The sequence below is a fragment of the Metopolophium dirhodum genome, chromosome 8, assembly GCF_019925205.1.
Source record: "Metopolophium dirhodum isolate CAU chromosome 8, ASM1992520v1, whole genome shotgun sequence".
In the NCBI taxonomy this organism is placed as follows: Eukaryota; Metazoa; Arthropoda; class Insecta; order Hemiptera; family Aphididae; genus Metopolophium; species Metopolophium dirhodum.
This window is the reverse complement of record NC_083567.1, coordinates 23286717-23410199: the sequence shown is the minus strand read 5'-3', so window position 1 is coordinate 23410199 and position 123483 is coordinate 23286717. Positions and strand designations below refer to the sequence as shown.

At 27.7% G+C, this 123483-nt stretch overlaps 12 protein-coding genes across 18 annotated transcripts; 5 read left to right on the top strand and 7 right to left on the bottom strand.

Moving 5' to 3' along the window:
• Nucleotides 1-1810: 1810 nt before the first annotated feature.
• On the bottom strand, nucleotides 1811-13633 carry LOC132950727 (DNA-directed RNA polymerase, mitochondrial). Of its 2 annotated transcripts, none has more exons than XR_009665236.1 (23): nucleotides 13277-13633; nucleotides 13117-13194; nucleotides 12247-12613; nucleotides 12043-12175; nucleotides 11814-11948; nucleotides 11522-11683; nucleotides 11292-11456; nucleotides 11074-11223; nucleotides 9738-10003; nucleotides 9501-9666; nucleotides 8313-8434; nucleotides 8029-8244; nucleotides 7446-7566; nucleotides 7144-7365; nucleotides 6929-7090; nucleotides 5022-5135; nucleotides 4688-4933; nucleotides 4461-4620; nucleotides 4285-4391; nucleotides 2542-2717; nucleotides 2216-2387; nucleotides 2064-2147; nucleotides 1811-1998 (listed from the first exon to the last, which is right to left on the bottom strand). XR_009665236.1 is itself a non-coding variant. In XM_061022273.1 (23 exons), exons 1-23 carry the CDS (start codon nucleotides 13383-13385, stop codon nucleotides 1890-1892), a joined length of 3750 nt encoding a protein of 1249 aa, XP_060878256.1. In that variant the 5' UTR covers nucleotides 13386-13633; the 3' UTR covers nucleotides 1811-1889. The 2 variants fall into 2 exon arrangements, 1 of the variants encoding a protein (XP_060878256.1); XM_061022273.1 differs by having other exon boundaries at nucleotides 2064-2155.
• A 3382-nt stretch (nucleotides 13634-17015) lies between these two features.
• LOC132950506 (tRNA-splicing endonuclease subunit Sen34) lies at nucleotides 17016-19233 on the bottom strand. 2 transcript variants are annotated; one of them, XM_061022005.1, is made up of 4 exons: nucleotides 18628-19233; nucleotides 17682-17924; nucleotides 17492-17608; nucleotides 17016-17399 (listed from the first exon to the last, which is right to left on the bottom strand). In XM_061022005.1, the coding sequence occupies exons 1-4, from the start codon at nucleotides 18701-18703 to the stop codon at nucleotides 17197-17199; spliced, it is 639 nt and encodes a 212-aa protein (XP_060877988.1). In that variant the 5' UTR covers nucleotides 18704-19233; the 3' UTR covers nucleotides 17016-17196. The 2 variants fall into 2 exon arrangements, with proteins under 2 accessions (XP_060877988.1, XP_060877987.1); XM_061022004.1 differs by having other exon boundaries at nucleotides 17456-17608; nucleotides 18628-19229.
• Nucleotides 19234-19318: 85 nt separating this feature from the next.
• LOC132950505 (ubiquitin-conjugating enzyme E2 J1-like) lies at nucleotides 19319-21708 on the top strand. Its single transcript, XM_061022003.1, has 5 exons — nucleotides 19319-19553; nucleotides 20538-20743; nucleotides 20802-20992; nucleotides 21072-21186; nucleotides 21272-21708. The coding sequence occupies exons 1-5, from the start codon at nucleotides 19523-19525 to the stop codon at nucleotides 21473-21475; spliced, it is 747 nt and encodes a 248-aa protein (XP_060877986.1). The 5' UTR covers nucleotides 19319-19522; the 3' UTR covers nucleotides 21476-21708.
• Nucleotides 21550-25846, bottom strand: LOC132950504 (NFU1 iron-sulfur cluster scaffold homolog, mitochondrial-like). Its single transcript, XM_061022002.1, has 7 exons — nucleotides 25712-25846; nucleotides 25357-25434; nucleotides 24273-24414; nucleotides 23948-24197; nucleotides 23766-23869; nucleotides 23097-23213; nucleotides 21550-21816 (listed from the first exon to the last, which is right to left on the bottom strand). Exons 2-7 carry the CDS (start codon nucleotides 25401-25403, stop codon nucleotides 21712-21714), a joined length of 765 nt encoding a protein of 254 aa, XP_060877985.1. The 5' UTR covers nucleotides 25404-25434; nucleotides 25712-25846; the 3' UTR covers nucleotides 21550-21711.
• Nucleotides 25847-32555: 6709 nt separating this feature from the next.
• LOC132950774 (phosphatidylinositol 3,4,5-trisphosphate 3-phosphatase and dual-specificity protein phosphatase PTEN) lies at nucleotides 32556-39679 on the bottom strand. Of its 2 annotated transcripts, none has more exons than XM_061022333.1 (10): nucleotides 39450-39679; nucleotides 39164-39358; nucleotides 37824-37956; nucleotides 37589-37763; nucleotides 37413-37520; nucleotides 36779-36923; nucleotides 36518-36702; nucleotides 35614-35777; nucleotides 34382-34620; nucleotides 32556-33922 (listed from the first exon to the last, which is right to left on the bottom strand). In XM_061022333.1, exons 2-10 carry the CDS (start codon nucleotides 39312-39314, stop codon nucleotides 33903-33905), a joined length of 1320 nt encoding a protein of 439 aa, XP_060878316.1. In that variant the 5' UTR covers nucleotides 39315-39358; nucleotides 39450-39679; the 3' UTR covers nucleotides 32556-33902. The 2 variants fall into 2 exon arrangements, with proteins under 2 accessions (XP_060878316.1, XP_060878315.1); XM_061022332.1 differs by having other exon boundaries at nucleotides 32556-34001; nucleotides 39450-39678.
• A 4735-nt stretch (nucleotides 39680-44414) lies between these two features.
• Nucleotides 44415-58740, top strand: LOC132950312 (protein bicaudal C homolog 1). The gene is made up of 15 exons (XM_061021713.1): nucleotides 44415-44684; nucleotides 46853-46896; nucleotides 47003-47072; nucleotides 52064-52143; nucleotides 52216-52428; nucleotides 52770-53015; nucleotides 53533-53751; nucleotides 53823-53991; nucleotides 54188-54550; nucleotides 54837-54905; nucleotides 55019-55108; nucleotides 55170-55279; nucleotides 55347-55530; nucleotides 55602-55721; nucleotides 57932-58740. The coding sequence occupies exons 1-15, from the start codon at nucleotides 44444-44446 to the stop codon at nucleotides 58036-58038; spliced, it is 2325 nt and encodes a 774-aa protein (XP_060877696.1). The 5' UTR covers nucleotides 44415-44443; the 3' UTR covers nucleotides 58039-58740.
• Nucleotides 58741-65866: 7126 nt separating this feature from the next.
• Nucleotides 65867-79235, top strand: LOC132950034 (stress-activated protein kinase JNK). 2 transcript variants are annotated; one of them, XM_061021225.1, is made up of 8 exons: nucleotides 65867-66120; nucleotides 75531-75799; nucleotides 76752-76881; nucleotides 76957-77154; nucleotides 77226-77360; nucleotides 77443-77572; nucleotides 77646-77804; nucleotides 77971-79235. In XM_061021225.1, the coding sequence occupies exons 2-8, from the start codon at nucleotides 75657-75659 to the stop codon at nucleotides 78240-78242; spliced, it is 1167 nt and encodes a 388-aa protein (XP_060877208.1). In that variant the 5' UTR covers nucleotides 65867-66120; nucleotides 75531-75656; the 3' UTR covers nucleotides 78243-79235. The 2 variants fall into 2 exon arrangements, with proteins under 2 accessions (XP_060877208.1, XP_060877207.1); XM_061021224.1 differs by lacking the exon at nucleotides 65867-66120 and adding an exon at nucleotides 76502-76694 and having other exon boundaries at nucleotides 75660-75799.
• Nucleotides 79236-80603: 1368 nt separating this feature from the next.
• Nucleotides 80604-81186, bottom strand: LOC132950035 (uncharacterized). The gene has a single exon (XM_061021226.1). The coding sequence runs from the start codon at nucleotides 81046-81048 to the stop codon at nucleotides 80875-80877; it is 174 nt and encodes a 57-aa protein (XP_060877209.1). The 5' UTR covers nucleotides 81049-81186; the 3' UTR covers nucleotides 80604-80874.
• A 1429-nt stretch (nucleotides 81187-82615) lies between these two features.
• On the top strand, nucleotides 82616-85797 carry LOC132950499 (ATPase inhibitor, mitochondrial). 3 transcript variants are annotated; one of them, XM_061021996.1, is made up of 4 exons: nucleotides 82616-82768; nucleotides 84120-84200; nucleotides 84298-84442; nucleotides 84508-85797. In XM_061021996.1, the coding sequence occupies exons 2-4, from the start codon at nucleotides 84136-84138 to the stop codon at nucleotides 84628-84630; spliced, it is 333 nt and encodes a 110-aa protein (XP_060877979.1). In that variant the 5' UTR covers nucleotides 82616-82768; nucleotides 84120-84135; the 3' UTR covers nucleotides 84631-85797. The 3 variants fall into 3 exon arrangements, with proteins under 3 accessions (XP_060877979.1, XP_060877980.1, XP_060877978.1); XM_061021997.1 differs by lacking the exon at nucleotides 82616-82768 and adding an exon at nucleotides 83351-83722; XM_061021995.1 differs by lacking the exon at nucleotides 82616-82768 and adding an exon at nucleotides 83762-84002.
• A 1843-nt stretch (nucleotides 85798-87640) lies between these two features.
• Nucleotides 87641-89560, bottom strand: LOC132950498 (MTOR-associated protein MEAK7). The gene has a single exon (XM_061021994.1). It carries the CDS (start codon nucleotides 89153-89155, stop codon nucleotides 87935-87937), a length of 1221 nt encoding a protein of 406 aa, XP_060877977.1. The 5' UTR covers nucleotides 89156-89560; the 3' UTR covers nucleotides 87641-87934.
• Nucleotides 89561-102307: 12747 nt separating this feature from the next.
• On the bottom strand, nucleotides 102308-106202 carry LOC132951212 (zinc finger MYM-type protein 1-like). Its single transcript, XM_061022982.1, has 6 exons — nucleotides 105808-106202; nucleotides 105507-105626; nucleotides 105135-105236; nucleotides 105006-105065; nucleotides 104733-104930; nucleotides 102308-104566 (listed from the first exon to the last, which is right to left on the bottom strand). The coding sequence occupies exons 1-6, from the start codon at nucleotides 106013-106015 to the stop codon at nucleotides 102456-102458; spliced, it is 2799 nt and encodes a 932-aa protein (XP_060878965.1). The 5' UTR covers nucleotides 106016-106202; the 3' UTR covers nucleotides 102308-102455.
• An 8563-nt stretch (nucleotides 106203-114765) lies between these two features.
• LOC132950898 (stress-associated endoplasmic reticulum protein 2) lies at nucleotides 114766-118763 on the top strand. Its single transcript, XM_061022509.1, has 3 exons — nucleotides 114766-115196; nucleotides 115314-115386; nucleotides 118347-118763. Exons 1-3 carry the CDS (start codon nucleotides 115113-115115, stop codon nucleotides 118382-118384), a joined length of 195 nt encoding a protein of 64 aa, XP_060878492.1. The 5' UTR covers nucleotides 114766-115112; the 3' UTR covers nucleotides 118385-118763.
• The last annotated feature ends 4720 nt before the right edge of the window (nucleotides 118764-123483 follow it).

Here is a 123483-nt window from a genome sequence, read left to right as displayed (position 1 = left end):
AAAATGTTTAAAATGTTGAACTTTTATAGCTAAAGATTGAACATTTAAAATAAAGCTCTACGTAAATAGGTTATATATAAATAACTGTATTCACAATAATATCATCAAATATATTATATTATACTTATAGTAATATCATAGACTGACTGACCGTCTTCGTTCAGAATCATTCTTATACAATGATATTATATCATTGAATTTAAATTTAACACAATCCATTACAGTGACCCACATGTAACCTACTGGCTACTGTACAGCAGAGCGACATCCACTTACCTACCTTTTTATATTTATTATTTATATATTATAATAATATATTAATATAATATAATCAGTTCATATTATAATATTGTTGTTAAGCTATAATGTTAAAAAAAAATATTATTTAAAATCAAAAACGATATTATTTCATATATTCATTGTACAAACCTACTATGAAGAAACCAATTTGGTAGTACCTATACTAGTATGGATTAGTCATCATAAGTAATTAGTCATTACTCATTAGGATAAAAATAAATAAAAATGTGTAGGGACTGTAAGTCTGTAAATAAATAATTATAATCTGTCATTTGTGATGCGTATTGAATACCTATTTACAACGCGCCAACCTAAATATCTGTGGTTAATCCGATTACCTTTGGCCACCATTTGCAATACTAGTTTTTCGAAAATGGTTTAATCTGATAATGACATGTATCAGTGGCGTAATTAGGAATTTGGTTTGGGGGTGATATAAGTTTTTAGCAAACATGAATGGTTATTATCAATACTTTGATCAAAATGTTAACGGTAAAAAAAAAGTTTTTGGGGGGGTGATCTATCCCCCTAATCTCCCCCCCCCAAAAAAAAACTTTTTTTTACCGTTAACATTTTGATGAACATTTTATTTATTTTTATCCTAATGAGTAATGACTAATTACTTATGATGACTAATCCATACTAGTATAGGTACTACCAAATTGGTTTCTTCATAGTAGGTTTGTACAATGAATATATGAAATAATATCGTTTTTGATTTTAAATAATATTTTTTTTTAACTTTATAGCTTAACAACAATATTATAATATGAACTGATTATATTATATTAATATATTATTATAATATATAAATAATAAATATAAAAAGGTAGGTAAGTGGATGTCGCTCTGCTGTACAGTAGCCAGTAGGTTACATGTGGGTCACTGTAATGGATTGTGTTAAATTTAAATTCAATGATATAATATCATTGTATAAGAATGATTCTGAACGAAGACGGTCAGTCAGTCTATGATATTACTATAAGTATAATATAATATATTTGATGATATTATTGTGAATACAGTTATTTATATATAACCTATTTACGTAGAGCTTTATTTTAAATGTTCAATCTTTAGCTATAAAAGTTCAACATTTTAAACATTTTTAACTACAAAATAATTATTAAATTTTAAATTTGATCAATTTTGTCAAAATTTGAACTTTAAAAAAAGTTATTTAAAAAAAATTGTGACTGTATTTATAATATTTTTCAACTTAACAATGTAATAGAATTCTTGTATTCAATTTTCAAGCTTTTTTACCAAAAGAATAAAATTGTATTGATAATTGTAGAAAAAAAAAATTTAAAACTGAAAATATCTGTAAACAGCATAAAGAGTCAAAATATTTTCATAATTTTATAGTGTATAAAAATGAAAATATAAACATTCAGTTAAATTTTCATGTATATATAGTTATTTAATTTTGAATTACAATAAAATAAGAAAATCGCTACAAGAGAAAACAAATAAATACCAAGGTACTATAAAAAATAATAAACTCATATCTTTTGAAAAAATATAAATATATTTTAAAGACTAGAAAACAAAACAAATAGAAACACATCACATAAAACTAAAACGTTTTAACTAAAAAAATATACAGAGTCTAGAACATTATTAAGTTTAAAATCTCCTTTTTTAGGTAACTGTTGAAAAACATTTAACATATCTTGAGTATCATTCGTAATATCGCTGGAAACAAATAATGTAATAAATAATATTAATTCAATTTTATTCTAACTTTTTATTATACTTACTAATTAGGAAGTTCATATTTATTAATCATAAAATTAGATAAATTTTCTAGAATTGGTTCATTATGTAGAGCTACAAATTGTTCCCTACAAATCTAAAAATATTATTATACATAAATAAAATTTTCATTAAAAGTATATGTTTGTATATTTACTTTTCCCATAATCTCAACAGAATTAGGATGTGTCCAGAAACAGTCATGCACTGATACATATGTGATCCCTGCTCGTTCACAGTGAAGAGATGTTAACATCATATGACTAGAATCTAACGAGTGGATAAAGTTTGGGGGAAAGGCATTCTTTTGTTTCATCACATTTGGCCGACTACAAATTATACATAACTTTTAAATATACATTTTTTAAATAGTAAAACCTTAGTTCATAGATGAGTAAAATTAATTTTTAATAAAACATAAGTGTTGGTAAAATTTGTAATCTATACAATAACTGTTAAGATTATTTAATCAAAGATACTAACTCATACATATCCAATATAAAATGTTCTCCCATTTTAACACTAGATTTCTTGGTGTAATCGTGGCATTTATTTCTACGATTGTATGGTTGGACTACTGGTAATCCTAATGGTGTTATCCATTCAACACTTTGACCACATGATTGTGATATTACACGGGCACATTCTGTAAACCAATCCTAAAATAATGTAAACCAGTTTAAATTAAAAAAATTAGATATTCGTTGTAAATTTAAATCATAAATACTTGACATATAAATAATAACCGAACATATTTAGATCATTTTAGGTTCTGAGTGCTCCCGATAAATGTATTGATTTTAAAAATGTGTACCCATTTTTTTTGGGTGTGAAGGACTGAAAATAAATTTTATTGTACCTAGTTGATACTTTAGGGCAGTGCCTAGCCTTTTTTTTAGGACGACACCCTAATAATTTAGATCCATAAAAATGGCCACACATTTAAAACAGTTAATGGATTTTTGAAAAAGTAATAATTATAAACATTAAACCTATATGTAAGTAATTGACAGTTTTCATAATTGTTTTTGTTATCTTTGGGATTTTTCCATCATGTCATACCATGGGTGCGTTCGAAAACTCAACTCTAGTTAACTCTATAAAAAAATAGTTACTCAACTTCCTTTGGGAACGCAGAGTTAACTCCGTACTACCGTTCGGTAACGCCGAGTTGTTATACTCCGGGTTAACTCTTTGATCCCGAAAATATAGGTAGGTTGTTTTAATACCACTGATAATAATGCTTATCTACGAAGATAACAAAATCAACTCTACTCCAACTAAATGTACTCTACTCTAACTATTCATATTCAAACGCACCCCATAATAACTATTGACCATAGAATATAAATAATTTTTTTTATGACACATTACGATAAACACAGCATATTAGTAAACGACATACTAGTTATTAATCACTACTTTAAGGGGTAAAAGGTAAAAAAATGCCAGTAATTTTCTTAATAATTGAGAAAAACAAAACAAAGTTAAGGAAAAATTGGAATTTTTACGCAAAATGAGCTTAAAATAAAATTGAATTTGTTATTTTAACATAATTCAAAAACACTAACCATAGATACTTAACATTTTTATTAAATCTATTTGATAATAGCATTTTTTATACATGGTATAATTTTCAAAATAATTTGATGCCAAAAACAATTTATAGACATTTGTAAATCAAATGTCTATCAGATCAGATGTGTTGATGAGACATCTAACCATGAACTGAGTCCTAAGATAATATGGACTGGTGGCGACATGACACCAGTGGTAGTGATAAGGTCAGGTTTTGAAATGTAGTTTCTGTAGTGGGGAATTTTGCAACCTTAGTGTTATTTTTATGAGCTATCAAGTAAAATAAAACTATTCAACTCTGTTCCGCGTTCGCTGGGCACTTGTGTGGGTTAATGCTTTCAAATAGAGAGTGTTTCAGTTGCTAAATTTCTTCCACTACAGAAATAACGTTTAATTACTTGACCGCAAATAATAACATTGTCGCCAGTTCATACTATCTTAGTTCATGATATTTACCTTTTTTAATGAAAATAATTCCTTATATTAATTATAAGTATGGATTTTTTTTAAGTAGCACGGCTTTATTATTGGTTTTAAAAAGAACTGAGTGGGTTGGACACAGAAAAGCAGCTAGGGTTCTTATGGGCTGGAATTTTCTGTGCAAACACTAAATTAAAATCATAAGTATTTATAATAATTCAAGTTTACTTGTATCTCTTTTGTAGAAGTGAACATTTCTCTTAAGCTTTCAAATGTTTTTGCCACTAAATAAGTAGAAGCCGACCAAACTTTATCTTTAGGAAATGATTCAATATCTTACAAAAAATATTAAAAAATGTAATATCTTATAGCATTAAACAAATAATATATATTTGAGAAAATACCTTTCAATTGTTTAGCAATTTGTAAACGAGCACCAAATCTAGTAACCCCATAAACTGTTGTCATTACAGTCTGTTTAATTACTTTACGTCTAACAAATCCATCTAAATATTTTGCTATTACAACATCATTTGCAGCGTCTTTTGAACGTTCTCTTTCAACCTAATGAAATAAAATAATATATTTACAAATTTATTATTTATTTTATATTCAATGTCAATGTTTTTACCATAGCTGCAACACAACTATACACATCTTGTGGTATATCAGAAGGAGTTAAGTTGACACTCACTGCTCCTGCAAAATCTTTACCTAATGCAGCATAATGTTGCAAACCGTTACATGATCCATCTTGATGAACAGGGAAATGAGAAATAAAGTTTTCTGGATTTTTTAATTGTAGAGCATGAGATATCTCAATACAGCACGCTAAAGTTTGCCAAGGATTCTCAGATTCGGCCCACCACATATTTCCCTAAATAAATCAATAAAAGTAATAAAAATAATAATAAAGCAAACAATTTTTAATTTTTTAACAAAAAAATTATTTCCATATTACATACTTCTAAAGGATTATGGGCAGAATTTAATATATCTGGAAGTATTTCTTCTGCATATTGAAGTCTTTCTTTAACAGAATTTCTTTTTTTCAGTCCAGTTAAATTAACACAATGTATCTAAAAAAATATAGTAAATCTTCATTGAACCTAAGTTATAAATTAACAGTGTTTGGCATGATTCTTATAGAATTGGTTCTATTTCTTTGCTGTTCATTCCTTTATAAAATGAACAAGTTCCTTTTCCGGTTCAAATATAACAAAAAAATAGGTAAAAATTATTTATGCAAATTCTTTAAGGTGCTTTTACAGTATGTTTTCCATAATATTAGCATATAGTATTATCAGTTAAAGTTGAACTATTCACAAATGGTACTTCCAAGCAGAGCCGGAATAAGGGGGATGGATCTAAGAGGGATATAATCTAGAGCCTAGACAATTTTTAATAAAAAAAAAAAAATAATGCGATAGTCATCTTTTTAAGTTATACACAATACTTACACAATATAGAATTTTACTTACTTAAAAGTTTATATTTATAGTTTGTAAGAGAGATTATAAAGAATGCAAGTACAAAAATTATGAAAAATTATAGACTTCGGTAAAAGAAAACAAATACAACGTGAAAATGAAACTATTTTAAGTGTAAGAAAAAAGTTTGAAGTTTATACTTCTTTTTTAGTATACATAGATTAAATTACAAAATAGACAGAAGATTAAATGCTTATGATCTGTTTTTTTTCAATTTAAATTTTTGGTTAATTTTAAAACTGACATCCATTTATTAAATAATTGTATTATGTTTTACAATAACAATCTCGATGATAACCAGGACTTGTAAGTTCATGCATTTGCATATAAATCTTGCTTAGTTGTATTTAATGCTATATGACATAAATCCATTTCAAGGTACCACGGTTAAATATGTGAAGTATTATTTTTGCATATTTATGCATATTTCTATTTCATCAGGCATATACATGATTTTGATATTCCTATTCATATTATTATATCAATATAAATTTTTTTATGGAAAAACTATGGAAGAATTAACATTTGCACAAAAAAAAAAACGCGATCGTTTATAATTTTTCATTATGATATTATATAAAATTGTTGGGAATTCGGTCGTAACATAAAATGATTCAAGTTAAATAGCTATATAGAGGTAATTCAGTTTATCAGTGTTTTGGGTACACGTCACAATTAGATTCTAATTGATTCTATCAAAAATGATTTTTTTAAGTGCATACTTTTAGATATTTAGTACATATAATAAATGCACGCTTATTTAAGCATTTTTTAGGGCATGAACTTACGAGTCCTGATGATAACTCAAAATTATTACCTTTTATTTTTATGTTTTAACACTTTAATAAATTTTGTTGTTTAATAATTAATCATGTAACGTAAACATTGTAAACTTGCTCTCTAAGTAAACAATGTTTTCTTGTTCAACTATTATATATTATACTAAATAAATATCAATAATAAAATAGGTATGTTTACATTTTTTTTTTTTTGTAAAATTAAGGCCCCCCCAAAACTGGGATAGCCCAAGACTACTTATTAAATTAAACTGGCTCTGCTCCCAACATCATAAATGATTTTACTGTCCGATGTTCATACTATTTTCTGTCGATACAACCACAATTTCTAAATAATATAAGAAATATTAATATTTAATATAGTGACTATACATTTTAACGGATTGAAGTCGATACTGGATTATTGGCAATACAATAATACATATTGTATGTATTAAGAAAAATATATGTTTAAATTTCAATTATTTACAAATCTGTATAAATCAAAATGGACTATTTCGTTCTTTGTTCTTTTTTATAAAAAGGAATTCATTCCAGAAATCTTTTTCTTCCAAACACTGTTAATTAATGCATTTTCAAACTTACTTTCAACCAGTTTAGACCATTAGACCCAAGTGGTTCTCCTTTAGCAAAACACAACAGTGATCTGGCCATATCTGAGCCTAGATGGTTTAAGTGAGGAGGACATGGATATACTCGACCTCGAAAATCCATATTATGAGGCAACCAAAATGTTTTACCGCAAAACTGAAATTGTTTTCTTAATTATTAAATTAAAAAAATTAACTATAAATATTTACGTGATTTGCTAATGACAGCCGATATAAAGCATCACACCACAAACTAAACATTTCAGCTTTCTGTCTTTTTAATATGGCACGTTCTTTATATAACCTAGAACGTTCATCTTTACTCATACTCTGTAATATTGGTTGTGGAGATGGGAAGGCAGATATAGGCTTTGGAATATCTAATTTTGAAGAACCACCTGAACGAAATACTTGAAGAACTACATCCAAAACCTAATAAAATTATTAAAAAATTAGTATTATATATTGTGTAGTTGTGTTACATAATTATTATCTATTTATAAAGATATTACAGGTTTATTAATAGTCCAGGGTATAGAGGCCAACTGATTCAGTGCATCTAAGGCTGGATAAAGTTCCTGTTTTGGTGTTTGCTCAAGTCTATGCCATTGTAAAATAGCTTGTTGTGGTAACCTAAACAATAATTTAAATACTGTATTACACATTTATTCATACAAATTATGATTCTAAACTGTAAAAGTTCCTTGATTTGTGGGTCTCAAATAATTTACAGTTATTTGTAATTTAAATGCCTACTAATTACTACTTTGCTAGGTCCTAGGTACACTATACATTTATTCTATGAAGCACCTTGTATAAATTACAAGCAAAACTTAATATTATTAAAACCGTAACAAGTTGTTTTAAAAAAAAAAACCCCTAAACTTTTTTTTTAATTATGAACCAATCTGGTTTAATTTCTTAATTTACATGATATGGACATAGGTATAGTACTATAACTAAATGTAAAATATTTCTATTGTTATTATATTATATTAAGTTAAATAATTTTATATTATATTTATGTGTATTGATAATTAATTTACCACAAAATAAATCAGATTTGTATTTCTACTTTGTAATAAACTAGTTTACCTAATTAGATCTGCTTTAGCAGCAATATACCCTCCAGAATTGATTGAAGTCCAAGGAACTGGTGGACTCAACATAGGGATCATAGTAACATCAAATATTAAATCATTAGGTTCAGATAACTGATAAAGTTTTGACAATATAGGATGTGGTTTGATTTCTTGTTTCACATGCTGACATTGTCCACGGAAAACTGTATAAAATGCTGGTAATAAATGCCTAGAAATTAAAATTAATTAATTTAAGGCAATTAAAGATGAAAATTTCAATAATGAAATTTAATTTACTCCTCTTCTATATTGTCTTTCATGATATTAACATCAATTTTTATATCTTTAATAATAATATTGTACAAAAATTTCCCAACGCTGTTTAATACAGTAGAAGGCCATTGTTTGTCATCTTGTTCCTAGTAACAACAGTAATCAAATGTTATAACCTTTACTACCTTTACTAGTATTAAAAATGAATTAGAATTAATGGTTTATACTATTTGTCCTAAATGTTCGTGTTAATTTATTTATTTTTAGATTTAGAGTGGAGCAAATCATGTTTTGATTTTACAATGATTTCTAAATTTTTATGACCACCGGCCACGTTATCCTTAGTATATAGTTTGTTTTTCAACTATTAACTGAAAATACACAATAATCAGGAAAAATGATAAATTGCCAATGAAATTGTTAATTATTTTTAATTGGTGTGCTATAAATTATAATGCTATATGTATATTTATATGTTACAAAAATGTAAAATATCATATCCCATCGGTTTGACTCAAAAACACAATTTTATTTTTGTTATTTATAATTATTTTCACATAGTTTAATGACTCAATATGTAAAGAAAACATATTTTATCTATTTTAATGGAGTATTAAGGTATTTATTAGAGGAAATTAAATTATATTTTAAAATTTTAAGAACCTAAAAATCTACTACCTATTTACCCTGCTTGCCGAGAGAGAGGAATCCCCATCAAAATCTAGAAGACTTGCCAAGACCTAATTTTTCCCGTTAAGCACTAACTTCTTGTAGTAGGTGCAGTACCACATATTTTGTTTGCATTTGAGTGGAATCAAAAATATTTTATAAGGTTAACTTACTATACTCCGGCCACTGACAGAGCGCTACCCGGCGGCGACCAAAAATTGTTTGATCTCGCGCATTCCCACCACTAAATCTGCCCGTACGCTGGCCGCCGCAACAACTATATGGTAGAGTGGGAGAAATTTTAGGTACGAGAACGGGGAGCTCGGTCATTTGGATGCGCCAATGAGTAGCACTCTCTCAGTGGCCGGAGTATAGTTAATGTTAAATATTTCTGAATATGTCTATTATCATACCTCATAATTTAATTAAAAATAAAACAAGTGAGTTTACTGTTAGACATTAAAACATAATTGTCTATATTTTTTAATATAGACAATAATTTATCTTGTTAATATACAAAAATCCAAAATAAGCAAAACTTACAATATCTGCTCCTATTCCTTTGTATTTGTGTACTAATTGTTGCCATTGTTGTCTCGTATTTTGACTATCATAATTTTCACTATTTATATACCATGAACAATAATCGGTATAAACTGCTTTCATCTTTTCTAAAATTTTTGTATTCTTTTTGTATTTAATTTGGTACCTATAAATTGTGAATAGAACATGATTATGGTATAATTTTTTACTTTATTATACTTTATAATAATATAGTACCTTAATCGAACTTGATTAGCCAAATTTCGATATAGTAAATTTACTGTCGGGCTAAATGTTTCAGACCCTTCAGCTAGCTTCCGAACTTCTTGTATAATTATATCAACATATTGTTCTGTGTTTAAAACTCTTAAATAAGGATATATATTTACATTCCGATAAGATTTTAAACAGTTATGCTGAGCACGTATACTTTCTAATTCACGCGCAATAGCATTCCTTATAGTTTCTTTCCATTTTTCTTGTAAATCTTCTAATTTATTTCTCTATAAACATATTTTATTACAAATACACATTGAATACATAGGTGTTTACAATTTGAAAAGGGTGCAAGCTGTTGGCAATAACAAATTATTTAGAATAATTCAATCTCTTATAAAATATAATTTAATTCAAATTTTACAAGGTGGTAAAAAATAAATTATGAATCCCTGATTCACACAAACAACAAAATAAAATCATCAAAACAAATATTTGATTTTAGAACTTATCTACTGATACTATACACTACTATTTTAAGTTTTTATTTTAATTCCAGGTATTTTGAAGGAAAAAATATCGGCAGAAATCATATTTTCGTATTTTGAGTATTAGAGTAGAATAAAATTGCATATAATATGGTAATTGGTAAAGAGAATAGTTTTACAAAAAAAAAAGTACTTAATTAAAATATCCTAAGTATTTTTTTATGTTGTAATACACCATGTTTAAAAATGTGAACAATTTATTTGGTACAGAACACGGTAACCCTTAAAATGCTTTACATATCCTGTAATAATGTAAAACGAAATATAGAATTTCATAAAATTGAATTTGATATGATTTCAAAAATTAAGCAGAGTACTAAATCTTAACTGTACCACTGTTTTCACCATGGCTTAAATATACAAGGTTATTGCATATGTACTGTTATCAAATAAAATAAAATGACAGTGTAACAGTACGGTCAATGGCTTGAATATAGGTTGCCCCTTATACTGCCATTTTAATTCCTTAACATGATAAAATTATATTGTGGAGGTACTATTGCAATAACCTAGTATATTTGAGGTACGATGAAAACAGTAAAATAAACAAGTTAAAAAAAGAATACAAAATAAACAGTATGTGATTAAATAGATATATACCTTTTTTTAAATTTCTTGAATATCTTAAATTATTATTTATCAAATGATTGCATTTTGATTTTATTTATTAATTTATATTAAATTCAGGAAAACCCCAATTACGTTGTTTTGCGTTGAAAAATAATTAACAAGAAAATTTACAAATGTTTAAATGTTTAAGAATAAACAGACAAACAGAACATATATAGATAATGTATTTAAATCCTTACATAATCTATAACTTTTTGAGATGGTGTGGAATTATTGTCAACTGACTGTACTTTTACAATAGTAGACATTTCTGATTCTAGTTGTTTCCGAGCAAATTCAAGAATATTCTTTTCGTCAAAAAGACCTTCACCAGGGCATTTAAACGTTGACTAAAGATCAAATCGTACATATTATACAAACATGACTTCAAACAAAAATTCAGTTGTTATATTTTTACTTTTTGTGAATTTAAATGATCTAAAAGAGGGCAAGAATAGTAAATATTTTCAATACTGAGATGTGGTTCAAATGAAGGATCTAATAATTGTACAGCTTTTAATACTTGTTCTCGTTGATTTCCGATATAAATACAATTTTCAAATAAATTATTAAACGTAAACCCCTAAAACAGAAAAAAATTAATTCATAAAAATATATCTTTAAATGTATACATTTGTGATGCCTTACATCAGATAAAAATATATTATATAATCCTCGTAATATATCAGATGAGCATGGTTCTTTTTTATTAACCAAACATTCAAACGCAGCTGCATATGCTTGAATATTTGGTTTTGTTTGTGATAATTCTAATAATGACCAAATTTCCTTTAATTTTTCATAGTTTCCCTGAAAATATTATTTGGAAATAATTTTTTGATTAAAACAGTTTATTATTTTATTAATAACCTGAAGCATATATTATCATAGTATGTATTTATGTTAATGTACATTTATGAATGTATACCATAATATTTACCTTGCTTGCAAAGCCATGCATTAAACATGTAAAAATCCGAATATCAGTTATTTTTAGAGACACCTTATTTGAAACACTTTTGTAGCAATAATGATTTAAAGCTGCCAATCCTCTATTAAGAAATCCACAACACACCTAAAACAATTAAACAAATTACAAAAATAAGAAATAATATATTTATTATTTTTTCTTTTCATATTTATTATAATATATATATTTATTAATTTACACATAAATCTATATATGCCAGAAGTGTTTGATTGAGACTTTTTTCACGGCCTTTAATATTGAGTTGCTTAATAGCTTCTTTTAGCTCAAGTTTATTTTTTACAGCAATATTTCGATTACGTTCTCTTTTTGATCTTTAAAATGTAAAAATCATCATTACTTATATAAAATAAATAGAGTAAAAATAATAATGACGGTTTCTTACAATTTGTCTTTGCTTTTTGGTAATTCAATACCATTGTAAATGTCTTGTTCTCCTTTTAAATGGCCAGGAGTATATTTATTTTCGATGTCATTCTCTGTCATTGTTATTGTTTGTAAAAATTCAGTATCTCTAAGCAAACTGATTTGATCTTCATTCATTTCATCTATATCATCTAACAGCGCTTCTTTAAGGCTATTTTTCTTAATATTAGATATAGTTGTTATGGAAAGTTTATCAGAACAATCATTTGTTTTTTCCGTTTTAGGAAACATAGCCAATGGTTTTTTACAAGCAACCATTTTTTGCACTTGGTTAGGTTTTAAATGTTTTACTTTTACTTTAGATTGACTGGTAACACTATTGGTAACTTAAAACAAAAATAAATTAAAATATATTATACTATTTAAACATATAAAAACAATTATTATAGTAAACAATTTTAAATTGAATAGCAATAAACATAAGCTTCATAATTATTTTCCAGGAATATAGAAGGTATGACATAGGTATGTTAATGAAATGTATTATTTAAAAAAATATATTCTAAAGATGCATCAATTATTTTCTTTTAAATAACTCGGGAAATTAATGTTAATTGATTAATAATTTGTTCTTATGAAAATAAAAAAAACTTTATGTGAATTCAAGTTACTATTATTGTTAAATTTACAGTAACAATAAAGAAACTTAGAATCAAATAAAAATAATTAAACACTAAACATAGGCTAAAAGACATTTTGTATGTACCTAAGCAAATATTATTTTTAGTATAATTTCCTATGTTCTAACCAACATATAGGTATTACAAATTATAAGTTAAGATAAAATTATTTAGGACATTTCAATAAATAAATTATTATAAATACTAACCTTGTACTACTTCTGAAAATCGTTTGACATTTCTTTTGAATTGTTTGGTCTTTATCAAAGTTTTAGTTTGAATACTTTCTATATAGTAGAAAATCAAAGCATAATAATAAAGCATAATAACACAATAATTATAATAACATATTTATAACATTCATCTTACCTGGAATATTAGAAAAATTTGCTGTTTTCAGTAAATGAGGCTTGTCAATTAAAACTATTTGAGAAAATCCATTTTTTATTTGAGACCGAAACCTAAATAACCTATACATGATTCTAAAAAAACAATATAATTATATTACATTCCTACGCATATAAGTAATTGAGTAATTAGTAATTATATTAAAAATCAGATTTCATATTATTGTAAAAAGTCCAACGAGAAATTGGTAGAAAATGGTAATTGTAAAAATTGAAAACAAACAAATAGTTTTATTTGAAAAATTAGATTCAGCATGTGTTTTCATCTGATAACAAACTGAGGTTAAGATCACGGTTGATATCTATAGGCTGATATCTATAGGCTATGGTTGAACTTGTTCTATGGTATGAATCAAACTGCACTAATAACTTCCAAGTAAATGGGTATTCAAACATTTCAAACCATAGGCGGTGATTGGGGGGGGGGGGGGCGCTTGGGAGGGGCTAAGCCCCCAAATTTATTAAACATTTTTCAAAACCCTACTTCTTGTTTTGTAAAGAAAGACTTTAGCCCCCCTTAAATTCAATTAAATCACCGTCTATAACCAAACAAAATTTTTTAGTTAAATATTTTATTGTCATTACATAATAATAATTGTAGAAACTTGAAAAGTATATGTATAACATACCAATAAACAATGACGTTTTCAAAATAATTAATTTAATTTTTTACATCAAACGTATCTATTATTATTTTAGATTATGATGTATTGATTTTACAATGAGTTTTTTTTTTTTAATTTTTGTGGCACCGTGCATGATAAATAGTTGAAACAATGCGTCGATTTTCAACTTTAGTATCTTTTACGGTGGAAAAGTGAATATAGTTAGTGCATTCGGAAGGAAAAATAAATTCCCGGTAGTTTCAAAAAAGCCGAAAAAACAAAAAGAAAATTTAAAAAAACGGCATTTTGACCTAAAATCAATTTTAATTTTTGGTTTTAATTCTAATAGAATTTACTGTAGACACATGAATGTGACACTGTTCACTGAATGTTTATACAATTTTCAAAATATTTTGATTTATGCGATGAACTATTTATATGCATATGAAATTTTCGATTATTTTTTTTTTAAATTAATGTCGATAAAAAATGTTTGCTCTGGCAAAAAAATTTAAAATGTAAAATAAGGTTCCCCGTAACTTGTTATAGTATAAATAAAAAACAAATGTGGGTAAGTGGATGTCGCTCTGCTGTACAGTAGGTTACAAGTGGGTCACTGTGATGTGATGGATGGTGTTAAATTTGAATTCAATGATATAATATCATTGTATAAGAAAAACGATTCTGAGAGAAAACGGTCAGTCAGCCTATGATATTACCAAGTATATTTGATGATATTATTGTGAATAAAGTAATTTATATATAACTTATTTACGTGGACCCTAAGAGCCTTGTTTTCGATTTTCAATCCTTAGCTATAAAAGTTGAACATTTTATAAATTTTTAACTACAAAATAATTATTAAATTATAAATTTGATAAATTTTGTCAAAATTTGAACTTAAAATGCATATAAAAAAAAATTGTGCCTATGTATTTTTAATATTTTTCAACTGCTATTAGAACAATATATCAGGAGCATTATATTAAATGTTCACGCTTTTTTACCCAACAAATAGAATTTTATTGATTTTTATAGAAAAATAAACTAAAAAAGTTGAAATTTGGAATTGTCCGTAAACGGCTCAAAACGAATCAACAATTTTTGAGTAAATCTCAAATGTCTACGGTTTTTCGTTTTTGAATTACAACTAATTAAGAAAATCGCAACATGAAAAATCGAGTGAGTGTTGTGACACTTTAAACTTCAAACGCTCATAAAAATGTAATTTGACTTTCTTATATTTTTTATTTTCATAAAGGTAAATAACCTTATAAGGAATCTAGTATTACATTTCAAAATCTTATATTTAAAAAAAATTTTCTTATGAATTTCTAACTCAAAATATTTTGCACATTTACGTGCAAATATCATTGTAACAATATATTAAGAGACTTGTATAAAATTTGCCTAGAAAAAAAAACTAAAAAAATGGAAACTGAAAATGTCTGTAAACAGCTCAAAATAAGTCAAAATATTTGGAAAATGTTAAGGTATATATAAAATAATAATATAAACATTCAGTCAAAATTGCATGTACCTACGGTCATTTGTTAGAGTTGCACCACAGAATATATCTGTGGTTGCACCAAAAACCAAAATCAATTTTCTCAAAAACTGATTTTGCGTAAAAATTCCCGTTTTTCCTTAATTTTTCTTTTGTTTTTCACGTCGTGTTTGAAAACTACTGAGAAATTTTTACTTTTGCTCCTCTAAAGTACCAACTAGATTCACTTTCCTATCAGAAAAGTTACTGTTGAAGAAAATCCAAGCACTTTTAGTTTTTACTGTCCTAAAAGGTGATAACAGACACAAAAAAAAAATTAAAAAATTAAAAAAAAAACACATAATTGTAATATCAATAGTTCATAATTCATCGCTTCGTTCAGAATCTAAAATCATTTGTAAAAATCAAGAAAATTTGCAAATTATTTTAAGTTATAAATTTATAAAAAAATTTTTTTTTTATATCGATTTTAAAATGTAATACAATGTTCCTCATAAGTTAATCTACTTTTATCAAAATAAACATAACTACTGGAAAGTCAAATTACATTTTTATGAGTTTCAGTTTCAAATTTTTATAATATTGGATATTCACTCATTTTCTCATGGACCGATTTTTATTATTTTATTGCAATTCAAAAACGATTAGTAGAAACTTTAAATATACACCATATGTTAATTTATCATTTTCTATAGTTGATGAAATTTTCAAAATATTTCGACTAGTTTTAAGCGATTTCCAGACATTTGAATTTTTTACTTATTTTCTTTTTTTTGTCTATGTCAATAAAATTGATAAAAATTATTCATTGGGTATAATCATTGTTCTATGATATAAGTGTATCTTGGTTTTGGATTTTTTTTTATTTAATATTTATTAAGGCATTCCTAGCTAGGTAGCTATCTAAACCTACTGACATGTACTATTTTTTCCCCTTTTCCTTTTTACATAATTGCAGTATAATAATTAAATAGTAACATAATAGGTTTAAATTAAGATAATTATCTAGACATGTTGTATCCTTCATAGGCAGTGACTGGTGATAGATGTCCGCTCTCCGTAATCGTGAGGTGTTCCTCTCTCGAGTCGGTGAGGTTTTGGAGGACTTACATTTAAGTTGTAGTGAATGTAGCCGAGTGGCTTCATACAAGTTCATAAGTGAATGGAAGAATTTTTTTGTTACAAAGTTTATGTGTTTATCAATTGTGGGGATTTTCAAGTCTTTATGCAGTGCTTTGTTGCATATAAACCAGGGTGCATCTGTTATTATGCGAAGTATTTTGTTTTGAAATATTTATACTTTATTTAAGTGACTTTTAGCACAACTGCCTCATATTGGGCATGCGTATAAGATTAAAGCTCTTAAAACTTGCTTATATATCATAACTCATAAGTGAGCATTTTTTATTTTGTTTTGGTGTACAAACCTACCTCAGTTCACAGGCAAGTTAGCGTGGCTTTGTGAACTAAATCAACCAAGATATCCATTCATATTGGATATAGCACTTGGTATAAATTGTACTTCGGAATAACTATTTACATATTTTTTGCTACACATTAAAATATATAAAAGTGGATACACAGGTACATCTAATCTAATCGCAACTTTTATAATAAAGGTTAAATTTTGAATATAATATTTATGAGGGAGATTTTGTCATGCAGTATTTTTGCGGGGATATTTTGTCATGGAAACATTATTTATAGTCTTGAATATGTTAATTATTATATTTCATATACATGATACACATTATTTTATTTATGAACATACTAAAAAGAGTAATTAATTTTATTATTATTCCGAGATGTATCATCTAAATGATAAATTAAATACATTATAGAGTTTCCATCGTCTTTGGCTAACACCATTTTTTTGTTAGTAATTGAACTAACTCTACTCCGCGAAACCATAATTTGCTTGTCCAAATCTCTACAGTTAACTATATATTTAGCATGATAAGCCAAAGGATCACCTAAAATAAAATAAAATTAAAATATTTTAAAAAGAATTTCAGTTAATTTATCTAACCTTCATAGACTAAAAAATCGCCTCCAAACTTCATACCACAAGTTAGATAAAATCCTTTTGACCACAAATCCTTAAAAACTTTATACCTGATCCTTTCCAAATCGTTTATAAATACAGGTAATGGAACTTCAATTATGTTTGAACATATTTCATCTATAATAAAATAAGTAATTATAATTACTGGAGGACAATTAGAAGATAAACAATAAATTTAGAATAATCTAACCAAGATGTATCATGACATCAGGTGATGTTTCAAATGGATTGATTTTGGCTGTTTCTTTAGAACATAAAGCAGTAAATGATGGATATGCAACAGTACGGGCTATACAATTTTCAACTAGTAATCGAACTTCTTCAGGTAATAAAAGGCAAGGTAGGCCATTTTGATCTTCTTGACGTGGAGTGGATGGTAAAGTTCCAATCAAACTTCCCAACACACGATGAGTTGTTCTTAAAATGCACCAATCTATAAAATATATATATTACTAAGAGTAAATAAATATAATAACTAAGGTCAGGATTTTTTGTACTTAAAAAGCTTAAAATAGTATGCATTTATGCATAAAAAAAAACCTTAAAATTTGCACTTAATATTATTTATTTATAACTATACACCAAAGCTCGATGAAACAAGAATAGGAACATATATTAACAGTAAACAATTTAAGTTACGAGCTAATTTCTTTAAATTTCAAAATTTTAAATAACAATAAATGCATAAACAATAAAACAGGAGTCCTCATATGCGAGTAGCATAAGAGGTGGTAAAGGAGACTATGATAAATAATTATAAGAAAAATATATATAGAATAGAAAATTAGAAAATGTATTCTCATTGTCTGACAGGTGGGAACTATGAAAATATTTTGAAAAAAAAGTTTAGGGGAATTTTATTGTCAAGAAGTTTTGTAAAAAAAAGTTCACACCAGAAGCTCTATTATTATACATATTTAAATGGAACTCTGGTCAATTACCACTTGTCAGTGTTTAGGATTACATACAAACTATTTTTTGTGTGATGTATTAATATGTATAACAAATAATAATAAGAAAATAATTAAATTCCCTCTCACCAACTCACTAAAACTGCTTTTGCACTATGCCACTACTTAATCTACTAAATAATGTACAATATCAAATTCTTAAATATATAAATTAAACATGCTTACCATTTGCATTCCAAATAAACCCTTTATTATTAATCATGTGTATATCAATCACATTATTGCTCGTTTTGCTTTCCATAAATAAATTTAGAATATACAAGTTAATAACTATTCACATGGATAAAATATATTTAATCAATGACTATTCATAAATAAATCAAAGTAATTAAACCTAATGATTATTAACTAATAATAATTCTTCTCTTTATTTAAAAAAGTATAATTAATAAATATTGTTTTTACAAAAACATAAAAACTTGGCTTATTTAAAATTAGTAATAACCTATAACCTACTACTATTAATTATTTTTACACATTTACATTTTAAATAGTAGTTGATTAAGATTAAAATTTAAAAATTTAAACTGCAAATAGAAACCATTATCTAAATATATATAGCTGTGAATCGTGATAGAAAAATTGAAATTGACGTTTGAAAGAAAATAGAAATAGAACAATAATATAAAATAACAATTAGAATAAGAATTTTAAGTTATAAATCTAGAAATTCAGTAAATTATTAATCCTTTCTAGACAGTTTTAGTCACCACGACTTGTCTTTGCAATCTCACTTCAAAGTTTTCGGGATTTTATCATTTAAAAACCTAGTATGTACTTATCATTTTTAGCCAAAAAAAATTATACTGTGTTATTTCATTATCAAATATTAATGATAAGTAAGGGAATAAATATTGTTAAATAAAATAAACACAGATATCCATGACAAATTATTACTATTATTCATCAGTTTCTCATGCCTAATAAATAATAAAATACGAAATAACACGTAACTAAAATTTTGCATGTTATTAAATATTACTTTGTAATTGCATTGTCCCGAGATATAAGTGAAATAATTATTTAACAGTGAAAAATATACCTATTTGATTAAAAAAACATGGAACCTCAATACAACAGTAAAAGTACAGGTAAATAAATCACTTATTTTGAGTAGCAAATCATAGTAATAAACAATACCTACTGATTGTTTATATCTTCATGTAACATGTTATTGTTTTCATACAATTATAATCCCTCAAAAACTATTCACCTAATTGTATAAAATGTGTATACAATATTTAATTGTTTATTATGGGAAAATTATCTATTACCCATTATATTTTATTAAAAGTTATTGTAAACATATATGTTCATTTAGATCATTAGGACGAAGTAATATAAATTTCTTTTTAATTATGAAAAAACTTCTTAGTAAAAATAGTTTTTACCTATAAATGTCTAAAATATTTTTTTGAGTTTGACATTTTTGATTTCTGAGTGTGCTGACATCAAGCAGAATAGTATTCTTGTCATGTTTGATCAGTGAATAACATTTGAAATTAAGAGGACACCACGCCCTCAATTGAATTGCAGGCTAGCTATGAGTAATTTCATACTGTCATAATTTAGCAACAGAAATCGCCCTGATTGAAGTTTTTGGGAATAAGCGTATGTGATGCTCAAAAAAAGGACTGTCTTGTTTTAAACTGGTTGTATGATCATTCTCCAAATTTTTCAAATTGACAATTAGTCAAAACTCATTTACTTATAGGTGTTATGGTCGAGAGGTGTCAAATTTACGAGTTCAATTGCTTTCTTCAATTAAAACATTTTGACTAGTCTTCTTCTTTTTGTGTAGTCTTTAGTTGTTTATACCATTCCTTTTTCAATAAGCAAAAATGTTTATAGCTTTGTTCTTTCTATACCTAATTGGTTGTGGTGACCATGTAAAAAAATGGTCTATGTCTTGCCCCTCACCACATTTGCATTTTTTATCATATTTAATACTAGTTTTTTTTTATATAATTACCATATAGTAGCTATTAAATATACAATTTTAGTAATTGATTTAAAAGATTAATATTTTAACAATTTATTAATGCTTGGAGTTATAATATTTATTTTTATTACAGCTGTGAAACGTTTAATGAGAGAAGCAATAGAGTTGTCAGAGCCAACAGATGAATACAGTGCTCATCCATTAGAAGACAATTTATTTGAATGGCACTTTACTATGCGTGGTCCACAAGCATCAGAGTTTGATGGTGGTATTTATCATGGTCGTATATTATTACCAACTGAATATCCCATGAAGCCACCTAACATAATACTATTAACTGTGCGTAGTAATTAGTATAATTTAACCGTAATTTTACATAATATTATTAATTGTGTAGCCAAATGGTCGATGGGAAACAAACAAAAAAATATGCTTAAGCATTTCCAGTCATCATCCAGAAACTTGGCAACCGTCGTGGTCGATTAGAACAGCTCTATTAGCATTGATTGCGTTTATGCCAACTAATGGCCGAGGTTCATTGGGAGCTCTTGAATATACGCCTGAAGAAAGACTAAGTTTGGCTAAAAAGTATAGTTTGGCATATTGTATTTTTAAAAAAAAATGTATTATAAAATACTTAATAATATTGAAAATATTTTTAATTTAGGTCTCGGAATTGGATTTGTGACTGTTGTGGTCAGATATCTAATTTATTAGCTAATAATAAAGCAAAACCTTTGACAAAAGAAGAAAGTGAACTCATAAAAAGTGTAACATTTAAGGTAATTAAAAATAACAAATTCATTTTTAAACAATTAAAATTTATTGTATTGTAAATCAAAATATATTATCTCTGTTTATCACTAGGGAGAAGAAGCAGCTGAAAAAGTCTCCAAATCATCTGACCAACAAAAACAGGAAGTGGAAGCAATCAACGAAGAACCAGTAGTAAATAATATTTCACCCAACTTTTTTAAAGATGCGTTATGCTCAGATATTGGAATGTACCTTATATATTTAATTATTGCACTCATTAGTATATTAGTAGCACGACGTTTCTATAGTGCTTAATTTTATTGTCTTAATCATTTATTTTACTACAACTATTATAAAATTATTTAAACAAAACATTTTACCAAAAAATATATAATTATCCAATAAAACATTTATTAATTAGTAAAAAAAAAAAAACTATTGACACCACTCTGCACTGTAGATATTTTGGTAAGATAGATATTGTTTGATTACATCTATATGAAACACTATAAAAATGTTTATTAATAAATATCTAAGATTTAACTTGATTACTATTTTCTTTTTTCATCAGTTTCTTCCAACTTCTTTTCAAATTTTTCGAATTCGACTTTCGTCCGTATTTCAATTTCATCTTCAACTTGTTCGACGGCTATCACCTTCAACACAATAAATATACTAAACATTGTGGTATTTTACTTATTGCACTAACTATAAACTGTTGTAAATTGTAATTTGAATGCTACCAGTGGGGAACTGATGAGTATTCTGGGATGCAACCTAACAACCATTTTGATCATTATGACGATATCAACATATCGTGAATAAAAAATGATGGAAAATATAAAATTGTTATCACTTGTTCGAACTGTTTAAACCCTAATTGATATTTTTCCATCATCATAATAGGAAAAGCTAACAGCATTCATATTTTGTATTTCTTGTTTCTTGAATGTGATTGAAGCAGTGACGCAGGTATACAGCATTTACAGGCATATTATATTATTTAAAAATATTTCTTGACTTCTGCATAAAAGTTAAATCTAGCAGAGTGAAAAACATTTTGTTTCATCATTTTGTTTGTTTGTAGTTTCATATATTTATTGAAAAATAATCATAATGAATGATTTATGTATTTAAAAAGAAAAAAATAATAGCATAATAAACAATATATAGGTACAATAATTACTATATAATGTGATACTCGCATGTGTTGTTTCCGTCTTACAAGCGCATAACATAGTACATAACATAGATTTTCATTTTCCAGGGTAGTTTCTGGTAGCAAATTGTTTTTTATTGTTACCTACTTTGAGAGACCAAACTGCCAAAGCCAACATTTCTCACATTTTTAGACAAAATTAATTTTGTTTTCATTTAAAGTTCAATAACAATAGATATTCAAAAATTTCCCAAAATATTTATATTAGAATTTTATAAAAATAGTGGAATTTTAAAAATATTTTGAACTTATATTTTTTTTAATAAATATTGATAAAAATGTTATGCTGAGTCAAAATATATAGTCAACATTAATGTTCTACATATTTCAAGTTCAGACATTTTTAATATTTGATACTAAACGATAATTATTAATTCCAGTTATTTTGTTGGGATTATTAGATTATTTGTAGAAACTTGAGACTTGAAATTTTTTACCATTACATATTATGTTATTATTTACTATACACAACAACATTTTTAGTTTAATTTTAAGCTATTCAAACTGTTTGGTATGTTGGGATTACCCTACAAGTTAATAACAACTAGTAATATAATAAATAGTATTAAATAATATTAATTGAGGTTATACCTTAAACTAGTGGCGTGTCCAGAATTGTTAAAGGGAGGGGGGGGGATATCCATCTTCCTAGATACGCCACTGCCTTAATATAGAATTTAAACATGAAAATAAAATAATTTTTTTTGGTTTATTTACCTCAGGTATATAAAATTGAAGCATGTTTTGAACTCCACCTTTTAGGGTTACTACTGAACTTGGACAGCTAGTACAAGATCCTTGTAATTTCAACTTGACGATTCCTGCATCATATCCCTAAATACATACCAATACATTTACATAAACTTAATAAAAATATATGTGTTAACTGTTTATATAGATGCTATTTTATTTTTTTGAAGTATAAAATATGGATCACAATCAATAATTACAAAATAAAATATGATGGCCAATAACATAATATTGAGATGAGGAGATTCTGAGAGAATTTTTTATTGACAGAGCCACAAACTTAGATATTTTAGTCTGTTAGTAACCAACATGGACATAATGTTGCACCCGCATGATGAAATAAAAAATATACGCTGTCATTCAAATAAGTAAAAACTTAAAAAAAGAATAATTTGATTAATTATTCAAAAATATTGTTCTCTAATGACTTCAAAATAATATTTCCTAACCTTCAACTTTAATACTTTTACAGAAAATCAGTATTTTTCTTTGAAAGAACTTATATAAATAATAAAATTAAATAACAAATTTATTTGTTTTTTGTTAACACGCATATGGTCACGGACTAAGATATACTTAGTCCGTGTAGTGGCCCACTTTCAAATAATTAGTTATCTTAATAAAGAAAAGTTTTACTATAAAAAGAATATCACCACCATCTTCTTGTACAGTTGGTCTAATTCTGCTATCAAGAAGTTCTTTAATCATCATCACAGTTTCATTATCATCTTCATGAATTTCTTAAAAAAAACAATTGTATAAAATGAATAAGAATATTAATAAAATAAATTTAAAATTTAAATCATAAATCAACTCACGAGTATCACTAGTTGGTTTAGCATCAGTTAATATAGGTAAACCACTTGCAAAAAAATCCATAATGGTAGCATATATTTCAGGTTTAAGAACCATCCATTCTATATCATCGTCTGCTTTTGTTAAAGTAATATAATCCGAACCAAAAAAGACACTTTTTACCCCTTCAATACGAAACAAAACTTTAGCTAAAGGACTACAGTACGCTGCTGTAGCATTAGGAAAATCCATTGTATGACCTTTTTCCAACACCTGTATTTACAAAACAATTTTTAATTTATACCTAATAAATAGAATATTTTGGTAGCACATATGCTCACGGCTTACCTGAACACCAGGTAAAAACTTAACACTATTTGGATTAGGAGTATCTTGAGTTTGTATAAACATAGAACGATTTGATATAAAAAAAGGTCGATGTTTCACTTTAGGAAACAGTTTGGAACTAGTTGCAATTGGTTTTTGGGCTCTAAAAATAAAATTTATCATTAGAAGACAAAGATAAATTGAATATAAAGAGTTTATAACTACAAGTAAATCTAAATCCTATAGTCATTACTGATTACTAATTATGATTTTAATAGGTACAGTAGTCTCGCTAATCTCGACTTTACTCATCCGGACATTCAGTTAATTATTTATATTCGAAACAATGACTATACCTACAAGAGGTATGCTATACAATGTTGTTTTTTTTACCCTAAATCAATACATAGGTTAAAAATCAAGCCAACATAATATTGGGACTAAAAAAGTAATATCAGCTTATATAATAAAACACATTATAAAAGGGTTAGGTTAGGTTATGTTTCACTGCTGTATCAGTCAATATCCTTGTGTCCTGAAAATAATCTATAAATAATGAAAAAGTTCCCATACTTTAATGTTTTAAAAGAAAAACCATAAATTAATTCAAGTGAACTAAAAAAATAAAACATTGAAAAATAAAATAATGTATTTTAACCTATACAATGTTTATTGTTTTAAATAAAATTGATTAGCAATATTTCTAAGTCTGACAGAGAATTCATTAAAATATATTAAATAGCAGAAAAGTATATTACTGTACAAATGATTAAAAACATTACTACTAACAGAACATAGCTCCTAACTAAACTTGTCATGCAATTTTTTTAAAAAAATTAAATACTTCTATATTTCTATTAATACTATTATTAATAAGATGTACTACTTAACTAAGTATTAGCATATAACAAAAATAATACTGATGCTTTTAAAATAACATTTTATTGCTGAGAATGTGAAAATAAAAAATTATAAAAATCGAATAAATTCTTAAATTATAGGCAACGGGGTAGTATATTAAAACTATAATTGTTTTAAACTTACAAAATATATTAATAAATGATAATTTTTTTTCTTAAATAAAATAGTATTTTTAGTTACTTACTTTAGCAACAATGGTACTACATTAATGAAATGCACAAATCGCCTCATTTTCTTAAATGTGTAGATTTTTAACAATTACCTATGATCAAAATAAATATAAATTTGTGTATCCTAGTTGATTCTCAAATACTAAAATAGGTAGGTATAATATTAAAGAAAAAATATTTTATTTTTACTATGTATAATGCAACAGCAATAAACTAATTATTTATTTTAAATTAAATAACTATACAGTATATTATATTTATATAAGTCCGTGATATTATGTTTATTAGTTATTGATATCATTATTTATAACAAACACAATATATTTAGGTATTATTAAAATCTCTACTAGTTTTTTTAATCGCCCTCACCTATAATAGCGGCTGTAAATCTACATTCATATAAATGCATTTTTTTTACGATTGCAATCATGACAAATTAAATAGGTATGTCAGCAATATTACCGGTTTAGAAGCAAATCGCGCACCCACCCTCCGCCCAGCCATGTATTGTGACGTAGGCATTTCTACGGTTCTCATTGGTCCATCGTCGCCCCTGCCGCAAATAGCCGCCGCCGACGAAGACTCCACCACGACACCACCAATCAGCTAGTTGGAGAAATGCTTACGTCACAGACATGCGTATCACGAGTTTCTGACATACCTATTTAATTTCTCATGATTGCAATATTGCACGAAGTACCTATTGCTGAATTCGTGGTTAGTGATAAGATAAATGGTTTAATGGTAAGAGAATAATAATAATATATTATCAAAATTTCGTTCGGGTTCGGCCCCGAATATGTCTCTACTGAGCATGCGCAATACATTACCGCGTTTATGTTACCCACGGCTATAGATATAAATATATATACTATCTTTAATCGCGATGTTACCCTTAAGCCGTGGCACGATTTAAGATATACCACGGCTTTAGATAGTATAGATACTATCTAAAACCTAAAACCGTGAGATATACTAAAGGTATATAAATATACATACTTAAGGTATATCTTAAATCGTGAGCCGCGGTCACACGATGATAATAAAACGCGATAGTCAAAGCCACGGATACTATAATAGTTGTACAACGAGCAATAATATAACGGCGCCAAATGTTCGTATCAAGTTCCATATTATATACATACATATTATCCATACAAAAAAAATAAGAATATTCTTATATTATCTATGCTTTATGTACGTCGTATACTAGCTCTCCGAGCGTCGCTGGGGGAGACCCTCAAACCCCCCGGGGTTGGCGAGGAGTGTTGTCGATGTCGGAAGCCGACGCGGTGTATGGGTAAGGGTAATACGGAGGTCTGGTGATAACAGATAAGGATCTGTGAAAAAAATTAGTGATAAGGATTTTGGATTACTGATAAGGATGGTGGATTATTGATGAAAAATAGTGATAAGGATTTTGGATTAGTGAAAAGAATAAAGATATGGATAGGACATAATGGTCTTATCAGCGGTCTTCGAGAGGAACAATTGAGGCCAAATAAAGCATAGTAAGCATACCTATATCGAGTATCGACTATCAATCACGGCTATGGATAAAGGAGCCTCAATTGCCTTCCCCTCCCGGTACGCGGCCTCAAATATATTTAACATAGCCGTGGCCTATCAATATCTTTATTATCTATGATTATGATCAAGGTGTATTGATCAATATAACTGAATACACCTTGATTATGATGTTACCTCGAGAGCCTTGATATTTAATATCAAATTATCAAGGCTCTCTAATGACGTTACCCATCCCGTGATATCTTTTTCATTTCTGACGCATGCGCAATAAATTCATCGGGGACGAACGGGTCGACCAAATCGACTTCGCGTCACGCGTGATATACACATAGATGATAGAAATATAGAATATAGATCTATCCCATAGAGTAACTTACTCTATGCTCTATCCAGGCACGTATACAGGGGGAGGCGTAGTTCATCCCCCTCTGAAATCTACTATGAACCCGCTCCGGATTTTTTTTGTCTACGTGGCTCTATTCACTATTCAGTATTTATTATCTAATATTATCTAAGGTAATATATCTAGGCTTTCTAGGAAATCCTATATAATTTACATTTTGAATTTTTGTCAAGTGAAGCTCAGCTGTGGACAGACCGCTGCCATTTTCTCGGGGGGGCAAAACATTTCATTCATTATTCAAAATATAATAACATATAATAACATCGTTTTTAATGGTAAAATAAAATAGTAATTAATTTAAAATAATTTGACTAGATTTCATATTTGTATAAAATGTTTCAATTTTTTAAAAAAGTTATTTGGGTTTAGAAATAATAAAATACAATACAAGATAAATCATAATTAATCTTATTTACCATATACCAAACAATTGCCCCCGACTTTTATGCTTCAACTCATGGATGGGAGTTTGGTATAAAGTACTGTGGCCGTAATCGAGGGCATCAAATATTAACCTCCGTTGAGTAGGTAACCTAGCTGAGATAATAACTATATTTGTTCATGCCACGATCTAGTGAACTCATAGACCTATAAGTTATAAGAGGCAAAGAGCTATATTGTATAGGTCTAAGAGTTAACTATCTTAAATTGTGGTGTACACGGGCACACGGCTGTGTATTGATAATGTGAGAATATATTATGAGGTAACTGTCTAATATAATTTACCAATCCTAACTTTCTAACCTATCTTAACCGATGGGAAACGTTTAGGAGACCGTTAGCGATGTAGAGAAGATAATATCTTCTCTACATCGTGAGACCGTTCATAGCGAAGGGACTCGGCCAATAAATGCACAAACTAGTTAATACTAGTACTTAGTAGGTCGACAATAAGACTTGTTGGTGTCTTTTCGTTGCACCACAGGTCGGCGGTGTCGTGGTGGTATAATATTATTAATATTATATCCGTCGATATATTATATTATATACGTTGCTGCGTCGTCCGCGCCTAGCACCTCCACCAACAGTTAGTCTAATTTTCACTGCGGACTCGACGTGCATAGTAGTCATAACCCGTATAATAAATATTATTTCCGTCGACTGGTAATATACGTTGTCGTCGAGTCGTCCGTATTCCGTAAGATCAGCAATCAGCACCGTGCACACGGTGTATACACCAGCTCCCTGTATACGCGCCGTCAGCACGCACAGCGTCGGTTGCTAATAACAGCGCTAATTCGGTCAGCCGTTGATTCTTCCGATTATCGTCGGCTACTTCACCGGGCGCTCGGTACGCGACTTTTCCCGTGTATGTTTTTAAGAAATACCCAAGTCTTTAGGTCTATAGCTCTGGCCGTATACCTACTGATATTTGGTCTATGACCAAACTCTGCTTCTGATAGGTTCTGTAGATGTTACTCTGCTGTACAGTAGGTTACAAATGGGTCACTGTATAATGGATGATATTAAATTTGAATAATATCATTGTGGCAATCCGTTGTGTCAACTGTGGCATGATGGTAGGTGAGTATACACACACTAATGATCATTTTCTACACACACAAAGACGATCAGTAATCACAGGAACGAAATATTGCCTAAACACAACTCCTTAAAAATGACACATTTGCAGGGGCCTTAAATATTATATTATCTTGTGCTATAGTAAATTTTTACTATTTACTAAAAAAATGTGATTGCCTCAAGGAAAAATAATGACCGGGATATACAATTATGAGGGGGACCGATTGTCCGTATACGGAATTTTACAACGGAAAACCAATAATTGTTCATATAACCACTAAAAATGTATAGTTCCGTGGTTAAGATATTTTCAAAATATAATACATACTACATATGTAATCTAGTAATTAGCTATGAAGATCCAGAAGATCGTTTCAATACATCATGCTTACTATATAGGTATATAAGTATATTATGTATCAAGGTAATAATATTATCTCCTAGTTTTAGTGAATTTATATAGGTATATTAGTGAATAGTGATGGAAATAAACGAATGATTTTAGTAGCCGACATAAAAATAATCGAACGATTAGTACCTATTCAAATAAAAAAAAGTCCTAATAAAGACTGTATTATGTCTCACATTCTCATTTCTTACCCATAAAACGTATAGTCGTCTACCCAGCAGATATTGCCGAAAAGTCCCAAATATCCATAGGCCTTTCACTTATAGAATGGCCCCGGGCCCATCCTATACCAAAAGCATTGATAGTCGCGATAGTGATTTAGCCGGTGTTTTGTACCATATCAGAGTAACTCAGTAGTCAATAGGTAACCGAAAAACGTCACCTATCTTGACTCGGTAGAAACGTGAAGACTGAAGAGGACCGGTCTATTAGTAAAAAAACATCGAATAGTAAAAGGTCTAAATATCTGTAATAATTGTAAATTGTAATCGAATGATAACATAGAGTAAGAACTAAGAATATAAATGATAGCAACTCTACCCTCACTGCCACAAAATGACCTTTTCTTATAAAATGACGAACCATCTCCACCTATTCTCCCTCAGTCTGTCTAAGATTGGTTTACTCCTATTATGGATATTAGTATATTCCTGTCATCACTGGACACTAACTATTTAGAAAGTTACTTTTTAACTTAACTAGTTAGTTTTAATTCATATTAACTTTGTAACTTAACTAGTTGAATTTAATGTGTAAAATAGTCTAATCTAACTCGTTAGAAAAAAAACTATCTAGTTATTAGTATTAATTCATTCCAAAAGCTGTTCCTCAATTATGACATTATGGCTATATGCCTATATAGATTATATTGGCTCATATTATATATTATTAATTATTAGTATTTATGATAATACACGCATAGGAACCAAGGCTTTTCCGGGTAGTCTGTAGAATGTTGATATCTACTAGGTATAAATAGTATCTATATGGGTGGCTTAACCAATTAGTGTAGACACGATGCCGAATTTTCGTGGTAGTGTTATCGGTGGTACACGTTTACCCGTTTATCTATATTACAATAATTTAACTATTACAATATTACCTATATTTAAGATTTAATAACTATATTATAATATCACAATATCATATACATTATATTATGTATTATTATTTAATATTAATATTTTAAGTTGTCATACTGACATACTGTTATATATTTTTTAATTTTTTTTCACCCTTTATTTGTTCTAATAAGTAATAACTGATAAGTGGTATACCAATTAATTTCCAATTAATTGAAATTATTATTTACCTATAATTATTATTATTATTTATTTATAGTTTGAACATTTTGATCAAATTAGTAGGGTTTAATTCAATTTTTAGTTTTAATCAATAATTGAAGTTAGATAACTTATTAATTACATTTCAACAATAAGGTTTTTTAATCTATAAAAAAAAAACTAACTTCTACTCTAACTTAAGTTACTATTTTCACAAGACTAACTTCTAACTAAGTTAGAAATTTGAACAGTTTCAGAAATTAACTTATTTTCTAACTTAGTTAGTTTTTTATTAAAGTAACTTAACTTCAACTAGTTGAAAAAATGATTAACTTGCCGAGCTTTGCCTGTCATACAATAGAACAGCGATTCACAACTCATGGACTGTGAACAAGTGGTAATGGGCCGCGGACGCTAATCGAGTCCAAACCAAGGTTCAACAAATTTTAATTGGCATAAACATCGAGATTTTTATAAAGCCCTGTCCTATCCGGCCCGGTAATATTTTTAGAAAGCCCGGCCCAGCCCGTGAATAGTTTTAGGCGAGTAAGCCCAAACAATGTTTGGTCCATATTTTTTCTAAAACAGCCCAGCCAGGATGTATCTAAAAGAATTTTTTTTTAAAAATGATAAAATAGTTTAGTTACTAGGTAGTATAGGTACCAAGTAACTGTTTTAATTTACATAACTTTCAAAGTCGTATTTAAGATTGCACCAACACGTTGAACATAAAAAATACTAAATCCAAAAAATAGTCCGGCCCGGATTTGATTTACGAAAAGTCCGGCCCGTCCCGTCTTGCATTTTATAGAATACTGGGTAAGCCCGGCCCGTGCAGGTCTTTACTATGTATACAACAATACGTAATACGTACAATATTAATCTTAAAAAGCGGTTAAGAGGATGTGCAGTAGGTTACAAGTTGGTCACTATATAATATTACAAATTACAACAAAATAACTAAGATCATTATTTTTATTTGTTTCTATGGTGATAAGCAAAGCGTAAAAAAATAAAATCCCATTTTAGCGGTTTTTCGAAATTTGTCGGTGGTTTTTCCCGTGTCATTAAAAAAATATTGAGAAAATCGAAAAATGACCTCTTTAAAGTACCACCTTGATCCAATTTGCTAAAAGATAACATACTATATGGTAAAAATTTTGTATACAGGACAAAAAATAAATAAACACCATTGTATAACCACTAAATATTCATCTTTTAAAATTAATATTATAAATTAAGGGAAATGAATCAATAAGATTGCATACAATTTTTGGATTACTAAGTTGTCTACAAACAACTTTAACAGCAAAACCAACAAGTCTGAAAAATTGTAAAATAAAAATTTCAAGATTCAGAAGGCGGACATTGATTTCACAAAATTTAATGTTGAAAAAACGTATTTATAAAATACTAGTTGATCCCGATGGTAGCTTGAAACCCACCGGTCTTCGTGCAGTATATAGGTATACAATTTACACATTTATTTTAATTATTAATAACTAACTATTTATTGACTTTATCGGACTACATTTATGCCTATGACACTCACAAAGAATGTAGCCTTCTATTGGTGAAATAATTTTTGAAAACGGTCCAGTAGTTTTTGAGTTTAATCGTTACAAACAAACAAATCTTTCCTCTTTATAATATTAGTATAGATTAAAGATTATATATCATTGTTTGTATTCTGTAATGATATAATACATTCTGTATGAATGATTAAAATAAATTTACATAAACATAATTATAACAAATTAATAGAATTGATGTTGTTCAAGACATAGTTATTTAGGTAGGAATTCAATATTTACAACTTCTAAATACTTTTAGTTATTATATTATAATGTAGGTATTACCTACATAATACCCACTTTGTTAAACATCATAGGCATTTTTTTAGTAAATTATCAAAAAGCTCTATTTTTATAACAATTGCTTGTCTTTTAAAACTTAATATTAAAAATAGACTTAACATTGAGTTACTTGTTATAAATGACACTATAAAAATATAAAATGGGCTGATTTATTTGTTTTTTTTTTTATAAGAATTTAATGACTGCATACAGGCAAGTGACTGGACTATATTCTTTATTTTTATCACAAAGTAAGAAGATATTTTTATTAATAAAAACATTCAGGTCAATATTATGCAAGTACACAATTTTAAATTAAAAATGTAGTTAATATTTGCCATATTGAATGACAAAAAAAAAAATACACCAGTGTGTTCAAAAGCAAAAACTGTTGGTTAGTCCAAGGAATGGACAAACATTTCAACTCCCTTTTCCACTAACCATACAATTCATTATTCTCATAAAAAAACCAATCCATTTAGTTTTATAATTTATGGATTATTATAGCAATGGTTAATAAAAGTTTGATGTTATTTAATAGTAGTAAAATATTTTTTTTAATAACAAAATTCCAATTTTGAATAGCAAAAAAAATACAAGTCATAATCAACATAGTATCACAAACCAAAAGGAAAATATCACAATACATATTTTCAAAATGTTTACAATTCTATGTTAATAATTGCTGACATAGACATTTTTGCTGTCTAAAAATATATTACCAATATACTTTCAATAAATAAGTAAAAAACAATCAGAATTTATCATTATTCATTACCATAATTATTAAAAACTAAATGATTTGAAAAATAAAGCAAATAAAAAATGTGATATTTTTTACCTTCTTAATTATATGTAATTATATGTATATACGAAAAAAAATTAAGACAATATGACAAATCATAATATAATGATTTTGTAGAAATTATATGTTTAAACTTTTTATGCATTAAAATATAACAACAAAATATACAATATTAAATTGTTCTTGTGTTGTACTATTATTTGTTTTATAGATTAATGAGTGAAAAAAAATTATAATAATACTGGTAAATAAATGTAAAACCATGGCAACAATCCTATTAAACATGAAATAGTAGGCTATAACTTTTACAGAATAGTTTATATTCTAATCATTAATATATAAATAAATATTATAACATAAAAAAATTAAAAAAAAAAAAAAAAAAAACATTGTTCCTAAGTCCATTTTATTTTATTCAATGGCAACATTGGAAGACTTAAAAAAAAAGACATATAAATAAAAATTAACAGATGAACACGAAAATAAAAAATAAATTTTTAATAAAGTTATCAGAATTAAAACTTTATTTTCTTTGTACTATAAAAATAATAAAATAGGCGAGTGTATGCCTAATTATGGAGGAGTTTTTAAAATCCAGACTATAATAATTGTTATAATCTATATAAATTTTTAACTTAAAAAAAAAACATTAACTTGCAGTTATTATATACATATATAGATAAAGATATACATATACATATAAAAATACGTTTATGTTGTTCGTCTTCTGTTTGTGGCACTCCCAATATCTTACAGATACGTCGACTCGCCTAGAACCACCGGAAACACAATCACATTTGCATCTACGCCATCAGGTGTATTGTGCTCAAGCGACAGGTTTACGAAAGCCTAAGGGAGAGAATAAAGCGGCCTTCACCAATCATTATTCTAAAATAAATACTACACAACAATAATCAGGGATGATAGCGTTTTACTAAAACGTTCAAACAAGAATAAAAATATTTATTATTTCAAATATGATTTTTATATAAAGAAAATGTTCATTTTAAAAATTTAAGTATATACAAGGGAAAATAATAGTTAAAAACGATACACAAGCGACAATTTGTTCATGTGTATATGATTAAACTAATATTTTCCACAAGTCTAATGAGACAGGAAATTAAAGCGATAGCCTAGATGAGAAATATTTTAAAAGAATAAAATTATTTTTTCACTAATCATTATATTTTTTAATGTGCTAATTATGTTTTGAATAAATCACTGACCAGATTCCCATCCATCTTCTTCTTCTTCAGCTGTTGTGCAACTACTTGATTCACTTTCTGATAGTGTTTCACCAACAACTGGTTCGGAAACATCAGTACGTTCAAATAATAAGCTTACATGGAAGTCAGCACTAAAAAGTTTATTTTGTTTATCCTTATGGCCGTCCAAATCCCATTTGTTCATGTTTAATGTCAACAGGCGATTATCACTTCCACCCACATGACCAATAGAGTTTGTACTATTACATAAATATTTGAAATCAACCATCACATTACATTATAAATTCTTTTCATAATACTTTGAAGTACTAAACAATTCATGTTACTAAAAAGTATATTGAAAATTCTAAAAAAAATATCATGTTCAAACGTTAAACACTACTATATATTTACTAATTATATTAATATTAAATACATGTATTCAGTGATGTAGTCGTAATTTTTTTACTGAGTATACGTTTTAATGTGCTTGATATGTAAACGTGGGGTTTTCTCCCCTCCCCCCCCCCCCAACCACTATATATACTAGGCTATTACTAATGATATATATTTTATAATTACATACACTTTACTACTACCTTACCGCAATTGAGTCTCTATAGTTTACAAACATACTCCTAAAATATATGATTATACATTTAAATTGTTTATGATTACCTATGTTAATTTCTTAACCCCCCCTATCCCCACTTCTTTTTAAGTCAAAAAACCTAAATATTTATTAATATTTATAGTCTTAAATGTATACTCGGTAGTATATAAATTAGGTATCACAACTTTGAATGATTAAAAATAAATGAAAACATCATTTTTTTTAGATCAATTGTTATATTTATGTAATTATTGTGTGACACAGTGTATGTACATAAAATAATATTTTTTGACAAAATTATTTTCAGTAATGCATGACATGCACATTGTGACCGTGAATCTCAGCATCGGCTATCGTTATCGATATGCTTATAATTTTAGACGTATAATATATATATATAATAAATAGAAATCCATGCAATAAAGTTAAAAATAGATATGTAAAATGTAAAAATAATAACAGTTCCTAATGAACATGATAATAAGGAAATATGTTTGGTATACCTGCGTATCACTAATTATATTATAAGTATACGCATCAACCAAAAACTGGAGAAGTCGTTATACGCCGTATACCCGCGTATACGCCCCACTACACCACTGCATGTATTATAACATTAAGTTAAACAATTATAACTTACCGCATTTGATTATTTGGAAATCGAAAGTTAGTTGAGTCATCCATACTATTAGTATGAACAGTTTTTTCCTGCTGGCCACAATGTTTATTTTCTCTATTACCATTTTCAGTAACAGCTGGTTCACGAACAAAAAAAGTATTAAACCAGAAATGAAATAGTTTTTCCTGAAACAATAATACAATGCGTAACACATACACTTTTTTAAAACAAAAACAATAATAATTAAGACCAAAATTGATTTACTTTTTTTTAAACCACTAAATTTTTGTAAAATTAAAAAATTCAAGGTGCTTTACCCTATGTATCAATATTTAATTATATTTTTTGATTAATCATATAAAAACATTCTGTATCAATTGCTCATTAAAGGATTACTTAACCTAAAATTCTTATATTATGAAATAATTAAACAAAAGTTACATTTTAATTTAATTTACAATAAAAAAGGGTATATAAACTATAAAGTAAGTTAAAAATGTTTTTCAGATAATATTTCAATAAATCAAAATATTAACTTATAGTATTATTACATATTTAAACATAATAGTATTATACAGAAAATTATCACGATTTTATAACATTTTGTGTTAAACTTTTTCGATTGCTTGTAAAATGTAATAATAATGCTTACGTCCTTTTGACATACCACCTATATTTTAGTGATATATGTGTGTGTACCTGCGTATATCAGAAACAATAAATCTAAATTAATTTAATTAAAAATATGAAATCCTTCAGAATGACCCAAACACTATTCCAGACATGATTGTTATTAACATTAGCAAATATATTAAGATAATTTTTATTTTGATAACCTTAATTATTTTGAATATGAATAAAAATAATATTATATTATATTTTTAGTTGATACATGTTAGAAAATAATTTTATGTTAAATTTATACCTTTTTCTTCATTTTATGTTTATTGTAACACTCTACTTTAACATCTCCAAGGACTTGGGTCATTTGTGTTAAACGAATTGTTACATCAGAAGCATTACGTCGCATATCCTGTACATCAGATGAATAGACTTTTCTGATTTTTGAACTATCTCCATTTATCCACTCTGATATTACTAAACGGATACCTAAAAAAAGAATTAAGATTTTAAGTTAAGACTTACAAAATAATGTTGATGAATAATTTGAACTATAAATACTTACATGTATGCCCCGAATTAAAAATATTAGGCACTGGATCTAATTTTATTTCCTTTACAGTCAATACAACAGGCTTGTAATTTAAATTTTTTTCAACTAACAATGCATAATAGTTTACATATCTTCTTTGACTGGGAATAGTGACACCCTAGAAAGAAATAAAACTGTTTATCTATATACATTTAAAAATTAAATAAATTTAAATAAGTCTTAAGTCTTAAGTCAATAGAACACAACTGTATGTTACATAATTTGAAGTACTTTATGTAACATTGTATTGATGACATTTAAATGTATGTAGAATGTTTATTAAAATTGAAAAAAAAAATAATTTTTCAGAAAATAAACAACAATTTGAATCACACAAAAATTAAAGGGGGACGGAGTGGCCGAGCGGATTAAGGCGTCGGTTGTGACGCACACCGGCGCCGGTTCGATACCTCGGTCGCGAGCGGCATTATTCTTCGGGCAAGTCACGGTGTCCAGAGAACAAGTGCCGCCATCCCCCGCCCGTTCTTAAAATGTTACATTTGTTTTATTCAAATATCACACTTATAATTGTTTAAATGTATGAAAAAACTTTTTCATTTTAAGTTAAATATACAATAAGTACCCATAGCCATAACCCATGTAATACCTTTTTATCAAATGTTCTCTTTTGGCCATAATAATTGAGAGCTTCTTCTGCCGATAAACACTGCAAACTATGTATTAGATAGCAACATATCATTACGCCAGTTCGACCCTTCAAATTAAAAGTTTTATTAGTAAATCAATAATACATAAATAAAAAAACAACTTAAAAAACTTTACCTTTCCAGCTTTACAATGTACAGCAGCTACATTTCTGCTGTCTTTAGCGAGCCATTGATGGACATCTTCACAAAAAGGTTTTATCACCTCAATACTCGGAGGATTATGATCTTGAAATGGGTAGGTAGCCACGCGCTGGTGGAACTTCCGAGAATCATAAGATCGTTCTGAACAACTAAAAGATAATATTGAATGAATATTAAAAAAATTACATTTTAATTGAATAAATACTTACAGATTATATATTTTATAATGATTAGGATGTTTCTGATCAAGGAGCCTGCTTACATCATCTATATGATTTCGGTAGACTACACCTTCTAAATTTTCTGCTGGAAATCCCATTGCTATCACATTGTGTTGAATGTCTAATCAAATCAATTAAGGACAACATTGACCGAAACCATAAATAAGCATTATATTTTAACCAAATATCGTTTATTTGTTTTCTAATAGTCTTTTAAAATAGTTTTTCAATTCTAATATGAAGAATTTCAAGAGATAGAACAAATAACTTATGATCATGCAACAACATTTTTTGTAGTGGATAACTAAATTTACATTAATATTTGTGATTCTATTATTTTAGTAAAATAATAAAAATAATTTTATTTGTTGAATACTTATTTCAAAAAATAGTATTTTTTTTACTATAATTTTTACTAAATCATTAAAATTTACACTTTTGATAAAATAAATTTACTTTTTTGAATGACAATTTTCAACATAGACTTTTAATTTTATATCCTAAAAGCAGAATTTTTTTTGAGAATTTTGATATTTTAAAAACCAACTTGAAACACTAGTTAACAGGTTATAGTTATTTAAGTGATACTACAATATACTACCCATAAGTCATAAATTAAAATACTTAGTTATCATTAATTTACTACATCAGAAATTATTAGAAAAATATTCTTTTTAAAATATTAAATAAAAACTGGCAATTTTTCTTTTCAATAATACTGTTTAATAATGACATCAAAGTATGTGAAAAAGAGTTTTCAAAAAATCTAATATTTTTTTTAGATAACTCATTGTTTACTGTTAAACCTTGCATAACATCAATATTATTTATATTTTCAATGGAGTATGTTACGTTTATATAATTACACTGTTTAGCTACAAAATATTATATTAGAAAGGAATCAATTTATTTTATTAACAAAATAAATGTTAAAGCTACGAGTAAACTAACATAATTTAGTACGTATTTTAAAATGTTGTATTTGTTCATATCTACTTGATAAAATGTTATTAGTAAAATATTAATCAAATATTCAAATACAATATTATATTATGTAATTTGGTTAAAATTTTTAAATGTTTTTAAAAAAATCTTAGGTTCATAAAAATATTAATTGGTAATATAAATATAAATATTTAAAATTGTGTACTATATATTTCAACAAAAAAACCATTCAATTTTGAAAAATATCTAATCATTAAACCATATTAACACACCTAGTACAAACTTTTTTGTACAAAATAGCAGTATTCTAATTAAGTATTTGTTACCGATAAAAGTATATCTAATTTGTAAAATAATTAATCAATTGACAATTCAAAGGATACAAGTCAAATCGAGGTTGAACCCATCTTCAGTATAACGTTTTCTTTGTTTACTGACCAGTTTTTTAATTGGATTAGTCATTTTGATGTTGGGAATGGCCATTCTGGTGCGAATTGACGAGCTATGCACCAGACCAGTAGATTGTTCGTCCATGGCCCTGCTGTTTATGGTTAGTTATGTGCATTGTATTTACTAGACTGTGAACAAACAACAAGGCATTGAATGTATAAACATTCGAGAAAAAACGGTAACGCATTCCACATTTTAATGTAGTTTTAACAGCCTTACCTTATAGTCAAGTCCAGAGTAAATACGTAGGTAGTTTATACATCAACAATACATTTTATAAGTGATCAATAAAATGAACATCATGCCTATTTGTGTAATGACTAAGGGTGATAATTTACGACTGGACACTCCAGAGATGAAAAGGGACAATGCAACAGAAGAGGGGAAAAAGAAAATGAAATGAAAAATAAAAACTTATAACATTTTTAACATTAAAAAAAAAGAAACAAAGAACTGGAAAGCTTACACCGTAACAGTCTGAACAATTGTGAGATACATAATAATTACATACACCGCCCAATGTGACCAACAGAAACCATGGAGACTAAACTAAATAAAAAAACCACAGGGCACAGACCACAAATTAATATAATAATAAATAATAATTAATATTATTTATTAAAGAATGTAGTTGTAGCAGCATTGAGTAAATTTAATATACTATATTATATTAAATATATTCAATCAAATATCAATGTTAGCAGGGTAAAGTCAGAAAATATTAATGGCGTCGGTAATCAAAAATTGAAAATTGAAAATATATTACGCAATATTGGTATATTATATACTACATTTATTACAAATTACAATATTGGTTATTATAATATTGGTTAGGTTAGGTTAGGTTATTATTATAATATTGGTTATTACTTATTACACGATTTTATAAAGAGTCCATGCTACTACTTGAAATCAAAATAATTCATTATTTTCTTTTAATTTGTGATTTAGGTAGAGTGGGGGACATACAATAACACAGTATATAGCCATATATAAGGTACACAATAAACTGAGAATTTATCCATAAAGATATTAAGATGTATATGATACTATAATATATTATTTACTCTATGAAATATACATGAGAATTGTTGAGAGTACAAATGAGTATGGCTGCATGAGACTGATTTTTTGTAATTAATTAGATATTAGTAGTTAGAAAATTACTCAATACGCAATACTAGTATACGTATATTTACTATATACTCGATGGTCACTACTCAGTTATTATAGTAGGTAGGTACCATTAGTACCTATACTTACTATACCTATACCTACTTACTATATTTACACACGAGGACCACCCACGAAGTACGAATATTTTAATAATAAGTTATTAAAACTTAAGAAGTTCCGGCGGTGGGATTATAATATATAGATAATATTTTTAAATTATAAATGTTTATTATATAGATAAATATATAGGTAATAGTGTAATACTATAGTCCATAGACCCAAAGTACTAATGTACAGCATATTACATATGTTATACCCAAGTCTGGATTAAGGGGGGCATGGTACTGGCCCTCGATAGTAAGAATTTTTTTAGGGGCCTCAGATTTGCACATTACTTTATTCGTTATAGGCTATAACACTGCATAAATCACCAAAAAAAAAAAATCGATGATTATTTAGAGAGGAAAAAAGCTTGTAAATTAAAATTTATAAATAAATTGATACATTATTCATTATTTATTGCTATGTACCTAAAACCTATATATTATATTTATTATAACAGGTACCTAATATCAAATAATATATACATTATTATTTTTTTTTCGAACAGGAGTCTCATTTAAAACTTTGGTCTCTGGGCCTCAAAATGTCTCAATCCAGGCTTGAATTTATACCTAATATAATAGCTTGGTGCGTTGGTCCTAGAAATAAGAAGAATCAATAAATTATTATGTTAGAGATATATTAATAAATAAAGTGGGTAAGTGGATGTCGCTCTGCTGTACAGTAGGTTACAAGTGGATCGATGTATAATGGTTTGTATTAAATTTGAATTCAATGATATCATTATATAAAAAAAACAATTCTGAGCGGAGACGGTTTGTCAGTCTGGATATTTTATATTATTATTTATTATAGCCAGTATTATTTACTATAGCCTATTGATATTATAATATAATAATTTTTGGTGATAATATACTATAGTAAAAAACAAAGCGTTAGAAATTAAAATCCCATTTTTAGCGGTTTTTGTAATTTTTCGATGGTTTTTCCCATAATAATGACCTCTTTAAAGAACCATCTTGATCCAATTTTCTAAAAGATTAGGTACTATAATTATATGTTGAAATCAAAGCACTATTTCTGGTAGAAATTTGTATACAGGATAAAAAAAAACACCATTGTAAAACCACTAGTTTCCTCGCGCCGCTCAGAATCTAATATATAATATATATATTGTATTTTACATTTAATTCATAGATATTTTTTGATAGAACAGTAATTAATAAATAATCAATAATAATAAAATACTATAAAAGTATAAAAGGTAAAACAATAAGAGATAAAATATTAAAATTAAATAATTTATTTTTATATTTATTATTTTATATTAATGTTATAATTTATATTATAGGTAGGAGGTATATTAATATATTATACATATAACATATACCTATCGGCTATCTGTGATTTATTATTCGAGTATTCATTCAACTAAAAAATGACTAAAACGACTGTAATGAGTAATAACTATTAATATATTATATTATCGTCAAGAGGTGTCTAATTTGAAAAAAAAAAAACCATTATTAAAGTAATAGGTACGCGTTTATAATAATCCGGTGGGGGTATTTCAACATTTGCCCCTTCTTGGCACCGCATGCAGCATGCTACCATTCACAAACGGGATAAGATTTTTCGTTACACGTACCTAATACAAGCGTTTTATATTAATTTTGTATTTCTATTCGATATGCGTGAGCTATGAAATTATGTAAACCTTACAAATTACAAACTAAAACTTATATCATTGAGTATAGATAATAATTGAGTTTAAAACTTTAAAATAATATTATTTTGAGTTCGGACTACCTGTACGGCTGTACGAGATATATTTTATCGGTGTACAAACATATTTCTGCCCCTTGGCTATTTTATATAGTTACACACATAATATACGAACATGGAGTAAATAGTTATTATATAAATTATAATTACTATATTGTTTAAAAAATATTAAAATTTATATAATAGATTCCTACAAAGCCACAAAGGTCTATCGGTATGGTCATTCAGTGCACGGCACAACGTTATAGCGACTTCATAATATGTCTGCGTACCTTGTAGTACCTATATATTATTATATTATGAACATAAATATATACCTACATGGCTAATAGCTACATGGATACAATGCTATACAATGGCATATGACGATATATTATAACTATCTGTAATCTGTCCAATTTAAGATTGATAGGCGATGTTGATACTGATTTCTGTACATAGACTACGTCGCTATAGAGTATAGACTATAATAATTATAGTAGGTACCTACATGGCGATATCGTAATATAAATTATAATTATAATTTACTTACCAATAGACTAACTTACTCGATAGTTGTTGGATTTATAATAATGATTATCTATTATTGACAATTTGCTGTAATACGAAATTAATATATTATTTTATATGTGTTTAGTAGTTACCTACTACCTATATTTTGTCCTAAACAGAGTGTAACAGAAAGAAATGACAAATTTTTTTTCGAAAAATTCAAAATAGTTAATTACTAAATCTGGTTTTTAGAAAATTGTTGACTGTACAAACATTTATATTTAAGTCATGTAGTAGGTAGTTATTATTTTCATTTTTTAAAATCTCATTATTTTTTTAAGTAAAGTTTATACAGTCGTAAAAAAACATTTAATTATACCTAAACTTTTTTAAATATTTTATGAAAACTTAAATGGGTACTTGTTAAAATTTAAATATTTTTTTTAAAAATTATTACTCTTAAATGAATGAGTATATATTACTTCAAAGAACTTTGATACTTTAAAAATCATAAATATTAAACCACTTGGCTTAAATAAATGTTATATGTATACCACAGCATGAATACCTATATAACACGCGTTTAAAAAATCATAGTAATTTAATTGTTTTTAAAGTTAAAGGGCCTGCACCTGACCTGTTTTTTAAAGTATTCAAAAAATAAAAATGATTTACAAACAACAACTGTTTGATAAAAATAAATTTATAATTTATTTATTTTATTAGTATAATATTTCTAATTAAATAAACATCAATCCATATAAAAAAAATTATATAATGCTAAATACAATCCTACAAAAAATTGTCTCTTTAATAAGATTCAAAGTCAAAACATTATTAGTTTTTTAATTTGTATGTACAATGCCAAGTAAAATTGTTGAAATAATTAAAAATGTTCTGTATGTTAAGAGGATGTAAGCGCACTATTTGTTTTATCTCCCTGGCCCACGCGCAACATAGACAAAACGCATTAACACAGAATTAATTTTTCTATGTTTTTAAGTAATCTTAAAGTAAAATCCCAAATTACAAAAACGATAGAGAATAAAATTTTTGAGGGAATGACATATCGATTTTATATTTTATTGTTATTTGACTTTGTATTCGACTTTCAAAATAAACAAAAAATATTGTAAATTTAAATTATGTTTAAATTGTTTTGAGACAATATTTAGACAAATCGATATGTCATTCCCTCAAAATTATTATTCTCTATCTTTTTTGTAATAGGTGATTTTACTCTAAGATTACTTAAAAACATAGAAAAATGATTCTGCGTAAATGCGGTTTGTCTATATGTTGCGCGTGAGAGAGAAGGAACAAATAGTGCGCTGACATCCTCTTAAGGAACCTATACTGTTAATTTGTATTAGTATGGAAATTGTTCAAAGCCAAAAAATCGTCTAAATAGGAGTGTATAGATTAGGACTCATAATTAAATCAAATGTTCGAAATTGCGATATGAAATTTAATGTTGGAGACCCCTACACATTGTATTATATATCCTCTACATTAATTGATTAAGTTTATGATGGATTTTATTTTAGTAACTTTACCTTACGGTTTAAATTCAATTATCTGTGAAGTCGTTATCTTAAGATAACCTAATGCGATTTCTATATTATATCATATATTTTGGACGTCCCAGTTATTCTACTCAAATAGACAGTTAAACGTCGTTATTCAAGCAGTGTACAATGACCAACAGCACAGCGAACATCATGGCCACGATGTCTTCGATCGTGATGACTTCGGCTGCCAGCTCAGATACAATGTCCGAAATATCGGATTCTGGAACAGGGACATCGGGCAGGAGTTATAGCGACAGCCGAGAAGAAATGCATCAATTAGCGACTTCTTTAGGATTAGAATCAGCCGATGATTTGGCCAAGGAACGATTCAAAGTCGACAGAAAAAAACTCGAGGCTATGTTGCACTGTAAGTATTTTTTAATAAAATATAAATATTTATATTACATAACTCCATTGTGCACATAAATTAAAATTTGAATTATGTATTAGTACGTTACACATAAGCATAACACGCATACATACCTCTATGTGGATCAAGTATTTAAGTTATATAATAGTTGTATTCTGTGGAAAAACCCACTTTACAAATTTTAAGCTATGTTATAAACACAAAATAATTTAATTTAATTTGTATATGCATGTACATAATTTAATGATTAATAAATAAAGATGCACAGTGCATACCTATACTAACAAGCTATTTCCTAGTTTTAAATTTAAATAGTTATTTAAAATGTTAAGAATGTTAAGAGGACGCTACCCATGCGTTTTTTGTGTCTGCGTCTTACAAAATATGTACAACGTAACAAATTTTCGTTAACTATAGGTAGTTTTCATTGTGTACTGTTAGTTTTTTATATTAGAGTGAATTGTCATATTATCAAACTAAAAGGTAAGGACATTGTTTGGGTTTTCTCTTGGGATTTTTACATTTTAATTTTTAATTAAGTTGTGAGCATGTATAATATTTCAATTTAAAAATTATTACAACTAGGTAGCAAAAAAATTTAAATATCGTAAACATAACTCAAAAAAAGCAAATGTTTCTTATGTCAAAAATCGAACTCTAAATGCTTATAAAAATAAATTGTACCTATGTATTTTTAATATTTTTCAACCAATAAATCAGGAGCCTTGTATTAAATGTTGACGATTTTTGGCTCAACAAATAAAATTTAATTGATATTTATTATAGAAAAAAAAAATTAAAAATTGAAATTTGAAATTAACCTCAAACCGCTCAAAATTAGTCAATACATTTTGAAAATTTTATCAAGTATAGAAATTGATAAAATAAACATAATATGATATAAATCTCAAGTGTCTACGGTTATTTGTTTTTGAATTAAAACAAAATAAGAAAATCGCTACATGAGAAATCAAATGAATACTCAATGTTGTAAAAATTTGAACTTCAAACGCTCATAAAAATTTAATTTGACTTTCTTATAGACATTTTTTTTGTTGATAAAAGTAACTTTATAAGGAATCTTGTATTACATTTTAAAATCATAGAAGCTTTTTTATCTAACAAATAATATGTTATTGACATTCATAGAAAAAAAAATAAAAAGATAGAAATTGAAAATTTCCGTAAACAGTTAAAAACAAATCAATATTTTTTGAAAATGTCATTGTGTATAGAACAACCCGGGAAAATTTCATTTATCTACGGTTATACCAAAAACAAAAATCGATTTTGTCGAATACCGATTTTGCGTAAAAATTCCCGTTTTTCCTTAATTTGTCGTTACTTTTTCCCTGCGCTTTCAAAATTAATTAGGAATTTTTACTTTTGACCACCCTAAAGTATACTAACTAGATCCACATTCCTAAAAGAAAAGATACTGTTGTATCGTGTTATTCTATAGATATAATTATATAAGTCTAAAATATTTCAGGTATCGACATGTTATTGAGGTCTTATAATGAGTGACACCGAGCGTCTTATGCAAATTTTAAATCAATTTCTAACCAATAGGTAGTTTGTAGTTATACCATATTATAGAAGACTCACACTATCTAAGATTCCATAAATACGCAAAATCGTAACATTATAATATACAATATTGTAAACACATTATAAAAACAATAAATTAAATAAATAAAAAAATTATTTTATAGGACGGTCAGAATTATTTATTTATTTGTAATAATTTATAAATGCTTTAAAAATGATTTTTTGTGAATGAAAAATAGACAAATTGTATTAGGTACCTATATAGTTTTAAAATAAACCTACCTATATCGATGCGACATTTAGACGTCATAGTTAATATTCATTAACTATTAACATAATTATTATTTAGATATTATAAATATAATAAATTACTATATACTAGTGTACCAATTTTAAGTTATTTTTTTACTTATTAAATATTTAAAATTATTTTATTTAAACGTTATAATTTTATCTACAAATTTTAATAATTAACAGATTATAGTTATAGTATCTGTTAAATGATTTTTTATTTTAATATATTACAAACTTAAATAATGTATACCTTGGACATAATTTAGAAATTTAAAAACATCTAATAAATATCTAATTTGTATAAACCATGTATTTTTTAGGTGATGGTGAGGACGGATTAACAGCAGTCAACTTTTTTCAAAAAGTAATTTTTTTTAACAAATTTTTATTTTTATGAACATATTGATTACCTATTTATACATTGTGATAATGTAAAGTTGACATAACATAAAAGTTTACATATTTTTAAGGTAATGACTGATACAAGAACACTCATTTTGTGGCCAACTAGACTGAAAATTGGAGCAAAATCAAAAAAAGGTTGGTATCTAATCTATATCTAATATCTATAATAGATAATAAATAATAATATACTATAGTTTATTTTGCGGGGTATAAGATCTAGTCCTCTCATCTAAACTTTAAATAGATACTAAAATAATTGTTATAAATAAAAATTCTCAGAAAAATATTCTGCTTCAGAATATTACCAAGGATATTATTGTTATTACTTATTAGTAATTTATTTTTCCATTAGTATACCTAAGTAATACAGTCAAGAAACTAATTTTTGCCAAAAACATCCCATATATTATATTATATAATTTATATAATAGTTATTATAATATTAAATTTATATAATAGTTATTATAATATTAAATTTATTATTATTTATTACCTTATAGTTAACACTAATTAGCTTCTAAATCAATACCGAAGTATACAGCAAACGTCGTGAATAGGCTTCTAGTATAGGTAAATAGCTTACAAATTACAATTAGACATAATTCATTAAATATTTTGAATTAATCATAATATTATACGTAGTGGCAAAATGCTTCAAGTGACTACTAAGTATTAATATTTTTGGTATTACAACAAAATAACTAAAACGGTTTGTTGATGACAATTGATAAATCGATATTTTAAATATCCAATTTTGTGCAATTTTAAACTTCACATAGGTATTTATAAAAAAATGTATCAATGTATTTTTTATATTTTTAAATTTCAATATGAACCAAACTTATGATGGATATTGTATTACATGTATAACTAATTATAAGCTCAACAAATTGTAAATTTTATCCATTTTTAACAATATAATAATTTTAAAATGTTCGTGAATTTGACGGAATTTTGTCAAAATTGCATATATAAAAAAGGTGGGCAAGTGGGTGTCGTTCTGCTGTCCAGTAGGTTACAATAGTGGGTCACTGTAATGGATGGTGTTAAATTTGAATTTGATGATATAATATAAAAATGATTCTAAACGAAGACGGCCAGTCAGCCTATGCTATTACTAAGTATATAAGTATATTATTGATGATATTATTGTGAATAGAGTAATTTACCTATTTACTTGGAACCTTGTTTTATAGTGTATAGAAAATTAAAATATAAACATTCAGTGAAATTGTTATGTATTTACAGTTATGTTTTTTTGAATTACAGCAAAATAAGTAAATCGCTATATAAGAATCCATTCTTGTAAAAATTTAAACTTTAAATGTTCATAAAAATTTAATTTGACTTTCAGGTAGATACGACATTTTTGTTTGCTCAAAGCAAGTCAAAATATTTTGAAATTTTATGGTACCTATATAGAAAATGCTAATATAAACATTCAGTGAAAATTGTATGTATCTACGTACAATCATATGTTTTAGAATTACACCAAAAACCAAAACCGATTTTGTCGAATTCCCGTTTATCCATAATTTTTGTTGTTGTTGTAACCGATGATTTTGAAAACTGCTGGTAATTTTAAATGTTGACCTCCCAAATGCATCAACTAGTTTCACTTTACCATCGAACAAGATACTGAAGTTGAAAATCAAAGCATTATTTCAACTTCTCATCGTCTACGCACACACACAAAAAAACACACATTGTAAAGTCAATACATTCATCACTCCGCTTAAAATCTGAAATCGTGCCAATGCATTTTTAATACTTTTAAATTACTACAAGAACAATTTATGTGGGATCTTGTATTACATTTTCCAGCTTATTCACCAAGCCTTAATCTATACTAATAAAAAACGAACATTTCTAATGTCTATAAGGCTATAAATAGCTTAAATTTAGTCTAAATATGATGAAAGACGAAAGTTCATTTATTGAATAGTTAGTATTTAAATAATAGTTCAAGTAACAGTGAAAATGTTCAAGTTTCTACGAAAGATACTATTAAAAATATTCTAATTAGAATTTATTATAATAAAATATCAATACCATTTGGAGGTAAACCGTTATTCTATGTCTCTATGTTTAAATTCAATTTATATGGAATATTGTATTCTGTTTTAGCCTAACTATGAGAATATTAAACATTTTATGAATTTTAAACTATAAAATAATTTGTAATTTTTTCCGATTTTGGCTAATAGCGTCAAAATTCTTACTTCAAACTTTCATAAAAAATTATTGTAGATTTAATCTAATTTTTAAATCTAGTTTTAAAAATTAACGAGGAAGCTTGTATTAAATTTTAAAACTTTCTGACAAAGCACACATTTTTTTATCGACAAAGTTTGATAAGAACTAAAAAAATATCGTTATTTTTCGTTTAAATAAGTATCCAATTTTGTCAAATTTATACTTCAGTTTGTAAAAAATGCGGTGTAATTTGTGATATTTTGATATTTGTAGACAACTATATAGGTGGTGATGCTTTATAATATTTGGGGGGCAAACAGATCCACGAGGGCTCCTCATTTGTCTCAACGTACAATATTTTACTTTTTTATTGAATTTTTTGTTAACATATTTTTTTGAACTACTACCTTAAATCATTGTGTAATTCATATTAGAGTTAATTACGAATTGTAATTTTGAACCGTACGCACATACTCAAGTCTCAGAAGTTCAAATGAAAATGTTTCCATATTAATAGATTTTAGAACTAAACAATACATTATACTATGTTCAAAGTCCAGTTCAGTTTATAATTTGAATCGTTTCAAATTCAATAAAATGTCCTTTCACCATATTAGAATGTGTTCTTTATCAATATTTAAAGTTACATAAATATGGGCTCAAACAATTATTTTTATATGCGTTTAATGTTTGTATTTTTAGTCCAATTATAGACAACAGATCTATATATAAAAATAACCCAATTTCCCAAATTGAGAATTTCGAAAAATTACTTCTCTTGAATTGAATTGCTCCGCTCAGAATCTAAAATAAAATCGATTTTCTCAAAAACTGGTTTAGCGCAAAATATATTTTTGTTTTTCTGACTTTGTTTTCCTCGATTATTTTAAGCACACATCATTGTGAAAACCAATACATTTATGGGTCCAGCTCTACTCAGAATTAAAAATACTTAAACAACGTTAATATATATTTTTTTTGAGGTAATGAGTGTTTATAAATAACCTCCATTTACATTATATGAATTATCAATTCTATTCTGCGATTTAATAATTTCATATAAGCTTAACAACTTAAACAACAATAGTTTGGTGAAATCGTATAATATGTAGCTTGTTCCCTAATTATTCTTATATTTAAATACGTTCGAATTTCGAGATGGAGAGAGAGAGAGAAAGATTATACTTTTATACGATGACACGAAGTATAACTAACCGTTTTAAAAGAAAATTGTGGGTGTAAAATTTGATTATTCCTACTTAAAACAGTTAAAACGTATAAATAAACTTAATATTATCTAATTTTTAGTGTATTTATAAAAATCTAGAAAAAAATGATTTACTATTTAGTAAGTGTACCTTATTATGTATTTAAAACTATACCTAGTCCATACCTACATTATTGTGCCACATGGCTATTATCTAAGCTCGAGCTCGGGACTTTTTCTAAAATTTGAAGAAAAATTTTACTACTTTCGATTAAGTGTTTCAGTTTTTGTCGTTTTTGATAATTCTGATAAAGAAATAAAGGGGAGAATGAATTAATATTGGTATTAATATAATTATAAATATTGGAATGATGATTGATAATGTTTTTTCCGATAGCTACAACCCGACAGCCGTATCAATTCAATTTACTATAAATATCACACTCACAAGATTATATCCCTACTTTTCAAAAGTTAGTTAGATCGACCGACGACTAAAATACTAAATATGTCGTTAAAAAATGTAGGTAGTTATCTTTATTCTTTACATAAACAAGTAGACACTAGTGTACACTGTGTACAAGACACACTCATGTCGAATACTTGCGTTACTTTAGGTTTCTCGTCTTAAATGATTTATACGTTAATTCTATTTACATCAAATTTTATTTTATTATTTGTTATTGATGATATTTATTATTACTTATACAATGATAAATACATCTCGTTTATTTCAATTGCTGACTGATCTAAGACGGAATAAAGAGGCTTTTAAGTTTTTAAATTATCGACCGCAACAGACTTTCTTTTGGTCAACTAAGGATGATACTTTATGGATAGAAATTTTAAATACTGAGTATAAGGCTCATAAAACTCAAGGTATGTTGTACAATTTATGTAGATACTAGGCAGATAATAATTTTGACACTTGCATTTCATAGCTCCTACAGGAGCAACTATTTTAATAGTTTAATAATTATCTATTAAAAATTGATTTATAACGGATGGGAAATATTATGTATGTAAATTTACTTAATATTTATATACAATATGTTCCGGGGGAAGTGACTGGCCGACGTCATATGAAAGTATACCAAAAATGATGAAAAAATAGCCTTTAAAGAGTGGGTCTAACTTTTTTATTTTTTTAAGTTATGTTCAATTAACTTTTATTTTATCAAAACCAAACCTATCACGCATTTGTTATATATCTTGAAAACTTTTCAACATTTTGATGTAACTTTTTTTTATTTAAAAGATAATTAATTAATTATCTTTTAAACTAACATACGCAATTAAACCAGAAATGTGCAAATTATTTTTAATAAATTGAAAAAACATTTTTTATCAAAAATTTGTATTTTTAAAAATTATTACTAGGTACAAATAATTTAGTATTTACTATGGATTCATTTTTAAATGTTTACTTTTTTCAATTTATTAAAAATAATTTGCACATTTCTGGTTTATTTGTGTAATATGTTGATAGAACAATTAAATAGCTTAAATATAAAAAACAAATTATACATATATATATAATAGTAATATTACATGTAATGGCAATATGCTCTATTTCTGATTCACCGAGTGAGAAAAAAAAGTCATAAATGTTCTTTTTATTAACTACAATAATCACCTTATATTATTATATACATTTAATATTTAAAAACTTGTATGTATTACTAAATGTATAATATTCTGAACTTTTAAATGTATTCTATAGACCCACATGTTCGAATCGCAGGACTCCCAGAAGATGTTAAGGCGGCTAAAATGCAAGTGATGAGTGTATTGGATGATCGAGTGAGAATATTTTCTTTTACCCTGAACAATATATTTAATTACTCAAAAATAATCATATTATATTATATCTAGAGCAATCGCGTGACAATGAAGCTGGATCTTAGTTACACTGATCACTCACATATTATCGGTCGTGGAGGTCTGACCATTAAACAAGTGATGGAAAACACTGGTTGTCATATACACTTTCCAGATTCAAACAGAACAAGTTTGTTAGAAAAAAGTAATCAAGTTTCTATTGCTGGCAATTGTGGTGCTGTAGAACGGGCTAGAGCTCGTGTTCGAGTAAGTACTAAGTTATACATTATAATTTCCATTATATTATAAACTTTTGATTTTTGAATAACAATTATTATTTAAATATATAACTATGAAACTATGAAAGAATCATGAATTGAATCTTGGACATTTTCTCTAGTAAACAATGTAGGTAATACTGGTAACAAGGAAAACAGAAATATATTTGTGAACTGTGTTTGTTAGGGCAACTTGATAAGTATTTTGAATTGAAGTATCAATTTAAAAATGTAGGAAAATGACGGGAATTAAGAAAATTTTGCTATAGGAAAGGAGCAAGGGTGTTATCTGTTTAACAAAAATATTAAATGAATCATTTTTGATTTTAGGAATTGACTCCGTTGATATTTTGTTTTGACTGGCCAAACATTGGGACCGTTCAAAATTATCAAGATCCATCTAGTCAATTCCCATACATTGGCTCTATTCAAGACAATTTTAATGTCCATGTTATGTTTCGTACTAGACCAAAGCTTCATTCGACTATGGTTATGGTTAAGGGCCACGAATGGGATGTCGTGAGAGTGAAAGAAGCTACTATGCAACTTATAACTCATATGTGTGGAAACCTTGCAGTAAGATATTAAATGTTATGTTAATTGAGAACAAATTATTACTTATTAGAATATAATTATGTTTAATTCTATTTGAATGATAAATTAATACGTATAAATATTATTAATGCTAGAATAAAAAATGTCTCACTTTAGCTGATAAAATTTATAAAGTGGTATAATATTAGATGATTTTTTAATGCCGTTTAATAAGTTTAAAAATAGGGTAATTTTTATTATTTGTTTTATTGTTACATTTTTTGATTATATACAAAAAATTTTAATGGCTTAACAAATATTTATTTTATAAATTACTCCTTCATATTAAAGCCATAGATAGTTGAATACTTAATTAAAATGTAGTTAAAGTAGTTCAAGTTTTATATTTAAAAAAATTGAAAAGTGGCACTAAAGTATGTTTAAATTAAATAATTTCAGTATACTTTTAAATATTAATTAACTATTATGTTTACTAATTTGTCAATGAAAAATATATGAATAAAATTTATATAAAATAATAATATTGTTACAATTTTAGAATCAAGTTTTAATACTTATGGTTATGGAAATATCTCCTCAACATCATAAAATAGTAATGGGGCCAGGCAATGAAACACTTAGAGCTATCACTCGTCGAACTGGAGCTCAAATATTGTTTCCGGATGCTAAGGACCCAAATATTCCTTCCATTAAAAAAAGCAGTGTAACCATCACTGGGCATATACATAATGTCTACGCAGCCCGTCAAATGCTTATTGTAATATTTTATTCATATTTTGCTAAATTAAAATATTAAAATATTTATAATATGGAACTTTTTATTTTTAGGGATCATTACCATTGCTTCTTATGTTTGACATTCCGCAAGACGAAATGGTATTAACCCACGAACAAATTGACAGTGTGATGCAACGTTTAGACATATATATATCGCTTCGACATAAAGCTAGTCAAAATATATACACTGTTTCAATAAAAGGGTTTGAAAGATCTGTAGGTAAGTTTAAAGTAGAAAAATATTTATTTATTTTTAATGTGTTTATTAATTATTTATGAAATAATTCATAACTAATTGGAAGTTATTTAAAATAATGATAATTTATTTTGTAACCAAGTGAAGTAGTTTTAATAATTTGTTTACTCATCATTTTAAATATTGTACAACGCATAATATACTTTTTAATTTTTTATAGGTAACATTTATGAGGGTAGAAAGTGTTTACTGGGTGGTACTGGAGAAATAATAACACCAAGTATACCAAATACATATAATGTGTCAAATGAAAATCCATCATTTATAGTTTCCAATGGAGAATTTTTCAGTGGAAATCGATATTCAAATAAATCTTTTAACAATTTAGGCGGGTTTAATAATTTCACGAACTTCCCTGGATCAATTTCTCCATCATGTCAAAATAGTGTAATTAATTTACCTTTGGTAAGCAACCATGGAAATATTTCTCAAATTAACGTTTTGGGCCCAAGAATACAACAGTTGGCTAACGATATAAAAATGGACAATTTATCAACTAATAATAATCACATTGGAAAATCAAGTAAATCATCATATTATACTACTATATAAAACCAGAGGCTCTCAAACTTTTTTTTTTGCAAACCTCTGTGTATTTTGGAACATTCATAATAATACAACTAATAACCAAAGATAAAACTATTATATTCAAAATTTCAATATATTTGTTTCAATATTATCTGGAATATATTACTTTCTTACTTAATCTATATTTCGCAAATCAATATGTAGTCTTCTGCATCCGACAGTTTGAGAACCGCTATTATAGATATTTTAAATAATGCAATTTAATTTTACCATTTTTTTAGCATTTAATTATATTCAAGACTCAAATACTTCTCCAAATCAAAGTTTGTTGTCATCATGTAATGAATTAGGTACCTTATGTTATTTTTTAATTTAACAAAAACTATTTAAATATTAACAAATCTTAACTCTTAACTAATAATGTACAGAACTTTTCAAGTAAATAAATGATTTTCTTTATTAGATTTAGAAATCTTTGAGAACCGTGCGCCTGGTTTTCGAAGACAGCCGATAACTTATGATTACCATAATTTAAGGGTTGCTGCAACACAAGGTACATTTAAAGTCAAATTTAAAAAAATTGTTATGTAATTTGCATTGTATATATTTAATAGTGTCTCAAAGTAAACCAAATCGATCAGAAATAAGAGTTCCAACATCTGTATGGTCTGGTTATGGTTTTAGTCAATCAAGTCCATCAGCTATTTTAAAAGGACAACGAGATGTAAATTTATTTTTAACTATCTAAACTCTTTTATTATTTAATAATATTATTATTTTTATATTTATAGAATGAGCTAAATATATGGAGTAACTCTACACCTGAAATAAATAATGATATATCTGAACTGGCATCGATGGAAATGAGTAATCATCTTGACTCCACGCCTACATCGACTGTGTCTAAAATCACATCTTCTTCATTTGCTGATTTACCATCTCATTTGGCAATTCTTGGCTTAGATAAATATATAAGTAAGTTAGTTATTCAATTCAATATAGTATCATACTATAATAATATGGTATAATGTTTTTATGTACTCTAGATTTATTTAAATCCCATGAAATTGATTGGACTACTTTCAAGACATTGACAGAAAGTGACCTACGTGAAATTGGTGTTACAGCCTTAGGAGCTCGAAGAAAAATATTGTTATCTATAGCAGGTGAGATACTATATTTTTCTTATAATATATTAAAACCTTCAATTGCAAAAACATTATTTGCTTTACAACAGTTACAAAAATCTAGGGGGGGTAAAAAAATTAACCTCCCGTTCGGCCGTTCCTGCAGTCATAATCGCAATTTTAAGATAATAACGTGTTCACGAATCACGGATAATAATAGTCACATAATATTATTCAACAAGAGAAACCTAAAATAAATATAAACTTTTATAAAGTAATTTGAGGAAACAAATATTTTAATACTATAATAATATGTTAACAGTCTTATTAAGAATACTTTTTAAATGTGGATTATTTGGAGAAGCAAAATGATACTTTTTGCCTTCACAAACATTTCTGGGGGGGCAGGTGCCCCCTCTTGCCCCCCCCGGAAATTACGCCACTGCTTTACAATATTTTTAATTTCTAAATTTATCATAAAAATATGACTTATAGAATGTTTACATAATATAAATTGTAAAATATTTATATTGTAATCTTACCAAATAATTGTTGGACAATATTTGAATATTTTCAGAAATCCCAGACAATAGTACAAAATAAATCTTTTCATAAGATGTTGCATAATATTATACGTTTCAGGATAATTTGTTGAAGTTCGTAATGTATAATTATAATATTATAATACCCAATATTTTTATACTTCATACTTTAATAATTCAACTTATTTAACTTTTTTCAAATTTAACTTTTACCCAGAAAATATTTAATATAATATAATTTTTTATTTTATTATAGTATTTATAGAAATTATTTTTGGAACTAAAATTTAAAGAAGTATATTAAAATGTAACGATTAATTAAAGCTAAAGTTGTTATGGGATAACCCAGTAACTTAGGAATACAAGTGTATAGATAATATACCGTCTTACAAATATTGTGAACCTATTAAATAATTTCAACTGTGGGCAATGGAAATTGAACTATTTTTGATTCTGAGTGGAGCGATGAATGTATTCATTTTACAATGATGTGTGTGTTTTTTTTATTTTTTTTTTTTGTGACTGTCATCACATTTTAGGACATCAAAAATGCTTGGATTTTCTTCGACAGTATCTTTTTTGGTAGGAATGTGAATCTAGCTAGTACTTTGGGGGATCAAAAATAAAAATTTCCCAGTAGTTTTCAAAAGCGCCGTGAAAAACAAAAGAAAAATTAAAGAAAAACGGGAATTTTTACGCTAAATTTGTTTTCGAAAAAATCGATTTTGGTGTAACTCTAAAACAAATGAACATAATACATGACATTTTCACTGATTGTTTATATTTGTATTTTCTATGAACCATAACACTTTATAAATATTTTGAGCTTTTTACGGACATTTTCAGCTTCTATTTTTTTAGTTTTTTTTTTCTATAAATATCTATAAAATTTTATTTGTTGGTCAAAAAAGCTTGAAATATTAATAGAAGGCCCCTAGTATATTTTTTTATAAGCATTTAAAGTTCAAATATTGACAAAATATGTAAAAATTACAAAAATTTGCAAATTATTTTAAGTTAGAAATTCATAAAAAATTTTCTTTTTAAATCTAAGATTTTAAAATGTAATACAAGATTCCTCATAAATTTGTCAAAATTGTCAACAAGAAAGTTAAATTAAATTTTATGAGCGTTTGAAATTTATCTTTTTACAACATTTGATATTCACTTGATATCTCATGTAACAATTTTCTTATTTTATTATAATTAAAAAATAAATGACTGTAGATACTTTAAAATTTCACTGAATGTTTATATTAGCATTTTCTATACACGATAAAATTAAGGTAAAAAGGATTGAAAATTTAAAACAAGATTCCACGTAAATAGGTTATATATAAATTACTTTATTCACCTTAACATCATAAAATATATTATATTATACTTATAGTAATATCATAGGCTGACTGATCGTTTTCGCTCAGAATCGTTTTTATTATACAATGATATTATATCATTGAATTCAAATTTAACACCATCCTTTACAGTGACCCATTTGTAATCTACTGTACAGCAGAGCAACATCCACTTACCCACCTTTTTTTTAAATGACAATAACATCCCGGGTTGGTTATTTAATATTTTTATAGATTGTGTTAGGTAACACAAAAAACACATTGTACATAATATATTATTGTATAACTATTAATAATTTAATTTGTAACGTATATTATTAAAGGGTTTTATTTATTTTATTTATGCGTGTAGAATTGAATAAAAGGTGTCCAGTTGGTGGATTATTTGGTATTAGCCCAGCTCCAGGTGCAGAAAGAAAAAGTCCTGCATCAAATAATAGCCCATCAGACACATGGTAAATTAACAAAATTATTAACTGTATGTTACAAAACTTCATATAATTTTTTTGCTGTCAAAAATTATTAATTATAATTTAAATTATTTAAAAAAATAGAAGTTTAAAACTCTTAAACAATTTTTTTTCAAAATATATAGGTGCTAAACATATTATAATTATATAACTATCTTCAGATTTATTTAAAACATAACAGAATTTATAGTATTTTAGTAACAATTACCCTTTATTTTGCCTTCAACCGATGTTAGTATATTATTATGTTGTAACCAAACATTTCACATGGCTTTTATATTACTACCTATATATTTGTTTACGTTTCAATAGCCTACCATTTTTTTTTAAAAATTATTCTAAAGTGTATTTATTTATCTTGAACTATACTTTATGTTATTTTATTTCCTAAAAACCAAATAAATGATGAATGTTTTTATGCGATTATCAGTGTAATGGTTATGTACAATGTTTGTTTGTTACTTTTAGATAGACAAACCACATTTATTATAACAACTTTAGGAGAAATTTTGATTTATATTTTCAAAACCATTTATTGTATCCATTGTATTGTATTTCATGCTGTTAAAATTGAGTTCTATATTATATTATTATTATTTTTTGTTGTTATATAAAATAAGTATTATTATTAAATATTATTATTATTTTTTTTTTTATAATCTAAAAGTGGTGTATTATTTGTAGGCCTTTGTTTGGTATATAAATAAAATATGTTTTTGTATATTATTATAAATACCTATATAATAAACAAATTGCCTGTAATGTTTAGTTGATTTTGAAATGTACCTAGAATATATTACAATACCCTATTCATTAGAATTATAGCTATACTAATTTATCTTTCAGTTATTGCAGTCTGTTATGTCAATAGTGAGCATGAGAAAATGAATTTTTAAATTATAACATTTTAAATATTAAATCAATTTTTTAATATATATTATCAAAACTCAAAAATATTTTAGGTGTACAAATGGGATTTTACCCTTGATAGATGTCTTTGTTATACATTTGTGTGGCTACATACGACCAAGGCCACATACTTGAGCGGGGAGGTTTAAGTTAAAGTGTTCATCCTTCCAAAATTATCTCGGATTACATTGTTCATAACATAAATTTAATGTTATAGTTTTTTTTTTTATAATATTTCATAATAACTAGATTATTTTAAACATTTTGTTGTCCTAAATTTTACTGTTTTGACAATAATCATATTGGCATATTGGCTCGCTGCTTATACAACTCTTGTCACTCTATCACAAACCCTGTTTTTCTATTATTTAGGCGCTCCTTATCTGAAGGCATATTTCCAACTATTTGGAAAGTTTGTTCAGTGACACCAGTTCTCAAGGCAGGTGACCCATCTGATATTACAAATTATAAGCCAATATCGATTATTCCACATTTAGCCAAACTCGTTGAGTCCTTTGAGTCCTTTGAGTCTATTCTAATATTAAAAGAAGTCTAAATCACATAATTATAGATGAGCAGCATGGTTTCAGACCTGTCTACAGTCACCAGCAGTGTTGCTTTCACTACCTACTTGCTTGATAACATCGAGAAGGGTGGTCAAGTTGATGTTGTCTTTACTGACTTCAAAAAAGTATTTGACACGGTTGACCATGACCTTCTTATTAATGAATTGGACACTCTGGGTATCGGTGATCCTCTTCTCTCATGGTTGCGTTCTTACCTCTCCAACAGATATCAATTTGCAAAGGTCAATAATTGTAAGTCGTCCTTAGTTAACATACCTTCTGGTGTCCCACAAGGAGGCCATCTAAGTCCTTTACTCTTTATCTTATTCATTAATTCAATTAGTAAGTCGATCACCAAGGCTAAATTCCTGCTCTTTGCTGATGATATCAAAATTTATTTGAATTGTAATTATATCTCTTGTTTCTTGACACTGCAACATCAACTGGATGAATTCGCTCTGTGGGCTCAACGTCTTAATCTGAGTTTGAACTTAGCCAAATGTCATATTATGACATTTTCTAGATGTTACAACCCAGCACTTTACTCTAACTATATCAATGGCTCCCTTCACAAGCATGTTTTTACTATTAAACACCTAGGTATACATTTCAGCCCATCTCTCGATTTCAGCCACCATATTAAAGTTACCACCTGTAAAGAACTGAAAGTCTTGGGTTTTATAAAGCGAAATACTAAAATGTTTAGCTCTGTCCGTTGTCTGCGTACACTTTACCTATATCTTGTGCGCCCTATTCTAGAATATGGTAGATATGATAGTTTGGCACCCCTATCTAGCAAAAGACCAGCTAAGACTTGAAAGAGTCCAAAGTAGGTTTTTATCTTATATCTCTTTCTTACTCAAAATCGAGTATCCCCAGCATGACTACTCGTCCGTGCTTTTAAAATTAAACCTTCCTACGCTTTTTTCTCGGCGTTCTGATGCTGATCTCCGATTAATTCAAGGCCTACTAGATGGATCAATAGATGCCCCAGATCTTCTTTCCTCCATTAATTTCCGTGTCCCATCCTACCTCTCAAGGCACCACACACCCTTTCATATTCCCACTCATTCCACCTCCTACGGTAATAACTAATAACCATCCACTGCACCGTATGCTTCGTTATGCCAATAATGCTATCTAATCTATTTTATATTTATTTGCCCCTTTTAACTGTCTGTATACAGTTTACTACTATTTTAATAATGCATTTTGTAAACTATTCTAATTTTAAGCTATTTATTGTAATATTGTTACTGTTCTGTTATTGTTCATATAATTTTTGTAATTGCCGTTTGGCGTAAATAAAATAAAATAATTACAATCACGAAAGTTCAAAGTTGTATATCAATGTCTATCATAATATTATGACGCCGGTCGGTCACTTCTTTATTCACGGGTACATTGTATACACGCCGACGGATACCGCCATACCAGAATACCGTATATAATATTATATAATATTAGTACATTACATAGTATTTACTATTTTATATTATATTAGTATATAGTAAATAGTATATACATTATGCCGCATATAACTGCGTGTGCCCCCGTATAGACGAAGTAAAAACGCGCCAGTAAACAACTCGTCACCATCCGCGACCATCGATAAAGATTTATAAAATGTGCGTCTATGTCTGTATTATTGGCTTATTTTATACCATATTGTCATCCATGATTAACAGTTTTATACATTTTCTATTGTGTTTTTTGTTGTAACTTGTGAGTTAAGTTAAGTAGGTACCTATATATTAATTTGTTTTGTTAATAATTACGCAATAAAAATAGATAGCAAATACTGAATCATACTTACATAGGTATAAAAATTGTATGGTACCATTGGTACCTATATACATAATATAATAATTAATATATAAGGCCCGAAAGCTTATGCATTTTTATATTTTTACTGAATGGACCAAACAATATCAGCTACAAATTTGATTTACAACTATACAAATTCAAATACAAAGTTTTATTTTGCATATTTCAAGGTTTATTTATATTTATATATTTATATTGTTATTACTTACTATTAATACGGTAGCAGGTAAGTTGAATTAATATTATAAAATTACAAAAAAATAATTAATATCGTTATTCATGGTTATTTAATATGTAATTTCGTCTAAATATGAACTCAAAATAACTGTATAAATGGCGTGTAAGTGGATGTCGCTCTACTGTAGGTTACAAGTGGGTCACTGTAATGGATGGTGTTAAAATATAATATCATTGTATAAGAAAAACGATTCTGAGCGATTAGCGAAAACAGTCAGTCAGCCTATGATATTACTAAGTATATTTGATGATATTATTGTGAATAAAGTAATTTATATATTTACCTATTTACGCGGAACCTTGTTTTAAATTTTAATCCTTAGCTACAAAAGTTGAACATTTTATAAATTTTTAACTGCAAAATATTAAATTTGAAATTTGAAAAATTTTGTCAAAATTTGAACTTTAAATGCTTATAAAAAAAAATGTGTCTATGTATTTTTAATATTTTTTAACTGCTATTGTAACAATAAATCAGGAGCCTTGCATTAAATTTTCGCGATTTTCTAATTAACAAATAAAACTTTATTGATATTTATAGAAAAAAAACTAAAACAATTTAAAACTGACAATGTCCGTAAACAGCTCAAAAAGAGTCAAAATATTTTCAAATTTTATCGTGTATAAAAAATGCTAATATAAACATTCAGTGAAATGTTCAAGTATCTACAGTCTTAAGTTTTTTAATTACAACAAAATAAGAAAATCGTTTCACGAGAAATCGAGTGTATATCAAATGTTGTAATAATAATAAAAATTTAATTTGACTTGCTCGCAGACATTTTTTTTTTGATAAAGGTAGACAAACTTATGGATAATCTTGTATTACATTTTCAAATCTTAGATTGAAAAAGAAAAATTATTATGAATTCTCAACTCAAAATAATTTTCTAATTTTCGTATAATTTTTTCGTATTTTGTCAATATTTGAACTTTAAATGCTTATAAATAAAAATTGTGACTAAAGATTTTTAATATTTTTCAAATGTCATTGTAACAATATAGTAGGGGCCTTGTATTAAATTTTCAAACTTTTTTACCCAACAAATAAAATTGTATTGATATTTATAGAAAAAAAACTAAAAAAAAATGGAAACTGAAAATGTCCGTAAACAGCTCAAAATAAGTCAAAATATTTGGAAAATGTTATGGAGTATAGAAAATGTTAATATAAACATTCAGTCAAAATGTCATGTACATATGGTCATTTGTTTTAGAGTTGCACCAAAAACCAAAATCGATTTTCTCGACAACAGATTTTGCGTAAAAATTCCCGTTTTTCCTTAATTTTTCTTTTGTTTTTCACGTCGCTATTGAAAACAACTGGGAAATTTATAATGGTTACTTTTGACCCCCCAAAGTACCAACTAGATTCACTTTCTTATCAGAAAAGTTACTGTTGAAGAAAATCCAAGCACTTTTAATGTCCTAAACGGTGATGACAGACGCAAAAAAAAAAATAAAAAAAAAAACACATCATTGTAAAATCAATACATTCATCGCTTCGCTCAGAATCTAAAAAACTGTGCTTATATATCTTTTTAGATGAACTTTTACACTTTTACACATTAAATACGTATTAGCACAGATAAATAGCTGTAAACCGTAAATAGTAAATTTTTAAATATTTTAAATACAATTTAAGATTTTTTGAGCGACTATCATAGATCATTAAAATAATTTTTAAATTTTCTTAACATTTCAGGCCCCCCTTCCCTGGCTACGCCACCGTTAAATACTTATAAAATAAAAACGTGCCTATGTATTTTTAATATTTTTCAACTGCTATTGCCTATTGTAACAATATTTTAGATATTTTAGAAGCTTTGTATTACATTTTCAAGTATTTTGACCCAACGAATAAAATTATTAGAAAAAATGAACTAAAAAATAGAAAATTGTAAATTATGTCAAACAAGTTAAAATATTTTTAAAATTGTATGGTGTATAATGAAAATATAAACATTTAGTGAAATGTTCATGTATCTACTGTTATTCGTTTTTAAATTACAACCATTTTTGTAGACACCAGTCTATAGTAGATTATACAAAAAAACAAACGTTAAATACTATACATAAATAAAAATGTATTCAATGATATCATGGACTCTTCTCCGTCCAACCCACAAATTTATACAAACGCTTCCCAAACAAACTCAGGTGTTGCCATCGCTATCTGCTATCATATAGCGACCAATCCTTATCGTACAAACTACCAGACCATAACAGCATACAGCAGAAATGCGGAATACTTTGCACTCCTCGAGAGTCGAGGGAATTCACTTAGCCATCCAACTGCCTGATTGGACCATTAACATTTGTACAGATTCGCTCAGCGCTCTTAAAAATCTGAAGTATAACTTGTACTCAAGCACCCTAACAATTAAAATAAGCAACATCATTGAAAAAGCCAACAAGAACATAGGTACAGTTTATATGGACACCAGGCCATTGTAGAATATATGGCTGTGAGAAAGCTGACAAAGTAGCTCGTGAAACAGTTAATAATCCTATGGCCGAAATACGCACCTATTCCTCAGTCCTCACTCATTGACATCCATAGAAATATTAGCACCTATTGTACACGGCGGAGTTACACCTAATATTAAACACAGAGAAATAAAAAATTTTACCATATACTGGCCAAAGCCCATACATCAAATATATATGGCACAGAGCCAGAGGGGGGGGGGGGGGGTGCTATAGCACTCCTTTGGCATGTTGCTTTCTGGAAAAAAATACTCTATACAACATGTATTTTTCAGTAGGCTGGGGACATTGCTAAACAAAATTGGTACCAAAAAAGAAAAATATTGAGTTATTACCACCTTTTGAATATTACGCACATTTGTTTTCAAAAAGTCTTGTCATCAGGATGGAGTATACAAATATCTTGTAGAAACCTTAACCTTAGCAGGTGGAGAGTCGTTTGTGTACAAAATTGTGAGCATTGAAAAGTTTTGGGTGTCTTAAGCGGGTCCCACACGACTACACGAGACAGGATCGTACCTATAACTGCCGCTTTAACAATTATTTTCAATCGTGGTTTCCCTTACCAGTTGTCATCTATTGATAAAGTTATAATCGTGATTTAAAAAAAAAAATGCTTATAAAAAAATTGTGACTGGATTATTTATATTTTTCAAATGTCATTGTAACAATATAGTAAGAGCCTTGTATTAAATTTTCAAACTTTTTTACCCAATAAATAAAATTTTATTGAAATTCATAGAAATAAGAAACTAAAAAAAATGAAAACTGAAATGTCCGTAAACAGCTCAAACGAATCAAAATATTTCAAAAGTTTTATCGAGTATAGAAAATTCTAATGTAAATAACCAGTTGAAATTGCATGTATATTATTTAGAGTTACAACAAAAACCTAAATCGATTTTGTCAAAAACCAATTTTGTGTAATAAATAATAATTCCCGGTTTTTCTTAATTTAAATTTTGTTTTACCCTGTGTTTTTGAAAACTATTGGGAATTTGGCAACTAGATTCACTATCTCATCAAACAAGATATATTGTTGAAGAAAATTAAAGCAGTTTTATTGCCGCAAACAGTGATGACAGAAAAATAAAAAAAACTCCAACAAAAATAATAAGAAAACATTGATTGTAGTTGTTAGTATCATTGATTATACATATTACATACCTAGTATGTATAGTATGTATAATCAATGTTAGTATTTATAAATTACTTGATCTTGTACTATTACCTAATTATATCAAATTATTCCCTAATTAATTATATTATGTATCATAATTCATAATGTTTAAAATGAAAGAAATATGCCCTAAAAACCAAAAGAAACCTTAAAATATGCATTTATATGCAGATAATTGCAGAATAAAATTATAAAACTAAATTTTTAGCGTAAAGTAACGCACTACATCGTATTTATTTCTTACTCTGCTATTTTTGTGATTGTGTAAAACAAATATGCAAATGCTACAAGTCATCTGCCCTAAATTTATATAATTATATGTAGGTACCATATTATAATACTGTACTGTATTTGTGTATTATAATACTAATATATAGATGTATAATAAAAAAATTATGTTTTATTTGATTTGTTTACAGAGTCATTCCCAACTCCCAAGTTGAATATTATAATTATATACATTTTGCTATTCTTAAAGTAGTTCCAAATTTTTCCATAATATATTTTGTTTGTAATAACGTGGAATAATATTAAAGTTCATGGAAGAAGTCCTAATTACATTGTGTTGGTGGCACTGAAATATAGATGGGTCATCTGTGTTTGTCGGTCAGTCGGTGATGAATTGTTGCTGAGAAAAATTCTATATTTTTATTGCTAAAAAACCAAAAATCCGAGTTTATGCCTAAACCGGAAAATAGTTTTTGTTTATTCAAAATTCAACTAAAATAATTAACGTTTCAATGAGTGAACTAACAATTCATTAATTATTACTTTTCATAAAAAGTGTTTTTGTATAGTACTCTTATCAGTAATCACCATCAATCATTACGGTTTGGATATTGTGAATTAATCAACATTTGAGGTATTTAGTATTTATTTATTGTTAATACGTATATATATTTATTTATTTCTAGTTTCTACATTAATTGTATTAACTTATTTAGCACAATGTAAAATTATGTTCTTTCAATCTATCAATTAAAATAGGTTCATAAAAAAAAATGAGTACTTGTAATAATATTGTTAAAATTGGAAATTTCTTATTTATAAATTCTAATAACTTAAATATCAGCCATACTGACGGACGTTTTTTGTTAATGATTAATTATTTGGGATATTATTTATATAATCAAGGATTAAATCATAAGTCATTGCTGATAAAGCTTTTGACAAAGTGTACACCATTAATGCATGTCATATAAGCACAGATTAAATGAAAATTTAATCTGTGATATAAGTACTAAGTCTAATGCCTTCTTTTAAAAATAGTTTTTCATTTAATTTTTTTTTTATGCTGGTATCTGAATAATTAAACATTTGATCTAGGTAATTGCTTTACAAATGTATGATATTAATTTTTGCTCTATACATTTATGAACATTATGTTATGTGTTCACTGTTCGGTAATATGTCATATCATAACTATCTTATGTTTAAAATCAATTTAAAAATGTGGTTATTATAGTATAGATACTTATTTCTTATGCGGGGACCACATGGAACAAGAAAACAAAATAACTGTGTGGACCCGGCATTATACCTAGTGGTCATGTAGATTTTACCTAGGTAACTCATAATTTATATTTTGACTTAACACTCAACAGTCTAAACTCCTGTAGTTTGACTGCCCTTGGTATATTTGTATCAACATTATCAAAATCATAGTTACTGAATTAAGAACTTAAACAATGCATACGGTTGGTTTGTTAGTTAGTTCTTTGCATCTCCTTTGAAAATATCTTGATTTTGCTGCTGAATCGGTTTGTACAATCATATCTACTCATGTACTTAGTATATTTCCGAAATATAAAATTTAGAAACTATTGTTAAGTTAAATTGGCTTCAATAAACTTAAAAAATCTTTGCTTCCAAATTCTAGTCTTACTTTACTGTAAGTATATTATACTTGCTATATCATGGTTAATAAATAAAATAAAAATTAATTGTTTATTTGAGATACTTTAAATATTTATACACAATTTGCTACAAAAAATTAATCAAAAATGATTATTTCAATCATAGTATACAAACAAACATGCAATGTATACCAGCAGTATACATCTGCAAAAAAATATTACTATTTACTACTTTAACGTTATTAAACTAAATAAAGATGAATAACCATTCTAAGTTATGCAATGCATAATATGTAAGTATTTATTTAATTTAGTACTCAAATTGTTTGACCATTTTAATATCCAGAATTATGAATTAAATTAAACCACCTAAATACAATAAAGCATCTATGTTACAATATCTAATTCGTAACTATATTATTATTGGTTAAGAGGAAATAACACTAACATTTGTTGTCTCCATCTTACAAGTGTGAAACATAGCAAATGTATGCTCGGCAGATCACGTTTAGCTCCGTTCGTTTAAAAATTTGAGGGAATTAATTTAACAACAATATTGTGAGTTTTCTCCATACCATCTCATCTTAATGTTTTGTTAAATATTCTAGTTAGTTATTATTAGGGACCGGATTTATATGCGCTTATAATATTGAAAATAAGATGTTTCTATGCTCTATAATTTCATCAAAATATTCTTTTTCATAAAAATTTATTAAACACTGAATAAACAATTAAAAATAAACCATTTATTTAATCTATAATATGATGATATACTGCCATTTGCTGGTGTACCTATATTTAACTGTTGTAACACAAACGTATGAAATCAAAAAATAATAATAATAATATAAAAAACAATTGCATATAGTTCATTAACAGAATAATATTATGTATTCAAACTCAAACTTAAATAATTCAGCCTTATGAACTCAAAAAATAATAATAATAACAAGTTTTAAATAATATAAATAAAAAATTTTTTACTATCTATTAGATTTTTATAAAATATTCAAATTGGAACCCAATATGGCAATATATTCCTAAAACATGTTTTTTACACAAAATAATTTTTAACCTTAAAATATTCTTTTTTATGTGCTAAAAAATTTTGTATATCAGTTCATAGGTAAATGAATCGTTGAGAAAGCTTATCCAATTGGAGCTGCATACTCTCAGTAAAGATATGTAAAAACATAAAAATCCGGTCTCTAGTTATTATATATAGGATTAGGTACCTATAGTTTATTATTATTTTAATTTTTTATAGTATTTAATAAAAAGGATCGAAGTACATATTAAAATATATCACCGTATATATATATATGTAATCTAATAAATCTACATAATATACTTAATTCACAATAATCTTCATGTTGCTCTTTGGAAACAATATATTAAGATAGTTGTTACCTGTATAGTTTTATGTATCAAGTATATATTATTTCAAGTAGTAGCAGACTGAAGTAGAATAATTTATTTATTCTAAATTTGTATGGAAGTATTAAGTGCATCATTCTACTATCAACACTAATAAAGACAATAAATTCAATACTACAGAAAAATTGCAGATGATATTGTGTGTGATGTTTATTGCAACCGGGAATATATTTATTAATATAGAATATGGCTGATCCTTGGTTTGAAAATTATTATGGTGATTTGATGTAATCTATAAGTGTTAAGACATTTAAAATTAAGAAGTTTATGTTTTTATAGTTAGGTTTTATGATTATGATTATTAGTTGATAATGTTGATACATTATTTAGAGTGTCATACCTACTATATAAATGTTAAATTATGTTATATAAGAAGTATATAGGTACCTAGGTGTTTCATTTAGGCTATTTACCTAATCAAATTTAATCTGTTGATTAAAATAATAAATTATATAGGTATTTGAAAATATTGCTTATAACTTATATGTTAGTATATTGTGTTATTTATGTAGGTATAACCACACAATATGGCTGTATGGTCACTAGTGTCCGCATGTTATACAAATGTTTACAATGTATTGAGAATGATATGTTAAAAACTGATAACTAGATGCTTCATCCATATATTACGTTGTGTCTGTCTTTGAAAAGTTTAATATAATCCAATTTATTGTGATTTTTAACATTGGAGTGAACCGACCTATTATACAATTTAAAAGTAAGATTACTATTGAGGGCAAAAGTTTTGACCAGCCCAAATGGGTAACTAAAAACAACCGCTCGCAAACCCATATTAATATATTATGTTCCTATTTCTTCATAAAACACACGCATACATACCAACTTTCATGAACGTCCCCTCATGCGATTAATTATAAATATATTTCATAAATTAATTAGTAATTACTAATTACCAATTTACCATTGTGACAATAATTTCTTAGTTCCTACACAATATAATATTTTCTAAAAATGTTTAAATATAGTCATGTTTTTGCGCTAATATAATATAATTTATTTTATTTTATTTTAATATTTTTTATAAATGACTGCTAATCGAATTTTACAAAGACAGAAACCTAATACAATTATTATGTAACAAACAGTGCTGCATTTAAACATTTTGCGCCCGGTGAAAAAAAAATTGGCGTTCCAAGGGGGACGTGTGGGAGATAGATCCTCATGAACATTTTAGATTTTGAGCAAAAAAAAAGAATATTTGTTTTACAATAATGTGTGATTTTTTAAAAAATATTGTTTAATAATTTCATTAACTATTCTCCTCCTCCCCTACCACCTCCCCACTCCCACCCCCGCAAAGATACAATTTAGTGCCACTTGAGCCCTGCTTATAACTCATCATATAAGTTGTATTTTTTTTTACATATTTAAATACTTCAAATAAATTTAATATAACTATGCAAATTAATATTATATTTTTTCAAACATGTCTTGAATTTTTCTGAATTTGTTAATAACATTTAGGGCCAGTTGTGCCATCTCCGATTAAAGTTAACCGAAGTTTAATTGGCCGAATTGGCCCGGTTATAAAATTTGTTATCAGCTGATTAAGCGTAATCGAAGTGTAATTGTAGACGCAGTGGCGTCATTTCAGATTTTATTAGATTAGGGTAACTTTTCACTGCCTTTCCGACCCAAAATTTTTTTCACTGAGATTCTCTTAGTATAGAGCCATAGTGGTTATGGTGGAGGGTGGGGAGGGGTGGTAAATGTGCCGACTGAAGGTTGATGTAAATACTAGACTGGGGCAAATGCCCCAGTTGCCCCTCCCCAAATGACGCCACTGTGTAGACGGTACAACTGGCCTTAAGATGTTTTTTGTCTATTAACAAAGTTTGTTTACGGTTTTGATATCCACTTAAATTTTTTGTTGCCATCGTAATTAAAATACTATAAAACAAATATATAATAAATAATCAACAGAGCCAAGTACTAAGTAGTACTATTATTAGGTATATTAATAATTCTCGAACGCTGATAGCTATAAATACATTAGTTGTTTTAACTTCAAACAGCATAATACATTAATATCTAATTTTATCTAATACTGTTATTGAAATAATTTCAATTTTAAAAGTTTAAAAATTCACAAGGAAACAAATTTCCGACCACAAAATACTGACGTCTTGCGCAGTTGTATCCAGTGCCCTCCCTAAATGAGGCCCTGATAACAAAATGTTAACAAGATAAGTATTAAGAGGACGCTACATGACCATTTGTTTTCTCTGTCTTATAAGTCAATCAAACTTAAGTCTATTACTGATGTGGTTAAATATTGTTTTTTGTTGCAAGTAAGAAAAATACATTTTTAAGCATAAATTAATGATGTTCTATTTTACCCGTTGAAAATGTATTCATTACTTTTCCAGCTCAAGCTAATTCCTAATATTTAATAAATAAGATAACTTGGTAGGTACTTGATATAATAAAACTATAAATAAATTTGAAACTATAAACAATAATGAATAAAACAAATGAACAATATTATATCATGAGTCATGATGCCGCCGTATTGAATGTATTGGTTTTGCAATGTTAAAAAAAAGTGTCATTGTTATGACGTTTTGGAGATAATTATTTCAACTTTAAATGTTTTAAATTACAATTTGGATCTAGTTGGTAGTTTGGGGAGTCAAAAGTAATCGTAGTTCTAACTTCTAATTAAAAAAATTAGGAAAACTTATCAAAAAATAGCGGAAAATGAGAAAAATTCCATAACCACCACTTATTGATAAAATACATTTTGTTATTATGTTATATAAAAATTTGACCAAAATGTTTGATTTTTCGTTACATATCTAATACATTTTCAAAATATTTATGCTCATTTTCAATTTTCAACTCGTTTTTATCTGTAAGATTATAGCTTTTTAGTTGTAATTGAAACTTATTGCCAAGACGTTTATTATTTTTTTCTATGTAGGTACAATGAAATTTTCAAAATATCTATACTAATCTTTAACTATTTATACTACGATTCTATTCACACTATTTCGTCGGTATTGACTTCGGTATATTAAAATTAGAGTAAATTGACCTCTTATAAAATTAAAAGATAAGATTATTAAGGGGTAAGATCTAGACAACCTCGTGGGATTTTTATTATATTTTAATGTTAAAGCGAGTTATGAGTATTTTAAATTTTAAAATGTACAAACAATTAACATTTTTAAAAAACTCATACCTCACTTCAAAATTAAAATATAATAAAAAAAACCATGAGATTGCTTAGATACTTATCTTACCTTTGAATTTTATAACTATCTGAGCGTAAAATTCGCGTAGTGTTTTTGGCACAAATAAATTCATAGAATTAGTTTTAACTAGTCTAATCGTAGAAAAATAAATTACTAGATGTAATATAAATATATAATACAATCTTTAGAAATATAGGCGACGATATCCGTCTCCGCGATTCAAAATAATTTTTCGTATGCATTTATTTATAATTAAATTTGAATTTAACAGATCTCTTATCACTGTTCCCTATTCAATGATGAGGTACACATGAAACATTTACGACACACTAGTGACTTCCCTGGTTGTTAAAAAACCAATCGTTTTAATATAAAATTTGTAAAACAATCACGTCGTTTTATTTTTGTTATAAAAACAATTTCTAACTTAATCTAAAATTTACTTAGTTTTAAATTATTAACTATTTAACTAGGTCGAATTAAATTTTTGAAATTTTTTTTCGCTATTTATAAATTCTCTACCCACTTATGATTGAATGGTTAATTTTCATTATACAGAACTGTTTTATGATTTCAAATATTCCCACATATAATTTACTTTTTGATGTATCGACTGTTATAATTTTGATTGTTAAAAATAAATATAGTTGGGAATGTACAGTGATTAAAAGTCTGCCTTTAACATGATATATTATTGTAGCAATGACGTAAATTCGCATTTTGTTTTCCTCTATAATCATTAATCATTATATTATTATGCATTTCAGCTATTATTTCCTAGATTATTACCATTCTTAATTTTACACTGTTGTAAAATTTAATATTATACCTAAATTTTTTTATACATTTTATCGTATTCTATTTGTAAAAATACATTTTTAACACAATTAAATATAAAATATGAATTCGTGATAATTTTGATTAATTTCTTAGATAGCTTAGATATTTTTCGGGACTAGAGTCTGGAACAGAATATGTGAAATGTCATGGAATATCCTAGACTAATGCCCTACCTAAGGTATACTACTAATTACCACAGTAAAATAGTGACTGTCTAAAAGTTATATAACTTAATAATAATAATATGATGTTATTGTCTTTACTTATTTTAACATTATTTAACGAAATATTAACGTTATTAAATTGAATAATTCAAAACAAATTCGAATTAATTTTCAATATGTTTTTTACTACCACACAATCAAAATAACCACAGTATCAATTTCTTGATGTTAATAAAGTAATGAAAATGTAATAAGGCTCCTAAAGCCTGGAAATTGATGGGAGGAGCCATATTCTGACTTTGTATTGATCCTTTCTGTTGTGTGTATACAAATGCGTACAGTAGTCACACCCTAACCATACTCCTACGCGATATTTTTTGCCTGTATAATATATAATATATCCCTTTTAGCTGCATTGGAAAATCGTTTAGTGAATATATTTTGTATGTTGTAAATTATTTATATATCAGTATTTTCGTATAGAATAATAACTCATTAGATACAAATATACAATTTTATTTTTAGCAAAGATTTTTAAAATATATTGTACCTATTACATATAAGTATAATGTACAATTATGTTTATTGACTACCTTGATCTAACCCCGGATATAATTTTTGTATTTTTGATTATACAATTTAAAGGTTCTTTTTTATGTATATTACCAATGAACTTGTCTTTTAAAGCATGTTTTTAATTTTTTTTACGTACATAGTACAAACTTGATACTTAGAAAATTCCATCTTAGTGAATAATGGAACCAGAAAAATGTTCTTTTTTCGATTTTCTTTGTAGTTAGTTAGAGCGTACCAGAAAAGTTGGTAAAATAACAGTTTTGATCGAAATCGATATATTGTCTTGTTTTAAAAACGACTATAGTTGAAGTTAAAAATCTTTTTTTTTTATTGAACAAAATATTATATTTACAATTTTTATTTACGTGTTATACAACGAGTAAATCGGATGGGGGTTTATTGACGTGAGTTAACGTGCCCATTAACGGCAGCCCGTAAAAATCTATTTATGCGTAAAATTATACAACACAGATTCAACAAATGACATGTATTTATTACGTTTTTTCAGTCTTTCAAATAGTTTAAAATTCTCTATGATTTGTTCTCTAATGAATACCTTATACCCGATTTATTTAGAACAATATATATTTAAAAAAAACTAGTTTCTCTCGAACCTATATCACACCAATGTAACGATGCTTAATTGCTTAAAATCTTACAGCACATAATAAAATATCACAGATATCAGCTAAGTTTGCTGAATAGTTAATATTTTGGCAGGCAATAATATTTAATGAGTAGGTAAAAAATAAATAGGGTGGCGACAACTCATTCTAATATATGGGTGAACGTAAGACACTCATTATTTAAAAAATATTTTTTACATGTTTTCAAGTAATCACAAAGGAACAAATACTTCTAAGTTATAACTTATAACTCATAAAATACTTATCTTTAATTTGATTTTTTTGTATCGAAATACTAAGAAAAATATTCCGCTTTGGAATATTAAATTAAAACCGTATATTGTAATTCAAAAAAGTAAAAAACTTAAATAATTATAAGAATAAATAATATTTAAATTTATTTTATAAAAACGTTAAAGCTTTTTAAATAATGAATGTTTGGGTTCAGAAAGTTAAAATATTTACATACATATTACATGTTTTTTTTACATGAAGACCTATGGAAACAATAGTTCAATTTTTAAAATGTATACGGTCAATATATGTAACTAGTATAACTTATCTTTATTAAGACTAAAATATAAAATTGGCTATTGACGAGTCTTGACTAAGTAATAATATCTAATTAGCCAAGCTATTATTAAATGTTGGACATATATTAGTTTTGAACGTTTTTATTTAATTTACACAATTTATATATTTAATACAAGTCTATTGTATACAACTCAATAATATTTTTGAAAAGGTTAAGGAGAAGGTTAAGGAGAATAATATTTAGTATATTGTGGACCACAGAGAATGCGGTTTTTCTTTTAAAGCTTTAGATTAATTTTATTCAAAAAATTATTGTGAGTAGGTTATATTATATACTCATATAGTTATTTTTACTTTGAAATATTAATTTAAAAAAAAAAACAACAACAACTAGGTAATGGTTTCCCTTTGAGATTTTTCTCTGTTTTTTTTTATGTTTTTCGTAATTATCTCAATACATTATTTTAACTTATACTTTATAGTTTATTTAAGAGGACGTTATACCCGCATGTGTGTTGTCTCCGTCTTACAAATGCGTAACATAGCAAATGTTACGCTCAGCAGAACACATGTAGCTCCGTTAGTATAACAATTAGAGCGAATTGACCTCTTATAAAATCTAAAGGTAAGATTATTATCTAGGCAACCTTATGGGCTTTTTATTATATTTTAATTTTAACTCGCTTTAAAATTAAAATATACTAAAAAGCCCACGAGGTTGTCTAGATAATAATCTTACCTTTAGATTTTATAAGAGGTCAATCACCCTAATTTTTAAATTAACGGAGCTACAAATGTTTTGCTGAGTGTAAAATTTGTTATGTTACGCACTTGTAAGACGGAGACAACACTTGCGGGTATAACGTCATCTTAATGCCAAATATGATTAGTTGATTAATGAACGTTTTCAATTTTTTTGTGACTACAAAATATTGACTATGTGAAAATATATATTGAAAAATTAACTAAAATGAAAAAATTGTCTAGGTAATATATTTTTATGTATTTATTTTGGTTGCAGATCTTAAACCTTATTTAAATAAGTGAATAAATTTTAAAGTTATTTCAAGTAAAAAAACCATATTACATTTACTGTGTGAATTGTATTTCTGATCATTTTGGCTTCTAAGAACAAAACTTCAGTCGTATGCCTCATATCAACCCTAGGATGACATCTAGAGTGTCCTCCTCCATTTTCTTTACAGTGGAGGTGGGCGATACAAAGTTCACTATTTTGAAACGATATCAAAATTTGAAACCAATTGGATCTGGAGCACAAGGCATAGTTTGGTAAGCATATTCTAATAAATTCTCAAATAGGTTATGGCATGTTTATTTTTATACTGTGTAGTAAATATGATTTATTTATTATTATTTATTAGTTTTTGTTTATAGTTGTTAGACACCAATATATTATGTCTACAGTTTACAAATATATTTATATCACGCACAGTTCATAAAATATAATTTATAAATTATAATATACCAATAGGTTACTGCTGTAAATTATAATTAGTATTCTATGTATTAAACATAAAAAATATATTTTATTTACATCACAATGTATAAATAAAAATTGTGTAGATATTAAATAATATATACATTTTATAAATACAGTTAGTTAATAAAAAATTAATTACAATAATATATTTAATTTTAAAATATGTAATACATAAAATGGTTATTGCTAACATTGATAGATAACAACTACATGAGATAAAGTCTCAATTTAATGAAAGTTAAGTTAAAAATGTTATTACAATTTTTAACTTTGTTGATATTGTGATTAAATATACTACATATTTGATGAATTTGTTTATATTTTGCGCTGTATGTTAATTTAGATGCTGTAGTTAGTGTCTATTAAAAATTATTATTTCAGACATTTTTTTAAAGCATGAATAGAATGAATGTATTATTATAATTTTATGTTATTTACATTTTTTTTCTGTAGTTGCACTATTTTTTTTTTTTTTTTTGTGTATGGTAAAGTTGAATTTGAGGTGTTCCACAAAATGCTCGGAACACAATCAAGGTTTGTCCAAAGACCTCAAAATAAACCAGACACTATGACTGAATTAGCTGATATGTTCTACACTTTAGTGTTTGGTGATACTGAATTTTCAGTTCCCAGACGATATGTTGATCTTGTACCCAAAGGTTTAGGTGCCCAGGGCATGGTGGTGTAAGTACTAAGACATTTTTAGTGGTAGTAATTTACCTAATTTTTAACTTCTTATAGTGCGGCCATGGATACCATTACTCAACAAAGCGTTGCTATTAAAAAACTATCCAGACCATTTCAAAATGTAACGCATGCCAAAAGAGCATATAGGGAGTTCAAACTTATGAAATTAGTAAATCATAAAAATGTATGTATCATAAATTAAATCAATAATAAGATATATATAAGTGATATATAAGTATGCAATTTTTATAATTACTAGATTATTGGTTTACTAAATGCCTTCACACCACAAAGGACATTAGATGATTTTCAAGATGTGTATTTGGTAATGGAACTCATGGATGCTAATCTATGCCAGGTAATCCAAATGGACCTTGATCACGAACGAATGTCATATCTTTTATATCAAATGTTATGTGGAATTAAACATTTACACTCAGCGGGAATTATTCATAGAGTTTGTATTTTAATTATTTAATAACTTTTTTGATTAATGGTTTGGATTCTAGTAATACGTTATTATTTTAGGACCTTAAACCTAGTAATATTGTTGTAAAATCTGACTGCACATTAAAGATTTTGGATTTTGGATTAGCTCGAACAGCTGGAACTACATTTATGATGACCCCATATGTCGTTACTAGATACTACCGTGCACCAGAGGTAAATATTATTTATTGTATTATTATTTTTAATCATAAACTAAGTAATACTAATATAATTGTATTAATGTTATCTATTTTAGGTAATTTTAGGCATGGGTTATAAGGAAAACGTTGACATTTGGTCAGTAGGTTGTATTATGGGTGAGATGATAAGAGGTGGCGTATTGTTTCCTGGAACTGATCATATAGATCAATGGAATAAAATTATAGGTAGGTTAAAATATTTTCATCAGCAGTATTTTTACTAATAATAATATAATTGTAATATACATTTTAACTATAGAACAATTGGGCACACCATCGCAAGAATTTATGAGAAGGTTACAACCAACTGTGAGAAATTATGTAGAAAATAGACCTCGTTATCCAGGTTATTCATTTGATCGATTATTCCCTGATGTACTATTTCCATCAGATTCTTCTGAACATAATAAACTAAAAGGTAATATTGTTATTTTTATAATAGACAAATAATAAATGAATTGTGTATAAATCTACAAAAAAATATTAAATTTTGAAGAGGTTAATGCTGATTTACAACCAATAATTTATATACTTAATAAACTAAAAATTTAATTTAATTGATACTAAACTGTTATATAATATAGCAAGCCAAGCACGTGACCTTTTGTCTCGAATGCTAGTTATTGATCCAGAAAAGCGTATATCTGTGGACGACGCATTGCTACATCCCTATATAAATGTTTGGTATGATGAAAGTGAAGTAAATGCACCAGCACCAGGACCATGGGACCATTCAGTAGATGAACGTGAACATACTGTTGATCAATGGAAAGAGCTTATCTATCAAGAAGTTATGGAGTATGATCCAACTACTGCAGCAGCAGCTTCTGCTAATGAACCACAACCGATCCGATAGACTCTGCTGGCACAGTTTTCCTCCGTCCAATGTCTGACAACTGTGTCATAAGTATAGTATTAATAAAGTTGTAGGTATAGTCTTCCATAACTTGAAAGTAACTTACATTTTTAATTCCTTTTGAAATGGACGAAATTTCTACAAAAATGAAATCATTATGTAACTCTAGCTGTACTTTATAAGTAAATTTTGGGAAAACTTATCCACATTTTGGAATTTTTTTACAGAAATTTTCTTATGAGAAAAAAATATTGAAGATAAAACAAATTAGATATTAACGGTTGTGAGTTTTTTTTTTGTCTAATTAGAATGTTTAAATAAAATTAAGCTCGCTGTAAATTTATATAAATATATATATATAAGGGCATCCCTATTAATCTGTAAATTAAGGTTTATACATAAGTAAATTAAAAAATAATTATATATAGTATAAATAATGTAAAATCTTGACTATTCTCGCCCTTGCAGACCAATTTGTGTCAGAATGTAACATGTAATGTAGTTATATTTGTGTATGAGATATTTTTCTCTGTTTTTTTTCCGTTAAACTTATGATTGGTAAAAACATTGATCTCAATATTAACTTATTACCCATTGTTTAACTAAATCTATTTTAAGTACAACAATTCTGTTTTGATAGAAGCAGATAATCTTAATTTATTAGTAATATTCATTGCATACATCTTAATTTAGTCAATTGTTTATCCACCATCTATCATAATTAGTTGAATTTGAATTTTTGTCATACTAAATTTTACACGCACAGTTTAAAACTGCATTCTTAGGTCTGTAAGGGTAGATTTAAACTGTTGGGATGTTAAGCCTTTTTTTAGAACTAGGCTTATTAAATACTGTAAAACTATAAATACCTTTGTATTGTATTGCTCATACAATCATGAGCTATGATATTTATATGAATATCAAAAATAATAATAATTAAATATTATTTATAATGATAAAAAAAAACAAAAAATAAAAAAAATATATAGATTATATACTTGTTATTTATTTGATGAGTAAAAATATTGGAGGAAGGTTAATTTTAGTGGTTCAATATCTTCCTAACAATAATACTTATGGATGTGAGCATTAAAAATTAAAATAATATTTTATGTGACAATTATTATGAAATTGAATCTAAGTTGTTTGTAAAATCTTAAAGACTAGCAGGTTCAGATGTAGTATTCTGAAATGCGGGAGGGAGCTAATTTTTTTCAGAAATAAATACATTTATAATTTTAGTACATAAAAGATTATAGATAAGATTTAATTATATTTTAAATAAATGGATTTTTAGACAGAACTAAAAATACAGTTTGAAAGGAGGGTAGGCAAAAGCCCGGAGCATATGCACTTAACTACCCTCACAAATCTCAAAATTATTTAAAAAACGTGTTATTTAACGTTGATTTTGAAACTGTTAGTTTTTTTTGCCTAAAGCATTATTTTGGAAGTAATGGACTTCCAAAGTTTGTGATTTTACATTTATACGCATGCACAAAACACTACTTTACTACAACGCACAGCGCCTAAAACAAATTTTTTTTTACATATTTTAACAAGTTAAGAACGTAGATAATTGATAAGAATAACATGATCAAAAGTCTGGGTTAAACAATTTGGAAATTCTATCTAAAGTTCTGTATTTATATCAATATCGCTATTTTATATGAGCTCAGAACTAATGATGACTAGAATAATCTATACAACCAACCGGACATAGTAGCTGTAATGAAGAGTAAAAGAATCGGTTGGGCAAGACATGTCTGGCGCGCTGATGGAAAACTATTAAATAAAATAACTTTATGGAAACTGTACAAAAAAGACCATTGGTTCGACAGAGACAACGATGGCGTGACCGTGTACACTGTACATAATGACCTAAGTTTGATAGGAGTAGATAATCCAGAAGAGATGACAAATAAAAGAGAACCATGGGAAGAAGACGTGGTAATTGAGGCAAATGGCCTAAAATTATCAGAAAAAAAATTAATATTTTATAACTAATTATTACATTTGATGTTAATATTATTATGCATATTAAATTATCTTTATGATAATAGAACAGGCTATATTAAGTTGTCTTGAAATTATCTTCAGGAAGACATCAGACTAATGAGTATATTGTAACCTTGCCTGTTGAAGTAACATCAGTATATTAAAGTGGCAAGTGACTTGCTTTGCCTACCGGCTCCAGTTGCCAAACTCAACGTCCTCCTCATGACGTTGAACTATTGTTACGTGCATGTGAATAAACGTAAAATCTCTAACTTTGGAAGGCTATTTATTCTTCTCTGATACTTTTTTATCACGGCAAATCTAGTGGTGCACCCATAAGGTTACTTCAATATTCCATGTAAATATTTGACAAAATCTGTAATTTACTATTGTCTGATTAAACATTCCGTATAGTATTCAAATGCACTCAAGATAATATTATACTATACTTAAAATAATAAAAAAGCTAATCTTAAAAATAGAATACAATTGTTGCATATTGCATAATAAACAAAACTGTTAAACTTATTTTTGAAAATCAAATCATATCATTTTTTTTTAAATATTTTTATTTTATCTAATTATTGTTAAATAATAATCACAAAATGTCTTAGCTAAGTAATCTGCCAATCCATTATACTTTTAATTCTTTGGCAGCTTTAAGTTTTTCCATTTCTTTTTCTACATAATCTTCTAAATCATCCAACGGTTTGTATTGGTTATGAACTAGTTGTGATCCAAACATCATAGAGGTTATGGCCATTAGCGAAAATTTCACATAAGCAGCAATTGATATATTTCCAGACATTAGTGTTCTTCGTTTAATCTAATGGCAGCTATTTCTTTGGCTTGTTTACGTTTGTATACTTCATAAAAATTTACACCGAATGGGCGCCAAGTTATCATCAAATACTCTAAACCAGCACCAGCAATCACGAATATCGGGATAGCTCTAAAAAAAATCAGAATATTCTTAGTTAATAAATACTTATTTTTCATTGATTTGAAAAAAAAATAACTACCTGTAATATCCAAACCGTTTGCCAGGTAAATGGAATAAAAATCGACGAATCGAATTAATGATGCTCATAACTAATTGTAATTTTTCTCTCGATTTGAGTGTACATCGCACATGTCATGTTGCTTTTATTGCTCGGCCATTGTGCCGAAAAATAGTACTAACTACAAATGTACAGGTATAATGGTTAGTATTGATGGTTATGAGCCGGAAGGTACCGTTTTCAAAGAATAAACAACTAAGAAAATTACATATTATTACATGTAATACCTATAAAAACTAAAAGCAAAAATCCTATGAAAAATCCGAATTTTCTCATATTACTATCTTAGCCACGGAGTACGGACTAATAGCGTTTTCCACCATACCGCACTGTTGCACCCAGGTTGCACTGATATAGGTCACTGATAATCGTCCTGTGTGCTGGCGGTGCAAGCGTAGATGAAACCATGATTTAAGATAGTATGGTTGCCCGACGACCTATGATAAGATCGTTTTAAACTGGCAACCAAATTAAATAACCAGAACTGCTGGAATATTCACTACTAGCGCTTGCGACATGATGTGTGCCGATATAGAAGCAGAATTTACAGGCTTATAGCCAATGCGGTATGAAGCCACTACTACATACAAGCGCTAGTGTTGAATTTTCCAGCTGATTTTCATAGTGATTTCGGTAGACACTATCATGATTCGTTGGGCAACCATACTATCTTAAATCGTGGTATTTAGTAATAGCAATATTGCAATATTGTTCTATGTTAATAGAGCATTGCAGTGTAGGAAGCTGATGAAAAAGATAGATACTAGGAAATGGCGCTACAATCGCTCGTTGATTTTCCGTAACAGACATAGACCTATAAACTAATAGATGTGGATCTTTTCATTATATAGCGCATTATTTGTTCGTTTCCAGTCCGTGATCCTAGCATAAAGGCGGGTTTCCACTAGATACGTGTACGGTACGTGCATAAAAATACTTTTCTGTGATTGGTTGGTATACATGGTAAGCTTTTGGTATAATAGAGTGTTATACGTTCTTACCACAGGCTTGACCATTTATACCATGAAGTTGGATCCAGTTCAACTTTTCACGTGTACACGGCTAAAAGAACTTTACTGATGTCATAATAATAAATGAGATGGGTCAATCCTAACCGTGGTCCTGAATTCCTGATCATAGAGATATATAGAGGTGCCGTTTTTTCTAAAAAGTATCTATGATCCTGATCCCAAAGAGTAATCCAGCATGATCCACAGATGTCTATACTACATTACTACAACTACTACACAAATCTGTGTCTCTTGAACATAGAACCACAATAGAAGTATAGAACCACGATTAAAGATAGTAATTACTATCAGATAATCCTGATAGTAGGGAAGAACTCCAAAGTCCGAAGAAATAAGTTCTGTTTCTGCAGTCTTCTAATGCAGTTGTAACTTGTGTGTAGTAGCGTCATTTCATTTTTTAATGGAGGAGGGCAAATGTTTTGACCAGCCGAAATAAGTAACGTAAAAAATAACTACTCACGGCTTTAGATAGTTGCATACTTGCATGATAGAAATAAATTATTATTATTATTTATTTAGTCATGGTATATTGGTACATAGTATTTAGTATTCTGTTCTGTGATAATTTGTATGATATAATCACTCAATCACTGTGATATAATGGTTAAAATTTGGTAGGTGGAAAAAATCCCACGGAAAAAAAACCCAGAAAATAAAACTTAACGGTAAAAAATAAACACACCAAAATAAAAAGCCCAGAAATATAAATTTGAACACTAATTGTATACTCTACTCATAATTAATTATTAGTAATTACCCTGTACCTATAAAATAATATAATAATATATTATAATAAAAATAATAATTAATTGTTAATTGTATAAAATATAGATTGTAAATAAAATAAAAATATGAACACAATAATAATATTATGTATAGGTATGTCATGAATCATGAAATATTGTGTTATAAGTTATAAGTCAGAAAACGTCAGTCTTAGGAGGTATACATATTACTATAAGTTAAACATTTGACAGTTTTGTTATAGGTCCATGGTAATTACTAATTAGGAGTAGAGACGTAGAGACGTAGAGACGTATACAATATGACGTGTTTACATTTATATTTATATTTCTGGGCTTTTTTCCGCGATTCAATTTTATATAATACCTATATCGTACATCCACAGAATAATATGATTATGATCATTAACTATAAATACTAATTTTTTTCAATAAAATCAAATAAATAACCTAAAGTATAAGTATTTTTTTTCCAAAATTATTGTTATCTTTTTGTTAAGTTTTTTCTCTCATAATTGTATTAAAGACAGTTTCCATTTCAAATTTTCCTTTTCATAAATGATTGGTACTATTTTTATAGCATTATAGCATAGAGTACCATTAAAAAAAAAAAGCATTGGTATTAGTTTTTACATACAGCCATACAGGTAAGTACTAGGGTAGGGTTGGTACTATATTTATTGAGACGCCGCAAACTACTGCACAGTGGTTACTTGTTGTATCTCAGAACGCAATATACAATATTTATAGTTTAATGGTATTTAAAGTGCGTTTATTTTTGTTTACCCAAAATTAAACCTGTAAATTGAGATTGGAGTGACTGTTCAGCCTGCTGTGGTGCGTCATATTGTGCAATACCTCCCTACATTTCCAATCGTAATCGTTATAATATTATATGGTTATTTTTGCGGCCATCATTACTAAATAGTAACTATTTTTATTTATTGTTGTAATACGTACACTCTTCGACGTAATATTTCCGTTGAAACTTGAAAGTTTACATTTAAACACCTTGTTTAATTACAACATATTCTAATATCTTAGACTGTTACAACTTGCAATGAACATATTATACTTAGCGAAGGCTTCGAAGTCGCTCTGTTCCATCAATACAACGGCAATGAGGTAAGATACTTTTTATAACAAATTTTTTAATTTTTTAATTTGTTTATTGAATTGTTCATTTCTTTTCTATGATCATTGATTATTCTTTTTTGTTCAGTTTCAACAGATTCAAAAACGATGGTTTGGGTAATTTGGGTAGTGGCGCTGGCAAAGGCGGTGGTGGTGGAGGTTCCATCCGAGAAGCTGGTGGTGCTATGGGTGAACGTGAAGCTGCTAATGAAGAAGAATATTTTTACATACAGGTTAGTGTACCTTAATTTTACAATTTCATTTGGATATAATTGAATTAAATTTATTTTTTAAATAGCAACGACAACAAGTAGATAAAATCAAAAAGGATATTGAATTACGAAAAGCGGAGATAGAGAAAAACATTGATGAAATCAATAAGGCTAAAGCTCAATTGAACAAGATAACAGATAAACAGTAAACTATTCACTAACCTATTTTTTATTCCTATTAATATAATTATCAAACTAGAATTAAGAACATTAACAAAAATATTTTTTCTCAATAATACTATTTTCTTATTGGTACATACAAATATAAACTTTTGTATTTTTATTTATGCTTGTCTGATATATACTCTTTATTTTTATATTCAAAATATACATATAAAATGAAAACCCCCAAAAAGAATTCCAGGAATACAATATTCCCATACAGGATTTTTCATTGAAAGTGACGGGATAATAATTGTAACATTATTTTTTACTATAAATATGTATATTTGAAAAATTAAATTAATATAAATAAAATTAATCTTAATCAAGTATTACTGAATCATTATTTAATGAAAATTATAAAACCAAGCTATATTTAATTGTAAAAATAAACATTGACTAACATTTTATATTATCATTTTCAGACATTGACAAAGTTGATAATATTTTGATTAGTATCACAATATGTATGATACTATAAAAAAAATATAAAATTTAGTTTGACACTCCTATTATTTTGGTTTGTTGCTCATTAAAAAACTGCTTTTTGATATAATTTTTATATTATTGAATTGAGTATTGTGTATATTATAATATCATAATATATTGAAATCCTGAGCAGGGGCGGATCTAGAGTTAGGAAACTGTGGGTCAGGACATTTCAAGGGGCCACTTATTAAAACTAGATTAGAAATCTATACTTGTGTACTAGGTATATAACACAAAAAAAAATTATACTGTATGTGTGTTTATTCGAGGGTCCAAGTGTCCAACTACCCAAGATCTGAAAAGAGGCCAATTTGAGCAGCAAATATTAACTGTGGGTCAACTGACCTTCTGACCCCCCCTTAGATACGCCCCTGATCCTGAGTCAATTTAATGTTTGATTTATTGAAAAAGTTTTTCTCAGGAATTTCTTTTTCTGTAGTCTCGTGGGTGAAGGGAAGATTTTTTGCTTGGGAATATTTTTATTCAGATTAGGTACAGTCTGTAACTTTTTTCCTGACAAAGAATAATGTGTAATTTGTTTGTGTATACAATGAACAGGTTAGTTTGTTTGCCAAGTGTGACATAATCATATTATTATTTAATAATTGTGCAATTAAGACTGGAATTTTTAAGTTTAATAAAGAACATATTTTTAAACATCTTCATTTTTATGCCATTTAAGTGTTCTGTGGTAATGCTAACTTCTTTTTTAAAATCATAACTTTCCAAATTGTATTAACTTTGAGTTAATGATCCTTTGATAATAATAATAAATAATAATCTATTAGTTGTATAACCTAATGAATTTATTGGAGATTTTCTTATTTAAATATGAAATCATAATATGTTTCAGAGAGAAATTTTTATTTTGTTAATTTGTAAAATCAAATAAATAATATACAAGTATAATAGCAGTATTTAATTGTATATTGTGTTTACTGAAAAGTTATAATGTAACAACATCATTTATAATCGATCATTTATTTTGATCACATATTTTTATAATCTATGTGTAGTTAAGAAAATCTGCAGTGGAGCATTAAAAATAATTTCAACAATAAATGTGTTGTGGGGAGCATTAAAAATAATTTCAACAATAAATGTGTTGTGGCTGAAGCAGACAAAATATAAATAAACGCTTAGTTTTTATGAAACCTATCAAAAATAGTATTTTAAACTAGATCAGCACGTAATTAATATTTATGTCTTTAACTTAAAAGCTATAAAATAGTAAACAATGTCACAATATGGATTTGTAAAACTGTATCCGTTACACAGTGTTCTAATTGGTTTGACGCCATAGGTTTATATTTAATTGTAACCAAGTTGAAATAACATTTAAATTGCCAATGGTAAGTGATGACAAAATACCAAGTCTTGTGTTTATGATTTTCTGAAGGTTAAGTAAAAATTAAAATGTCCATTATTCTTGAACAATTCATCTAATTTTAATCATTCAAAATGTTTATAAATTGGTAAATGGTGATATTTTATTCTTGATCAGTAGTTAAGTAATCATGTACATATGATTTATGATTATGACACATATTAAACAGTTGTAATAGCAGAATTATTAATTACACTTTGCAATTACAATTATATGCCTATTATTATCATTATCGTATTGGGTACATAGTACAAACAATTTTATGAAACATTAACAATAATTATCTTCCTTCAAAACAGGGGGGGGGGTTGTTACTTAAATATTTCAATGCGGAAGGCATATTTCTAAAGTAATGATGTCCAAGCCCACTTAGAGCTGTCTATACTGTAAGCCATATGGTGGCTTGCACTGGGATGGTAACTGAACACAAAAATGTTTTAGGCATGTACGGTTCACCATGTTTTACCTGTGACTAATTGTCAGAATAATTTAGCTTAATGATTGTAAAATGATATATTATTTATCTTCTACAACTTAGTGTAATTTTGTTTTATATTTGTGCCATAAAAATAATTTATTAGAAAACTGCACCAAAAAAATGTTTTTGCTTATTAGTATATACCACCGTAATTTTATTATAAAATGTCATATAATGCAGGCTGAATAATATCTTCATCAAAAAATGGGGAGACAAAAATGTATCTTATCTTCTTCAAATGACAATGGTTATGTTAAGTTGATGTCGCATTCGCATATGTCTTACCCATGTACGACATACCACATTTTGCAGTCAGCAGATGATCGCGTTTAGCTCCGATAGTTTAGTAATTAGAGTGAATTTATCTCTTATTAAATTTAAAGGTCAGATTATTATATTTTAATTTCAAAGCGAGTTATGATTATTTTAAAATTATAAATTGTATGTACATCTTAAAATACTCATAAGTTGTTTTACAATTAAAGTATAACAAAAATCCCATGAGATGCCCTATGAATAAACCTTTTATGTGACGTCCTTAATAGATTAGATTTCTAAAAAATTGTAATTGTATATCTCTATGTTCCATAAATTTTTTTATTGTTTCCAAGTAAAATAAAGGAATAATATAGATAAACACAAACCTTTTAATAAGCTTTTATTATTTATTAAATTAAAAAAATCAGACTTTTTTTAATGTTATTTTAGAAATATGTATTTATAATTTAAAATTAATAATTAAACATAACTTGCTCAGTTAAAATAAATAAAACAAACTAAAAAAAATAATAATCAAACATCAGATATTTATTAAGATTTATGCCAAGCAAAAATGTAATTTATTAGACTAAAAACGGTTATCATTTGAGTCAAGTTAAACTAATAACATAATTGAATAATTGAACATCCTTCATTGGTTAGGTTAGGTCACTGGTACTCATTTAAATTCATCTTCATCTCTTAATCCATCCGAGTATTTTGTACGTCCAGCCATATCCAATAGTTTCATATCCCAATCATCTCTATCTGAAGGAAGTTTTCTTTCTTCCTCTTCATCATCTAGTTTTGGTTTTTCTTTAACACACCATATTTCTAATGAATCAATTGTGAAATCTTTGTTAGCTGATAACATTGAATAATCATTAAATGTTGAACACGAAGGACTACTTTTGCCAATGCCATACTCTGAATCTATCCATAATCCCCAATAGCCAAATTGTCCCCCCATTCCTATGCCATTTGGTAGTGTATGCTGACCACTATTCATGTACATAAAATTATCATTATGTCCAGAAGAAGCACATATATTCAAATTTGGATATAAAGAGAAGACAAAACAACTTGAATCTCCATAAAATTTAGGTCTTAATAACCACGATTGTGAAGCGTATCCTCCAAATATATTACCAGAATTATCTTTTAAAATTAAAATTGTACTTCCTTGGTCAATTATGGCAGCACTGAGTGATTGGAAGCTCTCACCGTGTGAAGTAGATGAAAACAATAATCTCCAACTATCTTGACAATCAGCTGGTAAACTGTTCTTTATGAACATTATCCATCCAAGATCTAATATGGTTTTGAACGACTGTATGTACTTTTGATTTATATTAATAGCTGGAAGTAAATCCAGTTTACGTGGCACTGAGTAAAGTGTAGTAACCAGAGCTCTATGCAAAAGTCCAAGAAGGGTATTGCCTCTCACCCATGCTGCAATATCACCCGTCAAACCGTCTTTAGACAATTGAGATGAAAGTTGAAGAATGGTATGTGCTTTGGCTCCAATTCTGATCCAGTAGGCGTACTCATCAGTATCCTTTAAACAAAGATTTATGGTTTCCAAAAGATCAATTGTATATCGTTCAATATTTGATTTTGCAAGTACAATTGACATTATTTTAAGGTAAGATTCATGGTACATTTCACAGGTCGATAAACATCGATAGACATGCACCACACGCTGTCGACACGGCTTGTTGGTTGCAAACAATTGTTTAATATGACTGTTCATGTTATGAGTTAAGTATGAATTCCACCTGTGTAACAGTTCGTCCAAGGTAACGATTTCTTTGTAGCTCATCAATTTATCAATAGAATCATTTTCGTCGAAGGTTAATGGTTCTATAACACGATCATGTTTGGAGCTTTTGCCTCCCATTTTAGAATTTAAGAATATCAAAAAACAATTGCGGTTGAAGGTAAAACTATAGAACGATTACAGTATAATTCATTTTAAATCACTTTTAGGTCGAGAATTTCAATAGAGTTTATTGTATTTAAGTGAACGATTAAAAAAACAATTATTATCATTTACAAATTACAATTGAAACGACAAAACATTCAATCGGATGCTGTCCTAGTGTCCTACGACCTACGCACTACGCAGTACACGACTCGTGTCCCCGTCTCTGGAGATGAAGGAATTTATATTATCAACAATCGTCGTCAAATTAAACACCGTGTCACATGCAATTGTATGTATCGATAGTTGAATAGTCGATAACATTATAATTATAAATAACAATCAACTAAATAATGGTCACAGAGTCATGAGCACGGCTTTAGATAGTATGGTGCCCAACAAGCTTTGATAAGACGGCATAGGATTTAAATCTGAATGCCGGTGCTAGCGCTTCTAGTGGACTACTTATCACAACAAAAACCCTTTGTAAACTACGTGTAAAAATAGCTAAATAAAAAAAATATAAGATCTTTAAGCACTATAAAGATGTGATATGAATAAATGCTAGTATATTGAATTTAAGTAAACTTATTTTGTATTTGTTTCAATAATTTTATTTACTTGGCGAGGAACTATTTCTTAAAAGAAACATTGTGTGATGAACAAACTAATTAAATGGCGAAGGACTGTTAAAATATAACTTATTATTATTAATATTTATACTCCTACTATTATAAATAATTCCTCGCCAAGTAAATAAATTATTGAAACAAAATAAGTTTACTTAAATTTAGCCATTTTTACACGTAGTTTATGAAGGGTTTTTGTTGTGATATCACTAAATTTTATCATAAATGCAAATAATGATAATGTATCTATATTTTTATCTATGAACATTTTAATCTAATCTGAAAATGCAATTCGTACCTATGTCATAAGTCATATTATAACCTTATTAGTTATTACAAGTTTATATAAAACATATTATAAGTACTTTAGGTTATACCTTATACCATTATGTTAAAAATATGTAGGTAAATAAAGACATTTTAATAATTAGGTAATTATTTAATTATTTAGAAATATAGCATATTATACCCAAAACATTTTTAGCAATACTTTCTGAATATAATATATATTATGGTATATAAGCAAATCAGTGGCTGATCGAATAGCGATACAAAAATGCCCCACCAGAAAAAAAATTGCCCCTGTATCGCTCCCCAATAAAAAAATATATGGCACCGTCACTGAACTAAAATTATTGGAAACAGAAAATTTTCCTAAACTGTTCAATACAAATCAAAATGTTTTGAAAATTGTATCGTGTATAGGAAATGCAAATATAAACGACCAGTAAAAATTTAATGTATATATTATGTTAATTTGTTTTAGAGTAACACCAAGCACCAAAATCGATTTTGTGGAAAACCGATTTTGCCTAAAAATTTCGTTTTTCCTTAATTTTTATGTGGTTTTTCCCTGCGAATTTGAAAACTATTGGGGATTTTCAGGGCTGGCGTTGGTAATATTTGTGAGGGGTCGTGGTTAACGAAAGTGACGACTGAAATGCATGCATAATTATAAAACCCTAAAAAAATTTTCTTGCTACACAAAATGTTTTTGTTTCTACAATTTCATACTATGTTAAAGAAAAAACTCAGCTTAGAAATTTTGATTTTTTTTATAGCACCATCTATTGTATAAATTTGAGCTCAATATTTAGTGTACTGGCATTAAACATAAAATCTTGATAAAAGTATGTTTTTTATTTATATTTTTCAATATTCACTATTAATTATGATATTATTCTAGAATAAGAATTCGTCAAACCCTTATTTAGCCCGTATAATACAATAAATGTGAAATGTTGATATTAATTTTAGCTGCGGGGACACGGGAAAAAATCATTATATTGGCCCATTAAGCTTGAAAAAGAACATATTTTTATTTTATTTAATTAATTTTTTTTATTTATATTTTATAGGTTCTGAGTGGAACGATGATTGTATTGATTTTACAATGATGTGTATTTTTTTTCTTTAATCATGGTTTGGGCAGGGACGATCTCAAAAAAAAAATCATGCCCCCCCCCCCCCGTAATCTTCAAAATTGCAGACTAGAATTTGAAATTCAAAATTTTTGTTAACTTTTAAGTTATTTTTAGTTACATGCTTTAAATTTATAATTTCTTTACTACCTTATGTTTCAATTTTTAGTTTGAACTAAATTTGAAGTTGAAACATAGAAATACCTAACTTATTATTTTTTTTACTACATAAAAAATATACAGTGTATGTCATTAAATGTCAAAGTACGCAGGTTTTTTTTTAACAATTATGGATCAATAATAGGGAATTTCGTTAAAACAAAAAAAGACACGTGTTTCTTTATTTTTAACACGCAACTTTTTATAACATTTTTAAAATTTTTCAACACGCAGTTGTACCAATAATAAAATCGACTTTATTTTTTCAAATGGTAACTACTATATTTTTTGATGGATTCCGGTAAAGCTTTTTTTCTGAACATTTTGACAGTCAAATGATCAATTTTGGTTCGCTAGGTTATTAACTATGGTCCTCTGAAGTTTAGTATAATATGCATTAATACTTTTAACTGAAATACCTCATTTCTCATTTAGGTACAAGAGCTAAATAATTTTTTCTTATATAACTACCGTTTTATATAGGTACTTATATAGTTAAATCGGTAATCTAAAATGCTCAAAAAAAAATAAAAATTGTTGTCAACCTAACCTACCATACCTACTTAAATAATTTTTTTTTTTTAACTATTGGACGCGTTAATAAAATATATTTTGGGGATAAAGATGGGCCCCCAATAGACCGTTCCCCCATGCCCCCCCTTAATCCAGGCTTGCAGACTGTTGTCAACAGTTGTACAGACATCAAACACACACATCATTTACGATACATGATAATCGGTAATCATCGTCTTTTGATTTATATTATATATTATAATATATCCCCAAAATAAAATATTACATTTCCTAATAATATATAAATGGCGATAAGCAAAATTTCAATATTAATAATAATTATTACTATTAGAAATCGATTTTACAAGTTTCATTTATCGATACAATATTTAAAATATTATAAAATAAAAAATAAAAATATTTCGAATGTCAAATAATCCAAATAGTTATCAAATAATCAATGAATGTAGGTAATAGGTATCTAATCTTTTAAAAAAACTATTAACATAATATATTGCTTAAAATCGTGGTATAAAATAAAATAATATTGTTAATTTTTGTAAATTATTTATTATATTTTAATTTTTTTAATGAAAAGTAGGTGGTATACTATACTAGGTACTACTAAGTATAAAATAGTTGTAATTAAATATTAATAATATGATAATTATTACACTAATTAGCTTTTAAAAATCTCTGATCAATCAATATCATGTACCTAGTTGTCAGTAACATAGTAGTCTGGGGGATTTTTTTCCGGGATTAATCGTCGGGAGTTTTTTTCCGGGGATTTTTATTCCGCAATTCACTGTCTTATAAGTCTATACTTTAGTTCAGTGCATATTCATTAACATTATGTAAAACAATTTTACCAATATACCGACATAAATCGTTTCCTTCAAACAAATACAGGCATACAGATAATAATATTTACCATATTTTATCATAGGCAATATAAAATAATTGTAGTTTAAATAAAAATTAGATAATTACATTTTTTCCCAAAAAAAAAGTAAGAAATACAGTTTAATTTTTAAAGATTTATTAATATTTTAGGAAACAAATGAATAATTTATTTTCCGGGGGCTAGGCCCCCCTCCTAGTTGCTCTTATGGTTATGAGCCGTTCATTAGGTTTTTATCTTGTACCGACTGCCGTATCTCGCAGTCTCACTATACTTTTGCGAATCCGCTTCATAACCCATTACGAAGATATTGAGTTAAAACAATATTAACATTTAAACAATTTATTTAATTTTCCTTTCCTCGTCTTAAAAACATTGGTTTAATTCATTTTGCCGACTGAAAATTAAATATTATTGAGTGGGGGGTTGTAACACTCCCCATAACCCTCCTTCGGTTCGTCCCTGGGTTCGGGGGTAAAACTGCTTTGATTTTCTTCAACAGTTTTTTGTTCGATGGGAAAGTGAATCCAGTTGGTGCACCTGGGATGTCAAATTTTAAATTTTTTAATAGTTTTCAAAAGCACCGGGAAAAACAACATAAAAATTAAGAAAAAACAGGATTTTTTTAAATCTAAGATTTGAAAATGTATTACAAGATTATTCCTAAGTTTATCTATCTTTATAAAAAAAAAAATGTCTTTCAATCAAATAAAATTTTTTATGAGCGTTTAAAGTTCATATTTTTACAATATTGGATATTCACTCGATTTCTCATGTAGTGATTTTGTTATTTTGTTGTAATTCAAAAACGAATAAATGCAGATACATGAAAATTTTACTGAATGTTTATATAAGCATTTTCTACACACCATACAATTTTGCTATTTTTAAGCTCTTTACGGATATTGCCAGTTTTCAATTTTTTTAGTTTCGAAAACTTAGGTAGGAGCACTTTTTCAATTTTTGCAAATTCTTGACTCGTTTAGATGAAAAAGGGTTTGCAGGGGCGTTAATGTATCAATGTGCCAACTGACATATACATATTGTACGCTTAGGATGGTGGGACACCCCCTAGAACCCCCCTTCGGGGCGGCCCTGGTCTATGGCCAAGCCAGGATTAAGACATTCAGGGGCCCAGGGGCCAATACACGGTTGTGGGCCCCCATCAATAAAAACAATTCTTTAAAATTATAAAAATAAAACAAATTTAAACCTTTTTATTTAAATATGATAATAATAATAATAATAAATGATAATATATGATAATTAATGAGAATAAAAATATTAAAAACATAATTTTTTTTTAAATACATATTTATAAATAAAATTAAGTATTGTTGAAGTAAAAGTTTTTTTCTAGCTTTTTGAGTAGCAAATATTTCTTATGTTTTATCGAAGCTTAAATTTTGAAGAACATCATTTTCTGTCGATAAAATCATTAATGATGACAAATTATCTTATGTTTGTGAAGATCTATTTTTATTTTTTAATTCTGGCCATCTTCGAAAATGCTCTCTCTGCAGTACAATTAGCAACAGGAATGGTAAGATATATTCTTAAAGCAATATGAATGTTAGGAAAAATATTAATAACATTACATTCAGTTATCCATTCAAATATCTTGAGTACATCATTTCCATCAAATGTTGGTTTTAACTGATCCCAAAACTGCTTGAAATGTTTAACAAGGGCGTCCGCAGGGGGGGCAAGTAAGGGCAATTGCCCCTCCCTTGGCTTTTTCTGGGTTGATTTTCATATATTATCATTAGTGTTTAAAAATTTCATGAAATTTAAAAAAATGAAATATTTCAGTATTTTAATAAATTTTGTTTTTTTTAAACAAGTTTTATTTTTATGTATGTAGTTGTCATAATTTACTTTTATAATTTTATACTACTGAAACCAATCACTAATTACTCATTACCTACTCATTAGTGATGGTTTTTTTGGTATTATACATTTAAAATAGTATTCAACATTTTTAAATTGATAAAAAAACATACAAAAATGTTTAAATGATACTATATGTCTATGTCTATATTATTAAGTATACCAAATGCTTACATTAGCTAGTGTACCATACACTTTTATAAAATTAAATACTTATTATAGATTTATATATACAAATATAAATGTGGTATGCAGGTAAATGGCCAAGTTTTTAATAGTTATACTAGTGATAACTAGTAGATAACTACTGAATATAGTTTAGTTTAGTAGATATACCTAAAGCCTAAAAGGAATTGATAAATTATTATAATATAATAATTTTTATAAATAAAAACCATAAACATAATATAATAGTTATCATAATATTATTATTTTATGAATTTATCATATTCATAAGTTCATCTATTTCAGTACTATCCATATCAATGTCTGAGTTCTGTTCTTCTTCATTTTCCAAGTTAACACTTATAACACTACAGTCACTCTCTTTAGTATTGTCTTCACATTCAATTTCTTGTAGTAGCTCATTATTACTGTCTTCTTCAATTTCTTCTAGTTGTAACTCATTATAACTGTCTTCTTCAAATTCTTCTAACAGTTTTTCATAATAATCTTGCTGGGCAAGTGGTGGATTTACTTGTTTTTCTTGTTCTTCCTTCAACTACCAACAAAAATATATTTCAAATTGAATACTGTAAATAATAATGAAAATACAAACTATGTTTGATTAATCTCACCTTTAAATTGTGTTTGACATAAACTAATTTTCCTGCTCTGCTGTTGGTAAGTCTATTTCTTTTGGACGAATGCACATATTTATATGTACTGAATGTTCTTTCGCAAGCAGCTGATGTAGCAGGTAGTGACAAAATCTTTGAGGCTAACTTTGAAAGTTCTGCAGTAGATGAACAGTAAGCATTCCACCACACAATTGGTTCTAAATTGACACACGCCTCCCATACATAGGTATTTGAAAAAATCCCTTCTTTAACCTACATTAAAAATAAATTATTAACAAAATGGAAAATGTATTTACTACAATTTATATTTTACTTATTTATTATTTTATCTCTTTGAAGAAATAAAGATTCATTGAAAAAACCATCATTTTTTTAATTTACCTTATACTGAGCGTAATCATACATGACTTTCTGTTCATCAATATCCAAACATATTGTAGATAGTCTATGAATGAATGTAGCAGCCTCAATATTTTCATCTGCAGTCAAATTATTTCCACGATACTTTGGATGTAGTACATTTGCAGCTAAATGAATTTGTTGAACACTAAATTCTTTTCTTGATTGAATTTTATTTTTAATTATATTTTTTTCAGTCTCAAAACAAGAAACATTTTTTATACAAGTATCATATTGTTTTTTAATTTCAACAAATATCTCTGGAACAATACTGAGTTGTGGTAAATCACTTTCTATTCTTGTAATCCAGTATGCTATGGGCTTTAAAAAATTGTGTAAATTTTTTATACGGTCCCAAAATGTATCATTATTTATAAATTGTTTCACACTTGGTATAATGTCTTCTTCGCACCGCTCATCTATGTTTAAGAGTCGTATTATTTGTTTATTAGCTAAAAGACTGTTAAGAAAAACTACTACTGAACCCCATCTGGTTTGAACAGGCAACATCAGCGATTTTTTTTTATTTATACTCGATTCTTTTTGTTTTTCATTAAATATTGCATGTAACACGTGTCGTCTTCTAATGTTATTGACAATTGCAACTCCACCTTTTATGACTATTTGAAATGGTTTTAAAGATATAATATCATTTATTAATAAACTTAATGCATGCGCAACACAACCATATGTTGTAATATGCTCATACTTATTATTTATTTCTCGCCAAGCTTTTTTCATATTAGCAGCATTATCAGTTACTATTCCAAATACTTTTCCTGGTCCAACTTCTTCAATAATTTCTATCATTACTTTTGCCATATAATTACCTGTATGTCTTTCAGTTAAAGTGGGTAGAGATTTATAAAACACAGGTTTGGGTGTTGTTATTACAAAATTAATAATGCTTTCATTTCTAATATTCGACCAACCATCACACATCAACCCTAGACAGTGTGATCCAACAATAAGTTTCTCAACAAAACATTTTATACCATTAACTTCACTGTCCAAAAGTTTATTCGATAGTTGATAAGAAGAAGGTAATACATAAGCTGGCCTTATTTTTTCAAACAGTTTCGTCCAATAAATATTATCAAGAAGTGATAAAGGTGATCCACTTGCATAGATAGCTTTTGCTAACATTGAGTCTAAATTTATATTTTTCATCCTTAGTTACTTTATCAACAAATGTTTGCATCGTGGAAATATTACTCAAAGTAGATGATGTAAAAGAACTTGCAGACAAGCATTTTGTATCAGATAAAGTACTATCCCTTATTTGTTTAAATTCTTTATTAGGGGTGGACGTGGTACCAATATTAGTGATCCAAGAGTCCAACGTATTGCAGTTATTTGAACTTGAAGTTGGCTCAGGTTCATCACATATATTGTTTTCAATGGTATCATCAGTATTTTCCACATCATTCACTGATTGGAAAGATCCTATTAATTACAAAGAATATATCATTATATTATCAGGATTACATTTACAATACATATAGTCCATAGGCTTTACGGTGACTAGACATACCTATTGGCTGTTAATGAATTTATAAAGACAATACCAATTTGCTTTTGGAAACTTATACTACTGTCCTGAATAAGAGCCTTAGCACTTCAGTACATAAAAATGTATTGATTTGAAAAGATTTAATTGCAAATGGAAAAATGATTTAAATGGCCTGAATTGATCAATTTGTAGACATTTTTAGTTTTTATCAATAAGACAATAACAAAATATGATAATTGATAAATATATGTATTATAATTTATATTATTATGACTAATTTTTGTTATTAATACTAAATAACTAATATGTGCTAAGCAGTTTTATAATATTTGTATTGATTTATGTAATGTGTGGTCTACAAATATAAATGTAAATTCAATCTAATAACTAAATAGGTACCTACTTAAGGTGTTGATTAAATTTTATTATTAGTGAAGTTATGTTTTTAGTCATGAAACTCACAGGATTTATTGAAAAGTAAGATTAAAAACTATATTAAGTCAATATGTTAAGTTTCAAAATAAATAAAGGTTAATAATTTATTAATGTAAGTAATATATTTTATATAATATAAATTATAATATGTACTTTAAAAAAAAAAATATCTGGACATCTATCTAATCACCGTACCTATAGGCTATAGCCACTATAATGTCTACTTTTACAATTTTACACGGTGAGTCGTGACGTTCAACGGTTTTAAATCTACGAATAACATTATATATTTTTCCATTAAATAAAAACACTGAAACTATTAACTATCAGTAAGAAAGTGGTATTCATGGATTCAAAAACGTTTTAACGTTAACTGATAGATTTAAAAAATAATATTTATACATACCTGAATCCGATTGAAAGGCGTCTTTTATATTTTTTGGGCATTTATTACACTTTAAAATGTGGTTTAATTGACGAGTTGCGTTTTTAACTGTGGTCCAATTGCAATAATTACAAGTTTTTTTAATAGTATTATTTTGTTTTTTGTCGCTCAATTCTCTAAACACTTTATGTATTTTTGCACTATGTTTTCCCATGATGACATATGCTATACTATACGTCTATACTACATAGGCATATAGCACGTACTATGTCGATAAACGTTCGTACACTAATAATTATTATAAAAATTAAAAGATTATATGATAAATATTAAATGTCTATAGGTCTAATAATAATTTTATGATAATAAGTAGGGCTAGGGACTTCATTCCCTAAAAAACCTTAAAATATGTATGCATTTATGCCTTTAAAAATTACCAAATATGCTATTAAAATATGCACTAAAAAAAAACAAATAACAGTATTTAATAAAAACCTTTTTATTTTAATATGTAGACATAATTAATAAAATTTTAATTTAGAGTAAAAAGACTTGTCATAATAAATAATTGATTTTCTTCTATCACCCGAGTTCTAGTCTAAAATAAAAAAAAAAAACATTTTTAAATTGAATATATTTGTAAATTGTTTTAATTAATATTGTATTTATTACCTTGAGCATTACATTGAACTATGAGATATTTTTTCAAGTTGGAAAATTCGAATGACCTCCTGTTATCAGCCAAAATATTTTTATACTTTGAAAAAGAACGTTCCACGTCAACAGAACTGATTGGTGCAAACTTAAAAAACGGAATATCACCACTACTAATATCTGTTGGCAATTCGTCCATAGATTCATTTTGTCCATTTATAATGTCTGATATTTTTTGTAGTTGCACAAATCCAACATTTTTTTCCATAACTTTTTGGAATTTTTCATCAATTGCCTTAGCTTGAGCGCATCCACCAACTTTTGCTGAATGTATAGATTCTTTTGTAGTTTTAATAATTTTAATGGATTCAGTAAGTGACATGCCTTTGGTTTCAAGTCGAGTGATAGATGTAGAAATAAATCCATAATTTGACATGATAAAAGCTAAATTTGCTTCCAAATTATTTGATTTTAAAATTTTCTTACATTTTTTGATGGATTCTGCATCGTTTTCATTAAGCATATCAATAACTTGTTTAATTATTTCAAAATGTTTACAATAATATAAAGCAGCATCAATCCATGTACCCCACCTGGTTAAAATTGGTTGCGGAGGTAATGGAATATCAGATGCAACAGATTTTAATGTTTGAATACGTGACGGTGCCTTAAGAAAAGTTTTTTTCACATTAGATACGAGTTGGTCGACGTTTTTATACTGGTTTCTTATTTCTTCAGCAACACGATGAAGCCCGTGTGCCAAGCAGGTTACATGAATTATTTTAGTGTACAAATTTTGAATCGCTTTGCCGGCCTTAATCATGTAAGGCGCGGCATCGGTTACAAATAAAAGCACTTCATTGTATTTCACACCTTGTGGCCAGAGCAAGTTCAATGATTGGTCAAAAAGCTTAAAAGTGGTCGAATGGTTTGATTTTTCTAACTTTTCCGAATTCAACAAAAAAATACTACCCGGATCGTCTACTGAAAGAGTTCCAATTATAACGTTGGCAATAAAGCGTCCTTCTGCGTCAGTGGTTTCGTCTATCGAGACCCAAATTTTTTTCCGTCAACACATTTTTTAATTTTTTCAATTGTTTCTAAAAATAAATCGTCGACATAACCTTTACGGAGAGTGGCTTCTTTCGGTATTTCTTTTTTAGTGTATAGCTCCAAAAATTCTCGAAAATTTTTATTTTCCAGTTTATACAATGGTATATTGGCTGATAACATCGCTTTACATAAGTCTCTATTAAAATCGTTTTTCTTGGAGAAAGACGTGGATACAAGTTGCTGAGTTTTAGTTGGTTTCAATTGTAGTCGATTTAAACCCTGGATGTGTTTTGCTGTTTTAATATGCTGAATAACAGTAAATCTTTTCTCAGCACTAACTTTAATGTCACATATTTTACAAAATAAAACAGAGTTATCTGCCAAAAATATTGTTTCACCGAATTCTTTTACAAAATTGTTTAGCCGATCATAAACTTTAGACTTTGGTCTAGGCATTTTAATTATTTTATTGAGAATTCACGCAATAGTACGATACTTTTCAAAAAGAAAATATCACGGCACGAAAACACGATACGAAGAACGCACAACAACTGTCAACTAATCAAAAATAAAAATATCACGGAACGTCCTGTCTACGGGATTATAAATATATGTCATAATTTCATAGAATGTTATTTTGGTAATATTATCGGCTGACGGATATCGCCTATCGGAATCACGTGTGAAGTATACTATTTAGTAGCCATAGTCCATAAATAACAATGGGAGCGTTCGGCGAGAAAAACAACAATACTAATAAAACCATAAAATTAATATTTCTGGTCTAGGAAATCGATCTAAATTTAAAATTGTTTTTATAAAATATTTATTTAATTATAAAACTACCATTTTAATATTAAAAATGCTCAAATATGCAATTATAATTAAAAAATGGTCAAATATGCAAAATATGCAACTATAAATTTTAAATATGAACTCGTATTACCATAAAACAAATTTCTATATTACTTAGCTATATTTTGAATGATTATTGAAAAACATGCAAACTCCTAGAAGTCCCTAGCCCTAATAATAAGCCATGCATATTTTTCAAGTTAGAAACTATATATAAGTTATAAGTTTATAACGTTAAGATTATGATTGCGATAATAAGTTATTGACTGTCAACTGTGTAATAAATATTATACTTATATAATATATTTAGTCACAATTCACAATAATAGAACCATCCTTGCATCGTCGCCGTCGTCGACGATAAGAGCCATTTCTGGGGAAAAAACCAATTTTTGCTATAAACAGCCGAAAACAAGACCCTAATATAGTATAAATAGTATAATATGTCAACCACGGCACTCATTGCATTAATATTGTTAATATCAATGATTATACCAAGAACTCATGGAATGTACTATTAATAATTGATAAAAAACAATCATTATAATTTGATTTCAAAAAAAAATACAATGTTTCACGTTTTTGTGAAATATTTCACCATGTAGTGAAATATTTCAAATGAAATATTTCAAATGAAATATTTCACATGAAATATTTCATACTTCAAACACTAATTATCATTGATGATTTTAATGTTTTAAAAAAACTAAAACTGACCTAACAATTCTAAATAGTGGACTAAATTATTTTTATTTAAGATTCTGAGCGAAGTGATGAATGTATTGATTTTACAATGATGTGTTTTTTTTTTTTTTTGTGTGTGTGTTATCACTTTTTAGGACAGTAAAAGTGCTTGGATTTTCTTCAAAACAGTAACTTTTCTGATAGGAAAGTGAATCTAGTTAGTACTTTAGGGGGGTCAAAAGTAAAAATGTCTCAGTAGTTTTCAAACGTGACGTGAAAAACAAAAGAAAAATTAAGGAAAAACGGGAATTTTTACGCTAAATCTGTTTATGAGAAAATCGATTTTGGTTTTTGGTGTAACTCTAAAACAAATGACCGTAGGTACATGAAATTTTGACTAAACGTTTATATTAGCATTTTCTACACACGGTAAAATTTTGAAAATAATTTGACACTTTTTGAGCTGTCTACGGACATTGTCTATTTTCAATTTTTTAGTTTTTTTTTATATAAATATCATTAAAAAATTTTTTGTGCAAAGCTCCTGAAACTTCCCTAATGCAAGGCTCCTGATATATTGTTACAATAGCAGTTGAAAAATATTAAAAATACATAGACACAATATATTTTTATAAGCATTTAAAGTTCAAATGTTGACATAATTTATCAAATTTATAATTTTATAATTATTTTGTTGTTCAAATTTCATAAAATGTTCAACTTTTACAGGTCAGGATTGAAAATTGAAAACAAGGCTTCACGTAAATAGGTTATATATACATTACTTTATTCACAATAATATCATCAAATATACTTGGCAAGCCCGGATTAAGATAATTTTGGGCCTGGGGCCAAACAATTTTAGGGGCCCATATCCATAATCAAAATTTTGGTGACCCACAAATAAAAATATTTCAGAAAAAAAAATATATTCATCAATTTATTTCTTATTTTTTTTTTAAATACAAAAATAAAAATTTTATTAAAAATATTTTTTTCTAGATTTTTGGGCAGCAAACTCTTTAATTATATCATCGGTATTAATTACCTCCAAAACATCACTCTCTGAACACAAAACCATAAAACTATTTAAATTTTCTTGAGAAGAGCTTGTTCTATACTTGTTTTTTATTCGAGCTAATTTGGAGAATGCTCTTTCAGCCGAACAATTTGCAATAGGTATGGTTAGATATATTTTAATTGCAGTATACAAATTAGGAAAAGAAAGTAATAGATTTTTTTCATTGAAATGCTTCCAAATATCTAGCAGATAATCTTGTGTGTCATCATATGAAGGTTTACTGATAGACCAATATTTTTTGAATTGTATAATTTCATTTTGTATAGTATTATCAACATCTTTTTTATACAATAAAATAAAATTTTCAAGACTTTTATTAACTTCTTCTTCTTCATCAGTATCTTGTGGTAAAACAACATGTAATTTTGTGATGAACAAAAAATTGTTTTTTAGAAAACTATAAGCTTCAATTCGTTTTTCTAATTGTGAACAAAAACTATCTATAATAACATAATAAGTCTCTACTCTAAACTTGTCATGACCACTTAAAGATACCTGATTACAACCAGAGTCATTTGGAAATTTCTTTTTTTTTATTCTCTCTTGTTCATCGGAGTATTTCTCTTTTATTTTAGGACTAAGTTGATTTATTTTATTTTCATATAATGTACTGCACTTCCTCAAATTTGATACATAATGCTTTAATGATATAAGTAAATTAAGAGCTTTTAAAGGATCACAATTTATTGTTTGCAACTGTATTGAGGTCTTGTTGGATCTTTCTAAAATGTCATTCCATAAAAGTGCCATGTATCCAGTTTCTTTTTTTAAAATTTTTTTTAATAATGGTCTAGCATTTCTTTTAGTATCTTCATTTTCTTTACTATTAGGACTTATTATAGTTTCTAATACTTCAATAATTTTAGTGTAATTATTTATTAATGCTTTACAAGACTCTGTATGACATGACCATCTAGTATCACTTAAAGATTTTAATACTAGTAATCGATTACTATCACTTTTTTCTATAGATGTAGTTAATATATTCCATCTGTGAGTAGCACTACTGAAAAAATTATACAGTGACTGAAGAAACCCAAAAAAATTTACTGCTTCTAAGCAACAATTCACACTGTGAACTCCGACTAGGTTAAGTGAATGAGCAGTGCAAGGTACATAAATAGCTAAATCACACTTTTTTTTTACATATGCTTGTAGTCCTTCATAAGTTCCACTCATATTAGGAGCATTATCATATGACTGACCGCGACAATTTAAAATATCAAGTTTAGAATTTTTAAGAAAATCTTCTAACAATTTAAAGATTGACTCACCTTTGTGACTATCAATAGGTTTAAGCTCTAATAATCTCTCTTGTACATTATGTGATGTACAATATCTTAATACTATTGCCATTTGATCTACCTTAGATAAATCCGGAGTTGAGTCCAAAATTAATGAAAAATATTTACTTTCTCTGATTTCATTTTCAATATAATTAATAACACGTCTCTTTATCAGAGTTATTAATTCGTTCAAAATTGTTGTAGATAGGTATGATGGATGACCTCTCCCTTTATTACCGTGCAATTCAATATGGGTTTTCAAAAATGGATCAAACTCAGAAATTAGTTCAAGAAGTCCTAAGTAATTTCCATTATTTTTTACTCCAAATACTTCATTGTCTCCTCTAAATGGTAAACCACGTGAAGATAAATATTTAATAACTGCTACAACGCGTTTTAAAACATCAATCCAATATTGAGTTTCAGTAGATATTTGCTTACAGATTTGTTGATTTACGGAATTTAATGAGTTTTCTCGAAGTAGCCATGTAGTATTTGCTTCTCTGTGATACATGCTGTTTTCGTGGTATGATATTTTTTCAAATTTTTTCCATTGATCAAACCCATTTTTTACAAAAGAGTTTTCACGATTCTTTGAAAAAAGCTTACACATAAAACAAAATACTGAACCCTGACTTGGAGAATACAAAAGCCACAGCCGATCACATATTTGTCCATTAGGTAAAGTTCTTTCAAACATTGCAGGCGTTAAATGTCTTTTATGATCTAAAAATCAAATAAATTAACTTAATTATTAAACATCAATGATATATAAACATAAATAAATTATAATAAGAATGTTTTATTAAAAAAAATTCTTTATTGAAAATTATTAAAAAAATTTAACAAGTAATAACAATAAAAATAAATAATGATTAAGTACTATATTTACCACTAATGCGTGCAGATTGAGTATACGATTTTTGTTTATTTTGAAAAAATGATGGCCCTTTTTTAATACAATAATCCACAAAATCATCATTTATTTTACTTGGCCAAAAATATGGATCTTTAACGGTTAATTCATCAAAGCTGTTATCATCAATATCTGCATGATGTATTGTACCAATATTCGTAGTATCCTTAACAGCTTTAATAATAACAAATATTGAAAATAAAACATTAACCACCAAATATTGTGAAAAAAATTAATTTTTATACTTACAAGTAGAATTAGTATTTTCAAGACCATTATTACTTTGATTTTGTTTGGCCGGTGATAAACCTACAAATAAATAATTTAAAATTTAAACTATAGATACCTATAATTAATTTATATTTGATAGGTACTTACAATGAGTATTGTTTAAGTGATCAGTCTGAACAGTTTCTTTTAAGTCAACATGCAAATTAATTTTATCTTTTAAATTACTGGAAACATTTTTGGCATTATCATCTAAAAAAAATTAATATTTAAATTTAAAATGTATTATATTATTTATATTATAGTCCAGTCTTGTTAAGTATTTGAGTAAATGTATTTAAATATTTTTATTGTATTTAGAATACTTTTTAAATACTTCTCGAATAAAGTATTTGGAAAGTATTTTAAATACGGTCTTGGATGTGTTTGTATTTAAGAATCAAATACTTTTATTTAAATACTTTACCTATTTTAAACTGTATTATACTAATTACTTATTAATATATTATTTTATATACTTACATGACATACATGCAATACTAATAGCATTAACTTCTTCTGGTATATTATAATGATTATTTATATCAATAGTGTCATCAAGTATACCATCCACAATACCATCCACAGTACCATCCACAATACCTAACATAATTATTGAAAATGTTTATTATATTGATATATTATATTTAATTATTTAAATACATTTATTTTTTAACTTAAGTGTTTGAACAATGAACATAACATGGGTTATATAATATGATAAATTATAAATATTATTGTTTGAATGCGTTCATTATTCTAGTTAAAATTCAAAGGTACTTACAATTGATATTAGTTTCATTGTTTATATTTTCCTTTGAGATACTATGATCTATTTCTATAACATTTGAAACTAGTTTATCGTCACTTTCATTAGTTAAAGAAAAAAATCCAGTTATTTTATTGCACTTAACAGCAGATGTCATTAAAAGATCTTCTTTCTTCTTTTTTCTCTTCTGAGCACCGCTTAAATATTTTTTACAGCCACTCATATTCGACTTTTACTTCAAATTTCAATAATATAAGTTATAAGTTGTATTTGTAAAACAAAACACTAACACTAACCACTGTTAAACGTTAAACGTTATTATGACTTCGACTGAAGACTATACAAGAGACAAGACTTGTTTCAGTATTGTTATCGTAGAAAAATAACATAAATAGAATTCGTCTGGTTAATAAATAATAATTATTGAGGAATATGTTTTATCATCAAAAACAGTTTGATAACTAAATCTATTATTAGTAATGATGTTTCAACCGTCGTAAATCGTAATCGACGGTATTCACTGTAGTACAGACTGTACTCGTGATTCCTATAATTCCATTGCATTATCATTATCATCCTGCTAAAAATAGACGATAGTCGATAGCATAATAATAACATAGGTGATATCCATATTCCATATCCATTATCAATATAGTATTTAGCCCACCACAGAGTACTCTATGTATAGGCGTATAGCTTATAGGAAACGTTAATGTATAATAATAATAATGATATAAGTTTATATTATTATTTATTATCATTGCAAATCTTTGTATTTTATCGCATTTAATATATTATATTTTACATGTTTCTTTTGAGTTTTGATTTACGAAATATACTATTATTACTATATCCAAATATTTCTGATTTAATAAAAAAAGTACTATTCGCCAAGGGCCCACTTTTGTTTAATATCCGTGGGCCCAGGGCCATGGCCCCTCCTGGCCCCCCCCTTAATCCGGGCTTGATACTTGGTAATATCATAGGCTGACTGACCGTTTTCGCTGAGAATCGTTTTTCTTATACAATGATATTATATCATTGAATTCAAATTTAATACCATCCATTATAGTGACCCACTTGCAACCTACTGTACAGCAGAGCGATATCCACTTACCCACCTTTTTAATATTAAAGATATAAATTCTTATACATATACATTTTAAACTTTTAAATGATTGTAGAAAAGTTTAATAGATAGAACTTATCATTTAGACTACTTATTTAATCTGAAAATTAATTTTTTTGTTTCTGTAACTATAAGTTTAAACTTTAGATCATATATTTACAATAAAATCATATAAAAACATGTGAAAATTTAAAAATAAGATTTTAAATTTAAATTTAGAATAAATTTCAAAATGTTCTAAAAATCTTTAAATGCAAAAAATGGCCTTAAATTTAAAATCGTCAAAAAATTCAATGTATTTATGTTATAAAACGAGTATCGCGTGGATTTGGAAAACAATGCAAAGTTCATTATAATCCCAACCTCAATCATTACCGTTTTAATATAAAATATCATAAAATAAACTATTTTTAAATTAAAAATAAAAACATTTTCTTTTTTTTTACAGAGTGAATTTTATTACACTCGATTCAGAGTCAGAAATAAGAACGTTGCTTTTATAGATTATTAGATGTAGTGGTGGGACCAAGTGCAATACGCCAATACTGCAGTGTCAATCAAGTTTTTTTCTTTTTTGATAAAAAAATTAGAAGTTCATAGATGGCATACCACCTACAATAGCTACAACTTTTCAAGTTTGTAGTATCAATGACTGAATAAGCTAGAAATATTAAATTTTATAAATAACCTAAAATTATAAAACCAACGGTAACATTTTATCTATTAAAAAAAATGTATTTGATAATTTAAAATTACATAACAATCAATTACAATTAATGCTGCAAGATTAAGTTTTAACTAACTATACGTACGTATAATTCATAAATATTTTTACATTCCTTGTCTATATTTTTTTTTTTTTTAATATTTATTAGAATATAAACAATCTATACAAGTAAGTACAATAAGCTTATGTGCTAAGAGAAAACATGGCATGAAAAATTGAGTAAGAAGCCGCCCACTGACGACACTTAGCATGAATTATTTATATATATGTTTTGTTTTTTATTTTTTTATTTTTTTTTTTTTTTTTGCAATATGTTGAGATTAAAATGAATATATACATGTAATGAACATACTATATTTTAAATTTATAATTGTATTAGGTCACGACACCATTTCCTTTTTAGCCTGCGCCTTGGATTCCCTGGGAGGGTTAGAGAGGAGAGGTTTTTAATAAGAGGATTTTGGTGAGATAGAAGTCGTGTACGGAAGCGCAAGTAAAATGATTGAGCTTCTTCATTGATGGTTTTTAAGTGAAAATCATTATGCAATGTTAGGTTAGAAACGTATGGTGGTGCATTGGACAGACGACGGAGAGCTAGATTTTGGAACACTTGGATTTTATTGGTATTGGATTTTTTTGCTGAGCCCCAGAGCTGTATACCATAAGTCCAAATAGGTTTTAGGAGGGTCTTGTAAATTAGAAGTTTGACTTTCATATTTGTTTTATTATTTCTCGTTATCAGAGGATTTAGGATGCGCATACGGGCGTTGAGAGTCATTCTTTTGGTTCGTATATGATTTTTCCATGTTAGACGTTTATCAAGATGGAGTCCCAGGTATTTTATTGTGTCCGATGTGGGAATTGGGATGTTATTTAATGTAACAGTTGGACAAATACCCTTCTTGAGAGTAAATGTAGTGTGACTTGATTTGTTTTGGTTTATTTTGATACGCCATTTGTCGTACCAGTTAGACATTAGGTTGAGGTGGAGTTGCAGGTTTGATGAGGCAGCTACCGGGTTTTCACTAATTGATAAGATTACTTTATCGTCAGCATAATCAGCCACCATGGTTTGGGGCGTGGTGGGTTGATCGGTGACATATATGTTGAATAGAGTTGGAGATAGGATGCCCCCTTGTGGGACTCCAGCATTAATTTTGGTTATTTCTGAGTATGCAGAGCGATAATGTACTTGAAAGTGACGATCGGTTAAGTAAGATTTGATTAGAAGAAAGAGCGGGTGGGGAAGAAAACTTTTGAGTTTGTACAGTAATCCGTCATGCCAGACCCTGTCAAACGCTTGAGATACATCAAGAAAGACAGAGGTACAGTAAAGTTTTTTTTCCAGCGAGAAAGATATTGCATCGACAATCCTATGCGCTTGATGAATGGTACTATGTGAGGGTCTGAATCCAAACTGAGTGTTTGGAAGAATATTGTTTCTGACAATATATGGAGTCATTCGTTTGAGGATAAGTCTTTCAAAAATTTTCGATAAGAAGGGCAAGAGACTTATAGGCCTGTATGAGGATGGGTCGTCCAAGGGTTTATCAGGTTTAGGAAATAATATAATTTTTGAGAATTTCCAAAGAATCGGAAAGTAGGAGAGTCTTAGGCATGCATTAAATATATATGTTACCAGTACTATTGCTTTTTTGGGGAGGCATCTAGATACTTCTGCCGTTAATAGGTCGAAACCTGGCGATTTTTTTAAGGAGTATTTTAGGATAGCCTGTTTGATTTCGTTGGGCGTGAAATGTTTTTCAAGATGATTAGAAGTTGAGGGAAGGTCTAAACCAGCCTTTACCTCATCAGCAAATTGGGGTATGAATATGTTATGATGTGGTTGGAAGGTTTCCTGAAGGTGTGCTTTAAGAACTTCGGCTTTATCGGTATCAGAAGAAGCAAGTGTATGGTCAGGTTTATTTAAAGGGGTAAAAGGAGTTTTAAAACTAAGTAACTTCTTGGTTTCTTTCCATAAGCTACCGTCAGAATATGAAAGATAGGTTAGTTTTTGTTCTAGTGTATCCGCTTTGTTTTTAGCTAGGGTTTTTTTTAGGGAGTTAGCTAACTTATTATAAGCGCTTTTGTGTGACGGCAGACGCGTGCGTTGATAAACTGCTCTGGCTCTACGTTTTTCCACAATTAGTGAGCGTATTTGTTCAGGAAGGGGAGTCTGCTTCTGGATTGCGTGCTTAGAGGTGGTTAAGGTATTGGATAATGAGGCTGAGGCTGCTGAGTGGATAAGTTTGGATAAGTTATTGATTGCTTCATCAATATCGTGCTCGGACTTTAACTTAATTGAAAGATCAACTTTTTGGGCAATTATGTTATGAAATGTATAACGATTGGTTGATGGTGAGAAAAGAGAGTGACTAACTGGATTTGTTTGAGGAGTCGCATCGACATTTAGTATTACAGATGAGTGATCCGAGTTTAAGTCTAAAATGTTGTTTACAGCACAGTATAAATTACTTGGAGTTTTTGAAACAAATATGTCCAGAATATCAGGTTTTTTCCTGCGCGATGTTGGCCAGTATGTTGGATCAGGTGGTGCAAGTATTTGAAATTTTTTAATATTGGTAAAATTATGAAAAAGGTTGCCGCGTGGGTTAGTAACTCGGCAGCCCCAGCTTTGGTGCTTAGCATTAAAGTCACCACCCGCAATAAAGTTGTTAGGAAATGTGTCAAAATATTCGGTGAGATTAGTGTCTGTTATAAGGTGCTTGGGAGGGCTGTAAACTGCTGCAATAACAACAGGAATATTATTAAGTGTGATGGCACAGGATTGGATATGATTTTGAGAGAAGTTGGTAAGAGGATAGAATTTTATGTTAGTTTTAATAAGTATAGCTGCCCCACCATGTGCTGTGCCGTCAGGGTGGTTAGATTTTAGTAGGTAATAACCTGGAATAGAAATGTGAGAATATTTGGTAAAATGAGTTTCTGATATTAAGGCGATATCTATGCGCTTGTCAAAGAGTACTGTCTGGAGTTCATTAACATGATTTTTTAGGCCGTTAGCATTAAACAGTAAAATAGATAATGAGTTATTAGTGTAGGAATTAATCATTGTTTTTGTTTAGGAGTGAAGTGATAACTTGTGTCAGGAGAGCAATTAATGGGTTGATAAGAGATTTTAGTTCACCTACAAAGGAGGACATGAGTTGAGTTAGGTCGGAGGGAGCAGAAGGTTCAGGTGATTGACTAGCTGTGGCCTGTGCATAAGTTTTTGTGGGATTAGATTCATTCTTTTCCGCAAGAGTAGCGAGTGGGTGGCTTTCTTTTACATTATAAGGTTTAACATTTGGTTTAATAGTATCATGTAAAAATTTACTTTTATTGGTCGGCGTTTTTCGGCGTTGGAGTTCCTTGTAGACGCTGCAACCACGGTAGTTGGCTGGATGATCTCCGGAACATAATACACATTCGGCAGGGGAGTCAGGCGACTTAGTGCATTCGGAAGATGGATGATGCGCGCTGCATCTGACGCAGCGTGCTGAATAACCACAATACGCCCGGGTATGGCCGTAATCTTGGCAATTTTGACATTGGCTAATTAACTTAGGCTTGTATGGTTCTTCAACCTTAATTTTTGTGTGCATAAGGGAAGATAATTGGTAGATTTGATTAGAGTGTTCGGTAGGTTCTAAATCGACGAAAAACAACGGGAGAGGGTGCTTGCTGGTCTTGTGTAGGACATTCGTGACTTGTCTGACTTCGAAGAGGCGCGCCTCGAGTTCAGATTTTATTAGTTCAACTGGCGTAGTAGGGTGGAGATTGCGGATGACAATCCTCGTGGGTTTGTCCTCGGCGAGTTGGTATGTGTGGTATTTAGCGTTATGTTCTTTTAAATAATGTATTAGAAGTCTATAAGATTCGGGATTGGCGGTCTGTATTTTTAAGCGGTCTGTGGTGGCTTTGCAATTGAAGTTATCAACTCCTATCAACTCAATTAAAGTTGTGCAGAAGCCAGGAAAGTCATTTATTCCTTTCATAAAGATCGGGGGAGGTGGTTTGGCACGGGGTGGGGTGTCGAGATCTTCAATTATCATGCTTGCGTCAAAAACCGGGCCTGTAGGTTCGGTGACCTTAAGTGGTTCGTAGCGATTTCGGGTTGAGAAAGAGAGTTTTTTGGTTTGTGGCTGAGAAGTTTTATTAGAAGTGGAGGTGGAAGAGGTAGATGATGAACTTGAAAGGTTTCTTTTACCTTTCTGAGTAGTCCAGTTTCCATTTTCAGGGCGGTTAGTGATGTTGTGTTGGGTGCTGTGACCTGGGTTGTTCATCTCCGAGTTTTGTGTTTCTGATTGTTTATACGTATTTGCCTTGGGTTTGGATTGTAATTTAGTGTTGGTGTTTTGTTTGGTTTTTGTTATCGGCATAATATTAATGAGCGAGCGGCGGTGGGTGGTTGTGATTATAAATGTAGCAAGACCGCCTGACGGCGGTCGGCAGATAAGATAACCGCAATGAAGCAGTTACGTAACACAACGGCTTACGTGTAACAACTATAGTGCGTTTTCGCACTTGATCAATATTATACGCACTGCCTAACAGGCAGTTGAGCATGGAAAGTTTAATAAAAAAAAACAAAGTTATTATATTAACGGAAGTTAACACTGTTAGTATAAGTAAAACGCAACTAAGCATTGAAACTAGCGTTCACTAATTAGGTAATTAGGAAGAGCGGGAGCGCGAGATACGTGCGTATCAGTCGGCTGCCACCGCGGAACTGCGTCCTTGCCGAACCTTGTCTATATGAAAGAAAATATGCCACAAAAATCAGTGACGTATTTATGGGGGGGGATATGGGGGATAGATCCCCTCCCTTGACCTTTTTTTTTAGTTTAGGTATAAAGTTTAAGCTGCAGTACTGTTGCTATTTATATTTTATAATTTTGTTATCCTGTGGGCTGCGAGTGATATTACCCAACAATAACAACAAAATTAAAATAGGACTATATTCGAGAGAAGTCGGGTAAAACCCGCTAGTACCTAACCTATTATACTGTTATATACGTAGAACACGAAACTAATTGCGACAGCGGACAGAAAACGATAAGGAATTCGTAAATTTTAAAATAAATATTAAAAAAGGTGGATAAGTGGATGTCGCTCTGCTGTACAGTAGGTTACAAGTGGGTCACTGTAATGGATGGTGTTAAATTTGAATTCAATGATATAATATCATTGTATAAGAAAAACGATTCTGAGGGAAAACGAGTCAGCCTATGATTTTACCAAGTATATTTGATGATATTATTGTGAATAAAGTAATTTATATATAACCTATTTACGTGGAGCCTTGTTTTAAATTTTCAATCCTTAGCCATAAAAGTTAAAAATTTATACATTTTTAACCACAAAATAATTAATAAATTATAAATTTGATAAATGTTGTCAAAATTTGAACTTTAAATGCTTATAAAAAAAAATGTATTTTTAATATTTTTCAACTGCTATTAGAACGATATATCAGGAGCCTTATATTAAATTTTCACGCTTTTTTACCCAACAAATAAAAATTTATTGATATTTATAGAAAAAAAAACTAAAAAAATTGAAAACTGACAATGTCCGTAAACAGCTCAAAAAGAGTCAAAATATTTTCAACATTTTATGGTGTATAGAAAATGCTAATATAAATATTCATGCTTTCTTGTCACAGAGAGGTCGAAATTACAACAGATGAAGTAATTGATGAGTTGTGCTTAAAAAACAGAAAACTAGAGTTTATTTTATAAATTAATAAAACAGAGTAAAATTAAAATCAATATTATTGTTTTTATTGTTAGCCTTACATGGAGTAACTAACAAAAGGTTGCATCAACACTAAAAAATTTTGATATCCCCCTCCTCAAGAAAATCCTATATACGCCCCTGACAAAAATACTTTATAACTAATAGGATAGTGAGACAAAAAATGTAAAAAAGAAAATATTTTGCCCTCCCCTTGACAAATTCCTGCGGACGCCCTTGGAAATGTACTATTTCATACTTTATTGAATCATCAATATCATCTTTATATACACTAATGAATTTGTTAACACTTTCCTCAACATCAATAGTAGACTATTAAAAAATATAAATATAAAACATTTTCAACTACTACACTATATGCATTTATTCTTTTGTCCAGTTCTGAGCAAAATTTATCAACTATTACTGATGTGTTTCAACCCGAAATTTATCAATACCACTAAGTGCAGTTAAAGTTTTATTGTTACCATCAGGAAATTTTTTTATAATTTTTCTTTTATTTTCATCTTTATATATGGTACTTATTTGGGAGCAAAACTCTCAAACCCTATGTTCATAGACCATGTTTGAATCCCTTAAACTTGAAACAACATTTTTTAAACTTTTCAACAAATTCACAGCTTTTAAAATATCATTGCTTTTGCTTTGTAAATCAATAGATACTTTATTAGTTTATTACAATGTTGTAATATGGCATTCCAAAAAAGACACAAATAGCCCGTTTCTTTTTTCAACAACACCTTTGCATTATATTTTGTATCCCCATTTTCATTTTTGCTATCAGATATTTCAAAAAGTACAGTTAATATAGTTTTATAATTAATAGTGAGTGCACGGCATGCCCATCTTGTGTCACTTAAAGATTCCCTATCACGCTATGTGTCCCCACTTACCATGCTATAGGTGGTAAACACGGTCGACGGGCCCTATCGCATGTTAGTTCAAACAAAAAAAAATAAAAAATAAAAATATTCTTGTAGGTACTATAAAGAGTGAAAATTATCACTCGATGTAATTTTAAGCCCAGAAGACTATGGGCCCTTTACACACGTGGGCCCCGGGGACTTGCCCCCCCCCCCCCCCCTTAATCCGGGCTTGTCTATGGCACGAACTAAAATATCTTAGTTCGTGCAATGACGTAGAGAAGATATCGAGGTTCGTGCTCTATGGACTGGCTTCAGAACCTGATAAGAACAAAATAATAATTATTTGTCTACTATCATTTTTCGGTGTTATTAAAACTGTACCCGTTCCATTAATTATTATTGTCTTTTCACAGTTGGCTAGGCTGACTTTACTATCTGCCCACGTCACCACTGCGTCCTATAAACAAGTTGTTACGAATCGCATGTGATAACGACGTGCCAACGCGGACCGCACCACGACGACCGCCGCTGACTGCCACCCGCCTTACAAGTTACGAGGAGTCGAGGCATTGTGCGTACACACACGTACGTGCAACCAGTATCGTCTAAACTACTAACGGTTCTTATTTCACATTCACTATTTCACAGTGTAAAATTTCACTCCACCACCGTCCACTACCAGTCTAGACACGTCAGTGGTTTGTATTCACTATTCAGTGCAGTGTGCACGTCGTCGGTACTCCGTTACTACTATTTGCTCGTGTAACGCGTCAGTTTGCCACGTATTCACGTTCTTTTTGCAATCACCCATATCCATCAAACGTTCGATACGTGCATAATGGCACCTAAACAGAGGATGAGGATCGCCAACGAGAAGGCCAGCAAAAACATCACGCAACGGGGCAACGTACCCAAATCTACGGTAAGTGAAATTCGTCCTCCATCCCAAAACAGCGAAGTATTTGGGTTTTGTTTTCCTTTCCATTCCTCATCAGTCATCACCATTTAGTTTATTTATTTTACATTTTTCATTTTTCAGAAATCAGAGAAAAATAAAACACCTGTTAGTCCGTGGCTGCTGGCACTATTTTTATTTGTTGTATGCGGATCTGGTACGTTTTTGTTTTGACATATTGATGATATTTGTTTCCCTCAATGATATTATATGGGCCAATATTAATAGTGATTTAGTGTATGACATGGGGACCATACATATTATGATTGTAGCTGATCGAACAACAATATTTATTGTCTGTTGTTGTATTATCATGTCACGTTTTTGGACTGCACAGTTGTTTTACCTGTGTAAGCATATATTAATTTTATGAAAAAGATGAAAACAATTTAGAATTTATTCAATTATTTGCAATTTGAAGCAAACTACATATGTAATTATCACATGCCTATGACTTTTTGATGTAATTTACCTAAAACTATATAATTCTAGATCAAAAAGCTTCACTAGCTTGTTGTTTTGATTTTGGATCTTTTCAATCTCATTCTGAATAGAGTATAGTAATACTCAAAGCTGGGCTGGTTAACTACTTTTTTTAACTCGTTAAGTTAAGTTAATTTGGAAAAATTTTAGTTAAGTTTAAAGTTAAGTTAGTTGGTAAAAAAAGTTACTTAACTTAGTTAAAAATAAGTATATTTTTTTTCATATAAATCTTATAATTATACTATTTACACCTCATGTTAAAGATTTACAAATAACATAATATTATAATGTAGGTCTTTATATCTTAAAAAAATGTATTTTGCTGTAGGTACCTACTTATAAATTATGAAATCCAACAAATTAATTAAATTAATTATATATACCTATTTTATTTTTTTACCTAAAAGTTTTCCAACGTGATGCTAAAACTTTTAAATTTTACTTTGTTATTACCAATTAAGTATTAATAATCAAATTAATTATAAATGTATTTTGTATAGTATTAAATATTGTTAATAAAATAACTACTCGTCTAAATACAAACATTTATAAAATTAATTTTAATTATTGTTATTTATTAGTAAGAATGATATATTTAATTAAAGATAAGCTATATTTTATTTTATCATAGTTTTCGTAGAAAGCATCTTATGATAACAGCAGTATCAAAAATAAAATAACATGGACATTAACTAAGCTAAGCTCATAATATGTATTTATACATAACCATTCATGAAATATGGCTAAATAAACAACTAACAACTAGGTACCTAACTCAACATATATTGGCTATTATTATACTTTATGATTTGTTTAAGAAAATTCAAAATAATAGTTAGTTGTAAATATTAAATACTGTTCATTGTTACCTGCTGGCTACTAGTACACAAGCGAATTACTCTCAAATCACTCCGGAATAGATTTTTACCGGTTAGGTTATGTACACTCAAACTGAGCTTACATACAAAAAAAATATTTTATTTTATATGATTATTTTTATTAGTTTTTGCTCATAAGATATTGTATACAAATTATTATAATATTTATAATTTATATATTATCATTCTTGAATAAAATATTTGTTAAACTTTAACAATAATGCTATTTCGAAATTGGTATCAGACATGGAACCCCTTCTTCTGCTAAAAACCTGTCCTCCTGCACTAAACAAAAGTTCAACATGAGCTGATGATGGTACTGCAGTATTGTACTCAATATAGGCTGCTTTCAAGTTATTGGCAAATCTTCTGGAGATTTTATATTATGGTTCAATAAATAATCAGAAAATATTTTTTGTAAATCATAATTATTCTGGGATTCTTGCAAGTCATCTTCAAAAAGCAAAAAATCATCATGCTCTATCATATTTTGATTTGACAAATCATTTTGAACCAAGAGTTGTGAAGAAATATATGTACTGTCTGCATCCTCAGTACAAGTTTTTAAAGTTTCAACCAACTTTTCTTTAATACTTGTTTTTTCTTCTGAGCTGGCCCAGTTCAACTTATAAAAATTAAATATTGAGAGCAATATAAATTTATTATAACAATACAGAAAATTAGTGTAAAAAGAATAGTAAATTGTTGACAACACGGCACACGCTATAGTCGACAGACGAATGCCTGCTTTTAAATTTTACAGTACCAAGTTTGTCAGGTCATTTAAATATAGACTATATATTAAGTATTATTATTATTCATTCCAGACATCAGCTGATTTTTAATAATAAATAATAATCCACCCCTTTATAGTAAATACAATGGGTCACTCTCTCACTCCAAGCTAAATTATTCTTATAATTTCCATGAATGAATATAAATAATATAACAAACAACAAATTTTAATTAAAAATGACAGTTTACAAATGTTTATGGGATATTGAATTTGGATAATATATGTTTTTCTTTTCTAATAATAATTACCCACATGAATCTTTAATATCTAGACATGCAATATTCTGTGAATAGGAAATAATATAAAATATTATTCTTTATTTCTCATAAGTCGTTTCGTATATTTTGACATTCATAGTTCTATTAACTATTAGCATTGTTTAAATATACAGTAACTATAATATTATAGTATATTTAATCAATAGTGATAGGTCTCTACTTGTATTTTAATACGTTATTTTAAAATCCAGACATAGTGCAGAACACTTCGACAGTCTATAATATTTAGAATACTCGATACCTACATAATAATATATAGCAGAATAATTTATATTTAACATAATATTTATTGTTATTATCATTTTTTTTTTTACTACACAAAATGCTATAATAAATCTTTGGGGTTCGTACAAAGAAAAAAAATAACTTAACGTGACTATAAAATAAATTAACGCGTTAAGTTAGAAGTTACTTTAAAAAAAAAGTAACTCGTTAAGATAGAAGTTACTTCTTAGAAAAAAAGTAACTCGTTAAGTAACTTAACTTTAACTTTTTAACTCGTTAATGCCCAGCCTTGGTAATACTAATAATTGTTGGTGTTAGTTATTTAATCTTTAATTTTAAAAATAAATAAATGAGCCTAAAATATATTTTGAAACTAATTAAATAATTATATTATATTTGTATTATACTATATTATGCTATTAGTAATACATAGTAATTTGTGTTTATTTATTTTCAGTTATATTTCAACTCATACAAAGCATAAGAAGTGCGTGAGTGCCAATTCTTAATGCTACTACAGTTCATATTTTCATCAACATTCTTGCATCTCAAAATGTTATTCCCTTCAATGTATTTTTTTTTTAATTGTGTTATATTGTCTGGTACATAATTATTTTCTTTATTATAATTTTCTTCTTATATATTTTGTTTTTTTTTTTAAATGAAACATCAATTATTGGTACCAAAATTTGTTTTTATTTTAAACTTATTATATACCTATCATGCAATTTATACTTCATAATTTCTTTTGTGAAATGTTTAAAATTTTTGTTATAACAGCTAACCTCAATTTCTTTATAAGTTATTAATTATATTTTTTTATCAATGCTAATTGAAATACTTGTATATATATAATAAATTGAAACTAAATGAATATGTTGAATTATCTCCTCGAATTTGGTTTTTGGCTGTATACAAAAATGCACACTGATATTTTTTGGTTCAATGGTTGCTTTAACAGACATGTACTGCAATTCAGAAAATGTAATGATTATACGTATTAGTTTGTAAATCATAAAATTAATATTTGAAAGCGAATAATCTAAATTAAGAAAGTAGGCAAATAGGTTAGTAGGTATTACCACTCTGCTGTACAGTTAGGGACAATCATACCTCGTCAATGAATAAGTAACTGTAATGGATGCATCAAATATGAATTATGATTATGAGCTGAGATGGTTTGCTAGAATATTACTGAGTATTTTATATGATATATTTATATTGCTTCTATTGTAGTAATATATTTTACAAATAGTAATACTGTTGAATTAATATTTGCCTAAAAATTGCATTATTAGTTATTATTTGCATGCATTTTTATCATATTTCTTTGTAATTAACTTTTAAATAAATACCAATTTACCTTACTAGGTATGTGACTGTGGTAAAGATAGGCAATAAAAATCTATAAAAATATTGTGAAAATGTCATTGTGTAGTAAATTATAATATATAGGGATTAAGTATAAAGCTAGGGCGCACTTATTGGGGCTAGCGGGATTAAGCTCTCCCCCTCCAAAAAAAGTGGTTGGCCCCTAAGATTTTGATATCAACTTTTTAAATTAAGATAATACAAGAAAATTATCAACTATCAAAATTGAAACAAAATATTATATATAATTTGTACCTGCTATTTTAGGAACCAGGATATCCTTCTATTATATAGAAAAATTATTTCTTAAATCTTAACAGATCTTTTTTTTTTGTTTAAATATCAAATTTTGTCTCGTCGTGTTTGCCGATTGCGTATAACATTGTTACCTCGATATTTCGCATGTTATATTCTGTGTTGGCGCAAATAGGGGGGGCTTGGAGGGACTTAGTACCCCAAATGTCGGTCAAGTCCCCCCAGTTAAAAATCTAGTAATTAGTACTAATTTGTATATTCTGTCGTATTAAGCAGTATGGCCTATGAGGGAGGGGGGGCTTGAGTCCCCACCCCAAAAAAAAATTGAGTCAATTTGCGCCTATGTTGTGCGACATTGAGACGTGAATCAAACAAGTAACAACCCGATTGTTTTCGTTCAAGTATCTAAATCTTAGATTTAAAAAGAAAATTTTTCATGAATTTCTAACCAAAAATGATTTGAAAATTGTCGTGATTTTTACGTATTTTGTCAAAAATTGAACTTCAAAAGCCTATTAAAAACAATTGTGTCCATGTTCCTATTTGTAATATTTTAAAACAGCCATTGTAACACTAGGTATATCAGGAGTCTTGCATTACATTTTAAAGCTATAATTTGACCTAACGATGTATTCATCGATATTTGTTGACATAAAAAAAAAAAGGTTGGTAAGTGGATATCGATCTGCTGTACAGTAGGTTACAAGTCGGTCATTGTAATGGATGGCATTAAATTTGAATTCAATGATATAATATCATTGTATAAGATAAACGATTCTGAGCGAAAACGGTCAGTCAGCCCATGATATTACCAAGTATATTTGATGATATTATTGTGAATAAAGTAATTTATATATAACCTATTTATGTGGAGCCTTGTTTAAAATTTTCAATCCTTAGCTATAAAAGTACATTTTATGAAATTTGAACAACAAAATAATTATTAAATTTTAAATTTGATAAATTTTGTCGAAATTCGAACTGTTAAAATGCTTATAAAAAGAAACTATGCCTATGTATTTTGAATATTTTTCAACTGCTATTAGAACGATATATCAGGAGCCTTATATTAAATTTTCATGCTTTTCTACCCAAAAAATAAAATTTTGTTGATATTTATATAAAAAAAAACTAAAAAAATTGAAAACTAACAATGTCCGTAAACAGCTCAAAAAGAGTCAAAATATTTTCAAAATTTTATGGTGTATAGAAAATGCTAATATAAACATTCAGTGAAATTTTCAAGTATCTACAGTCATTCGTTTTTTAATTACAATAAAATAAGAAAATTGTTACATGAGAAATCGAGTGAATATCAAATGTTGTAAAAATATAAATTTCAGACGCTCATAAAAATGTAATTTAAGTTTCTTGTAGACATTTTTTTTTTGATAAAGTTAGACAAACTTATGAGTAATCTTATATTACATTATATTACACTTACATAGTCGCATATTATATACATACATACACACATTCATCAGGTATCACAAACACCCAAACATATTATAAAATTAAAGTATTATTAAAATATATGTATATGCAGTATTCATATATATTTAGTTTATGTACATAAATTCATACATACAACATCACAAACACACACACACACACACACACACACACACAACCAAACATATTATACAGCTTAGGTACATATCAATATATTAAGACACAAAAGTCATACTTACAAAATACATAGTCGCAATTACATAGATACATTTAAACATTCCAATCCATCCACCCTAAACAGTATTTTCACCCCCGCCATCCCTCGTCAATTACTACTACAAAATTGTAATTCCTATTAAAATACATAGATCTAACTATTTTATACAGCTCAAAGAATTACTCGACAACAAACACAAAATTATATATTTATGACACACAATATTATGAATTTGTGTAACTAGTAGGTATACTGACTAATAGAGGAATATCGGACTCTGAGGGTTTTAGACGTCGTCTTTGAGTATATAGTTTGGTCACTAAATGCAAAAATTATACTATCCTATTTCGACTTCACCGTTTATATACCTACTACATTTATTTTAATGTTTGAAATAATACAACATTTAATCTAATATATTTGAATTAAACACAAATATGCTTATACTTACTTTTCATTTTAATATTTTAATTTTTGTGTAAAATAAAAACAACCGCGATATTTAAAAACAAGTTGTAACAATTATAAATCAGTCGCGCCATGCCAGCCGTCCGAGTAGCATCGCTATTTCGCCGCTCCACGTACTTATCTTATTCCGCACGTTTAACTCATTCGTTTTTTTTTTTTTTTTTGTTTTTAATTTCCTTTAAAAACCAAAAATCGTTCCAAACTAAACACGCTTTCTTGCGTCTGTTTATTTCTTCTGCCGGATCAGTGGACCAACGAAAATCTCCATTCTGGTGACCAGTGGTTAAAGTGGAAAATAATTGCAGAGGGGACTAAAGCTAATGCAAAAAAAAGGCGTCCCCTTAACCAATTTTGTAGCCAAGGGTAAAACGCATTTCCCCCCTGATTTTTTAAAATTATACTTTTAATCTATGTTATTGTTGACCTAATTTTTAAAATTAATCACGTACATATATAGTATGTATATTTGTATACACCTATTATTATGTATTATGTACATACTCAGTGATTATAACTCTAAAATATTAATTACCTATATTCCGACCAAGGAGAGAATGTCTGGAGAATAAGTAAAAATCGAAATAGTTTTTTTTTTATAATATAGATTTTCCAACTAATTTATAATTAAATACCATTTTTTAAACTTTTTTATTTAATTTTTGAATATTATGTACAAAGCAACAATAGTCTCAACTTTTAAATAAAAATTTAGAAATATATAAGTATAACATTACTTATAGAAAAAAAAATCAAATTTAATCTTATTAAATACACCTTAACACCTAATTTTTGACTTATGAAGATAAAATATTATATGATATAATGTGTAATTTTAAAATATACTTAATAATATTATGAAAATAATAAAATTATATGAATAACAAAAAAAAAAAAATCAGTTTTAACATCAAATTCAGTCTCAACTTTTAAATAAACATTTAAGTTGATCCTTGGTAATATATAATGTAGTATTATTGCCTTATTAATGATTTTCATTAAAATATACATTTATATCTATTAGTACTATACTGTGGTATTCATAATTTATAACAATACAAGTATAACATTATAGAAAAAATAAAATAAAATTAACACCTAATTTTTGGTTTATGTAGATAAATAAAAAATTCCGTCTTCATTAAAATAAACCTTTGTTTTGGTAATAAATATAAGATCATAACATAATATAATATAATGTGTTTATTCAATTACAAAAAAAAAAATAGCTTCATTAATTGATATGTTTAGACCTGATGATTACTTTTGTTTAATTTAATTTTCATTTTTCCAAGCATGACCAAATAGATTTATATGTTTTATCATTAACTTTTAAACTTTTAAAAAGCAATTTCGTTATAGTAACTTGTAACTTAAGGTAAGTAGGTACATACTTTCCAACACTGTAAATTAGTAATTACCAATATATATATTAATATTGTACTTACTTGTTTTAAGTCCCAACAATCTGGAAACTCTGTATCAGACTAAAATTGCATTTCTTTAGTACCATGATCATCGTTAAGACTAGTTTCGTTTGTTACTATATTTTGTTTGGTAATATTAGGATTTATTTCACTATTATTAATGTTATTATCATTATTGATTACTTTAGTTTTAGTAAAAGCGTACTTTAGTAAACCAGACATAATCCTATAGTATAATAAATAATAAAAAAGGTAATTAAAAATAAACAAGTAATAGTAATATTTTTAAAAGTTATGTTCACGCGTTCAATGCCGTGCCGTTAGTCCGTATCACCACAACGAATTTCTGCCCGGTCGTCTATGCGTCGACTATATTTGCTTATAATTTATAAATAATATTTTAATGG

Coding starts and splice junctions, on each gene's coding strand:
- LOC132950727 (XM_061022273.1), bottom strand. CDS start 13,385: ATGTATAGGTTATTTAGGTTTCGGTCTCAAATAAAAAATGGATTTTCT. Junction 11,684..11,813: donor TGCATGGCTTTGCAAGCAAG/GTAAATATTATG, acceptor TAATATTTTCAG/GGAAACTATGAAAAATTAAA. Junction 5,136..6,928: donor ATGGTCTAAACTGGTTGAAA/GTAAGTTTGAAA, acceptor ATATTTTTTTAG/ATACATTGTGTTAATTTAAC.
- LOC132950506 (XM_061022004.1), bottom strand. CDS start 18,703: ATGGAAAGCAAAACGAGCAATAATGTGATTGATATACACATGATTAAT. Junction 17,925..18,627: donor GTTTATTTGGAATGCAAATG/GTAAGCATGTTT, acceptor TATATTTTATAG/ATTGGTGCATTTTAAGAACA. Junction 17,400..17,455: donor CGATTTTTTAGTCTATGAAG/GTTAGATAAATT, acceptor ATTTTATTTTAG/GTGATCCTTTGGCTTATCAT.
- LOC132950505 (XM_061022003.1), top strand. CDS start 19,523: ATGGAACCTCAATACAACAGTAAAAGTACAG. Junction 20,993..21,071: donor AGACTAAGTTTGGCTAAAAA/GTATAGTTTGGC, acceptor TTTTTAATTTAG/GTCTCGGAATTGGATTTGTG. Junction 21,187..21,271: donor TAAAAAGTGTAACATTTAAG/GTAATTAAAAAT, acceptor GTTTATCACTAG/GGAGAAGAAGCAGCTGAAAA.
- LOC132950504 (XM_061022002.1), bottom strand. CDS start 25,403: ATGAGGCGATTTGTGCATTTCATTAATGTAGTACCATTGTTGCTAAA. Junction 24,415..25,356: donor GTAGTACCATTGTTGCTAAA/GTAAGTAACTAA, acceptor TTTTATTTTTAG/AGCCCAAAAACCAATTGCAA. Junction 24,198..24,272: donor AGTTTTTACCTGGTGTTCAG/GTAAGCCGTGAG, acceptor TTGTAAATACAG/GTGTTGGAAAAAGGTCATAC.
- LOC132950774 (XM_061022332.1), bottom strand. CDS start 39,314: ATGGACGAACAATCTACTGGTCTGGTGCATAGCTCGTCAATTCGCACC. Junction 36,703..36,778: donor TTTTAATTCGGGGCATACAT/GTAAGTATTTAT, acceptor TTCTTTTTTTAG/GTATCCGTTTAGTAATATCA. Junction 35,778..36,517: donor AACATAAAATGAAGAAAAAG/GTATAAATTTAA, acceptor TTATTGTTTCAG/GAAAAACTATTTCATTTCTG.
- LOC132950312 (XM_061021713.1), top strand. CDS start 44,444: ATGACCAACAGCACAGCGAACATCATGGCCACGATGTCTTCGATCGTG. Junction 53,016..53,532: donor ATATGTGTGGAAACCTTGCA/GTAAGATATTAA, acceptor TTACAATTTTAG/AATCAAGTTTTAATACTTAT. Junction 54,906..55,018: donor GTCATCATGTAATGAATTAG/GTACCTTATGTT, acceptor TTTCTTTATTAG/ATTTAGAAATCTTTGAGAAC.
- LOC132950034 (XM_061021224.1), top strand. CDS start 76,525: ATGCTCGGAACACAATCAAGGTTTGTCCAAAGACCTCAAAATAAACCA. Junction 76,695..76,751: donor GGTGCCCAGGGCATGGTGGT/GTAAGTACTAAG, acceptor AACTTCTTATAG/TGCGGCCATGGATACCATTA. Junction 77,155..77,225: donor CAGCGGGAATTATTCATAGA/GTTTGTATTTTA, acceptor TTATTATTTTAG/GACCTTAAACCTAGTAATAT.
- LOC132950035 (XM_061021226.1), bottom strand. CDS start 81,048: ATGTCTGGAAATATATCAATTGCTGCTTATGTGAAATTTTCGCTAATG.
- LOC132950499 (XM_061021996.1), top strand. CDS start 84,136: ATGAACATATTATACTTAGCGAAGGCTTCGAAGTCGCTCTGTTCCATC. Junction 84,201..84,297: donor ATCAATACAACGGCAATGAG/GTAAGATACTTT, acceptor TTTTTTGTTCAG/TTTCAACAGATTCAAAAACG. Junction 84,443..84,507: donor AAGAATATTTTTACATACAG/GTTAGTGTACCT, acceptor TTTTTTAAATAG/CAACGACAACAAGTAGATAA.
- LOC132950498 (XM_061021994.1), bottom strand. CDS start 89,155: ATGGGAGGCAAAAGCTCCAAACATGATCGTGTTATAGAACCATTAACC.
- LOC132951212 (XM_061022982.1), bottom strand. CDS start 106,015: ATGAGTGGCTGTAAAAAATATTTAAGCGGTGCTCAGAAGAGAAAAAAG. Junction 105,066..105,134: donor TCACTTAAACAATACTCATT/GTAAGTACCTAT, acceptor ATTTATTTGTAG/GTTTATCACCGGCCAAACAA. Junction 104,931..105,005: donor TGAAAATACTAATTCTACTT/GTAAGTATAAAA, acceptor TTATTATTAAAG/CTGTTAAGGATACTACGAAT.
- LOC132950898 (XM_061022509.1), top strand. CDS start 115,113: ATGGCACCTAAACAGAGGATGAGGATCGCCAACGAGAAGGCCAGCAAA. Junction 115,197..115,313: donor GCAACGTACCCAAATCTACG/GTAAGTGAAATT, acceptor TTCATTTTTCAG/AAATCAGAGAAAAATAAAAC. Junction 115,387..118,346: donor ATTTGTTGTATGCGGATCTG/GTACGTTTTTGT, acceptor ATTTATTTTCAG/TTATATTTCAACTCATACAA.